This window comes from Trichosurus vulpecula, chromosome 8 (genome assembly GCF_011100635.1).
Source record: "Trichosurus vulpecula isolate mTriVul1 chromosome 8, mTriVul1.pri, whole genome shotgun sequence".
Classification (NCBI taxonomy): Eukaryota; Metazoa; Chordata; class Mammalia; order Diprotodontia; family Phalangeridae; genus Trichosurus; species Trichosurus vulpecula.
Window position 1 is genome coordinate 49,852,011 of NC_050580.1, and position 144,179 is coordinate 49,996,189.

At 42.5% G+C, this 144,179-nt stretch overlaps 3 protein-coding genes and 1 pseudogene across 3 annotated transcripts in view; 3 read left to right on the forward strand and 1 right to left on the reverse strand.

The window, feature by feature from the left end:
- Positions 1–1,688: 1,688 nt before the first annotated feature.
- On the reverse strand, positions 1,689–28,643 carry STOML1 (stomatin like 1). Its single transcript, XM_036737042.1, has 8 exons — positions 28,557–28,643; positions 28,096–28,434; positions 16,110–16,216; positions 14,199–14,348; positions 12,084–12,287; positions 11,452–11,641; positions 7,857–8,084; positions 1,689–2,655 (listed from the first exon to the last, which is right to left on the reverse strand). Exons 2-8 carry the CDS (start codon positions 28,238–28,240, stop codon positions 2,462–2,464), a joined length of 1,218 nt encoding a protein of 405 aa, XP_036592937.1. The 5' UTR covers positions 28,241–28,434; positions 28,557–28,643; the 3' UTR covers positions 1,689–2,461.
- A 3,437-nt stretch (positions 28,644–32,080) lies between these two features.
- PML (PML nuclear body scaffold) lies at positions 32,081–86,073 on the forward strand. Its single transcript, XM_036734870.1, has 11 exons — positions 32,081–32,180; positions 32,406–32,531; positions 33,782–34,013; positions 38,427–38,902; positions 56,066–56,646; positions 57,237–57,319; positions 59,905–59,958; positions 60,966–61,215; positions 75,940–75,989; positions 77,781–77,937; positions 82,040–86,073. Exons 2-11 carry the CDS (start codon positions 32,419–32,421, stop codon positions 82,816–82,818), a joined length of 2,775 nt encoding a protein of 924 aa, XP_036590765.1. The 5' UTR covers positions 32,081–32,180; positions 32,406–32,418; the 3' UTR covers positions 82,819–86,073.
- Positions 45,640–46,352, forward strand: LOC118828314 (annotated as a pseudogene).
- A 57,188-nt stretch (positions 86,074–143,261) lies between the features above and the next one.
- Positions 143,262–144,179, forward strand: part of ISLR2 (immunoglobulin superfamily containing leucine rich repeat 2) — a 6,052-nt gene continuing 5,134 nt past the window's right edge. The window contains exon 1 of the mRNA XM_036734142.1: positions 143,262–143,581. The gene's annotated coding sequence lies outside the window, so the exon portion shown is untranslated. The remainder of the gene's footprint in view (positions 143,582–144,179) is intronic.

Sequence of the window (144,179 nt, forward strand, 5' to 3'; positions counted from 1 at the left end):
AAAGAACTATGGAGTCTGAATGCAGAGTGAAGCAGACTACTTTCTTTTTGTTTGTTTGTTTTCTTTCTCATGGTTTCTCCCATTCATTATAATTCTTCTATACAACATGACTAATGTGAAAATATGTTTAATATGAATGTATATGTAGAGCCTATATCAGATTGCAGGCCATCTTGGGGAGGTGGGAAAATTTAAAACTTATAGAAGTGAATGTTGAAAACTAAAAATAAATTAACTAATTTTTAAAAATAGGACTCTGCAGAGATGGCATGAATTGAGCAGCTGAATGGGATTTAAGTTCCTGTGGTTGATGTAGACAATGACAGAGTACAGTGCATTAGTAAGATGGTGCCCCATGACTCATATGTGGCTTTGAATGTAAGTAGCTCCTTTGCTTCTTCAGGCTTAACATTACTAGTTATGTTAACTGATATTCATAAGGCATAAGCTCAAGACCTTTATCATCCCAGCTGTCTTCCTCTGGATACCTTATAAGTTATCAATATCCTTCCTGAAATGTAGCACTAAGAACTGAACATAATACTTCATTTTGCAGGTAAGAAAACTGAGGCTCAGAGCAGTTAAGTGATTTGTCTAGGGTCACATAACCAGCATATGTCTGAGGCAGGATTCAAATATTCACTCTGATTCTCAAGCCCAGATCACAGTGCTACCCAACTGCCTCATTTTTATTCAAGTTCTCGCTCTCTCTTTCTTTATATATGTGTGTGTATTTGTGTATTATACATATATATACAAAGATATATATACAGATTTTAAAGACTCATCTGTCCAATCTAGGTTTAGCATTTTATTTTCAGGGTAGGAGAGGAAAGAGGGTTCAGATCTATTTCATGTAGGGAGCTCCCCATGTGTAAACTCCCTCTACTGTTGCAAACTGTGAACCCATCTATAACACGCAGAGTGTTCTAGGGCACCACAAAGTTAACAACCTGCTCCAGGTCACCAAGTAAGTAGTGTTAGAGGCAAGACTTGGAAGCGTCTCCCTAGCTTTCTATCCACTGTGCCCTGCTGCCCAAATGAAAACTTAAAAGTATGAGTGTGCCAAGAGTTCTCAGGCACACTGTAATATCGCAGAACTCAAAATAAAATAACAAAAAAGTGATATTTTGCATTTCATTTTGTTTTTATTTTTTTTAATATTTTAAATGTTTTCAAATTTCTCTTGTTTGATGAATAAAAATAATGTGCTATATGATTGAGCATCCAGTGATTGTTCACCTTAAAAGATGAAAACTAAGGTATCTTGGGGATACATCTTAATGAGCTGCACTGTATCACTTCTGGTGGGAAATGAAAGAACAGGCAGTTTCATTTTAACTTGTAAGGACAGGTAGGCCAGTCTTCCAAACGACTCTGGATTTCCCCCACAACTGACAAAAGTGGCTTTCGTTTTCTCTCATCTCTGCTTCTCCACCCACCCTTTCCTATTACTCAGAGGCTGAGACTCACCAGCCATCTCATTGTTTTCCTTTCTTCTAAACCAAGATCCTCCCAGTCCCACACCCTGCCCCCTGCTTCCAGAATGAAAACAATGGCAGTAGAACCCAAAGCTTAGACCATGGACTCATACCTTATTTATAAACATAGTTGATTTTTAACTGGGTAGGCAGACTTGGATTCCTCCCCAGGACCTGTCCCCCCTCTCTCTATCTTAAAAACACAAATCAGGTTTTTCAGTCTTTTAATTTAAAACACAAAGACAATTGAGTCAAGAGCCAGGATGTGCAAACATGTCCCACCTCCCATCATCCTCTACATCACATGCAGGACAGGGAAGACAGATACCATCCAGAGGCCCAAGAGACATGCTAGGGGAAGGGGCCAGCCCCTTCTCTTCCTCATTCTAAGGAGATGTCCAGGGCCACAGAGTCCCTGGCTTCCATCCCTAGTCCTCTGGTCTCTATTCTAGATTCCATTGGCTTGTAGGAGCCGTGTCTTCCTGGGCTGGGATGGTAGTGTTCTCCTCCTCCTCCTCTTCCTCCTTCTCTAAGGCCCAGCTGAAGCTTTCTCTGACTAACCCAGTCCTTGATCATTACTGCGTTTCTCCTGACCTCCTGCCACAGCAAGAGCAAGCCAGGCATACTCTAACATTGGGTTTTAGATTGCTTGGTGATGCTCTCCAGTGGTTGCATAGGTGTGGGTCTTGTCTCGATAGACATGGCAGGAGTCCCCTGAGAGCACATATTAGGCCTTCTCCTGTCTCTTCCACAGTGTCCCCTGGCACAGGGAGGGCCCTCAGGAAAGACTTGTCAAAAGAACAAAACTGAGTGAGGAAGACAGGAGAACCAGACCAGGTAGGGGACGACAGGCGGCATCAGCTTTTCCAGCTCCATTTTACATGCCAAAGAAATCACTTTGTCGTTGTCGGTCGCTGTAAGCACCTTGAGGGGCTGGGGACTCAAGGCAGGGGACAGGGACAGGCATCGATGTTGTCCCACTATTCCATGGCTCTCAAGAGCAACTCCATCTTCATGGCCAGATTCAAATCTCCCTTCACCTTCAGCCGCCCACTCATATAAGCTCCAAGGGGCTTCAATTCCCCAGAGAACAGGGCTAGCAGATCAGCCTCAGTCATTTCCAAAACCACATCAGGGCTGCACTCTGGCACACCACGCCCAATCTTCCCACTCCCTGGAGGACAGGAGAGAAATGACTGCTGTGGTTAGGAAGATTTCTAAAGGCTGGAGTACCAACGTGTCTCCTGTACAGGAGGGCTTTAAATGGTTAGTTTAGTACAGCCATGCTGCAGGACAATTTGGAAATATGCCCAAAGGGCAATCCAACTGTCTATACCCTTTGACCTAACAATACCACCACTAGAACTATATCTCAAAGAGATTAAAAAAAAAAAGGAAAAGGACTTACACATACAAAAATGTTTATAGCAGCTCTTTTGTGGTGGCAAAGAACTGGAAATTGAGGGGATGCCCATCAATTGTGGAATGGCTGAACAAATTGTGGTGTGTGATTACGATGGAATATTGTTGTACTTAAGTAACAACAAGCAGGATGGTTTCAGAAAAACCTGGGAAGACCTATATGAACTGATGCAAAGTGAAGTGAACAGAACCAGATCATTGTATACAGTAACAGCAATATTTTATGCTAATCAGCTGTGTCTTGGCTAGTCTGATCAAGACAATGATCCAAGACAATTCTAAAAGAACCATGATAAAAAATATTATTCATCTCCAGAGAGAGAATTGATGAATTCTGAGTGCAGATTGAAGCATATTGTTTTTTACTTTCTTTAGGTTTCTTGCTCACACACACACACACACACACACATATACATATATGTGTGTGTGCATGTATATATATACATATATACACATACACATACACATATGTATGTATATATACATATATATTTTAATAACATGGTTAATATAAAAATTATGTTTTGCATGATATCACATGTATAATTAATATATTGCTTGCCTTGTCAATGGGTGGCGGAGGTGCAGGAGGGAGGGAGAGAATTGAAACTTAAAAAAAATTTTAAATCTGTGTGTATGTGTGTGTGTATATATATATATATATATATGTATATGTATATGTGTATATATACATATATATTTTAATGGCCAGACTACCGATGTATCCCTTGGCTCTGCAGCTAATCTACTCGCTGTATGGCCCAGATTTTATCATGAAATCTCTTTCCACTAAGAATTCATGACCCAACAAGAGATAGAAAGCATTACAAAATTCAAAATGGATAATTTTGAGTATGTTAAATTGAAAAGTTTTGTATAAATAAAGCCAATGCAACCAAGATTAGGAGGGAAGCAGAAAACTGAGAAAAAAAATCTTTACAATCAGTGTCTCTGATAAAGGCCTCATATCTAAAATATACAGGGAACTGAACCAAATTTATAGGAATACAAGTCATTCCCCAATTGAGAAATGGTCAAAGGATATGAACAAGCAGTTTTCAGAGGAAGAAACTAAAGAAATAATCATATGAAAAAAATGCTCTAAATCACTATTGATTAGAGAAATACAAGTCAAAACAACTCTTAGGTACCATATCTCTCCTGTCAGATTGGTTAATATGACAAGACAGGAAAATGATAAATGCTGGAGAGGATATGAGAAAATTGGAACATTGCTACATTGCTGGTGGAGTTGTGAACTGATCCAGCCATTCTGAAGAGTAATTTGGAACTATGCCCAAAGGGCTATAAAAATGTGCATACCTTTTGACCCAGCTATACCACTTCTAGGGCTATATCCCAAAGACATCACACAAGTGGGAAAAGGACCCATATGTACAAAAATATTTATAGAAGCACTCTTTGTGGTGGCAAAGAATTGGAAATTGAGGGAATGCCCATCAATTGCGGAAAGGCTAAACAAACTGTGGTATATGAATACTTTTGTGCTATAAGAAATGAGGAACAGATGGATTTCATTACAACCAGGAAAGACTTATATGCACTGATGCTGAGTGAGGGGAGCAGAACCAGGAGATCATTATACACTATTACAGACACATGGTATCTGTAAGGCCTAAATTTGATAGACTTGACTCCTCTCAAGGTTCAAAGACAGCTCCAAATGACTCATGATGGGAAAAGCTATGCACATCCAGAGAAAGAATTATGGAGTCTGAATGCAGGCTGAGGCAAACTTTTTGCTCTCTTTTTTTTCCTTCTTTTGTGGTTTCGTTTCTCCTCTCTCATGAGTCATTCCATTGGTTATAATTCTACTTAACAACTGGACTATTATGTAAATAAGTTCAATGTGAAGGTAAATGTAGAACCTCCATTGGATTACATGCTGTCTTGGGGGGGAGGGGGAGGAGAGGGAGGGAGAGAAAATTTGGAACCCAAAAACCTGTGGAAATGAATGTTGTAAACTAAAAATAAATAAAAATAATATATAAAATTAAAACCAAAAAACCAAAAAAAAGAAAGCCTATATAATAAATAATACATGTTGTTTTGAGAAAAAAAAAATCTCTTTCCACTTTCCTACCTCATATGATTGTAGTAAGGAAATGGAGGAGGGGGTGGGGATGGACAAGAATAAGCATTTATTAATTGCCCGCCATGTGCTAAACACTTACAAATAGCATCTCATCTGAAAGGGCTTGGCAAATGGCAAAGTACTTTATGATTATCATTATTATTATTTTGCACTTCTTGAAGTAGGTAGTGTGGTTCAGTGGAAACCCAACAAGCATATATTAGGCACTTACTATGTGCTAAGCGCTGGAAAGCACTGCTTTGGAGTGAGAAGACCTGAGCTCAAATCCAAGCTGTACCCCTTACTGAGTGACTTTTGGCAAGGCCCTTAAAGTCTATCAGAAATGAGAGTGACTGTCTCTAAGAACTCCTAGGGATCGTAGTAATCAATAGATTTGGAGCTGGGAAGGAAGCGGGACTGCCGAGGTCACTCAGCCCAACCTCCTCGTTTTACAAAGAAGTAAACTTTGTAGAGGTGACGCATCCAGCCCGAGGTCACACACGGGGAGTTAAACATCAGAGGTAAGATTCGAACCCAAATCTTCTAACTCCAAAACCAGTGCTTTCCCCAAAGTACCATTTCAGCCCACAGAGGCAGCAGGGCCATGTGGCGGACAGAAAACCAGGGTGAGAGGACCTGGATTCCAATTCTAACTCTCAGATGTTTGGGCCTCATATCCTCCACCACTAACGAGGGGGTTGGAGTAGGCATCTCTGAGTTCTCTTCCATCGATAAATCTATGAACCCAGAACTATTCAATTGCCAATACCAGGACCCTAGTTTCCCCATTTGCTCTGTGTTTCTCTCCATCTCATCATTCCCCCAAAGATCAATGAGGCTCTGTACCTCAACAGTCTGCTGGGCGATCAAGTGAGACAATGTCTGTAGAGCATTCTGTGAACCTCCATGGAGAAAGAAGGAAGGGGACAAGCATTTAGTAAGGGCCTACTGTATTCCAAGCACCGTGCTAACTGCTTTACAAATATTACCTCATTTGATCATCGCTGTAACCCGGAGAGGGGGATGCTACTAAGATCTCCACTTCGCAGTGGAGTGACTTGCCAGGGTCACACAGCTAGTAAGTATCTGAAATTCTATTGCCACTCCAGTCTTGCTGATTTTAGGCCATGGGCACTGCCGGCTGTGTGCTACAGAACTTGGACGTGATTCAGATCACCATCTCCTTCTCGTCTTCCCAAAGAGAGCATAGCTAGAAACAGCCCCGGGACAAGCTGACGTTCTGCTATTTTTCTTTTATATTTAAAGTTCTATGGACTATTAACATTATTTTGTCGTTGGCCTTGCTTTGCCAAAGTCGCTGTGGCCTTAGGTGGAATCCGAAAGCCTTCCGACCAACGATCATACAACTCTGGAGACTTCCTTTGGGGACGTACTGATTCACTGAGTTTTATAACTATTTTGGTAGCAAATGAAATACATAATAATAGTTACTAGTTAATCTGCGGCAGCTAGATGGTACAGTGGATAGAGCATCCGGCCTGGAGTCAGAAAGACTTGAGTTCAAATCTAGCCTCAGACATTTACCAGCTGTGTGACCTTGGGCAAGTCACTTAACTCTGTTTGCCTCAGTTTCCTCAGCAATAAAAAAGTGGAGAAGGAAATGGTAAACCACTCCAGTATCTTTGCCAAGAAAACCCCAAAGGGGGTCATGAAGTGTCAGATACAACTGAAACAACTGACCAACAATATTTAATATATAGTGCTTTAAGATTTGTCAAGCACTTCACGTATATTCTCTCATTTGATTCTAAATGCAGCCAACTCTCCGTCATCCAGAGAGACATAAATAATCCAAAATAGTGGATAATCCCCAATTCCTTCCAATTTGGCCTTGCAACAACAGAGTCAGAGACACCCACACTCACCCACACATGTATCTCTCCACCACCCAGGATAGTGTCTGCTACATAGGAGGCTCTTGATATATGTTTATTCAATTGAACTGAATGTCCCAACTTCAACTCCATCCGACCTACACTGTCCTGGCAGGGCCCAGCATCTCCTAGGGTGGTAGAGAGAAGAAGTGGCTGTATTGGCAACCAAAAATGGGCTCCTTAGCACTTAGTCAACAAGTGCCCTTGACTAGTTTGGCTTTTTCCCCTGAACTGAATGCTGTTTGTATGTTGGACTGGAGTAAGCTTGTCGGCCCCTTCACCTTGCTTCCCTTGCTTAAGCTGATGGAAAGAACCTGTGCTTTCCCAGTCAACCCCTTCACCTTGCTTAAGCAGATTGAAAGAACCTGTGCTTTCCCCGGCGTACCTTACACCCCCGCAGAAGCTGGATGGTTAAAAGCAGCTCCCGTTGGAGCCAGAGGCTGCTACAGCCACAACCACAGCTGAAGCAGGAGCTGCCAGTAGCAGAGCTGACCTACGGGAGGAAGCTGAACAAAGACTTCAGGCCAGTGGGTAATCTTTTTACCATAGAGGGGGAAGCATGATTTTGCTTTATGCAATCATGCTTCTCTGTAGCCTCCTGGTTACTCTTTCAAGGCGTACTTATTGGGCCTGGAAGCTTTTGATCAATATATCGAAATGGGGTTGCTGGTTCATGGGTTGGTTACTGTGGAGCCTAAATATATGTTTTGATTCTTCTGCCTTCTACTTTGAGAGTTTCTTATATCCGGCGGTTCCGAACCTTTCAGACATGTTTATGATCCTCTTTGAGATAATAAACTCTGCCCTCCTAATACAGTGGCAAAGAATCTATCTCCATAACCATCTCTGGAATGGATGAGCCGTAGAGCAGATAATCCCCAAAACTAGAAAGTTGAGATTCATGCAAACAAAGGAAGCCCCAGCCCTGTGGGCCAAGAGAGGAATTCAGAAGGGCATCTCTACCTGTAGTGAGATCAATGAAGTAGGTGCCATGTGCGCTGTTGGGCAGGAGGATGTTAAACTGATAGCATGCCTGGACTTGATTGACCAAAGTCTCGGACAGAAACAGTTCCACGGCAGCCAGCAGCTCCTCCACCGTCAGCCTTTTCTTGGTGCCGCCATTGCTGGTGCTACTTGGGTTGTTGGCAGGTGGGAGGGACCCTTCTACTTCATTCACCATCTCCATGGTGTCTGATGAGTAGAGAAGACAGATAACAGGAGAGAAGAATGAACAGATGGATGTGTTGACTGTTTGACAACCCAACCCAGAACTGCAGAACCTCAGTGCTGGAAGGGACCTTAGAAACTACCTAAGCCATCACTTACCTAAGGTCAGCATTGTCGCGAGGGTCAAATGAGGTAATACAAGGAAAGTACTTTGTAAAGCTTAAGGAGCTATATAAATGCTAGCTACAATTATATTATCTTAGGCTTGTATTCCTCTTCAAACAACTTGGGGTTGTGAATAGAGGAGGGAACCTCCAAGTCAGGACGACTAACATTAACTGACTGTGTGACCCTGGCCAAGTCTCCTTATTTCTTGGTGCCATAGGCAACTCTAAGACTAGACATTGCAGAGAAGGGACCAGCCTTCATCAATAGAGAGTTCTATATCTGAGAGTTGAGTCCCTAGATCGTGGAATCCCTAGTTGAGTTTTTATTCTTTATTAGACCAGGGTTTCAATCTCTCCAATCTGATATGAGGTTCCCAAGATGGATCCCACCACATCTCCCCCCATCAGAAGGATGACTCTCTAAAATAAAAGCCATATATCCTCTCACCTATGATCTATCTTCTGAGCTGATTTTTCCATTCTAGGAGGTCTACGACCTAACTGTCTTCCCCAGCTCCCTTTATTTCCTGGCAGATCAGCCCAGCATTTCACCTTCAGCATTATCTAGCAATATTTTCTGCCAGCCCATCTTTGGGGAGACGTCTTTTGGAGATCAAGAATTACTAGGAACTGCCCTAGATATGAGATGGGTGGCAGAAAGTTATTGACAAGTGAGGCAGTTTATGAAGTCAAACTCTCTTCAAGGGCCCCAAGAACTAAAGCTGAAAGTTTGGGAGAAGGGAGGAAGAGAAGGAGGAGGAGGAGGAGGAGGAGGAAGGAAGAAGAGCATTCCCTCAGTGACACCATCCTCAAAAGTTTAAAGATTCATAGAAGAAAATCAGAATCTTACAGTTGCAAGAGTCTTTAGACATCACAGACTCCAACCTTTCTCCCAAAGCAGTAGTCCCTTCCAGACCCTCCCTGACTGGTTTACAACCAGACCCTTGTATAGACAGGGAGCCAAGTACCTCCCAAGGCATGACCCATTGTCTAGTTGCAAAACTCTCTTCCATTGAGCTGAGATCTCCCTCCCTTCCCCACTGGTCCTACCATCTTTCCTCTATCTGAGCTCATCAGCTGAGCTCCAGCCACAAAAATGTGACTGGTCAGAATGTAACTGCTCCCAGAGGTGGCTGCTTTGCTAGGGGTCATCCAGTTCTTCCCCTTCTACCCTCCCTTTCTTCACATTACTTTGTCCCTTTCACTCTCCATCTTCTCCTCTCCTACATGCAGAGTTCTGGGGTGGGATGAAGAGCTTCTCCATCCATCCCCACATTTATACATGTGGCTGCCAAAGCCTTCTGATTCTACTCTAACATTATTGGCAGGACAACTTTGGTGTAGCAGATTGAGAGCACACCTGGCATTAGGAGATGTGAGTTCAAATCCTGTCTCTGATACTAACTGGGTGACCATGGGAAAGTCACTTCACCTCTGTGCCTCAGTTTCCTCACCTGTAAAATGAGGGGGTTGGACTCAATGGTCTTTAAGATTCCTTCCAGCTCAAGAGCTACATTCTCTTGTATCTGTACTCTCAATGAACTCCAGGCCCATCTCTCCTCACTTGGGCTATTAGAACAGGCTCCTAACTGAAATCACAGGCTCTACCCTCCCCAGCTCAGCCTCCACACAGGTACTACTATAATCCTCCTACTGCACATGCCTGACCATCATCACCCCCTCCTCTCTTCTCTCCCCACCTTTCTACCATCATCCAAAAACTTTCCATGGGGTCCCTATTGTCTGTGGAATAAAATACAACTGCCTTCACTTGGCATTTAAGGCCTTCCACAATTTGGTTCCAACCCACCTTTCCCATCTCATTCCATAGGGCTACTCTTTCATACTGTCCATTCCAAACTAAACTGGACCATCAGCTGTTTCTCAGTCTCTTCCCTTCCTCTCCCACCTGTGCCTAGGATGCATTCCCTCTTCCTGCTGAAACCCTTCTGTCTCTTGAAGGCCTTCCTCAAGGCTTGTCTTGGTTTTAACCCAAGTGTGGCCCCAAAGCTTCATCCCTACATCACCAATTACCTGACAGACATTTCAAACTGGATGTCCCTGGGACACCTGAAACCCAATATGTCTTAAACAGAAATTGTCATCTTTTTCCCTCTGCCCCAAACCCTCCTCATCTTCCAAACTTCCTTATTTCTACTGAAGAAAATTGACCTCCTTCCCAGCTCCCAGGTTCACCAATCTGGCATTATGCTAAGCTCCGCCCTCTCCTTCTCCCTCTCCCCCCATATCTAATCGGTGGCTGAATCTTGTCCTTTCTAACCTCATAATCTCTCTCCCATCTACCCCCTCTCTCCACCTCACTTCAGACCCTCATCACCTCTCACCTACATTATTGCAACCACCTCCTCATTCCTCTCTTTGCCTAAAGATTTTCACCTCTCCAGTCCATCCCCCGCACGGCTGCTAAGGTAATTTTCCTTAAATGCAGATCTGACCACGTGACTCTGCACTTAATGGACTCCAGTGGCTTCCAATTGGATATCAAATAAAATATAAACTTCCTCTCTTTAGCTTTGGAAGCCTTGCACAAGCTGGCCCTAGCTTTCCTGCCTCATTGGCTAACCCTCCCCCACCCACATTCAGTGATCCAGCCTACCAAGGCCCCTTCTCTGCCCCTCACTCACAACGGTCTATCTCCCATCTCTCTGTCTTTGCATCAGCCAAAGACTGTGTCTAAGATGCCGCCCGAGTGTCTCTCTTTTCCTTTAAGGTGCAGACTTCTGCGGGAAGCCTTTTCTGATCCCTCCACCTTCCTCCTACCAAACCACCTTGTATTTAATTAACGACTTGGTATATATTTGCATTTATTCACTTTCCTTTCATGCCTCTCTTATTTATATGCATACCTGAGGTCTTCCCCACTTGGAAGGGAAGCTCCCTGGAAGTAGGCACTGCTTTCTTCTTGCTTCTTGTATTCCCAAATAAACACTTACCGATCAAGGACTGATCCATTGATCTCTCCCAGACCACTAACTGCAAATGACCGCTCCCTCTGATTGCTGAACCAAGAACACTCTGCCCAAAGCCTTCTTTTCCCCCATCACATTTTACCTTGCCTTTTTCTTATTTGTGGATAATCTCCATCCGCCACAAACTACAAGCTCATGTTTCATATTCACGTCCCCAGCACTCTGTACATCATAGGCACCCCAATGTTTGTGGATTCAATACATCGGAAAGCCTCTTCACCCCGGCCCAGCTACCTGTCTCAGGTGCCACAGGAGCATGTCCACCGCCACCGGCGCCAAAGAAATGGAGTGCCAGCTGTTGGATGGCACTGTCCAGGCCAGGCAGGGCGGGGGCATCCTGGGGAGCCTGCAGAACAGCCTCCACCGTCAGCTCCACTCGGTCCACTTCCAGACCCCACGACTTGGTCATGTCATTAATCTCCAGCTGGGGGGCAGTGGTGGTGGCAAGTCACAGGGGGTAGAGAGGACAGGAGGGAAGAAAAGAGGACAGGAGTTGGCATCGCCTGGGCTAGGGGAAGTTGGCAGATAATCCTGCATGTGCATCATCCCCAGGTGCTAAGTCTGCCCTACCCACTGCCCAGGGGACAGATGTAGGCTTGCTTAGTCTTTTGGCATGAATCGAGGAGGGAATGATCTGCACAGGGATCTCCAGTCTTGGAAGGACTTGGACACCCATCCTTTGAAAAGTGTTCCTCAAACCCACTCAGATCCCTCCAAAAGTGCTATTGGGCACAGATTCATTTTTTCTTGTTTTCTTTCCATTTGCCTTGTGAGAAGATTTTTCCCTCTGCCACCCCTCCCTCCCCCTCAATAATCCCAGACCCCTGTCTACCAACAGCAGTTAGACAGACAAAAAGGATGCTTACTAGGAGCTGATCCCCAATCTTCAGCTTTTCCATCTGGATCTCACGCAACTGCTTCTTTAACAAGGTCTTTGTCATGGCATTCTGGGCTGTCATGCGGGTGGCTGAGTTAAGGTCCTTCACCATCATCACTGATAACACTGGGTCCCAGATGCGGAACTGGACATCAGCCCCAACAGAGACCAGCGCACCATCCTTGGAGGTCAGCTGGAAGGGAGGAAGAAGTGGGTCAGAGATGGCCTAGAGGTCCAGGGCCTGGACCAGTCTTCAGCAGGGATGGGCAGTGATGCTTCATCGGTTCTAGCTCTAGCTGTATTCATTCTGGTCACTTCCTCCCCCTGACATTCTCAGACACTCCCTAGGATGACAGAGCAAGGCCCCACCAGGCCCACTTTGTGTGGGTCGTTAGTACATAAGACACAGAGATATTCACGTGCTCAATCATAGACACACATGGTTAATTTATCATTAAATGCACATTTATCATTTGGTATAAGGGGAAAGTGTTGGCCCTGGAGACAGAGAACCTAAGGTTCAAATCCTAGCTCTGAGCAATGTGACCTTGGGCACTTAAATTCCACGGGTGTCAGTTTCCTCATCTATAAAATAAGGAATTTGGACTAGCCAGACTCTGGACTCTCTTCCATGAAATTTATGATCCTACTGAGAGCCAAGCAATGTGCAAAATATTGAGGACGTGCAAAGACTCACTGATGAAGACACTCACTCAATGTTCACACATTTACACACACACACACACACACACACACACACACACACACACACACACACACGCACGCACATACATCTCCTCTGCCCTTCACTGATTAGGAGGAAAGACAGTGGTGGGACCCATTCACCTTTCCCAATGGGTTCTGAAGCCCGCCCATCACAGAGGTTATGCTGGGGACCCCCACAATTGGCTATGCCAGGAAAAGAGTTCAAGGAAAAGACAGAAGCAAGTGGAACAGCTGTTGTCTATGAGATCTAAAAGTGAAACCCCCTTTTCCAGTCATTTCTCACTTCCTTCTTCTCTCCTCACCCCTCAGAGCCAATTCCAGTTATATCTCCTGCCATTTTGTTGTCTTGCAGCCTCATCACCCTCTGTCCTTGCTGGCTGAGGACCTGGCTTTATTTGTGGTGAGTATCTTTTTTGGGGGGGAGGTGTTATGATGCCACCTTGTGCAGGGGTTTTCTCCAAAATCAAATTCAATACTGAGGTCAACAGCAGGTAGACAGACATAAGGGGCGGATGGGGGAAGGATTCACTAACCCCAAAGCTGGGCCAGCTTCTAGGGCTACAACTGCTGGAGTATAGAACTCACCAATTCTGTTCCCTGAATATTGCTTTGACAAAGTCCTCAGGGTGGGGGGGAGGGGAGGAGTAAGGAACAAAAACATTCTCCATCTCCAGGTGAGCTAAGGAACAGACAGGAACTGCTCGGGCCTGATGGTGGCAGAAGAGAGATCTAGAGGGAGCTATTCCCTAATATCTATGGGAAGCCAGGGCAAAAGCAAAACACTGGAAAAAAGACAGAATGGTAGCACAACAGGCCACTCAGAAATTGCATTTTCTCACCACTTCCCCAAGTTCCCCCAATCCACACTTTCTCCTCTTATCTACTTAACAGAAGCATTCTAAATCTCCAATTGGATTCTTCCCCCTGCCCCTATCCTTCCCTTGTGGGTCTGCTTTGTCTCTGGGTCCCAGCCTAACCCATCCTAACAGGCCCCAGACAGAACTGACAGTTCCTGTTATATTATTGACCTAAACCACACCCGCCTTCACCTGGATTTTGTCATTATTCCATCATTTTTCTAAGTGTGTAAGCTTTATCTCTCATCGCCCACTCCCCCCCTCCACCAGACTATGACTTCCCTGGTGGCAGAGACCACTTCTTTTCCTTCTGGGTCTTCCATAATGTGAAGCTGGTCCTGCAGGATGTATTTACTGAAGCAGGAATGGATGTCTGGGAACCAGGACAAATGTCCAGCAAGAGAAAAACCATGAGTAAGTGAACCCTTCTGCCCATGCCTATAGTCTGTCCCTGCCCACTCCACAAGCCCAGAAGTATGGGGAAAAGCTGCCACAAATGGGACACAGGTGACAATCCTCACCTTACAGGGAGGGACATTGAAAGCTCTTGTCCTCAGATCCACCCTCTGCCAAGAGTCGATGAAAGGAAGCAGCAGGACCATGCCTGGGCCCTGGGGGGCCCGAATCCGCCCCAGACGAAACACGACCATCCGCTCATAGGTAGGGACGATCTGCAAACAATGCACATACAAGCAGATTGGAGCAAAAAGGCGGACTAGAGCTGAGGTTAGAGGGCCCAAGATGGCCCCTCTGCCATGCAGACCTACCACCAACTTCTGCCAATTTCCCTGGGTCCCTACACATCCTGACCCCCTCACTCCCATCTCACCGCTGCTGGAAATAAGGAGAAATGATTAGCCAATTTAAAATCTCCCTTCTTCTTTCTGTAATGTCTACCTATGAGGAGGGCAAAGCACTCTACTCCCTTCCTACTCCAGAAGCCAGGAAAGAAATATATATCCAGGAGAAGAACGTGAGGCCTATAGTGGTCATGACTTGTCCCCTACCACAGAGCAACTGATGGACTACAGGGCCCAGACTAGAACCCAGGCTCTCCAAAGCACAGTCCACTACACAGAATTCCCTTCCTTAGTCCATCCGGTCCAGGATTCTCTAGAGTTGTTTTGTGGAAAAGGCTGGTCATTCTCTAAGCATCTCTTGGTCTTCATGAATGGCTCTGCCATTCATCATTCTATCCAAATCCTTCTAAGACCCACTTCTATGTCCCACCATCTCCTCTTAGGGAGATGGATTCCAAATATACCTTACCTGCTGCTGGATGAAGCAGGTTATCTAATTATCTTTCCTAAATTGGCCTGACAGGAATTTCAAAGGATTCTCTGTAGTCCAAGTATTTTGGGATTTGGTGATAAAGTTCAAATTCATCTTATCTCTATCTAGCAGGATTTTTTAGCTCTTGAATATTTAAGTATAATAATAACACTCCTATATACGGAACTTGAAGGGGTACAAAGTGGTTTCCTCATATTTTTGAGGTACTGTCCTCATTTTAGAGACAAATCACAGGCTCAATGAGGTTGTTATTTAGAAAGGTGGGATCAAGGGATCACACATTAAGAGTTGAGCAGGACCCTCAAAGGCTTTCTAATTCAATCCCTCTATTTTAGAGATGAAGAAACTGATTCATTCAAGGTCATACAGATGGCAAGCAGCAGAGCTGGAATGTTGGTCTTCTGATGCCAATCACAGTTATTGCTCTTATGCCACACGGATCTGGAAATCAAACCCAGCTCTATGGCTCAGAGTCCAACCCAATTTCTAATAGACCATGTAGCTTTTCTAGTGTTTTGTAAGCCAAAGTGCACCATGCTCTTTGGTCTCTCCTCAGCAGGAAGGCCCATGATCCCTTGCATGACTCCAGATTACTTTTCTGGACCTCCTACGATTCCATGATATCCTTCACAAAGTATGGTAATCAGAATTATATACATATATAAGATTCCAGATGCGGATGAACACATCCATCATAGTTGGAGGGTCTTCTGTTTTGTCTCTGATCATCTTTCCTGATAATTAAGGATAAGGTCTTTGGTTAGGGTTAAAACAACCTGCAGCATCCTAAGACAGATGATGGACTGGTGCCTCTCCTTGCTAATATGCATTCTCCAAGGAAGAACCATTGGTTTGCAAGACTAAGAATGTGTGGGGCTGACCGTGATGGGATGTACAGGACATGGTCAATGAACAGGGTTTCTAGACCTGGCTCACCCCTCAAAGTGTCTAAGTCACTGCCCTGCTCCAAGCCTCAGTTTCTTCATCTGGCCAACAGTGATCAATATTCACCTGCCATTGTAGGGGCATTGCAAGGAAGAAGGGAAAAGATAAGTCAGGAAATGCCAAAGCCCTTTGCAAAGGTTAGAGGTGTTGGGCAGACAAGGCAGGGGACGTTCCCCAGGCCTTGCCAGCTTTACCTTCAAGGCAAACCATCCAGAAATGGGGAATGTGATAATGAGTAGCAGGAACACCAGGAAACTGATGATGCTGTGGCAGATGTAGGATGGCCAGCTCTGGGGAGAGTCTGAGGAGGAGACAGAGACAGAGGCTGAATAGGCAGCAGCTAACAGAGGGGACTGACAAGGGGGTAAGGTGAGGGTGGTTGCTGTGGAAGCCTCATCAGAAAAGGACACAGGAAACCTCAATTCTATCTGGGCCCTCACACTCACTTCCTTCTGTCTTTAAGTTCCTCGAGGGCGGGGACTGCTCCATTTTAATCTACCAAACCGGAGGCACTTAATAAATCCTCACTGAATCGCTGAGGACACCACCATCCCTCTAGCCATACAAGCTGGAGACACGACTTTGACTGCCTTGCCCCTAGAATAGAAGCTCCGTGAAGGAAGGAGCTATTTCTCCTTTTGCTGTTGGATCTCTGCCCCCTTACATAGTGCCCCGAAAACATGAGGCATTTAATCAATGCTAACTGCATTAAATTATATTGGACTTCCTTCTGTGCCTCAGTTTCCTCATCTGTAAAATGAGGAGGCTGAACTAGATGATCTCTGAGGTTTTTTTTTTTTTCCCCAGCTCTGGCATTTAAGCTTCCTACAGAACTTTGGACCAGCCCTTGGGAACTTTCTGAGTTTGGTGGAGTCTGTCTTTCCCAGGCTCAGTATTTCTTTCTGGAGCTTCCCTTCCCCACTCATGGCTAGCTCTCACTTCACTTTTCACACAGGCCTGCCTTACTGTGTGAGTAAGAGAGGCAGAAAGGTGGCATCAGAGTCGTAGACTTGGAGCCAGGAAGACCTGCAAATTACTGAAGCTTTGTTTCTTCCTCCTTAAAATAAGGATAATAACGGCTACTACTTCACATAATTGTTGTGAGAATCTAACGGAAAGACACAAGCAAGGTGCTTTGTAGAGCTTAAAGTACTACACAAATATTATTTTTTAATATTGTTACAGACTTTCTCTCATTCCCAACTACATAATAAGTGACTCATGTTCCAGCTTATCACCTCACAGCCTAACTTTTTGGCTTTTTTTTTAATAACTTTTTTTTAATCTTTTTTTTGGAGGAGGAAGGGCAGGGGAATTGAGTTTAAGTGACTTGCCCAAGGTCACACAGCTAGTAAGTGTGTCAGGTGTCTGAGGCTGGATTTGAACTCAGGTCCTCCTGACTCCCGGGCTGGCGCCCTACTCACTGTGCCACCTAGCTGCCCCCAGACTTACTTTTTGTAACAGAGAACTCACATGACAGAAAGGTTTAATCTGTTTTTTTTTTAAAAATCTATTTATTACTGTAAGGAATGCTATTCTTTTGTTTTTTGTTCCATGTATCATCAGACATCATTGAGACAGCTGAAGGAGTGATCAAATTCTCAGGGCCAAAGAGTGAATAAGCATCCACACCACTCATCCCATTGACCATATCATTAGAATGTGAAACAGGACCAGCTTACAACTTGGTTCTATAATCTATGAACTGCAATAAGATCCCTGACTAGACTCAGGAAAATAAGGTCTCATTCCAATCTTTTATCACTCCACCCCTCCCTGTACTTTGCTACCCCAAACCCTGTTCTTTGTCCTCACCCTGACCTCCAATCCCTTCACACCTCAGTTCTTTCCTGGGCTATTACCCCATGCACTGGCCACACTCTCCTCCCTTTCCCCATCCTGACCCTCTGGTGAACCAATTCAACTCTACACTCTCCTCTTCTCTCAAGGCCCTTGCTCCCTTATCTTACTGAAGACATTGCCCTGCCAAGCCTGTCTCAGACTCTTCCCATCATCTGCTGCCTTTCCTCTAGCTCATGTGAATGAAACTGGAGAAAAATCCCAAAAACCTACCAGCGCCAATAAAATTTTATGTCTCATCATCTCAAATGGGACCTCACTTTGATACAGCAATCCTTTCACATCTTTCCAATCAATTCACTATCCTGCTCACCAAGGTGCCTGTTCCAAATCTTTCCAATTCTCCTCAAACCTCCCATGGCTCACCCTCCCACCACCCTCTCAGCTGAGAACCTTGACTCAAATTTCACTGGGAAAAAATTGAGGACATTTGTCAAGAAATTTTTCCTTTTCCTTCCTCTTCATCTCACATTACTTAGACACTTCTGCCTCTATATCTTCCTTCATCATGGCTCATGGAAAAAGGCGACCTTTCTCCTTGCCAAGGCAACCTCCTCTACAAACACACAAATGACCCCACTCCATCCCATCTTCCCCAGAAGATTGCCTCCTCAATCATCCCCAGTCTCTTTAATTTTCAATCTCTACCTTCTGACTGCTTCTCTGATGCCTACAAATACCTCCATGCCCTTCCTATTCATTAAAACCCCACACTTGATTCTACCATCTTAGCTAGCTATCATCCTATATACCTCTCTTTGCGGCCAAATTTCCTTGAGAAAGCTGCCTAGAAACAAGTGCCTCCCCCTTCTTTCTTCTTTCTTCTTCTCTGCAGACTTCCAAATGAATCATTTAGCTGAAAATCTTCTCTCCATAGTTATAAGTGATCCCTCATTTGCCAAGTCTAATAGCCTTTCCTCGATCCTCATCCTTCTCAACCCCTCTGCAGCCCTTGACATTACTGATCCTTCTTCTCCTTAATGGTATCTTCTCAGTTTTATCTTCTGGTTCTCCTTCTACCTGTTTGAATACCCCTTCTCATTCTCTTGTGCTGTATCTTCATCCTGTTACTAAGCTCACAGTAGGTGTTTAATAAATGCACGTTGACTTGATTTGAGAGGGCATCATGGGATAAATTAAAAATAACAACTAAAGGATTTCATTTGTATCCCAGAATCCTCACTTTTAAAAGCCCATTTCTTGTGACAGCAAGGGTCCATATAGAAAAAGAAAGTAATAGAAATAGGTCATCTTTTTTCATGGCAAAATCTAGACCAGGGGTGGGGAGCCTTCCTCAAGTGGCTTTGAGGCCACATGTGGACTTCTACAACCAAGTTTTATAGAACAAATCCTTGTATTAAGGGTATTTGTTGTGTGAAGTTTAGATTCAGTTGAAGGACCATACTTGAGGACCTAGAGGGCCACATGTGGCCTCGAAGCCACAGGTTCCCCACCCCTGATCTAGACATAACCCAAAAATTCCAATATGACAATATTTCTGATCAATAGTGTAAAACCTAATCTACTCCTTCAATAATTATCTGAAGGGACTTCAGATATTTCCTGCAAATCACAGTTCAATCTACCTGACTTTCCTAGGCTTCCTGGCAGTCTACATTACTGCCATCAAAACAGAAACTCTTCATCTCTTATTACTGAAAAAAATGGTTCTTGGACCAGTTAAGAGATTCTAGAGTTTCCTAAAAAACTATTCTTAAAAAAAAATCAATGGGGCAGCTAGGTGGCGCAGTGAGTAGAGCACCGGCCCTGGAGTCAGGAGGACCTGAGTTCAAATCCGGCCTCAGACACTTGACACATGTACTAGCTGTGTGACCTTGGGCAAGTCACTTAACCCCGATTGCCCTGCCAAAAAAGCAAAAAAAAAAAAATCAAGAGACTACTAAATCTGTAATCATTGGATCTGGCAATTCTGAAACCTGATTCTAGCTAAGCTTCGAATTACTGAGTTTCATTTTCAGATTTAATTCAGATTTATGAGGAAACAAAACTTCAACAGGAAGATAGCTGGCCATGCATAGGAGAATTAAGGTGGAGAAAGAAACAGCTCAATGACTTCAGTTAGACCCTAAAGCTAATTGCCTCCCAGTATCCTAACCTAATTTAAAAGCCTGCTTCACCTTATGAGAGGGATCCACAGGAGAAGAAATGTAAAAGCTGAAAATGTATTTAAGAAACCAAGAAAGGGGGGAGAAGAAAATATGCTTAAGGAGCCAAGAGAGAAATAAAGGCATCCACTCATGACCAAATCTTCACATCCACAGTCAGTGCAAAGGCACAAAGATGGAAGATGAAAAGTTATGTGTGAGTAACAGCACAGATTTGTGACAGTTTGGCTGGACTGAAGATGGTGTGGTTTAGGAGTAATAATGGGGAATAAGGCCTAGAAGGCAGGATGAGGTCCGGTTGTGAAAGGTTTTTATTCTATAGGATTTTATTCTATATTGAGTAGAGGGGCAACACAGTACAATGTGAGCTTTAGGAAAATCTCTAGAATGAATGAATTTCAGCAGACATGATGATGGCATGATGATGGGGAAATGCCTGGTGACCGCTCTATCCCAAATACGCTAGGTTTATGCCTCTGGGTAGGGTTTGGAAAGCCCACCAAATTAGTCCATCAAGCAGGCTCAGGCAGGGGTGGAGGTAGGGTGTGAGACACTCAACCCAAGCTAGAGAAAGAGAAGGCATAGAATATGGCAATACTTCTTGACTCTTAGTCCAGGCCCCATAGTCTCACACCTGGCCTAACTGTGTGTCCTCTGCCAATGACCAGAGAGGAGATCTTTCCTTAGAGTCCAGTTAAGTGATTCTTCTAGGTCCCGGGAAAACTCTGAATGGCTTTCTGGCCAGCATAGCCTAGGTCAGGGCAGCCTCGAGGCCATATGTGGCCTTCAAGGACCTTCTAGGTTCTTGGGTACGACGTTTTGACTGAGTCTAAGTTTTACAGAATAAATTCTTTTATTAAGGGGATTTATTCTCCGAAGTTTGGATTAAGTCAAAGGGCCACACTTAAGGACCTAGACTGCCACATTTGGCCTTGAGGCCACAGACTCCCCACCACTAGGCTAGGTCCTAAATTAAGCATTAAACAAATCTGGTCTCTAAGCAAAAAGCAGAAGTGGTCCAGCTTCCCAGACATGAAGCACTAGGTGCAAATAATGCAATAAATTTTTCTCACAAGTATACATCTCAAGCAACCCATATGTCTTATCTGATAATTGATCCACTTTAACCACATTTAAAAAAGAAAAGAAAAGAAAAATGCACATCTTTGGAACAAAAGAATTAAAGGCAGAAATTTAAAGAAAAATACATAGTCAAAAAACATAGTGAGGTATAAAAAAGTATTTTTCTTTTTTGGGTGTGTTTTTGGTTTTTTTCCTCTTCATCTTGCTATAATTCCTCTAAGAGTAAATACTGCAATGGCCCCTTGTTTCTTTGATTGAATACAAACACTTGAGGGGGGGGAAGATTTCTGGGAATTGTTTACTCTCCCCCTCCCAACTTGAAAAGTCCATAATTTTTCCTCCAATTAGAAATCAGATTACCTAATCTTGTAGCCTGGCTCCAGGAATGTGAAAGCTCAGAATGAGCTGACACTGTCAAGGGAAGCTAAGGACCACAAAAAAAGAAGTGTTTTAGCTATACTGGGAGAACAGGAAGAATCAAAGAAGGGATAGGGACTTTGGTTGGGCTGAAGCTTGTTGTTTCCTCTTAACGCAAAAAAGAAATCTGTCTCGCTGCTGTATTCAGGATCCAGTGCCTAGCTGCGGGGTTCTGGTCCCAATTTGTTATACAAATTGGTTACTTGTCAATAAATCAATATGCTCAGAAACTCAAACCTTTGTATCTTCAGTCATTTCTATCAATCCACCTGCCACAGTTCCACTCACTGGATGGACCACTGTATTCATTATCACATCCCATGACTCCTCTCCTCTTCTCTCCTTCCCCTTCTTCCCCCCCCCCACCCACAACATCACAACTCTCATCCCATGAATCTTCAACATTTTTCATCTGCCTACAAGATAAATTCAAATCCTTCTGCTTCCCCAAAACAACACTTCAATGAAAGTCTTAGGGTAAAATCACAGGCCAGTTGAAGAGATGATTTAGGCAGAAGGACCTTCCTGATGTCCTTTAAATCATGCCATGTAGGTGGCTTGCCAGCTCAGTTCATGTCTAGAGCTAAATCTACATCCAGTGGAAGGGGGAAGGCAAGAAGCTACTCTGGGCCAGAAGCCTAGGAAGAAATGTTAATGCCTGCCAGATAGACAGCTCCCCTTCCACTTCCCCCTGCCCACCTTAGCTAGTTCCGTCTTTATTCTTTCTTTCTCTTACTGGACTGTGTGTTTATTAAATTTTGTTTACTTAGTGGAGGTTAAATACACATTCACTCTGATTCCTCTTTGCAGTTCTGGGAATTTCTAATTCAATTCCACCTGGAGGTGAGGGAGGAGATGGGCATCCTATCCATGCAAAGGTAAATAATCCAAAGCAAGATATGTTAAGAGGCACATGAAGGTGTATGGGTATAAGGGCTACAGGAACTCGTAAAAGGGAGAAATCACTTCTGGCTGGGGAGACCAATGGAAACTTCCTGGGGGAGTTGGGGGCCATAGAGTACAGGGAGCATTTAGATTGGCAGAGAGGAGAGGAAAAGGTATTCAAGGAAGGAATCTGGAGATAGGAATGATCCTGAAATGCTTAGGAAACAGTAATAAAAGGGATATGGTTTGGAACACAGGGTGCACAGGAAGGCCACGGAAGGCAGCCTATACCTCTCCAATTGTAAGGGAAAATAATACCTTCCTTAAGGAAATAGAAATAAAGCTTTCAATGAGGGGGGAGGAAGGGCAAAGGAATCTGGAGCTAGAAAAGACAAGAATGGGCCCTTGTCAAGATGATTGAAGACAGAAGAAAAGAAGAAAGGAAAGGGAAGCTGTACACTTAAAGCTTAAAAATCAAATTTGAGGATCTTCTGGAAGAGGAGAGAGTCCAATGTGCCAAGGAGGAAAAAGCTGTTGGCCCTCCAGAGATGGAGGAGAGCCACAGAAGCTGGCAACTAGGAAAGCTAAGAGAAAGCAAAGGAGGAGGGGGGGCAGGAGGAGCAGAAGGAGGAACATGAAGGGGAGCAGGGAGAGCAGGAGGAGCAGGAGAAGCAGGAGGAGGAGGAGCAGGAGCAGGAGGGGAAGTAGGAGGGGAGAGGAGGAGCAGGAGGAGGAGGAAGAGGAGGAAGAGGAGGAGAAGGTGATTCCTTGCTTAGGGGGACTGAGGTGGCTATTTGGTCAAAGTGATAACAACAATGGAGAGATCTGTTGTCTTCCTGGGGCATGGACCTCCCAAAACTTAGAAAAAGAGAAGACAACTGCCCATTTCTGGTGATTTCTGTAGACACAAAAGACACATTCAGAAGGAACCTCAAAATCATTAGAGAATCCTATAAGCCACCTGAAGAGAAACAAATAGCTAGATGAACTTTGGAAACAGATCACCAGCCTGACATAGAGGCACAATATGGTACAATTGTTACAGGAAACTGATTTTTCAGACATGACTGGAGTTCTCTCTGACAAAAGCAGAGAGGCTTATAATGACTTCTTGACTTGACTCTACTGACAATTTCATCTTTCAATAGGTGAAGGAACCAAGTGAAGGAATTCTATTCTGAATACGATTCTCACTAAGAGGGGAAAGCTGGTTGCTGGTTGATGGGAAGCCTGGGGGAAAATGATTATTTTGTCCTGGAGTGATAAAAGAGAAGAAATCAGCACATTGGCCAATATATTCCCTAGATTTGGGGAAAGCAGATTTCAAATCATAAAAAAGAAAGATTCTATAAGCCCTGCCCAGGAGGGGTGGATTTGGAAAATTAAATTCTGAAGACAGAAAAGGAAACAATTTCATCAAAGAGGAAAAATAGGATTTGTCTAAAGAGACCAATCTGGGTGCCCAGGAAACTTTCCAACCAACTTAGTTTTTTCAAAGAAATGCACAGGACATGGGAGCAAAGTAACAGGTAGTTCATTCTCAGATAACAGAGAATGAATATAATCATGGCACAGTTCCATAAAAATGGCTCCAGTAATGCGAAAGCTCAGAATGAGCTGACACTGTCAAGGGAAGCTAAGGACCACAAAAAAGAAGTGTTTTAGCTACACTGGGAGAACAGGAAGGATCAAAGAAGGGATAGGGATTTTGGTTGGGCTACATTATAGGATGAGAACCTACAACAGGAAGAAGGTAGAGCTGTTCAAATCTTATTTTATTTCTGTTTTCTCAGTGAAGGAAAATATACTTTTACACAGGAAATGGAAGAACCAAAATTAATATTGGGGAGTTGATACTCAAGATGATTAAGGAGATGGTCAGAAAGCACCTAATAACCCTTGATGCATTCAGGTTACCTGGCCCAGGTGAACTACATCCTCAGGTGCTGGAAGAATGGGCAGAAGTGAGCACTGAGGGATAGTGAGCATCTATCAGGGATAGATGAAAGAGAAAGAGATCATGGAAAACTGGAGAAGTACCATGGGTCTGGGGAAGGGCAAATGTTCCAATTTTCAAAGAAGGAATGAGAAGAGAAGCTGAAATCATAGGCCAAGGACCTTCACTTTGATTCCTGGGAAAATATCTAGAAAAGATAATTAACATGAATCTGAAGAATAACTGATAAGGCAAGCAGTGATTACAAAAAGCCAGCATGGCTTCATCAAGAACAGTCTCCCTTGAATGATTAAACTAGTAGATGAGCGGATGCTATTATTAAATTCATTCATTTAAATGATTAAGCCAGTAGATGACATAGTTTGCCTAAATCTTAGCAATGCTTTCTGATAAAGCATCTCATTATTCCTGTGGAAAAGACAGAGAGTTAGAGAATAGATAGAATCAGATGTAGTCAGAACAGAGAAAACTAAATTGACATCGTCTCCATTTCTGTAATTGATTCTATTCGGTATCACGGCCGACATTTTGTATAACCGTCTAAGTCACATTGCTTTGTCTCAGAGTTAAGCTTAAAAGTTCAGTTTCTCAATAAATCACTTTATTAAAAGAAACCAGTTATCTCTATACCACTACCTGTCCTTGACCAATTAGAGGAAATATGTTATCTCTATACCATTAATTATTACTGCAGGTAGATGTCAATCAGAATTTCTTAGATGGAAGGAGGGATTGTTGCTAGCCCCACATGGCTGATCTCCAGCCAATCATATTGTCCCCCGTGCCTGTGATGCTTCAGACTTTGTAACCAATCATATCCTCTTCCCCATCTATGATGCTACAGGCTTTGTAACCAATCATATTGTTTTCCCCATCTATGATGTTGCCTTCCAGTTTTTTGATGCTCCTCCTTTTGTTGGTAAAAAATGATCTGTCTGCCATCATTTGGGGTCTTTTTGGCTTGCTGAGGAATTAAAAGCCTCTTTTATTGGTAATTGCTAGCCTTACCAATAAGCTCAGAACTTTGTGCCTCAGTTTACCTTAATTTCAATTGCTATAGAACTCACTGGATGGTTTTATTCAAAAAGTGGTTATGAATGGTTCACGGTCAACATGGCAGGAAATCTCCAGTTGAGTGTCTGCGCTTGGCCCTGGGCTGTTTAACATTTCTTATTAATGCCTTTAATGAAGGCATACTCATCATATTTGCAGATGGCACAAAGATGAGAGCCAGATCACACAATGGATGTCAGAATCGAAAAACATCTTGACAGGCTAGAACTTTGGGATAAATGTAACAAGATAAATTTCAATAAAGAAAAATGCAGGCCAGCACTCAACTTCAGAAGCGTAAGATGGCAGTGGGCATGGCTAGGCAGCAGCTGTTCTGAAGGAATCCATATCATCCTCAAAGGATAATGCAGTCTGGGACTATATCAAGAGGGTCATACTTTGAGCCCAATGTAGGCTTGCTGGACCTCACCTGGAGTGCTGTATCTAGTTCTGGGTGATTTGGTTTAAGAAAGCCACCAATGCCCCAAGGAGAGCATCTAGCAAGCTGAAAGGCCCACGTCATATGAGGAGCCAGGTGTGTGTACCTTGGAAAATGAAGACCCATCCAGTGAAAGAAGGATTAGATTTGCTCTGCTTGGCCCCAGAGGGGCAGATGTTCCATGAATACCTGTCAACTATATTACAGTGGAGATCCTTTTTGTGGATTTCTTGGCCATGGTGCCCCCCAACCCTCTAATTCTGTGATTTTGTAAGGCTAGATACAGAAGATCTATATCAAATGCCAAATTAAGGAATTTGGATTTTATTCTGAAGGCAATAGGGAGCCATTGAAAGTTGGGGAGTGGTTTGGGGACAAACCATGTTTTTAGGAAGTGAGTTCGGTAACACTGGGCTTACTAAGTTTTCTCTGGCAAAGGGCAGAGCAGCCCAGCAAATACAGCACTGCTGGATGTGTCCAAATTTTTATTCCTGACTCACAAGCTCTGGTCCTCAGTGTCTTCATCTGAGAAATGGGAATAATGCCCTTAAACCATTTCTAGATTTAACTCTTCTCCTTTTACAAATTCCCTGAGCTTGTCTATAACTCTGTCAAGCTTTCTTTAAGAGACTCAGTCTCCCGATTTATAAAACAGCGATGATAATTCCTGCCCTGCAGACAACAGCAGGGATGTGGTAAGCATCAAATGAGATAATATACAGAAGAATCCTTGAGAGCGTACAAAATTGGCTGTACATATATGGGGAGTGATTGATATTGCTAGAGGTAGGGGAACGGTTCCCACGAGTTATAAGAGGAGCTAAAAATAAATACAGTCTTCCCAAGGCCATCTAGGATCTGGCACTATTACTCTGCAGAGCCCCAACCTGCATAGAAAAATGGACTGGCCCAGACATTACTGATTTGGACCTTCAAAGTTATCTAATGCAACCTCCTCTTACTTTTTGGTTGAGGAAACTGAGGTAGGGTGAAGTTAAGCAATTTAAGGTCATACAGAGGGGGAAGTTTCCATATCCATATAGGCAACAACAGTGATACTCGTGATAATATTAGTTAGCATTAAAACAGCATCTGCTAGGCACTCTCTTACTCGATCCTCACAACAATCATGGCAGGTAGGGGCCATTATTATCCCCATTTTACTGTTGAGGAAACTGAGGCAAACACAGGTTAAGTGACTTGCCCAGGGTCATACAGCTAATAAATGCCTGAGGCCAGATGTGAACTCAGGTCTTCCTGGCTGGAGGTCCTCTGACTTCAATATCCAGCTTACAACAACCCCCACCTAAATCTGACTTTAATTCAAATTAATTCATCGTTTTTCATCATCATAAATCAGCATTTATAGGTCTTAGTGCCAAGTACTATGCTAAATGCTGGGGATACAACACTCCCCGCCCCCCCCCCCCAAAAAAAGCCTAAAAGCAAAAAACAGTCCCTGCCCTCAAGGAGCTTACTGGAGGAAAACAACATAAATACAGGTAAGTCAATGCAAAATAAATTTAGGATGTGAGGAGAACCATTTCCTGGAGGAGTTGGTGCTTTTGCTAAGCTGTGAGGGGAAGTCAGGGGAGGTGAGGACAGAGAGGAGAGGGTTCATGCGGAAGAGCCTGTACATGGAGGAAGGAGATGGACTACAGAACGCTGAGAATCACAAGCTTCACTAGAATGCAGTCTAGCTCTGGAGAGAAAAGAACAGGGTTCAAATCCCTCTACCTGCACAACTCTGGCAGGCCTCAGTCTCCTGAGCCATAAAGTGGGAGCGCTGGACTGCATGACCTAGTTATTTCTAGATCTTTCTGGATAATCCCTGTTCCAGAGCCTTGATCATTCCAAGGACGACCCAGTTATTTCTAGTTCTTTCTGGATAATCCCTGTTCCAGAGACCCCATCATTTCAAGCCTTCCCTGGGGAATGGAGACCCAGGGGCTAGGATTTTCTAAACAAGAAGGATCCTGCCCACATACCCTGGGAGAGTAATGATAAGGTTACATTATCTCTTTTGAGCCTTACTGCGACACCATGATTTAAGTGTTGCGGTTATTACTAGATTCATTTTACAGATGAGGAAACTGAGGCCGGGAGAGATTACGTGAATTTCCTATGGGCATACGGCTAGTAAACGTCCAAAGCTGGATTGGAACCGGGGTTTTTCTGACTCCAAGTTCACCCAACTCTGCTCGGTGGCCAGGTTAGCCCGTGTCCCAGGCCGAAAGCTCAGACTGACTTCCCACGGGTTGAAGGGCAGCTAGTAACTAAACCTGCCCCCGCATTCCTTTGGGGAGAGCTGACATGGGTACAAATGAGGTCACGTCCCCTTCCCCTCTCCCATCACTCACCCACATCCTGCCCCAGGCTCAGCCGGTCTCGCCCCAGAATGGTGGGGAAGAAGCCCTGCTTGGAGCCGTAGATGCCCAGGCTGGATTGCTGGAAACGGTCGAAGTCGCCCAGGGGCAGGGCCCGGTAGCCAGACCTGCTGAACATGATGCCTGGCGCGGAGGCTGCTCCCAGCCCTCCCTGATGGGCACCACCCACCTGCCTCAAGCAGCCTCCGCTCCGCTACCTGTTGCTAGGCAATGGGCAGGGAGCAAGCAGGAGACGCTGTCACGAGCCCGACATCGGCCCGGCGATGGTCCAGCAGGCTCTCAGCCCCACTGGACAGGGACGGGTGCTCCTTCCTGGAGAAAAGGAAAAAAAAAAAAGAAAGCAGGAAGCTGGGGTCCCTCCCGTGCACGCCACCCAGGGGGCCACCCACGCCCTGAGTCCCTCCCCCTCTTCTCTTGTCTTCCAGCCTTTGCACCTGGGTGAAGCCCTGTCCAGTGGTACCGGCCTCCCTCCCCACCAGCGCTCCGCGGCTTCCTGGTCGGTGACGTCATCCAGGAGCCCCAGCTCCAGGACAAGGGAAGAGGAGGAGCCACAAGAAGCTGCTTCCACCACCCAGCCTTCTTCTGGCTGCCTGCGTGCTCCCTCTAGCCCGGGAGGACCTGGCTAGGGGAGCCCTCTGCAAGGTGGGGGCGTGCCTGCTCCCTCTCCAACGGCGGAGGTGCTTAAGGTGATGCACCCAGATCCCCAGAGATCCCAGGCATCCAGACTTGAGGGGCAGGAGCGGGGACAGAGGGAAGGGAGAGATTGCTCTCAGGGCTGGTTCTTAGATGGAAAATCTGATATAATGAAAATCTTTGAAAATGTACAGCTATTTAGTACATGTTGGGGGGGTAATACAAATATATATAATAGTGTATGTTATGTTATTGCAAAATCAAAGTGCATGATTTGTTAACTGGATAAAATGCCATTTTAAAATTTCATATATAATTAATTTTATGCATCTAATAGTGTATACATGTATGTATCATATATATGATTTATACATATATACATTTATACATGTTTATACATGTATAAAATCAAATAACACGTGGGAGTTATTAATCGGACCAAAAAATAAAAGTTTAAAAATTCTTATAATAGTATGTTTGCTACGTACACACAAAATCAAAGTGTAGAAGTTACTAATTGGACCAAAATACAATTTTAAAAAGTCATATGTATAATGAAGTTTACACATAAACGGTACATTATATATGTATATATATATATATATATATATATATATAATCAAAGAAAGAGTAGAAGTTAGTCATTAGACCCCAAAATGCAATTTTTAACATCCATATATGTAATGAATTTTAACCATAAATAGTATATATATATATATATATATATATATATATATATGTGTGTGTGTGTGTGTGTGTGTGTGTATAATATCAAATAAAGTGCAAGTGTTATTAATTGGACCAAAATGCAATTTTTAAAAATCATACATATGAAGAATTATATATTATAGTATATGTATTGCATATTATATATAATAGATAATAAAATTAAGTGTAGGAGTTATTAATTGGACAAAAATGCAATTTTAAAAATTCACCAAGTGTAAGGAATAAGGCAGGAAACTATGTGTGAAATATATATAATATTGTATATATATTACTATATATGTAATATTATAATATACATTAGAAGAACAAGTCAGTATGGCATAATGGAAAACTAGCTTCCAAGCCAGAAAAATTTAGGTTAAAGCCCCACCTGTTACACGTAACTGGCTATGTGACCCTGGGTGAATCACTTGATCTCTCTGTGCCTACAGGCAACCCTCTAAGACCAGGAATCTAAATTTTTTTTTCTTTTTTGTCATAGACCTCTTCAGCTGTCTGGTGAAGCTCATGGCTCCTTTTTCAGAACTATGTTTTTTAAATGCATCATATAAGAGGATGACAAAGGAAACTAGTTATATAGTTGATAAGTATAATTATCAAAAAAAAAACTTTAAATAAATTCACCAACTCCAGGTTAAAAGGTGCTGACCCGCGCCTAAGAAGGAGCATCTGGGAGTTCCCAAAGTAAATAATCCCTAGGAGTTCCTACATCCAGCCCCTATCCCAATATTACAATTCAAAAGACTCTGGGGAGACTTACCTGAACTAAGCAGAGCAAACAACACAGAATTGGAGCATTCTACACTAATAATAATAAAATGTAAAGGAAAACAATACTCAAAAGTTGCCCAATTTAGTTTAAATGAAATAACCATTAAGTTCATGGGGATCATGAAACCTACTCACCTCCTCTCCCTGGAGGGGTCAGGGTGGACAAGGACAGAACATTGCATATGTTGTCGAAAGGGCATTACTTTATTGGTTAATTTTCCTCAACTGTTTTTCTTTACAAGGAGGGATCAGTGAGGGGTGTGGAGGGGGAGTGAGGGAAGGGAGATCATATCTGAAAATGACAATGTCCCTAAGAAAGCTTAAAAAAGAAAAGGAATCATTATTTTTTTTTGGTTCAGACCTATGATTTCATCATTAGAGGTTTACCTTCTCTACTAATTTAGATGCCAACTCCCTTACATTCTTAGAAAGGTCTGGGCACTGATAGGTTCTGCCCAGGGACACACAGCTAGTGTTTGTCAGGACTTTCATCTCCAAAGTCAGCTCATTATCACTTGCTTGCTTTCCTTTCTGTCTTATTGTTCTTTAGGGAGTTCCTTCCATTTCTGAGATTTGAATACTCTGTGCGAGTTGATCAGAATTCATTCTCCTGGGTTGTGGCCCTGGTTGTGAGTGGGGGCCACATTGGGTACTCTTCTCTCTCCCATTCCCTCTTTATCTGCACACCTTCTTCCTTAGTCCCCACATGACAGATTTCATTTTCATTCCTGGAGCATCTATAAAGGATTCTGGTAAGAAAGTAAAATGTCTTATTGTCCCCCAAAGTCTGCTCATCCAAAGCTACCTAGCGATCCTCGTGTCTTGCCTACCATTTTTTGTTCCTTCCTGCCTGTGTGACCTCTCTGAACCTCAACATCCTCCAACTCCAAGGCTCTTACGAAGCTTCAGGAAGGTGTTCTAGACCACCAACATGACACACAAATAATCTTTCCTCTTTGCTGCTTATTGGAAGTCCAATATGAACCCTTGGCATTTATAAACAGCCCACAGACAAATATCTATTGAAAAAATAAGAAATGTGAAGCCTTTTGTAAGTGATAAAGAACTTAATCTTCCTCTGACAAACTCCTTGAAGGCTGAAATTATGTTTTTTCTTATTTTTAGATCCCATAAATTCCTTAGCATAGCATCTGGCACATAGAAGGAGTTCAGTAAATGCTTTCATTAGACCAGTCTAGTGGTGGGAAACCTTGGGAATCCATTGGATTCAGTCAAAGGGCCACACTTAAGGACCTGGAGGGTGTGGCCTCACTCGGCAAGTTCCCCACCCCTGGACCAGTCCTTGCCCCTGGGATCTCACACTCTGGTTGAGAAATCAAGAAATAACATGATTCCAAACCTACAGCTGGACTATGGCATAGAGTCCATTCATGTGCAACAGGAGATAGCAAACCAGACATTCTGAGCCAGAAGGGACCTTAGTCAGGGGCCACCTAGTCCAACCTCTCCTTCTGGGAACTGAAGAAACTCAGAGAAATCAAATGACTTGTCCAAGGTCACACAGAAAGTAAGCAACAGAGATGGGGTGTGAACCCCCTGCCTCCAAATTCAGCGACCTTTGGCTTGTACCACATGGCTTCCTGCTTGGATACTGGAATGGGCAGAGTAGTCAGTGGCTGAATCCAAGGTCTACCATTAACTTGCTGTGTGACCCTCAAGTCACTGAACCGTTTTTAAACATCCAGTTCCTCATCTGTAAATCGAGGGGGCTGGACTATCCTTCCTGCTCTTGTGATTCTCTCTGTGAGGGAGGTGGGGGTGGAGTGGGGGCGGGGCGGGAGTCCCTTCCGTCTCCCATACACTATGATTCAGAGATCAGCGTTGACTGTGGTGGTCAGAGAAGGCTCCATCTTGAAGGTTGAGGAGGGGGAGAAGGCCTCGTTCGATGAGCACAAGTTACAGAGGTAGTAAAATTGAGTATGTGCAGAAGGGGAGGGGGGAAGAGGGAAAGGGAGGAAGAGAGGAGGGAGAGAGGAGGGAGGTGAATAGACGAAAAGACCGCAATTTTAGCAGGACCATACATCCTGCTCTCGCCCCTCTCCCTGTCTGTCTCAGTTCCCCAGCTAGACTGGGAGCTCCCGGCGGGCAGGGATCTGTCACCACCAGAGGCTATTTTCTTCCCTCCCCAGAGCAGGACTCTGGATGCAGAGGAGTGGCTCAGAAGATCGCTGTCATCCCGAATTGCATCCTGCACTGCCACCCTCCCAGGTCGGTCCAGCCCAAGGAGGCCAGATGTCCCAGAACGAGGAGTCAGGGTGAGGCTGCCCTTTGCTTCCCATCCCCCCATTCCGTCCCCTGTCTCCCCGAGTTGCCAAGCCCCGCCGGCTTAGCCTCCAGCTCAGACAGAGAAGGCAGGCGCATCTCGCAGACGCGGCGTCTCTCTGCCTGCTCTGCGGGTCTGACGCCCTGGGTGGGGGTGGGGGGGGGGCTCGGCTGCTTGACAACCGCATCTGTCGCCGGCTCTCGGTACCCATCTTGGCTACGTATCCCCGCGCCTTCCTTCTCTATCTCCTTCGGGCAGTCTAGACTCCCGGGGCGCCTCCATCAGCATCTGCATCAGCATCAGCACCAGCATCAGCATCAGCACCTGTCTCTTCCCTTGGTCATTTTTGGCTGGATGGAATGTGAGCTGCATCCATCCCTAGGACCCGAGAAGGGTCAGGTCCCCTCCCTAGAGCCTACCTAGTGCAGGGGCCCCTGCAGTATTCACTGGGCCAAACCCACCCCTCCCCTCTTCTCCTTCTCCACCTTTTCGCCTTCCTCCTCATCTTCCTCTTCTTCCCCTTCTTCACCTTCCTCATCTTCCTCCTCTTCCCCATATCTCCTTCCTCCTGTTTCCCTTTCTCTTCTCCCCATCTTCTTATTCCCATCCTCTTCTTCTTCCTCTTCCTCCCTTCTTCCCCCTCCTCTTTTCCTTCTCTTTTCTTTCCTCCTCCTCTTCTTCCTCTTCCCCTTCTCCTCTTTTATCTCCCTCTTCTCCTCCCCTTATCTTTTATCTTCTCTTCCTCCTTTTTATTTCGTTTTCCTCTCCCTTTCTCCTCTTTATTTCCCTCCTCCTTTTCCTTTCCTTTTCCTCTTCTCCCACCTCCCCTTCCTCCTCTTTATGTCTCTGTCACGCTCCTTTTCCCTTTCCTTTTCCTCTTCCCCATCTCCCCTTCTTCCTCTCCATCTTCTTCCTCTTCCTTTCCTTTCCCTCTTCCCCCATCTCCCCTTCATTTCCCTCCCTCCTTCCTACTCCCTCCTCCCTTTTCCCTTTCCTCTTTTTCACTCCCTCCCCCTCCCGTCTCTCTTTCCTCCTCTTTTCTCCCTCCCTCCCCCCTCCTTGCCTGTTCCCCTCCTCTGTCCCTCCTCCCTCCCTGCCCCCCCCCCCTTCTTCCCTGCGATGTTCTAAAGTGTCAGCCTCCGGGGTAGGCGGGCTCTCGGGGCGCTCCTCCCAGATACCCAGCTCCCCCAATGCACATCCCGCGCTGCCTCCCTCTGACCCTCTCCGCCCCGCTCCTTCCAGGTCACCCGCTGAGAATCGAAACCTAGAGGAGCTTTCCATGACTGCTGAACCCGCCACCTCCACCGAGCACAACCAGATGGCAGACCCGCCTCCACCTTCGTCCCCTCCTCCTCCCATCCTGGTGTCGGTGGCCACGGCTTCCCCCTGGTCCTTCCCGGCCGACCCGGAGCCTCCCGACCAGCCCGAAGCCAGCACCAGCGGCGACACCAAAGCCCGCTCCAACTCCAAGGAGGTGAGGGCGGGGGCAGGCACCTGGGGCCAGGTAACTCACCTGGAGGGTGGGGCCCCGGGAGGCAAAACGGGAAGGGATTGGCATTGATGAAGCCCCTACTATGTGTCGAGCGCTTTACAGCTAGCATTGAAGTAATGACAATAATAATGATAGCTAGCACTTATAAAGCACCTACTACGGCCCAGCCTTGAGCTAAGGACTTCACAAATATTATCTCATCTGATAAGAAGAATAAAAATATCCAGCGTGCACATAGCATCTACGGTGTGCCAGACACTGTGCTAATGCCTTACAAATATCTCAGCTGAGCCTCACAACCACCTAGGAGGTAGAAGCTATTATTAGCATCCGTTTTTTACTGGTAAGGCAACTGAGGCCGACAGAATTAAGTGGCTTGACGTAGGTCACTCAGCTAGTGATTGAGGATTTGAGCTGACAACAAGAATAATATGTATGTAGTGCTTACTGTGTGCCAGGCACTGTGCTAATGCTTTACAGTTATTATTTCATTTAATAATAATATTAATAGTAATTGCTAGCATCTAAATAGTGTCTATTATGTGCCAGGAGTTAGTCTAAGCGCTTCACAGTTATCATCTCATTTGTTTCACCCTGGGAACAGCCCTGGGAGGTAGGTGCCATTATCATCCCCACTTTACAGATGAGGAACCTCAGGCAAACAGGTGAAGTGACTTGCCCAGGATCATACAGCTAGTAGGCATCCAAGGTAGAATTTGAACTCAGTCTTCCTGACTCCATAGGCAACTAGGTGGTGCAGCGGATAGAGTGCTATGCTGGTATCAGAAAGATTCATCTTCCTGAGTTCAAATTTGACTTCAGATACTTACTAGATGTGTTACCCTGGGCAAGTCACTTTACCCTTTTTGCCTCAATTTTCTCATCTGTCAAATGAGCTGGAGAAGGAAGTGGCCAACCACTCCAGTATCTCTGCCAAGAAAACCCCAAATGGGGTCATAGAGAATCAGACATGACTGAAAAACAACTGCATAGCAACTTCCTGACTCCAAGTTCCCTGCTCTATCTGTAACTCTCTGCCTTTCAGCAGCTTCCATAGGGAAGCAACTGAGACTAGGAAGGAAAGAACCCTGGTCTAAGACTTAGGGAATCATAAGATCATATATGGAGAACTGGAAGGAACCTCCGAGGCTAGCCGGTTAAAACTACTTTATTATACACCCAAAGAAAATGAGTCCCAAGGAGGTTAAGAGACTTGCCCAACAGGGCTCACAGAAGAGGTGAGAAGCAGAGGTGAGATTTGAACCCAGGCCTTCTGACTTTGGAGTCAGGAGATCTGAGTTTTCATCTTGAATCTCTTCTGTCCTAGCTTTGTGACCTTGGGACTCCGTTTCCCTCTTTGTCAAATGAGGGGGCTAGGATTGGACTAGCTCTCTAAAAGAGCCTGGAAATCCACCTGTAAATTTAGTAGGGCATCAAGGTATGGGTTACTTTATGGCAGGGACTGGAGGTTAGGTACCAGCACCAGCCAATCATCAAACCATGTTTAGGCCCTTGAGGTAGAACTGGAACATAGCCCCAGATCTACGACTTACATTATGGGGGGAGGGGGAGAAACAAACTGGAGACAACACACATCTATATAGGCATATACAAAACATTTACAAGGTACCCTCAGTGGGGAAGGTACCAGGATTTTTGGGGACCCCAGGATGTGAGCTGGATCTTGGAGGAAACCAGGAATTCTAAGAGGTGGAAGTGAGGAAGGAAAGCATCATGATATTGGGGAGAGACTATGCAAAGATACTGAGGTGGGAGATGAGTGTTCGGTGTGAGGAGCAGCCAGGCCAGTTCAGCTATTACTACAGAGTGTGTGGGTTGGGAGTAATATATAATGAGCCAGGAAAGGCAAGGGCCAGCTAGCCAAGAGCTTTAGATGCTATACTTTATCCTGGAGGTGATAGGAACACTCTGGAAGGTTTTTTTTTTTACTTCGGGGTAGGGAGGAGAATGGACTTGAGAAGGGAGACACTTGAGGCATGCAGATCAATTAGGATGCTGTAGCAGTGTTTCAGATTAGAGGTGGTGAGACCTACCCTGGGATGGTGGTGACTGTGTGAGTAGAGACAAAAGGAAAGAAATTCAGGAGGTAGAAAGGGCAAGATCTGCTTAACTATTTCTTTATGGTGGCTGAGTGAGCTTCTCTGATCCTCATTTACCCCTTCTGAGGAAGACACCGAAGTTGTGAGCCTGGAAGGATGGTGACGTACTCCACAAAAAAACAGGGGAAGGCCAGAAGAAGGGTGGATGGGGTGGGGAGGGGAGACATAATGTGTTCTGTTTTAGATGCATTGAGTTTGAGATGCATATAAGACATCCACTTGGAATTGTCTGTATGTGACTACCTCAAGAGAGGTCTCTGGAGCTGGCTAGATAAGTGAAAACATCTGAATCAATGTGGTAATTGAACACATAAGAACAAGAGAGAGTAAAGAGAGAAGAGAGCCCAGGACAGAGCCTGTGAAGGCAGGGGATCCACAGTTAGGTCCAGGATTCGTGAGTCTCATGATCTAGCAAAGGAGGCTGAGAAGAAATGATAAGAGAAGTAGGGGGAGAGAAAAGAGAGGTAGATAGAGCCATTGAGGAGGGAGGGGTGGGAGGGAGAGAGGAAGGAGATAGAGAGAGATAGAGAGAAAGAGAGAGAGAGAGAGAAAGAGAGGGAGGGCGGGAGGGAGGGAGAGAGAGGGAGGGAGAGAGAAAGGGAGGAGAGAGAGAGGAAGGGAGGGAGAGAGAGAGAGGGAGGGAGGGGGAGAGGAGAGGAGAGGAGATGAGAAGAGAGGAGAGACAGACAGAAACACGGAGAGGAAAGAGGAGGAGGAGGAGACAGAGAGAGGGGGCAAAGATGAGGAGAGGGAAAGGGAAAGAGCAGTATTGGGAACATCCAGAGAGGAGAGAGAATTAAGGAAGAAAATATGATCGATTGTATCAAATGTCCTGCTTAAGTCAAGGGGAATGAAGGTAAAGAAAAGCCCATTAGATCTGGCAGTTAACCTAAATTCTGTACTTCCCTCCCACCCCTACACTCACACTAGCCTTAACAATATGGGCACATTTCTACTACTGTTATTCCTCAGTATGTTAGAACTGGAAAGAACCTTAGGCAAATCATCTAATTGAACATCCTCATTTTCCAACTTGGGAAACTTGAGTTTGAGGGAAGTCAGATGACTTCTCCAAGGTCACACAACTAGTAAATGTCAGAGGGACAGCAATGTACTTGTAAATGTTTTACAACCCCCCCCCCCCCCGCCAAAGTACACACAAATCACTTTTAAGTTAATCTGCATTTTTAACATTTTTCTCCATCACTTTCTTAAGTCTAGAACAAAGGTGGGGAACCTGCTGCAGGTTCCACACCCCTGGTCTAAACAATCAACCAAGCATTTGCTGATTTTTTAAGCCTAGAAAACCAATTAAACAATAAATTAAGCCCCAACTTGTAGCATTTCCTGATTTTTTGATTCTAAAAGAACCCAAATAACAAATCAGCATCTCTTGATTTCCACAGCATAAATATTCACACTGAAAAGTTAACTGTTGGCTCACTAGAGCTGGTTTGAGCTGCCTCCGGCATATCCCTGCAAGGAGTTCAAGAACCCAGACTGGAATCCTCATCCAGCATTCTTTACAGTTTTCCTTGCTGGGAAAGGAAAGGATTACCCACGAATTCCCTTCAAGACTATATAGAGTTAATTCCTAGAACATTCTGCCTAGTTACTCTCCATCTCTCAAATAAGAGAGAAACATAAATTGTAGAGGAGGAAGAAATTTTGGTTAGCCATAATCAATGATCCCAGCATCCTAGGTCTAGGGGTAAAAGTGGGAAAGGGAACGGAATAAGTATCTACGAATTGCTTCCTGTGGACCTGGCACTGTGCTAAGAGCTTTGCACTATTATCTCATTTGATGATAGCTCTGGAAGGGACCTTAAAGGTTATCTCATGCAATCCCTTGCTTTCATAGAGAAAATAGGCCATGGCAGGGGAGGTGGCTCGATTCAGAACACACAAGGACTAAGAGAGTTACAATTTGAACTTGAGTCCTCTGGCTCCAAATTCAGCCATCTTTCCTGCGCAGTCCCCTGGGCTGCCTCTCTCAGGAGTACTGAAAATAGAAACCGTGAAGTGATAAAAAGTGATAGGTCTAAGTGAGAGGGCCTGGGTTCCAGTCCCATCTCTGACATTAGACAAATCACTTTTCCTCTTGGTCTCCTATTTCCTTCTCTATAATGAGGGGATTGGACTATGTAGCCTATGTAGTCCTGTGATCTTGTCAGCTCCCCATCTAGTTCTGACTGGTTGAGGGTGTGACCCTGGGGCTTGGGGAACAAGTGGCCTGTGGTGTCTCTTGTAACTCCTTGATGCTCTCCCTATCCAGGCCATAGGTGAGGAGTTTTGCTTCCTGCTCTGTCACAGCTGTAAATCAGAATCCAAATGTCCCAAGCTCCTATCCTGCTTACATACCATCTGCTCTAAGTGCTTGGAGAGCCATAAGCCGGCTGGGCAGTGTCCTATCTGTCAGGAATCCCATGCCCAAGAGAACGACCTACACTCCATAGACAATCTCTTCTTTGAGAGCCTGCAGCGGCGGATTTCTGTCTACCAAAACATCGTCCAGGGTGGGGCCAAAGCCTCTTGTAACCGATGTAGGGAACCTGCTGATTTCTGGTGTTTCGAGTGTGAGCAGCTCATCTGTACCAGGTGTTTTGAAGCACACCAGTGGTTTGTGAAACATGAGGCAAGGGCGGTGGAAGAGCTGAGAAAAGAATCTGCCAAGGATTTCCTAGATGGCACCCGGAAATCCAACAACCTCTTCTGCCCCAACCCCACCCATCGGACTCCATCCATTACCAGGTAAGCTCTCAAGGATTCTGTGGCATGGGAGAGTTCAGGAACCAAGCCCCAACTCATGGGCTCACAGATAGTTAGAGCTGAATTTTAGAGATGGAGAGGACCTCAGAAGTTACCTACTCCAAGCCTCTCATTTTATACATGAGGAAACTGAGGCCCAGAGAGATTAAGAGACTTATTTGAATGAAACATGCTAACCACCTCCAGAAAAAATGGACTCAGAGGCCCTATTGAAGCATATTTTCTTTTATTTCTTTCTTTTTCTTAGAATGTGGCTAATGAGGAGAGTTATTTTGCATGTCTATGTATATATTTGTAATGGTTTTTATTTTTCTTGCCTTTTCAATGGGGGAAGGAGAAGAAGAAAGAGAGTTTGGAACTGAAAATGAAATATTGAATTAAAGTTGAGGAGGGGGAAGGGAGGGAGGGAGGGAGGGAGGGAGAGACTGTCCTATTTGAGCTCTGGATGACCTTGGAAGGCCATCTGAGAACCCAACTGAGGGGTACTCTTAAAATGGGGGAAACACAGCATCCCCCTGCCTACCCAGCCACAGTCATTATTATTTGAATTTGTGAGACAAGATAACAAATTAACTTATTGTTTGGGGGAAAGAATCCCAGATCATTTAGAGCTGAAAAAGAGCTTATAGTCGATGTAGCCCATCTCTCTCATTTTACAGACAAGGAGAGGAGGCCCAGAGAAGGGAAGAAACGGGTTGAGTCAAGGTCACACAAGGTCATGAGTAGCAGAACCAGGATTCAAACCCAGAGTTTCCAGTTCTGCCTCTGACACTTATTACTGATGTGACCTTGGGCAAATCCTTTCCCTGGGTCTTGGTTTTCTTAAATGAGGGGATTAGACTAGGTGTACTAAAGTCCTTACTTTCAATCATTGCTCTTATGATGCCTCCCCTGAGCCCATATGTTTAAAGTCTCCAACCTCCAATGGGGGACAACTAATTTTGTAGAAAGCCTGGACATGGGGTCAGAAGGATCTGGGTCTGAAACCCAGCTCTGCCATTTGGGCAGATCCTGTAGCTTCTCTGATCCTCATTTTCCCCTTCTGTAAAAAGAGAGGATTGCAAAGGGTGATCTCTAAGGTCTCTGCTCTGCTATTTGGAACTCTTGTGTGACCTCTAATAAGTCACTTGACCTCTCTGAGCCTCAAGTCTCCTCAGGCATACATAAAATGAGGGAGTTACACTGGCTGAACCCTGAGGTCCCTACTCTACTCCTTGCCCCTAGGTCCTTTCCAGCTTCAGAGCTAAGGTCAAACCTTCTGCTATTCCCACAATTCCAAGTAGCCTCCATAGTGTGTGAGATCCCGGAAGGAACTGGGGAGACTTCTCTCATACAACCCAATTGTTTAACAAGAAACAGTGAAGGGTCAAGAGAGAAGACAGTAGCCCAAGATCACTCAGTGAATTCCTAAAAATCCCCTTCATTCGAATAGTGTCTATGCTTTTATGATGCTTGGGGCAGGAGGTGGGAAAGGTGGGAAGGTGTAGTCATTGTTTTCAGTATTTGACCAATACATTCTATGAACTGTGTCCCACACAGATACTGTAAGAGCAAAAATCTGTTACTTCTCTTATGTGGACACACCCCAAAGCCACACATGCCGCACCTCAGTTATAAATAAATAGCAGAGCATATACCTGATCTGTGCTGCTCCCCTTGTCATTGAGAGCGATAGAGGAACTAGTCTGGGCTTTGGAGGAGGGTGTGTGTGTGCTGCTAATTTGCATATTTTCCTTTCACAGTAATTTCACGCACAGCCAGACAGAATAAGGAGGCAATATATTTGATTTGGTTAAGGACCATCACTATAGGATTTAGCCAAATGTCTCAGGAAAGGTTTTTTTCCCTGAAACTTTTAGACATGTACAATCAGCTCCTTCATCTGCCTCTCCAGAGAGAAGCTGAGAACGATGCTTCTGTTGTTTCATCCATTCAAATGTCAGCTCCTTAAGGGCAGAGATATGTTAGGACTTGAAGGTATAGAGTTAGCTTCCCCAGTTAGTTATCTTTGTTCCATAAATTCTCCCACTACAGCTATTACTCTCTAAATCTTCAGAAGTACTCCTACTTAAATACTAATGCCCCAGGGTAGGGGTGGGAAGAGGAAAATCATAATAGTCACTTCTGATTTTTGTAGCATAATAAAGTTTACCTTACACTAAAGTCCTCTTTCTGATGTCTCTATGTGGTCCGGGGTGGACTGTGGGATTCTGTGAGATCACTCCCAGAAGGAGGTCATTCTAGCACTGGCAGATCCTACCCCACTGAGAGGATTCTGTTGAGGGTACCATTGACCCACTGCTAATGTTTTCCAGGAGCCAGGCCAGCTAGAGGTTCATCACAATTTGGTGACCAATTCTTTGGCTATGGCAACTCCTGAAATAGAGAAAATGACACTTCCTTAGTCATAATGGCCAAGGAGTGGAGCAGAGGACGGAAGGTGTCAAGAATTATACACTTTTTTAGGCCATCTTGAAACATTAACTGTTCATCCCATCAATGTGAGGTCCTTGTCCAACGGACCTACTCATGGAGGATCTGATTCATATCGATCGTGACATTCTCACCAAAAATGAAACCAAGAATATAAGGAAGTTCCAACTATATAGGAGCCAGTTAATTAGCACTTATTAAGCACCTACTGTGTACCAGGCCCTGTGCTAAAAACCAGGGATGCAAAGCAAGGCAAAAGATGGTCTCTACCCTAAAAGAGCTTACAATAGGAGGCAATGGGAGCATGATTCTCAGGTTCTCCCTGGAGAGGCAAATGGGGTTGAATTTATAATATCTCTAAAGGTTTCAGGAAAAACCCTGAGACATTTGACCATGTCCTACCATGATGAGTGGGAACAAAAAAGATGGCCAAAAAGATAGTTGGAGCTCATGTGCTAACATTTCTTGCCCAGGATGGAGATGTAGAGATATCCAGAGAGACCTTGATAAGAACCTTCAAGCTATATCATCTTGTCCTTTAATGGCTGGTGACTTCAGTGCAAAAGTAGGGATGAAAGATGATGGTGAAAATGATGTTGGCATATATAGCCTGGAGAAATAAAAAAAGCCAGAAACGTATAGATGATATAGAAGTTTATATATCTCTGTGTGTATATGCATGCATGTGTATATATGTATACATACAAACATAAAATCTTTGTGTCATCTGTATGTATATATGTTCATGCACACACATGTGAATATATACATGCACGTATATATACACACACACATATATTATACAGATACCTGTGTAGTATAACTACTTTAATCTTTTTAATTGTTCTATTAATGTTTCTTGGTTTTTATAGCAGTCACCTCCCCTTCCATGAATGAATGAATGAATGAATGAATGAATGAAAATGAAGTTATTAAATACTTGCTGTATACCATCCATTTTGGAAAGCTCTAGGGAAACAGATAGTAGAGTATGACAGTCCCTGTCCTCAAGGATATCACACAGAACTCTCTCATGTAACAAAAAACAGTTAAGTGATAAAACAGCCTGTAATTCAGCCATCACCTCTCTACCTCTTCCTCATCTGTCCTTTTCCACAAGATTGGTCATTGCATTTGATCCGAAATGGGATAATACCTTCAATTGTTTTTTCATCAACAGTATCATTGATGAAAATAATCACTTGATATTTCATCTTCTTGTCTCTTTTTTCTTTGTACTTCCTGGAAAATATCTCCTCATGTTTCTGAGTTGTGCATGTTTGTTGTTTCGTACAGCACAATAATATTCTATTACATTGATACATCACAATTTCTGTAGCCATCTTCCAGTTGATGGGTACCCACTTTGTTCCCAGTTCTTTACAAAAAGAAAAAAAAAAGTACTGCTGTGAATATTTTGGCATTTTCTTTCTGTCATTCTCTTTGTGTTGAGTATACAGTAATAGCCTCACAAGGTCAAAGGGTATAAATAGTTTAGTAATTTTTCTCACATAATTCAATATCATTTTCTAGAACAGTTGGAACTAACTTACAGCTTATTCATCAGTGTATTAAGGTGCCTGATTTCCCACAGCTGTAATAGCATTGACTTTTTCCATATAATTTTTGCCAGTTTAATGAGGTGAAACTTCAGAGTAGCTTTAAATTTCCCGAACAAAAGTGTATTAGAGCATTTTTTTCACATGGTTGCCTTTGTCTGAAAACTGTTCATATAACTTTGACAATTTATCTTTTGGGAAATACCTCTTATTCATATGGGTATGCATTTGTATCAATTCTTTGGGTGGTTTTAATAGTATACTTTATGAAAATAACTCAATGCAGAGATTTTTCCCCTACTAGATGGGGAAATTTTGTATGATCAAAATTGTTTATTCAGTCTGTTGTAATCTTCATTATTCATTGGTTATGAATTCTCCTCATAACTAGAGATTTGAAAGGCACCTCCTTCTGCTCTCTAATTTTTTAATGATAGGACTTTTTACACTTAGGTCACTTTCCTTTTGGAGTGGATGATGATGACACATATTGTAAGATTATATCTAAATCTACTTTATTCCAAACTGCTTTCTGGGTTTTCCCAGTGGTTCTTTTCAATAGAGAGGTTTTCTCCAACTAGTTTATGTTTGCATTTCACAGAATTGTAGGATTTGAGAGTTGCAAGGGGACCTCAAGGACCACTCCTATACCAAAGGACTCCCCATTGTAACATCACTGACAAGTGGTCAAGAGCACCATGGAGAGCTCAGTGGAATGGGGACCTTTACCTCTCAAGGAGGCCCATCCTACTTCAGGACAGTTCTAATTTTTAGAAAATCTGTTTTCTCCCTAGAATCAAACCTAAATTCGCCTCTGGGAGCTTGTATTCGTTGTTCCTGGTTCTGTGCTCAGGGGCCATATGAAACAAGCTTACTTCATTAAGCTAGTATACTCATTTTCTTCTGGGCCATACTTTTCTAATCTACTTTACACAATGTGCTTTTCTTGTCTGTTCATTTAAATATACTTTTCTATTTTGTAACCAGCACCAAAACTTTTTGATGATGATTTTCTTTTTGGTAATATAGTCTGAGATCTGGTAATGCTGGGCCTCCTTCAGCAGAAGGTTTTAACCTGGGGTTGGTAACTTGGTTTTTTGAAAATATTTTCATAGCTGTATTTTATTATAATTGGTTTCCTTTGTAATCCAGTGTATTTTGTTTTATGTATATAAAAGCATTATTCTGAGAAGAGGTCCATAGGCTACACCAGACTGCCAAAGGGGTCCAGGACACAAAAAAGGTGAGAAAACCCTACTTCAGTGAATATTAAGTCTCTGACTTGGAGTCAGGAAAACCTGGGTAGACTGTGAGCTTCTTGAGGGCAGGCACTATCTTTTGCCTTTCTTTGTATCCCTAGCATTTAGCATGGTAAGTGCTTAATAAATGCTTGTTGCCTGACTTACTAATGATATGAATAGGGGCGAGGCACTTTTCTGTGTCAGTTTCCTCATCTCTATTACCCACTCTTAAAAACAACAGAATTAAAAGCTCAACAAAAGAGAGTAATGAAACCCATTTCCTGTTTTCATAAAATCCAGCCTTCACCTGATAGTGAACTAACTAAAAGTGGGGAAATCAGCTTAGTCTGGTTTTATCTGATGTCAGCCATTCAGTCATCTTAGAGACCTTAGAAGCGTCAAGGGTGACCATTGTTATCATAAGTGAGACATATCAAAAAAATTGCTTGTCCCAAGTAATTTGCATGACACTAGTCCTTTGAGCAGGAACCCCTTCCCTCTACGGTATCCCAGCCCAGTGGTGACCTAAGCTCTCCACTAGAAGGAAACTCTCTGCCTCTTTTCTGTTGTTGGGTAGCTCCATTGTTAGAAAATTCTCAACCCTTATCCTTCTTGATCTCTGTCCATCAGTTGGAGCTATTGGTCACCTTCTCCTCCAGGACACTCTCTCCAGAATTCTGTGACATAATTCTCTCCAAGTCGTTTTCCCACCTGTCTGACCCCTTCTTCTTAGAGTCCTTTGCTGGTCCCACATCACTGGAATGCCCACTAAAGGTGGGTGCACCCCAAGGCTCCATGCTAGTCCTTCTCCTCTTTTTGATCAATACCATCTCACTTGATGATCTCTTGAACTCCCATTGGTTACATTTTCATCACTATTTCCAGCACTAATCTCTCTGCTGAGCTGCAGTCATGAATTTCCAATTGCTTCTTGGACATCTTGGATTGGATCCCAGAGGCACCTCAAACTCAACATGTCTAAAACAAAACTCAATATCTTTCCCCCTAAACCCTCCCCACTTCTGAACTTCCTTGTTGTTGTCAAGCCCAGCACCATCCTTTCAGTCACTCAGGCTTTGTCATCCTCAGGGTCATCCTTCATTACTCTCAGTCATCCCACATATCCAGTCTGTTGCCAAATCATGTCATTTCTATCTTCATAATATCTCTTTCATATGTCCCCTTCTCTCCACACACATAGCCACAACTCTAGTCCAGACCCTCATCACCTCTTACCTGGATGACTACAACAGTCTTCCAACTGGTCTCCTGGCCTCAAGTCTCCCCCCCGCCATTCTAATTCATCCTCCACTCAACTGCCAACATTTTTTTCCCTTAATTATAAGGTTTGGTTTTTCTGGTAAAAGAGAGTGGAGTTATTCCCAAACTCTATGCTCTTTGGGGGTCCCAGAGCGGAGAGTTGTGGGAAGGTGGAGGAGTAATGGTGCTGGTGTGATATTGGAGTGCTGTGGGACTCTAACTCGCCTGAATATTGAAGATGACAACAGCAGCAAGGCCTACGTTTGAACCTGCAAGAGGTGGAAGAGGAAAGGGTGAAGGTGATTAGAGTCAGCTTCCCAAGCAGTATTCAAGCAGAGATTTACCTTCTCACACAAAAATTAAATACAGACAAACTACTCAGGATGCTCCTGAAGAGGTTCACAGCCATGATTTCAGGTGAGAACTAGAAGAGAGAGAGAGAGAGAGAGTTGCTGCAAGAGAAAAAACAGAGATGGTCCTACTAGAGAGCACACAACCTCATCTTCTGTGTCTAAGAAACCTTGATTGGATCAGATTCCTGCAGCCAACCCTGATGCAGATGATCCCCTCACAGATGAAGATGATGAAGATGAAGATTTTGAGGAAGAAAGTGATGATGATGATACCGCAGCTTTACAGGCAGACCTAGAAAAAACAAAAAAGGAAAGAGCTGAAGAACAAGCCCGGAAGGAACAAGAACAAAAGGCTGAAGAAGAGAGAATTTGGATGGAAAATATCCTCAGTGGAAACCCTCTCCTTAATCTCACTGGTCCCTCTCAGCCTCAGGCCAACTTCAAAGTTAAGAGAAGGTGGGATGATGATGTTGTCTTCAAGAACTGCGCCAAAGGAGTAGATGAGCTGAAAAAAGACAAAAGATTTGTAAATGATACCCTTAGATCAGAATTTCACAAAAAATTCATGGAAAAATATATCAAGTAGTATAGTTTTGTGTGCTTAATTATTTTAAAGGGGCTCATTCAACTTGAAGTGTCGTTCTGGCTTTACTTTGGTCAGGATTTTCTTCCCATGCTCTTAATGGCTTATAGATTTTCTGCATTTAAAATTTCAAAATACTTTTTTTCGGTCAATAATACCTTATTTGATAATGGCATCCTAGATCTAGGAATTGGTTTAACCCCTCTTCCTACATTGTTGATTTATCATTTAATAAATCAGTTTGTGTTCTGTGAACGTTTCTAGTTGTTCCATTTTTTCTTTTAAAAATGTTGTATGGGAAAATCTGGTTTTCAATAAAGATTTTAATTGTCTAAAAATTATAACGTTTGACCATGTCACTCCCTTGCTTAATGACCTTCAGTGACTCCCTATTGCCTCCAGGATCAGATATAAAATCCTTGTTTGGCATTTACAGCTATAACCTGATCTCTTCCTACCTTTCCAATCTTCTACTTTGCTCCCATCCCACAGACTGATCCAGCTACCTCCCCAAATTATGTCTCCCCTTTCTGTGCCTTCACACTGGGTGTTCCCCATTCAGACATCAATACTTTGCCCTCTGATCTTTGCCTCTTAGTATTGCCAGTGCCTTCAATACAGCTCAAATCCCATCTTGTACTTTTATGGAAGGCCTTTGTGGCCTTCTCTCACTCTCCCGTTCCCTTCCATTGGAGCTGCTAATGCCTTCCCTTTCATCTCCTCTGCACATATGTCTTATATGTGCTTATATGTGCTTCCTTATTTGCCCATTGGCTTACCCATTAGAGTGTATGTTCCTTGAAAGCAGGGACCTTTTAACCTTTCTTTGTATCTCTAGTGCTTAGCATAATGCCTGGCATACAGTAAGCTTTTAATAGGTGCTTCTTCACTGCCTGACTTTTTATTGAGCCAAATTCTCACTCCCACTTACTGTTCTTTCCATCTTCTGGAGCAAAACAAGTCCAACCTTTTTTTCCAAATGCCAGCTCTTCAGATATTTCCATACAGTTCTGGGCTTAAAAGATATAGGGCTGGAATGAACCCTGGAGATCCATTCATATGACAGACAAGCCTATTATTTTATAAATAAAGAAACCTTGGCCCCAAGAGGTACAGTGATTTGCCCAAGGTCACAACCCAAGGAAGAAAGTAGAAGGGTCTGTATTCAAATCCACATCTTTTAACTCCAAGTCTAAGGCTTACAGCTTCCATATCCTCTCCTCCTCCAAACTGGTTCTTGGATGATATAGTCTGTAGTCCCTTGTCTTACTCAGCCTTCTCTCAGTGTGGTCTCCCTTGTTAGTGTTGTTCTGAAGAGATGGTTTTCAGAGTATCCCAGTCATGGTTTGAATAGGTCAGAGTTTAGTGAGACTTGTTGGATGTACAGGTACAGGTTGGACTAATTGGCTTCTGAAGGCCCTTCTTGGTAAGATTCTGGGATTATCTTTTTTGGGGTGCTGTGCTTTTATAAATGTAGCCTGTGGAATTAGTTTCACTGGCTGCCGTATTTATAACAGATACTGCGCTAAGCATTTTGCAAATATCATCTCATTTTATCCTTATTCTTGTTGATGAATATATTTTAATCTTTTTTTAAAATTTTAGACTTAAATACTAAAACTTAAATATGTAATAAGAAAAGAAAAAAATATTGCAAACTTAAATATACAATGAGAAAAGAAAAAACATGTCACATGCACAGCACATGTGAGAGGATTCAGAATATGTGTTAAGCATAGATATATTTATATATAGATGTATACACACATGTATGCACATATACAGATACATAAATACATACATATATAAACATATACTTTCCCTAACAGATTCTACTCCTAATCTTCGTTTTTATGTTTGTGCATATCTCTTATTTCCTATCCCTCCTGACTCCTCTACTTTACTTCTACCCTCTACCTTGCTCTGCTATTACTTAACTTATACACCCCTCCAACAATCCTTCCCTCATCATCCTATCCCATAAATCTTAACACCCTTTTATACGTCCCTTTGACCCATTCCCTCACCCTCCTCTCTAAAGTTCCCTCCCTTATCCTCCCATTCCCATTAACCTAAACACCCTTCTTTTTTATTAGTTAATTAATCTAATTTTAGTTTTCCACATTCACTTCCATAAGTTTTCTCCCCCTCCCTCCCCCTTCCCTCCCCAAGATGGCCTGTAATCTGTTATAGGCTCTACATATACATTCCTATTAAACATATTTTCACATTAGTCATGTTGTAGAGAAGAATTATAACAAATGGGAGAAACCATGTGAAAGAAAGAAAACAAACAAACAAAATAAAACAAATAAAAAAAGAAAATCATCTGCTCCTCTCTGCATTCAGATTCCATAGTTCTTTCTCTGGATGTGGATGGCATTTTCCATCATGGGTCTTTTGGAATTGTTTAAGGTCCTTGCATCGCTGAGAAGGGCTAAGTCTATCAGAATCAGTCATTACCCACTGTGTCTGTTACTGTGTACAATGTTCTCCCGGTTCTGCTCACTTCACTGAGCATCAGTTCACATAAGTCTTTCCAGGTTTTTCTGAAGTCTGCCTGTCCATCATTTCTTATAGCACTATAGTATTCCATTACATTCATATACCACAATTTGTTCAGCCATTCCCCAATTGATGTGCATCCTCTCAGTTTCCAGTTCTTGGCCAACACAAAGAGAGCTGCTATAAATATTTTTGTACGTGTGGGTCCTTTTCTTATTTTTATGATTTCTTTGGAATACAGCCCTAGAAGCAATATTGCTGGGTAAAAGAGTCTGCACATTTTATAGCCCTTTGGGCATAGTTCCAAATTGCTCTCCAGAATGGTTGGATCAGCTCACAGCTACACCAACAATGAAATAGTGTTCCCACATTTTCTCCAACATTTATCATTTTCCTGTTTTGTCATGTTAGCCTATCTAATGTGGTACCTCAGAGTTGTTTTGATTTGCATCTCTTTAATCAATAGGATTTAAAGCATTTTTTCGTATAGCTATAGATAGTTTTAATTTCTTCTTCTGAAAACTGCATATTCATATCTTTTAACTATTCATCAATTAGGGAATGACTTGTATTCTTGTAAATTTGACTTGGTTCTCTATATATATTAGAAATGAGGTCTTTATCAGAGATACTAGTTGTAAAAATTCTTTCCCAGTTTTCTGCTTTCCTCCTAATCTTGGTTGCATTGGTTTTGTTTGTGAAAAAAAAACTTTTCAATTTAATGTAATCAGAATTATCCATTTTGCATTTCATAATGTTCTCTATCTCTTGTTTGGTCATAAATTCCTCCATTCTCCATAAATCTGACAGATTAACTATTCCTTGCTCCCCTAATTTAAAAACCCTTCTATACCCCCCTTAACCTATTCCTTCATTCTCCCCTGTAGAGATCTCTCCCTTGTCTTCTCCCCCGCTCTATCCCCTGAGAGTTTATTTCTTTCTGAATTTAGAAGACCTTTAAACTCTCCTAGATATATATGTATTGTTCTCTTTTAAACCCATTCCCAAGGAAAGTAGGTTTCCAGAACTAGGAGCCTTCCTCCCCCATCTAATTCCTTTGTACCTCATTTGTATAAGATAATTAGTCTTTTTAGCTGTTCCTGAACAGTTTTACTTTTTGAAGTCATATCCTGCTCAGGTCTACCCCAATCTTTCTGATGAACTACCCAGTTATTAATAACAACCTTAGACATATGTTTTACATTTTACATACATAAAAGGTAAACATCTGCCCTTATTGTGTCCCTTGTAATTAGTCTTTGGTATGTACCTTATGTTTCTCTTGGTTCTTGTATGTCAAATCTTCTATCAAGTTTAGGTTTGTTTGTTGTTTGTTTTTTTTAACAAAGCCCTGAAAGTCTGACAGTTCTTTAAATGTCCATTTTTTGCATTCAGAACTATGCTTAGCTTTGCTAGGTATAATCTTTTTGACCAGAAGGCCAGTTCTTTTGCTCTTTGATATATAGTGTTCCAAGACCTTTTAGTCTTTTAGTGTTGCCACTGCTAGGTCTTGTGTGATTCTAATTGGGACATTGCCATATAGAAATTGTTTTATTTTCTTATTGCTTGTATTATTTTCTCCTTTAGCTGGGGGTTTCAGAATTTGACTGTAATATTCCTGTGGGTTTTCCTTGCAGGTTATCTTTCTGGTGGTGATCAGTAGATTTTTTTCTATTTCTACTTTCCCTTCTTGTTCTAATGCTCCAGGACAATTTTCTGTAATTATCTTTTGTATCATTGTATCAAGATTTTTTTTTATCATAGCTTTCAGGTAGTCCGATCATTCTTATGTTTCCTCTTCTTGATCTGTTCTCCAGATCAGTTGTTTTTCTTATGAGATGTTTCACATTCTCTTCTATTTTCTCAGTCTTTATATTTTATTATTTCTTGATCTTTTACCACTTTGCTGGCTTCCCCTTGCCCAATTCTGATTTTCAAGGAGTCATTTTCTTCCTTAAGTTGATAGCGCTTTCTTTTGGGTAACATCAGGGTTCCGGATATTGTTCAAGCCTTTGATATACTCCCCTCTTCTAAATATTTTGTAGATTAACTCTTCTGTGCCACCAAATTGTGTTACCTGCAACATGGATGTTTACTTTTTTCCTGTTTTATTCCAACTTTCCATCTTTGTTTTCTTTAGTGTCATTTGTAATTTTTCAAAGGAAACCAGTTATATTGAAATACAGTTATAAAAATATTTACTAGCAAGTTCAAGGACCCCATGTTAAGAACCTCCGTTCTGTGGTGATATTGGCTCTTTTATCCATTTCCCAATTTATGAGACTTACTTAACAAGATTGCTTAACAAGTGAGGTCCAGTTGGAAGCACCTTATTGTATGCCACATCTGCTCATTTTTATTCTTTTGTTTAATATGATTAATATGATCGATTGATTTTGATCTTTGTGTTAACAAGTCACTGATCTAGCTGTACATAGGCAGCTGACACAGAAACAACTCATCAGTAATTAATCATTTCTGGCAGCTAAGATAAAATTATTTTCTTTTTTATGATGTTATTTGATGCTTGACACATCTAACACCACTCGGTTTCCCAACTCTCTTCTTGAAGAAAATATGCCAGCTATATCAATTCTCGAAACCAATTTGAAATTATGTGAAGTTAGTAACCAAAGTATCCCTCCTCTTTGACTTAGAAATTCCACTATTAGGCATATGGCCCAGGGAAGTCAGTGATTATACACACCACAAATATTTATGGCAGTGCTTTTTGTCGTGGTAAAGAGCTGGAAACAAAGTAGATGCCCACAGGTTAGGGAATGGCTAAACAAATTGTGGTAAGTGAATGCAATATAGTATCACTATGCTTGTAAGAGGTGATAAATATGATACATACAGAGAAACATGGAAAAACTCAAGCGAACTGATACAAAGTAAAGTAAGTCAAACTAGGATAACAGTCTATACAGTGATTCCAATAATGTAATGAAATGAACAACAAAAATAAAACAATAGGATGTGAATGTTGTGACACCATATTGACCCAGCTTGGTCCCAAAGAAGTGGTATGAGAAGGGACTTTTCCTCACTTTGCAGGTGTGGAACATGGCATATAATGTCAAACTTTTTCTAGATGTTCATTGGTTTTAATTAATTGAGTTTTTCCCTCATTAAAAAAAATCTTTGTTATAAGGGATAGATCTCTCGAAGAGATTGGGGTGAAGAATGTATTGGGAAATGTAAGTGATATAAATGCAGAAGATATCAATGAGAATTATTTTTACTTAAAATAATTTTTATTGATTGTTTTGTTTTCCCAGAGCTTACATTTCCACCTGTATTTTACTCCCTTCCCCTCCAGGGAGCCATCTCTTATAACAAATAATTTTAAAAATCAAATAGGAAGAGGAGAAAAAATACATATGAGTACTCAGTATGTTGAAAAAAATCTGGCATATACAATGTTCCACCTCCATAGATTTCCCTCCACCTCTGCAAAAGAGTGGGTTTAAGGTGGCTTCTCATATCTTTTCTTTGGGACCAAGTTTGTCTATAAAATAATATTTACAAAAAAGTATTGTCAGGCTTCTGTACCGTGTCTAATTTTTTGACTACTCTTGTTTCTTTCTCCTAAAGCTTGTTCTCCTGTGTATTTTTTCCACCATCCTCTCTTTTGCCTTTCTTTGCATTAAAGTGGCTGAGTTGTCTACTATAGATTCACTTAATCTGTAGGGTCTTAACAAGTTCTTTATAGAACTTCTCCATGGTCTGCAGTCCTGTGAAATGCTATCTCTTATTGTCCTTGGATGCATGATAGAACCAATTACACCAACTCCTTTATTTGTCTGTCCAAGATGAACCTTCATGAGCCTGCTGACATTTAATGGTGCCTTCTTTTGGTCTCCTTTGTTCATTTATAACAAGTTGCTGAGATGAATATGACCGAACTCCTCCAGGGGTGGTGTGTTCCCTCCTTGGCCACTAAGCAAAGAGCTCATATTTAGATTACCTGCTAGTAAGTCAATATTTCTAGATAGTCTGAAAACTATGTGACCCTTAGCATCCTCTACTCCTTTTTCCACCACTGCCATTGACCAGGGCAGCCAGCCACACAAGGCTAGAAGACCCTTTGTGCTTTTCTTGGTTCATGGGTCACAATGGCTAGAGAATTCATTACTAAACACCCAGCCTGGACTGGTCCCTACAAAACAGACTGGTTTGTCTCTGGGACCATACTCAAAGACTTTCCCACATAGTAGAACCTGCCAGAGCTTGCCCTCCACTGCCAAGAAATCAGGGTCCTCCACACATCTAATGAAGCATCTGAGTAGGACTTGGTGAGTAAAAAATAGACATATAGACAGACAGACAAATTGATAGATACTTAGATACAGATGAAGAAGGATGTAGTAGAGTAATAGATGAGTTAATTGATCAGTAGGTAGGTTGGATAGGTAGACGAGGGATAAGTAGGTAAATATGTAGATAGATGGATGACAGAATAGGTAGAGAGATTATAGATAGATGATAGGTAGATAAAAAAGGTAGGTAAATAAGGGGTGATAGTGGATAGGTTAATGATAGATAAATAGGTAGATGGATGATAGATGGATAGATACAGATAAGTCAGGAGAGAGAGAGAGAGAGAGAGAGAGAGAGAGAGAGAGAGAGAGACATGGGTAGATCATCAATAGGTACATAGGTAGGTAGATGATGGATGGATAAATAGATCAGTAGACATGCATAGGTCAATAAATAGGTTATAGATAGATAAACAGATCCATGATAGATAATATGTGATAATGGATATGTAGATAATAGAAAAGTAGGTAGATAGATGGATGATTGATAGGTAGGTAGATAGATAAGTAGATGATAGGTTGATAGCTGATAGGTGGATGATAGATAAGTAGGTAAGTAGATAGATTATAGATGGATAAGCAGATAATAGAGGGGGGAGCTAGGTGGCACCGTGGATAGAGCTCCTGGAGCTAGGAAGACTCATCTTACTGAGTTCAAATCTGGCCTCAGATACTTACCAGCTGTGTGACCCTGGGCACTTAACCCTATTTGCCTCAGTTTCCTCATCTGTAATATGAGCTGGAGAAGGAAATGGCAAATCTCTCCGGTATCTTTGCCAAGAAAACCCCAAATAGGTGTCACAGAGAATTGAGCATGAGTTAAAACAACTAAGCAACAAGAAAACAAAGATAATAGATGCTAGCTAATAGATAGGAAGATAGATGATAAATCAGTAGATAGGCAGGTAGATAGATGGATGACAGGGAAATAGGTAGGTAGATGTAAGGAGCTCAGATCAGTAGATAGGTAGGTGGATAGATGACAGATATTTGATGAATAAATAGGTTGAAAAAATAAAAATAGATAAGTAGATTGATGGAAAATAAATGGATAAGGATAGGAAGAGGGATAGGGAGACTGATCAAAAGAAAGGCAAAATATGTTGGTAGTTGAGTAAATCAGTGGATAGATAGACTAAAACAAATTAGATTTATTCATCAAGAAAAAATAGATACAACAAATAACAGCATGGAGGACCCCAAAACCTTCTGACTATGAAAATGCCCATGCCCATCTGTTCTTAACTATACTAACCTCACTTTGGCTGTCTCCACTTTAACCTATTCTCTCATCAGTTTTATTCTTTCATACATTCAAGTCTGTCTCCTTGTTTAGGGAGTTCTCTCCTGGCATGCAGATGTGCCCTTTGTGCCTGGTCCATCCTGTGCCTACCCTTAAAACTTTTAATCAGTCAAAATCTGAATATTTCAATATCATTCCTTTTTTTTAGAGGGGGGAAGATAGGGCAAACGGGGATAAGTGACTTGCCCAAGGTCACATAGCTAGTCAGGTGTCAAGTGTCTGAGACCGAATTTGAATAGCTTCCCCTTCAGTACCATTCCTAACATTACCTTGATTTTAACTAAATTATTGAGAATTACATTTTGAATGCGCCCAGTTTGATTCTCTGTTCTCCAGCCAGCCTGCCTTCTGAGCTCTCTGTTGCCTCACTTGAGCAGGCTCCCTCTCGGAGCTAGAGGAGATCTCAGATGATGTGTGGGTTGGCTTCTGTCCGAGCTGGAAATCCCTTCAGTAACCCCCGCATGCCTCTGGTTATCCAGGGAACAGGAATCCACTTTCTCCCATAGAGCCCCATTCCACTTGTGTACTATTCTGATTATGAGAACATTTGTTCCCACATAGAGCCACCCTCCTTCCTTCCCCCCCCCCACCCCAAATTAGAGCAGGCTCCATTCTAGGGCATACTGAAGCATCTCTCCGTTCTTTGTGTCTCTCCTTTGCCTTTTCAAAACGGAGATATCTGATGTGAACCAGGTCAATATCCCCCTTCCCCAGAGCAGATGACTAAGCATATCTCAGCAACTTTTTTGAGGGAGCCATATTTTGGAGGGGAGGTGTTACTCTCTTAAAGAACAGTTGGTTTGTATGATATGCTGTTGTTATGTAGTGTAGTTAACCCTTCACATTTCTTCACATAGGTTAACCATTTTCAGAGTACTTGTATACAATTTCATGACTACTAGACAACAAGTCAGACCTGGGTTCTCTTCCCATTTCTGAGTAGTTCACTATATGACAGTGGGTCCATCATTTACCCCTTTTGAGGGAAGGACATGATCTGTGCCCCTACAACCTAATTCTCAGACCAGGGATCTCTCGCTTTCTTTCCCATTTTTGGGACCATATGTGGCATAGATATCCCTCTATCCAAGTCATTGATTAAATAGTAAAATATCAAACTGCACAGGACCAAGCACAGATCCTTGGGGCACCATGTTAGCCACTCCTAAATTCATGTTGAACCATTGGACCTCAGAAGCAATCAGTTTACATTTATAGAGGGCTTGGGCATTGTAAAGCACTTTAGTTACATTATCTTAATGGGATTCCACCAGAAGCAAACAAAAACCAGCTTCTGAGACCAGATAAGGCATAGATAATTTTGTGCTTCCATTTAGACATGAAGTAATCCCCAAGAATGGAATGAGCTGCTTCAGTAAGTAAGAAGTTCTCTAGAACAGTAAGTCTCCCACTTTTTTGAGATGCTTCTGGTTAGAGGTTGGACTAGGTGACCTGTGGTGTGATAACTTATTAAAGATCATACAGTTAGTGGTACAAAGGGGACCCAAAGCCTTGTCTTTCCAGTTTCAAGTCTAAGGCTCTCAGATTCGAATATGCCACCCTGACTTTTTTTTTCATTTCCATAGCATCTACTGCCGAGGGTGTGCCAAACCCATCTGCTGCACCTGTGCCCTCTTGGACAGCAGCCACAAGGACCAGTATTGCTCCATCAGCTCTGAGATCCAACAGCGGCAAGAGGAACTGGTCAAGATCACCAGGGACCTGAAGACCCAAGAGCAGAGCTTTGGTGAAGCCCATGATAAGATCCAGGCAGCCATCGGCCACCTGGAACAGGTGAAGAAGGAGACCAAAGAGCTGATCCATTCTCGGGTCCAAGTCATGGTGGAGCAGATCCAGGCCGAGGAGAAGGAGCTCCTGGAGACCGTGGAGGGTCAATACCAGAAGAGCCACGAGCAGATGGCGGGGAAGCTTCGGCACCTGAACAGCCTGCTTCAGCGCATCCAGAATGGCGAGCTTTTGGTAGAAAAACTGCAGCATTATGCCTCAGACCAGGAGGTCCTGGAGATGCACACTTTCATCCGGGAAGCTCTGGAAAACCTCAACAAGGAGAAGCCTCTGAACATCCAGGCTGCCATCAAGATGGAAGAATTTGAAGATTGCAAGGCCAAACTCGAGGGTCTGTTTGTACGAGTCACGAAGGAGAAAGGTAAAGATGAGCCAGAACACCCCACATAAATAGGAACAAGGCAGCCTGTAAGCAAAGAACTGGAGGGTGTTTAGCCTGGAAAAAAAGAACACTTGGGAGGGAGAGTGAGGTGTGATAATTGTCCAGGTGTTTGAAGGGCTAGCTTGTGGTAGCAGGATTAGCTCTATCCTACTTGGCCCTAGAACACAGAACAAGGAGCAGTGTATGGAACTTGCAGGGAGGCAGATTTTGGATTCTTATAAGAAAAGAAAAACAAAGAAACAAGCTACAATTAGAGTTGTCCAACTCATAAATGTCAGAATCTGAACTCAAACCCAAACTCACAACACTTTCTGCTAGATAACACTGTCCTAGAGGGAGAAGCAAGCACAGCTGTTAGAGCCCTGCCATTAAGGCCACCCCCCCACCCCCCACCCCCGCCCCAGCCTCCTCAGTGAGAACGCCTCGTTCTGGGAGCCCTGGCCATTTGGTAGCTGGACAAGGTTCCAGGCAGACCCGACCTGTAGGACACCTTACAGTCAGTGACAAAGGTCATGCTCAGGAGCTCTTGGCCTCTTTAGAAGCTTGATCAGATGTCCCTCCTTCCACAGTTTCTGAAGCTGCTAACCTTGAGAAGGAAGACAAGAAGGAGGAACCCATGGAGCCCACCACCATCACCACAGACAGCGATTCGGTGAGATGGTCCTTCAGACCGAGGGTGGGGGTGCGTAAGGGATGGAGACCACCTGTCTTCAAAACGAGAATTTTCCCTTGCAACCCAAATACATTTCTTCCCAAATATTTGCCTCCTGAGGAGGGGAGAGGGAACCAAACACAAGGCTGGCCATACTCTGTAGCATAAAGGAGATGGAAATGAAAACGAAACTTACATATATATCTCAGTTTCTTTTGGTTTCCTCTTTAAGTCAGTTATTTTGAATAGATCATTTTTTATTGGAGAGGCACTATGGCAGAGTAGATGCAGAGTTGGCCTTGGAGGCAGGAAGACCCAGGTTCACATCCTGCCTCATTCACTTACTAGCTATGTGACCCTGGGCAAATAAATCATTTTAGCCAGTTTCTCTACTTTGGTTTCCCTACCTCACCAAGGGGCTAATAATAGCAGCCCTTACCTTACAGTGCTGCTGAGAATCAAATGACATAACATGTAAAGTGTTTTGCAAACCTGTATAAGTACTAGCTGTTATTGAGGTTTGCAAAAGCTGCAGGTGACTTTCTAAGACAGAAGTGATCAGTATGTCAGAAATAAGTGAGTTGGGGCGTGGGGAGGAGAAGAGGCCATAGATTTAGAGCTGTATGAAACCACAGGGGCTTCAGTCTTAGCACAGCTCCTGGAACACAGTAGGTGCTTAATAAATGCTTATTCAGTCAATTGAAGTCACACAGATAGGAAGTAGCAGGGCTCAGATTCAAACCCAGATCTTCTGACTCCAAACAGAGCATTCTTTTATCATTCCATCATTAGCTAAAGCTAGGACTGTCCATGGGAGCACCTATAATTGCACAAAAAATTGGGGTCTCTTAGCTAGGTTTTCCCTGTTTCCAGGGATCAGGAGGAGGGCAAGTAATGTGTCTGTATCTCCAGCATTAAGCTCAGGGTATTACATGTAGTATGTGCTTATTACATATTTATGGATCTGGGATGAAGTGAATTGAAATGATTTGAATTGCATGGAGAGATGCTGACTCAACATTCAGCCTTCAACCTATGAGTCTCTTTCAGGGACCCCTGTGTGCTCAGTCCTTGCTAAATTATGCTGAAGGGGAGACATGAGGAGGAAAGGATGACCCCTGACCTATTGGAGCTTGGCGGTTGGGGATGCAGGGAAAGGGCGGTAGGGGAGTGGGAAGGAGGAGATTGACAAAAGCAAAACAGTGATATTCTGGACAGACTAGACGGAATCAGGTTCTAACCCAAACAGTGCAAACAATTAGAGAACAAAATTCTGTATAATTCATTGTTAGAGATTTTCTATTGCAGCCCTGTTAGAAAACATGGCAGCCCACCTCTTGCTTGCAATGGCCCTTCCCATCCTGTTCCAGCCTTAGCTTGTTTGATTACTATGTGATCTTCTGATTCAGACACTGTCATTCAGTAATTACACCTTCTGGACCATCAGTGTCATACACGCGCGCGCACACACACACCCCCCATACAAGAGGTTTGCAGATGACAGTTTTTTGGGGGGAGTCCTTGTGGGGGGTACCAGAGTAAAGCAGAAAAAACACTAGACCAAAAATCCGAAGGCAAAACCATAACATTAAAATCTCAGAAGCTAAGCCTGGGAGGGATCTTGGATAAATCTGACCTAGAGGGACAAAGATCTCACCCCCTTCCCTCTTCAGGGAGTAGAGCTCAGCTGTCTGATACCCACAGCATGAATTATAGATTCAGAAAATGTTAGTCAGTAAGCATTTATTAAGCTCCTACTATATGCAATACACTGTATTAGGCACTGGGGATATATAGAAAGGTAAATATCAGTCCCTGCCCTCAAGAAGCTCCCAATCTAATGGGGGAGACAACATGCAAAAAACTAAGTACAAACAAACTATAAACAAGAAAAAATGGGAAATTGTCAATGAAGAGAAGGTGCTAGAATTCGGGGGATTAGGAAAGGCTTCCTACAGAAGGGGAGATTTTAGCAGGGACTTGAAGGCAGCTGGGAGGCCAGGAGGCAGGGAGGCAGGGAAGCAGAGCAAGAAGGGGACATGAAGCCCCTAGAGTATAACTCCCTCATTTTATACGTGGGATATGTATATAGCCTTTTTGCCTAGGTCTCCCAGATTGTCAGTGGCAGAACCCAGATTTGAACCTGCCAAATCCAAAACTGCACCATGGGCCAGAGATATGATGACAAAGGAGAGAGATGCTCTGTAATGTGGCCAAAAGGGAATGTGACCCAGTAAATAGAAGCAAGGTGGTGTCTCATAGGGGAGAGAGGAGTGAAATTGGATGAGAAAAGACCCGAGTTCGAATTCTATTGCAGCCCCTTAACCTGCTGTGTGATTAGAGGCAAGTCGTTGGTTTCGCTTCCCAGAGACTCTGTTTTCTCCTCTGTAAGATGGGGATAATAATTGGTACTCTGCTTTCACCACAGGGTTTGAGGAAAGCACTACAGAAATGTTATTTTCTGATTCCCAAGACTATCCATTCTCCATTAGTTCAGCTGCCTCCCTACAAGAATCCAGAGCCCAGGTTAGGGTCTGTGAACACTCTAGACTCCTTTAATACCTATTGTTCTCTTGATTTTGCAGCAAGATGAGAAGTCGCAGAAACAAGGACACATCACAGACAATAACACTGAAGCAGTAAGCCTTCCATAAGAACCTCTTCCGCTCCCAAAACCTGTTTCCCATATTCATCCTTTGCCCCTCAGGTCCTTGAACTGTGTGGTCCACAGCAGGGAACAGTAGCCAGGTTGTGGGACCAGAGAAGAAGGAAGATATTAAGGTTCAGTTAGGACCATGGCTCAGTGGGAAGAGAAAGAGTAAGGCCTGAATATTTCTGGGCAGGGAGATCAGAATGTGATTTTCACCCAGCCAATCATCTGTACCTCTTTTGAAAGCCCCCAGCTCTACCCTGAACCTAATCAGCCCACTGGGAGCTTGGCCAAATTGACAATGTCTTCAGCACGTCCACTAGGGAGAGGAGCACTTAGGTTTTCTGTCCGGGGACCTAGAGCTGCTTGGTGTACTGTAAGCTTAGCCATGGAAGGTCAGCACCTTGTGGGGATAAACCCGTGGCTTCAAATGGGGTTTGGACTGGGCTGTAGGAATTGTCACAGTCACTCGGGCTCCTGTGACCTTCCCTGGAGCTGGGGCAGGGAGGCAGAGAACGTTGATTAAGCACCAAGAACGTGCCCAGCACAGAAGCAGACAGGCGGAGAGAACAATACAACCCTCTCCCTCCCCTTCTCCCTCTCCCTCTCCCTTTCCCTCTCCAGTGGAGAGTAGCTTGTAGCCTCGAGGGACAAGGCTCAACTAGATATAAAACAGAGAAAGGGGGACAGAGGGTGGGATTCAGTGCCTTCTAGTGGTATAGGACTATAGAGGAAGAAGAGGTCCCTGAAGGCTGGGATGGCCAGGGAAGACTTTCTGGAGGCAGCCAGGCATATAAAAATGAGCAGGATTTGAATAGGAGAAAGGAGAGAAAATTGTAGAAAGCCATTCCCAGAACATGGAAAACAAAGTGGGGAAGGCCTCCCCAGGCCAGGCTTCCCATCTCCTCCTCCCTTCCCCATCCCCCCCTCACATCATCCCACTCTTCTCTGGACCCACCCAAGTGACTAGAACATGTCTCTCTCTTCCCCCTCCAGCAGGAGCAACACCCTAGTGCCCAGTCAAGGAAGAGAAAATCAGCCCATGCCAACAAACTAACCCCACGGAAGGTGATCAAGAAGGAGTATGGGGAAAGAGGAAGGCACAAGATTCATAAGGTCTTCAAGCAAGCCCAGGCCAGCACCTCGGGAGCAAATCAGCATGCCAAGATGGCTCTCCCCCACAACCCGGGTTCTGAAACGCGCTCCTCAGCAGAATCCAACAGCAGCACCCGCTACGAGGAACTAGGTAGGTAAGGTGGGATGGGAGGGAGGAGAAAGGAGGAGGGGATCAGATCATGTGGCTAATACTCTCTCTTACAATGTCTGAGGGCCCTTTCTGAGTCCAGGGACCTCAGTCATCAAGCAATAACAATAATAATACATTAATGGAGCACTTTGAGGTTTACCAAATACTTCTCTCACAACTACACTATGAAGTGGGCATGGGGCAGACTTGGGAGTCAGGAAGACCTGAGTTCAAGTCTTGCCTGCCTCAGGTTCATAATAGCTATGTGACCTTGGGCAAGTTACTTAATTTCTTCCAGCCTCGGTGTCCTCATCTATAAAATGGGGTGATAATAGCATGTATACCTCACAGAGTTGTTGTGGGGATGGAATGACAGGGTATTAAAAGTGGTTCATGAACCTCAACATAAATCTTAGCTATCATAATCAGCATTAGTATCATTATTAATTTTTATATGTTTACATTTACATTATATTGTATTGTTACAGCTGAGGAAACTGAGTCAAAGAAGGGTTATGTAATTAGCTCAAGGTCTCAAAGCTGATCAGTGTCAGAATCCAAACTGAAACCCAGGTTTCCTGACTCTTAAGTTCAATGCTTTCTCCTTTCCAGCCTGTTTTTTCAGGTGCTAGGCCACCTTGCTCTCTTCCATTGGGAGCTCCCAGGCTATTTGGATGATAAGGGTCATAGATGTAAAGTGAAGACCACCACCAGCCGATCCATGGGCAGAGGCTGACGTGTGGTTCCAAGAGGAAGATGAGAGGGAGAGTGTACAAAAGCTCAGGAAGCCCAAACCAGGCCTGGTGGTCCACCCTGGTAGGCCCTACTGCTTGGGAGGTTAGTGGATCACTTGTCTGGAGGTTCTGAGCTTTAGGAGGTCCTCATGTTTGGTACCTCACTGAGTTTCACAGTCCCCGGGAGCTGCCTGAGAAGGGTGAACTGACCTAGGTCGCAAAGACAAGCAGTCAAAAGTTCCGTTCTCACCAGTACGGATTTGGCCTGGTAGTGGCTGCTGTACTTCCAGGTTGGGAGAGATAGGGAGACCCAGTCTCCGAAAAGGAAAGCCCCACCCTGCTCCCACTCCTCAAGGCAATAGACAGTATCTCAGGCATGCCTTCTAAGGGGGTCCTCCTCAATGGAATGGAATGGAAGTCTTTGATAAGCACCAGATGTTCAGCCTTTGCTTCTGTCCCCCAAGGGTTCAAGGCCATTTCAAGCCTCGAGGACATCCTCCCCATCCTCTCATCCAACTCCTCAGATTCAAGCATGGACAGCTTCATCCCCTCAAGCCAAGAATCTGGAGGACAAACGACACCATCACAGTATGGATATTAGAAGGTCTCCTACCCAAGCTCCCTACCAGGTGGTCTCGTAGGGCCAGAGAGGGATATGGAGTCTATCTTAGCCCACATCTGGAGATATTGATCTTCCTCAGAGAGCCCTCCTATGTGTGGAGACTTCTGTTCTCCCCTTTCTGGGTCTGGGTCCTTCTCTACCCTCCTCTCCAGCCTCTGAGAAAATATCATTTGTTTACACTCCTTTTCCTATACCCTGGTCCTTTCACTCATCTCAGGCAGCCTTGTCCTTCAGACCAAAGCATGGAAAGGTTGAGATGGCGAGACAAATTATAAGGTTATTGCAATAAACCAAATGAGGTCTAATAAGAACCTTAAATAAAAGCAAGAATGAAATGGGGAAAAAATGGATCGAAGAGACCAGTGGAAGTCAAAAGGCTAGGATTCCATGGTCTATCATCCCCGAGGCATGAGGAATAGGGAGGAGTCGGATAACCTGAAGGCTTCAAGCTTGGTTGCCTGGTTCATGGCAGTCCCACTGACAGAAATCCCAGACTCCTAGCATCAGATCGCTCAAAACTCTTCAGCACACTCATCCTGTGTTTCTGGTGATCTTTGCTCTCTAGCCTACCCTGGGGATGCTGGGATCCCCTGGCTCCCTATACTGTTCAGCTTGAGTGGGAGCAGAACAATATAGCCATTGTAATATTGGTATGTAATATTTGCAAATACAAGCCTTCTTTGAACACGGTGACATTCTGACCTGCTAAGAAGACATCTCAGATGTCACATAAGACCAAGGCAGGGGAGCAGGGATGGAAGAGAGAGAGAGAGCAAGAAGTGGCTTTTCTTTACAAGGCTCCAGTAATAATTGGGCCTCCCTGCTATTGCTGCACGCCAGGCCCCTTGGCTGGATCTGACCATGGCTTTTATCATTATTTACTCTTCTGATTTGGGGACATCCCACTCAGGAGCTTTGGAGCAGCACAAGCCACAGCCTCCGACTGACACTGCTCCTCCCATCCTCAATCTGGCTCTAGTGAGGGGCATCTCACTCCTTCCTGAGGCAACCCAACCCATGGTTGGACTGCTGTAATTGTTAGGAGGTCTTTCTTGATGTCTGGCTTGATCCATGATATCCCAGGCTTCTTAGGTAGTGCACCAGACAGTACGCTAAACATGGAGTCAGGAAGACCTTAGCTGAAATCTTGCAGCAGAGGCTTACAGTCTATGTGATCCTGAACAATGCATTTAACCTCTTTCCTCCTCAGCTTCCTCATCTGCAAAATGGAGCTGATAATAGCCCCTACCTCACAGGGTTGTTGTGAGGATCCAGTGAGATAGCGTATGCCAAATACTTTGCTAGCCTTAAGGCTCTCTAGAAATTCGAGCCCTTATTACTTAGTTTTTCTGCAGACCTCCTTGTGCATTAGGAACCAGTCAGGCCATTTGAGGCAGTCTGGAGCATCCCAAGGAAATGCTCCTTCCAAGGTGCTGGGCACTCCCTGTGTCCTCTTTCTTTTTCTTCCCAATGATGGTGCATCATAATTCCTGCCACAGTGACAACTAGGGTAACACCAATGAATCACCAAACATTAACCGAGGGCCTCCTCTTGGTTAGATGTTGGGAGGGAGTTTTGAAGTCTAAGACCCGGGCACCACCTTCAATGTCCAATGCCCAATCAAGATTCAAAATCAGAAAACAGCCACTGGGCACCCAACCTGTTAGGTCTCAGGAACTGTGTGGGATGCCAAGATTAAGACCAAGTGATTCTTTCCCTCAGGAAGTTTCCTGTCTAGTAAGAGAGAGAACAGATACATCCAAAAAAAATGGCCTTAATCTAAAGTAGGATGTGATAAGTGAAAGGAAAAAGATTAATAATAAATGCCTTGTGTGCTTTGTTCTGTATTGCCTTGCTAATCTTTTGTCTGCTATCATTATTAGGATAAGAAATGAATGTGTGATTTATAGTAAGAACATAGTCCCAGGTGAAAAACCTGTGTGTAACCAAACTATGATGTAGTCCCAGGGAAACTCCTGTGTTAATGAACCTTAGAAGTGTAATGAAATCATTACAAAGTATGTACCTTAAGTATTTGACCATAATAATCATACCTATATATTAATTTTTATATTAAAATGTAGGTGTTTGCCCTGTGCTTCTGATGAAAAAGCACCCTGGTTTTCTCAAGAGCCTGCTTGAGTAGAAGAAAATTTATTTGCATAATAGCAAGCTTTTTTTTCACCATACATGAATCAAGAAAACTATAAATAACTGCGGATTTTGTATCTCGGGATCTCAGACCATACTGACCGTAGACTGTAGACCCCACCTTTGTTTTTCTTAATAAAAGTTGGTTTCTTTGCCCAGAAAGGCTTCCCAGTCTCTTTTTTAATTCTTAATTTAAGATTGGCACCTGCAGACAGGATGGATGAAACGAAGGATTGGACTCCAGTTCCTAGGAACCTCAGGTGAATGTTCCAGGGACTACAAACCTGGTTCCTTCCCTGGGGGACTCTGGACCTGGACTCCTCTCCCCACCTGATCCTCTTTCTCTCTGGGCTCAGGTAAGCCTCTGACCTTAGGAGGTTCCTGTTTTTCTTTTCCATTTCTCTTGCTAAATTTTTCATCTTAATCTCTCTCTGGTTTCCACTTAAAGAGAAAGTTAAAAGTATGTGGAGAAAGATTTTGCAGCGTCCAAAACCAGGCAACTGTAACTAATCTTTTTTCAGAAACTAACGATAGGGGTCAGCTAGGTGGCGCAGTGAGCAGAGCGCTGACCCTGGAGTCAGGAGGATCTGAGTTCAAATCCAGCCTCAGACTCTTGACACATTTACTATCTGTCTGACCTTAGGCAAGCTACTTAACTCCAATTGCCCTGCCTTCCGCCCTCAAAAAAATTTAAAAAAAGTAATTAAGGATAAGACATGCTTATTGCTCCTTAAAGGCCCCCTTGTGTAAGTGTCTGTTTTGTGTTTTATGTGTTTTGTGCTAACCCATAACTAACTGGTATTTCACTTATGCCCTTTCTTTTGGTTTGATCAACCAAAAAGAAACAGCTTGTAAAAAAATGAGTTTTCAGAAAAAACTCTTCATAGAAGACAAGTCTCTCTTTTCTCTCTTTGTTTCCAATGCTGGCCACATTGAAAGTTGTAGAGACGAAAGACAGATAATAGATAATTTGAGACGAAATTTGTGATTGGAAATTCTACAACTGTGATTTGACTGTAATGTACTTATGCCTTTTCTTTTGGCTTTCAAAAAGGAAAAGAAAATCTTAAAGATAGGAAGCTAAGATATAAAATTGATTAGAAACTAAATTTGCAAAAAAGGGAAATACTTGAATGTTTCACTCTTTGCTCTGTTTGTCTATCTCCTTTATTTGACTGGTACCAGATTTTTAGATTTTAGATGAGAATTGAGATTAGTATTGTCTGAGTAAGTCTTGTTGAGGACATCTGACTGCTCATGTAAAGAGACAGACATAGGGAAGTTAGCTTGAGTCTGTGTGGGGTATACCACCCAGACATAGGCTGTTCAGGTTAATCTCCAAGCAGCCCAAGAAACAAGCCACTAGGGCCCATACTTACAAGATACTTACTATAAGCTGTCTCGTCATATCTATGCTTACAATCAATGGGTTAGGCCAGTTAGTGCCTTGTCACTGAAGTAAATAGAACTTAGAGTAGGGATTTAGTTAGGACTCTCTTTGCTATAGGTGAGAGATATAGCAAGGATATTAGGTTTATCGGTCTATGGTAGTAGCCAGTGATGTCATGGCTTTAAATGCAGTTGTAATTCTAGAGAAGGACAAATAAAGGAGATGTATGTAGAATTGCTTAGCAATGCTGCAGATACTGTAGATAGAGGCTCATGGGTTTAGGTAGACAGCAGCTTTAACAGGGTATTATTTAGATTGAGTTTTTAAACTAAACTTTACCTTTGTTATTTGTTCTGCGTGTCAAGTTCAGTCAGTCACCAGCTCAAATCAGTTTTGCTTTCTGCAGAGACTCAGTAAACAGTGAGGAAGATTTCAAAATAGGATTTAACAAGATGTAGATCCTTGTTTATTGTCCATAGCTTGTCTGTATGTTCTGTCCTGATTGAAATTCTTTCTACACTGTTTTAGTCTTTAACAAGCTGTTCAAATCATAAATTGGTTAACAAGAATTGCTGGTGAACTTTTCTCTTTCTTCTCAATTCTTTGTGATCACGCTCTGTACATTAAGAAACTTTTTAGATTAGTTGTTCAAGCCATAAATGTGTTAGAAATAGTGTTTTTTCTACTTAGAAACATTTAGAACAGTTGCCTAAGCTATAAACCTTTTAAAAATAGTTGTTAACTCTATTCTCTTTTCTTACCTCCTTGGGTGCTTCATGATCATAACAATCAACTCTTTGTTTGGTCCCAGGATGTCTGAGGAAACTGAACCTATCATCTCTTTCTCTCCTTTGCATGTTGAAGGAACCGCTTGGATTAGCTATCCATGCCATAGATGTATTAGATGTATCAGAATCACATAGTAATTTTTCTTCTCAAATGGTAGGTGAACTTTCTCTTCAAGGCACTGAAAATAAGGAGGCTACATTTATCTCTTCTCCACACCTAGAAATCAAGACAGTCTGACTCAGATCCCTAAACTTGAGAGGAATCTGGATCCTAACCTCCCAGCAGATGAGGACAGACCGGTTCAAGCAAAAGAGGCTCTGACAGAGAATTCTAACAAGTTTGAGGAAATTAGGCAAGAAAAGAAAGAAACCCCAAACCTGTTCTATGACCTTCTCTGCAAAGGAGCTAAAAGTTCTGTAGGACTTGACCCTCTAAGGAGGCCAAAATCATTAATACAGCTTTTGTAAATCAGGAGTCCTCAGAAACCGGAGGGTTTTTCATGAATAATTGCTTTCAGTGCATGAGAGGAATATTAGTAAACTCAAAGCCATACCTCTATGTATTTTTTAAAAGGATAAGAACAGAAACTGAGTAACTGGGATCCTAAGACTTTTGCAATAACACCTGCTCTTGAGTCCAAAGCAGACAAAATCAAACCCTTAGATTTTTTTTACTGTGGGAAAAAGGGCTACTGTGCTAGAAATTGTAGAAAGAAACATATGAGAAGCAGAGAAACCTCAGGACCAGCCCAAGACAGGTTGGGTTTTCTTCACTTAATTCTGTGCCAAGGAAGAGAAAGTTTAGCAGCCCTCAGTATGTATTAGAGATACTATTGACTGTTCACTTTATTCTCTCTCTCTCCCTGTATTTATAGCAACTAATATTACTTATGCCACTACTGGACAGATTCCATCTGAATTGACCTGAGCTGAGCACAATAATCTAATATTCTAAGACTTTTAAGATCAGCCATGCCCTCTTCTATCTAAACTGCTGCATCTTTAAAATTATTATTTGGATATTTAAAAAAGCATTGTTGTTTAATTGGCAGAATTAACGATCTTTGGGTAAAATCATTACCATCTATCACTTCTGAAACTGTAATTTGGATATTCTCGAAAGTGATGTTGTTTCACCTATTAATGTTTCTAGTAGAAAATTGTGACCCTTATTTATTATTAATGTTTTCCATATAAAAGCTCCCCAAAGTTTAATTAATAAAGGATGGTTAATTTGGACTATCTATGATTGATAAAGGGACTCCGAAATATCTAAGTCAGCTTCTGATGATAACCTCTCTGTTGGTTCTCCATGTAAGATCTGTGTACTATTAGTTCCTATGCTATTCCTAGGTGCCTAAACCAGCTACCATTGTCTTCCCCATTCCTGATATGGCTAAATTGCTTTGCTGCTATTAAACTGTGCTCAGCCTTTTTCAGTTTTCAGTCAGTAAATCTGTGCAGTGCCTATTCACATTCACCTGGAAGGGGATTCAACACTACCTGAATGAAGACAAAGAAACAGCTCCACACTCTACTTAGAGCTGCAAGTTACTATGGACAGTATATCCCAACCTTTGGTGAAATTGTTAAACCACTAACAGCTCTGACTAAAGACTCAGTTGCAGAACCTCTGCCTCTGCTGTCTGAACATCTGGTGACAGCTGAAAAGATCTCTCCTCTCGGCACCAGCTCTGAGCCTTCCAGATTATAATAGGCCTTTTTCCTCTTTGCCTATGAGCAGAAGGGTATATCTGAAGTGCCCCTCCAGGACCTCAGATCATCCTTTTGGCCCACAGTCTAGGACACCTGACACCTGTCAACTGGCTGCTGTCCGCTGGGGAATACCTCCATGTCCTCAAGCCATAGTAGCTGTTGTTCTCTCTTAAGAGGATGAGCTTTGTGGTCTGGTTCTTATCTACCAACACACCATGCTGTGGCCTCATAAGATAACAAGCCTCGAATTGTTAGACATTAGAAAATATTGCCATCAAGAAACAAAGACAACTGTGAGGAAGAAATTGAGTCCCCCGAGAAGTGCAGTGCGAAACAGGTATCTGGGATATGGATGGAACAGATGTGAATCCATGGAACTGGTAAGCCCTTAAGAGATTTTACCATTAAACTTGCCTTTCAACTCACAAAAGGGGACATTTGGGGAATAGTGGACACAGTCAACCAAATGTGGGTAGATAGGTATCTCCTCTGTAGCCAATCATATATGTGCTTCCTATCACACAGGTCATTCTTATAACCAGTATTATTTTAGTAAGGTTGCCTTTGGAAATTATCTCTTGGCCTACACCCCATTTGGACATCTCCAAACTGACTATGTTAAGATGCCCAAATCAGGTATTTACAAATACTGTCTTGTCATTGTAGATCAACTCACTAGATGGGTTGAGGCCTTTCTGTCATCTAGGGCTACATCAACTTTTGTTGCCAAGATTATCCTCAACAATGATTGTCTCCAGATTTGCTCCACAACTCCCGCCGTCATTGATTTAAACCAAGGGACTATTTCACAGACTCAGTTTAACTCAGGTTCATTCCTATCTTCGTGTTAAACCCTGTTACCACACCCCATATTGCCCTCAAAGAACATGGCCAGGTTGAAAGGATGAAGAGGGAGCTTAAGACTATGACTAGGACACTTTGTAAAGAGACTTACCTGGGTCTGGGGGGAATTAGGAGAAATTGCATCTATATAAATTGATCTAAATTTTTAACTACTAAATTTGATTGGAATGATAATCACAGAATTTATAAACTTGAAATTTAAATGAAATATGAATTTGAAATGACATATACCACCTTTTAAAAATTCACCTTTTGAAATAATTTGACAATTCGAATGAAATTTGAATTCAGAATGACTTGAGATGCAGAGGTACTACCGTTTGATAAATTCAAATGAAATGAGATTTGAAACTATATGTCCTGTATAAATTTGAAAATTTGAAATTTCCTTTCGAAAATGAAATTAGGTGAATCACATGTAAAATTTAAAATCATTACCTTTTGAAATTTGAAAATAATTGACAGCACAATTCAAAATACCTTTTGAAATGCTTTTCCCTTTAGGAAGCTAGCTAGAGAAGAATATGACCCAATGAATATTTGTTCGTTTTTCTTTAACAATCTCACTGTCATCTGGTAGTCCAATTCATAAGCTACTAGACTGACTTTAGCCAAATGATATCAATTTAGTCACTTTAATAACTCAATAGGAAAGTGACCTCTCTAACAGCATTTCACAATATCTCAGAGAGATTGCACATAGCAGTATATTTTAAAAAGCGTATTTTAAATCATCCACATTATTATCTTTGATATGTTGTTTAACCCCACACCCAAAACAGTTAAAACATAACTTCAAAATTCTCAACCCAATCAATTTTTGATTCACTGGTGGCAATAACTAAACCTCATTTTTCTTATACCAGGAAAGGTTAAGTAACTTGCCATTCACACAACCAAGATAAAGCAGAATAATTCTTTATTTTATCAATAAGTGCATTTTTGCTTTGTTTTCATTTTTTTCTTTTCATGACTTTAAATTTCCTACTTCTGAGCTTATTTTGAGATCATTACATTTATTTCTAGCTGTATGCTCACACATATGTCTTCTTTCCCTCTACATTTTGTATATGTTCATGAGAATAAATTTTCTTTTGCTGCTTTAGTTTCATACTACAAATGTTCATGTATTGTCTTGTTCTTATAATTTTATTTACCACTTAGATCATTCATTGCTATATTTCTTGTTGGCATTTCTTCTAGATTTGTCTGAAAGAAACAAATTCCAATTATTATTAAAGCATCTAGGTGCTTTGTTTTTCAGTTAGCCTTTCCTTTAGTGACTATGATAATGTGTCATTTGGAACATCTACATTTAATCCTGATTTTATTCCATTATTTATTATACCTTTGAGCATAACAATGTTTCCCTATTTTTCTCTTGACCAATTTAATTTTACTATTGTCTCACCTGAGATTATCGTTAATCTTTTCATTGAGTCACCCAAGGAGCCAAATCAATTCCTTCTATGTTTCTAATGACCCTGACCACGTGTATCCCAGTGATGTCCCTTTTCCTGACTACCCAGGTCCTCCCCCATTGTCCTACTAATCCTCATGTTCCAGCATCTCCTGCCTTTTCTTCCCTCAAGTCATCCAGAGCCATCTGAGCCTCAAGCTACCCATCCATTGTTCCAAAAGAAAACTTTCTATAGTTTTGCACCCTCTGGTTTTGCATCCCCTATAGAGGTCTGCCCTCTATAGAACTATATGCTATGCTTAGCCTGTAATCGATCCAATTCTCAATAAACTGAGAAAATGATCAAAGGGGGAAATTGCAAGGAAAAAGATCAATAATCAATGCCTTGAGTGCCTTGCTCTATATTGCCTTGCTAATCTTTTATCAGCTGTAATCATTAGGATAAGAAATAACTGTGTGATTTGTAGTAAGAATATAGTCCCAGGTTAAAGACCTGTGTGTAACCAAACTATAATGTCCTAGGGAAATTCCAGTATAACTAAATCATTATAAAATGTGTTTGCTGTTTGCCCTGAACTTCTGATGGAAAAATACCCTAATTTGCACAATAGCAAGCTTTTTTTTCACCATACATGAATCAAGAAAATTACAAATAACTGTGAATTTTGCATCTTAGGGTCTCAAACCATACCAGGCAGACTGTAGACACCACCTTTGTTTCTCAGTAAAGGTTGATTTCCCTGCCCAGAAGGGCTTCCCAGCTTCTTTCTAATATAAATGGTATGTAATTTCAAAGGAGAAAAGGTTCAAAGCCTGTTGGCTTCCTGGAGGAAATGAGATTTTAGCTGAGCCTTGAAAACAGGGAAGGCTTTTGACAGGTAGAGGAGGTAGAGATAGGAGTGTAGGTTGAGGGCAGTGGAAGGTGTGCTGGGTTTGGAATGAAGGAACCTTGGATAGATGGAGGGAAGTGAGAGGACTTTGTCAGGCAAGAGGCACAGCATGAGTAAAGGAAAGAGAGTCTAGCAGTCATTGGGAGCAATTCCTGGATCATCAGGATGCTCCCTGGGTAGGAAGTGTTATTGTCATTATCATTTCGTTTTTCAGTCATGTCCAACTGTTCATGACCCCATTTGGGGTTTTCTTGGCAAGGACAGTGGAGTGGTTTGCCATTTCCTTCTCCAGCTAGTGTCTGAGATGAGATTTGAACTCAGGAAAATGAGTCTTTCTGACTCCAGGCCCAGGGCTCAGTGCCCTATGGCACCACCTAGCTGCCTTTGGCTAGGAATAAGCTGACTACAAATCTGATTGGCCAAAGAAGGCAGTACAGTAGAAAGGGCCCTGGATTTGGAGTCTGAATATCTGAGTTCAAATTATGACTCTGCTACTTATTGACTGTGTGATCTGAGATAAAGTATTTAACCTCTCTGGTCCCCAGTCTCCTCACTGGTAAAGTGAAAAGATGAGGCTCAGCCTTTTACTTGGGTCTCTCCTACTTCTAAATCTATAATCCTTTGAGTGTCTAGCCATGTGTTTGAAATTGTGTAGATCAGTTAACTTTTGTCATCTGTAAAATGGGAGAGTTGGGCTTGTTTTACCTCCAAGGTTGGTTCTAACCCTGAATTATGATGTGAGGAATCCTTTGGCACCCTGTGAAGGTGTTGTACCTTGAGTATGGCTGGACCCAATGAAAATGTGGGTGAAATCCCGACTCCTGGTCTTGTCCTAACTAAAGAGAGATGGATTTGACCCCGCTGTCTTCACAGCTACAGTGATAGATTCCAGAAGGAAAAGCAGTCCCTGGCCTCAAGGAACTTACATTCTAATGGAGGGAGGAATATGTAAAAGGAAGCCAAAAAGTGAGGGTGGGGAAAGAAGATTGGGGGCATGTTAGAGAAAAGCCAGAGAGTCAAGAGTGCAGCTTTGAGAGGACTAAAGTCTGACCTGGGCACCCCGCCCACCTTAAAAGAGATTGGCTGGGAGGAACCAGCCAGTCAGAGGGAAAGGCCACAGGGCAGGGAGGCTACTTCCAGTGTGAGAAGTCTTCCATTATCAGAAATTCTCATCTTCCATCTCCTTCCTTATCTTTCAGTCTTCTTACAATTTATGCCCCTCTACACCCTTATAATCCAGGCAGTCTGTCTACTGAGAAAAGGAAGGGAGATACATCATGATAGATTGGTAGGGTCAAGTGATTTTTTTTCAAGTAGGGGAAAACTTGGTATGTTTGTGGACAGAAGTAATGGAAGGGGAAGGCCTTGATTATAAGGGCAGTCTACCAGAGAAGGGAAAGGATTAGATCCATGGTACATGTGGAAGTTGTCCTTGGCAATGAGATTGAAGTATAGACAAGAGGACACTTTCAAGGACTTTTGAGATGTAGAAAAGGGGTCATGAGGGACCCACCAAATGGCCTTTATTTTCTCTGTAAAGTATGAGGTTATGAGGGGAGGGAAAGAGGTAGTATAGGAGAATAGAGGAAAGAAGAGAAAGTTTGGAATAACAACTATGATGAGCACAATAGAGAATCAAGCAAAGAGGAGTAAAAGGATTGCCTTGCTGTGGTGAGAGCCCAGTTGAGATCAGGTTATATAAATTTGTGGTGGACCTGGTCTGTACAGTGCTGTGACTTCCTCCACTCTGTTTTGGTACCATATGAATAAGAGCAAATGAGGCAAATGGTAGGAGTAATTTAGGGCTGGAATTTGACAAGGCATGAATACTGGTAGGAAGAAGGAGTAAGGGATCCAAGAGGAGAGAATGGTATGATGACAAACTGGTCACTTATATTGCCAGAATTCTAAAGAAAGAAAGTGAAGCCAGAGTAGAGGTGATAGTGTGGGAGGGTATTAAGGGATAGAAAAACTGGAGGTGATGGTGAGAACAAAGAATACATTTTAGAGGAGAGATGAAATAATGAGAAATTATGGTCAAATGAATTTAAGAATTCTTGGTCATGGAAATGGAACACTTGTGGATAACAAAGTAAGATCAAAGTAGTGACCATCCCAATGTATGGCCTCAGATGGAGTGGAAGAGTAGGTCATGGGAGTAGAGGACGTTAGGGAACCAAGGGGCTTCAGTTTTTGGAGAAACATCAACACATCTTGAAATTCTCTTGTATAGGGCCGGGGTTGGGGTGGAGAATCGCTTGATAACAGAGACAGAATCTAGACTGGGGGATATATTTGGGCAAAGAGAACTTGAAAGGAAGAGAGATAACTGAGTGATAGCAGCAGAAGAAGAGTCTGCAAATGGCAGTGAGTAGAAAGATGCATTTCAACTCTTCCTTCAGGACTAGTGTCTTGGAGCATATGAAAGAAGATGCAACCAGAACTGAAAAGAAGGGCAGGAGGGAGGCGCCATCTTCTGAGACAATCTGAGGCAATCAAAGGGAATGATGTAACAGGAATTCCATAGGGAGGAGGGATAATCAGAGCTGCTGTGGGACATGGGAGGGATAGGATGGAAATGGATTAAGATGAGAGAGAGGGAATTTAGGGCTGGGGGATAAGGAAGTGGTTCTCATATAAGCAACTGGAGATTCCATTTCGCTGGGCTTGGGTGAGTAAAAGGTGGTGGGAGTTTTCCTTCCATAAGGGATGAGACCAGGCAGAGAGGTAATGAACCACAGCTCTGCGGATGACAGCAGAGGATTGCAATACTCGGTGTCCTGGCTCTGCCTCAGCCTGTCTTGATGGCCAGTACCTCATTGGGTCACAACTATGGCCATAATGAAGGTAGCTACCAATCTGTTACTTCATCTGTACATCCCAGAGAGTTTCCCAAGGCCTACAGATTACACAGTGCTCCCAGAGACACACAGGAAAAAATGTGCAGCCTAGAAAGACCTCCATGAAATAATGACGAGCAGGAAAAAAAAAGAATGGAAATACTTATCAAATCATATATGACAAAAATGGAGATGGACAGTCAACCGAGGATGCTGCTGAAAATTAGAGAGACTGAAAAAATAATTGTGACTTATTACTTACTGAAATGTGTTTAAATGAAAATAGTTGCGAATAAAGTTTAATTGGGAGAATTGATGCTTAATGTTATTTATAATTAATAAAGTTTTAAATTTTAAAATAAAATTATTGGATGTGTTACTAAAAAAGACCTGGGTTTAATCTCAGTTCCAGTCACTTACCAGTTGTATGATCTTGTACATGTCATCCTCTCTGAGACTCAGTTTCTCATCTGTGCAATGGGGATAAGTCAAAAAGGGAAACAAAAGTGAATAATCAAACAAATAATGAAGGTTACCTCCTAGTGGAGATTAGAGAGAATGATTTTAAAAAAGAGTCATGACATATTACATGCTGAAATGTATTTAGATGGAAATAAGTTTATTGGATTGGAAATAAGTTATGGAAATAAGTTGCAAGATAAGTTTAATTGGTAGGATCGATGTTTAATATTGTTTATAATAAAACATTAAAACTTCAAAAAAAGAGCAGCAGACTTGGCATCAGGAGAGATCTGCGTTTAGTCCCAGCTTCAGCACTTAATATTGGAATGACCTTGGACATGTCAACTTCTCTGAACCTGTTTCTTCATCTGTAAAATAGGTGTAATAATATATTTGCCATGTATACCATAGGGCTACTGTGAGTACTTTGTAAACTTCATAAACTTTGTAAACTTGCTGTAGAAGTCTGATCTCTTATCTATGGTTTTACTAATTTTTTTAAATGTCTCTGTAACTTATACGTGGTTCACACCCCGCCGTAAAACCCTCCCTCATAGCAAATAAATCACGGTCCTGGAAAGTCTTTCAGCATTGTTTTCCTTTTGTTTTTCCTTTGCATTGTTGTGCTCACTGTGTAAATTGTTCTGGTCCTGCTTCCTCTGCCCCTATCTCAGTTCCCATAATTCTTTGCGTTCCTCAGAGTTGTCATTACGGCGCAGTAGTAGCCTCCTGTGTTGGTCTGTGCCCTTTGTTCAGCCATTCTCCACTCATTGGGTACCTCGATGCCCACACTGTGTTCTCCCAGCACACCCCCAGGGCTTACTAACTCCCCTTTCCATTTTGCAGATAATCCAGTTGTGGTAATCAGCAGCTCTGAAGAGACCGAAGAGACCGAGGTGAGAATGCTGGCCAAGCAGGCCCTTTCTGTCTTCCTTTCTCTACTTGTTCTGGAAGCCCCCATATTCTAATTGGAAGAGAGCCAGGAATCACTTCCCTCAGCCCTCCATTAGCTGTGAGCCCACATCTCCCCTAACACGTCTGGACGCTCTATTGAGTCAAGAAGATTTCTTGAACATCCATCTTACGCCTAGTACTGGAGCCCTAGGGGTCAGGTTGTTTCCATAAGTACATCCTTTCCTCCACTTTTAATTTTCTCAAAGGAAAGCTTTTTTTTCATGAGGATTTCCATGGCCATGGTGACTGGGAACTCTCTGGGACATGGGAGGCATGGGGAGGGAGTGGCTGTTTTGGGGGATGTTTTTTTTTTTTGAGGTGGAAGCTGCCTAGAGTAACTACGTGTGACACAGCAGAGGATTTGTGAATAGGGTCCTGTGTCTTGTGGCTCTTGGTCCTGTGGTTGCAAAGAATGGGAAACCAAGGGATTGCCAGTCTTTTGGGGAATGGCAGAAGGAATTGTGATATATGCATGTGATAGGGAGGTATTGTGCTGTGAGAAATGATGAAAGGGACTGTTTCAGAGAAATTTGGGAAGACCTCTGAACTGATGCAGAATGAAATTAGCAGAACCAGGAGAACAACTTACACTAAACAACAACATTGTAAAGACAAACAACTTTGAGAGATTTAAGAATTCTGATCAGTGCAGAGACCATGCATGATTCCAGAGGGTCCATGATGAAACATGTTACCCATCTCCTGACAGAGAGGTGACGGACTTACAGTCCAGATTGAGACATTTTTTGGACATGGTCAAAGTGGGATTTTTTTTTGCCTGACTGCATATGTTATGAAGGTTTTGTTTTTATTTTTCTTTTTTTTCCAATGGTGGTTGTGGAGAGAGGAGAGGTGGGAAGGAGAGAAAATAGATTTTTACAATGGAAAAAAATAATAAATCTTAAAAAATAGTAAAGGAGCTAGAACTGACTCTTGTGAGCTAATCCTTGTGGCTCACGCTGAACAATATCACGGCTTGGCAAGTCAAAGGGCAGCACTCGGTAGCTTCATGAGAGCTAGATGCATCCTTGATAACCAGGGCGAACAGACATGGAGTCGACTCTGGGTGGGAAGCTCTAACAAGCCATATTTCTACTTGAGCATTCACCAGGAGGGGTGAGAAACAAGAGGACTTGGAGCTTATAAAATACATGGTTTGTGAGTACTTGGAAGGACAAGCAGTGAGCCAATGTGGCAAAGAGGATTTTTTTTGTGAGTGGACTCACCTCTTGGTAATCAATCTTCAGGTGATCAAGTTCTCTATAAATTAACCAGACTGGCCCTCAGATCATGGACAATCAATCTTTTCCAGCGTGGTAAAACCTGCCATAACTTGAAGTCTTCTGACTTTCAGCCTAACAAAATCCAGAATTGCCTTGGTACCCCAGTGAGGTATCAGAGGAGACCCTTAGTAATACCAAGCCTCTTCTTCATAAAGCAGCCAAGTAACCTTCTTGCCCTTTGCGCTCCCCCATCCACGTACCTTGTTCTGGCTCTATTCAGGATGCAGATGGATGGATTTGTTTTGTTGATACTTTTGGTTTTTATATGACTGTCAGCATTTCCAGATATACCCATCCCCTCCCCCCAACACACAGTTAGCAAACCTAAGGCATACCAGGTATGCAACATTCCACACTCACAGTCCCACACCTTACCATATTGCTCCGCTGTGAAAAGAGAGAGCACACGCCCCTTTCTGAGCTGGGGTCACAGTGGTTTCTGTGTTTCAGTCCTCCAGCGATTTCGGAGACAGCAGTGACTCAGATGATCTTGTGGAGTGCACAGGCAGCACAAGGGCACCCTCCGGCCACCCCGTCGATAACTGCAGAGACTCCAGTCAAGAAAACAGAGCTTTGGTGTTCTTTGATCTCAAGGTTGACAGCAAAAGTGAGTCTCCCATCAATACCCCTTTCTTCTTCTGGCCTCATCTCCAGAGTCCCAGGAGGTATGGATAGGCCAAATGGGTATCTGTATGTCACCACTAAATGTGGAAGGGCAGCCAAAAACTGGCCCTGTGGGGTGGTCATTCAGCCAGCTGATGCTTGTGCTTCCCTTCAGCCCAAGGGTCCCAGAACTAATTTGGGCGTTGAAGTCAGGACTTCTGCCCTGAGGGAAGGAAGTATGTCTGGATTCCAAATTTCACAAATCAACATTTTCGTAGGACCAAGGGTTTTAAATCTGGGAGGGACCTTGGGGAATCATCTGATCCAATCAGTCCTCTTCTGGAAACTGGGAAACTGAGGCCTGGAGATTTAAGCAATTTGCCCAAAGTCACATAGGTGGGAAGTAGCCCAGGTGGCAGCATCTCTGACCCAGAGTCACTTAAAGATCTCAGGACCCAGTCCTGCTATCAATCTGAGGAGAGCAGATCAGGGAGAAAAGCAGGGCCTGCTGGTTAATCCACTCCCCATCACGAGACTTCCTCTTCCTTATGTGAAAAAATGTGGACATTTGCACTAGGTGGTCATTAATACCAAGAGGCAAGGCAAGTTCCCCAAATAGACACTGAAGAGGAGGAGGATTAGTTCTTCAGCTCAATCTACCCTTTCCAGAAAATAGAATCTAGCCAAGGGTCAGTCAGTCCCTCCTCATCCCAGATCCTCATTTTTGTGGCCTTAGTCCAGGATCCTGGCTGGCCCATCTGAACAACAAAATGTCTTAGCTTGGAAGGGCAAGGTGGAAATCAGACGGAACTCACTCTCCTTTCCATTAAGGCCAGCTGTGGTGGCCAGCACCTGGAATTCCAAGCCAGTCTGGTCACTCTATCCAAAGGGATATTGAATTGCTGGCCTGGCCCAGAACTGGGCATTTATTCAACCAGCATATCTTAGGGCTAGTTGCAATCAAGGCACTTACAGCGCTATCCATATCTATATCTATATCTATATGTATGTATATATGTGTATATATGTATATACACACATACATGTGCATGTATGTGCACACATACATGCATATATACCCATACATATATACATACATATATACGTATACATATATACACATATATACTTACACACATATATATACATAAATATGCATATATATAAATTGGGGTTACAGAAACAAAAATAAAACAATCCTTTGCCCTCCAGGAGTTTACATTTTATTGTGGAAAACAACATGAATATAAATAAGTCAATACAAAACAAACACAAAATAGTTTAGAAAGACCCCAACAAGTTGGGGAATGGGTTAAGGAGAGCCCAGAAAGGCCTCATGTGGAAAGTGCCCCTTGAATCACACTTTAAAGGAAACAGGATTCTAAGAAATGAGGTCTATAGGACAGCCTATGCAAAGGTGTAGAGGTGGGAGATTGAATATCTAATATGACATACACACACACACACACACACACACACACACACACGCACGCACATACGGAATACCGAGCAGGCCCTTGATAAATGCTCAGTGATATAAGCAATGTAGAACAATGAGGAGAGTGTGTTCGTTCAAGAATCAGAAGGCTTGGGTTCAAATCCTGCCTCCGATTATTTTATATGAATTTCTAGATGGCCTCTGGGGTCCTTTCCAGCACTAGTCCTAGGATCTTAGTTAAGACTATCATGATCCTAAAGTGTCCATGGTCTATGATGAGGGGGATGGGGAAGGATGGGCATGTGAAGGCAGATTTCAGCCACTGTCTGTTAACTGCTAAAGAGAAGAAAATTGAACATTCTTTTCAAGCCCTAAACTCTAAAGTAGGCCTCCTGATCCCCTGCCCTGAGTCTGGAAGGGAAGAAAGAGTACCTACTAGGTGCCAGGCACTGTGCGAAGCACTTTTTACGAATATCCTCTCATTTGATCAGCATGTAATGAGATAATATTCATAAAGTGCTTTGCAAACATTGAAGCGCCATGAAAAAAATGTTAAATAATATCATTATTATTTTCACTGTCGTTGTTAATATCATTTCGTCAAGCAGGGAAACCAGACTAGGAGCAAAATCAGGTTTGTAATCAGGTTCCAGGATGGTTAGAAGAAACCCCTGGGGCACACGTCTGCAATGTACCACTGACAGAAAGTGGAGATTGCAAAGGAGGTGGAGCTCCCCAAGCCTTACCTGGAGGGTGTCGGGGAGGTTGATCAGTCGCTTAGAGGCAGCTGGTGGCACAGTGGGTAGAACGTTTGCCCTGGAGTCAGGGAGACCTGAGTTCAAGTCTTGACTGCCTCAGTCACTTACTTGCTATGTGACTGTAGGCAAGTCACTTAACCTGTGTTATCTTCCATTTCCTCAACTATAAAATGGAGTTAATAACCACAGGCTTATCGTGAGGAACAAATGACATAGTATTTGTTTAAAAAAAGTGTTTGGCGCTTGGAAGACCCTTAATAATTGCTCATTTCCTTCCATTAACAAACATTTATTAAACACCTGCTCTGTGCTGGGCATGGTGCTGGTGCAGCCTTACCTGAAACATTCCTCAAATAACCTTCATCGGAGAAAGGGTCGGGGGGTTGGTGTCTCGTTACACAGGATAAGAATTGGGAGAGAAACAGGACCTAGAATGGCACTGGCCGAGGGCACTCCCAGATGGGGAAAGTTCTTCCATCGGTGTAAATCAGCACCTTTTCTATAACCAACAGTCACAGATGGCTGCCGAGAGCACTGAGAGGTTAAGGGACAGATCACCCAGGATCACTCAGCCAGGATGACTGAGTCAGGATTCGAACCCAGGTCTTCCTCACACCAAGACTGCCTCTTTCCACCACACCGTGCTGCCTCACATAAGTTGAAAAAGGGGTGCTTAATAAATACTAATGGATCATTTTCCCCATCCCACCCCCATCCGTGCCTTCTCCCTCCCTCCTTCCCTTCTTTCCTTCCTTCCTTCCTTCCTTCCTTCCTTCCTTCCTTCCTTCCTTCCTTCCTTCCTTCCTTCCTTTCTTCCTCCCTTCCTTTCTTCCTCCCTTCCTTCCTTTCTTCCTTCCTTTCTTCCATTTTCCTTCCTTTTCAGTTGGGTAAGGGGAGTTGGGAGAGAGAAAAAAACTGAATAAATACTTGATGATTAAAAAAATAAAATAACTTTTAAAAATTTTGGAAATGAGCAAAATATTTGTTAGTTGATTGACTAATTGAGGGAGGTGATGACCCAAGGGTCTCACTTTTGGCTTCAGGTTCATAGTTTCCGAGAGAGATGTTTTAAGACCAGAAATAGGAATAGGACTCAAGCAACTATTTCAACATCTCTGAAGCTGTTCACACTGACCTTTCTTACCCCTTCTTCCCTTATCTCTCCATGTCCTATGCCTTCTGATCTTCTCTCTCTCTCTCTCCCCCTCCCTCCCTCCCTCCCCCTTCTCTCTCTCTCTCTCTCCTCTCTCTCTTCCTCTCTCTTCCTGTCTCTCTTCCTCTCTCTCTCTAGCACTCTCTCTTTCTTTCTCTCTCTAACTCTTTCCCTCTGTCTCCTCTTTCTTTCTCTTTCTCTCTCCCTGTCTCCTTCCCTCTCTTTCCTGTCTCTCTTTTTCTGTCTTTTCCTTTCTCCCCTTTTCTCTCTTCTTTTCCCTGTCTCTTCTTTCTCTTCCCTTCTCTATCCTCTCTCTCTGTCTTTGTCTCTTTCTGTCTGTCTCTCTATCTCTCCTCTTTCTTTTTTCTCTCCTTTTTTCTCCTTTCTGTTTCTCTGTTTCTGTCTCTTTCTCTCTCCTCTCTCTCCCTCTTCTTTTCCTGTCTCTCTCCCCTCTCCTTTCTCCCTCTCTCCCTGTCTCTCTCTATCTCTGTCTCTGTCTATCGTTGTCTCTATCTATGTCTCTGTGTCCCTCTGTCTCTCTTTGTCTCTGCGTGTCTCTCTCTCCTCTCCCTGTTTCTATCATTCTGTTGCTGTCTCTGTCCTCTCTTCCTCTTCTCTCTCTCCCTCTCCTCTTTCTGTCTCTCCGTGTCTCTCTCTCTATATATCTGTCTCTATCTCTCTCTTTTCTGTCTCTCTCTCTGTCCCCCCACCCTGTCTCTCTCCCCCTCTCTCATTCTTTCTCTCTCTCATCCCCCAGCCAAGAAGATCAGCCAGCTGGCCGCTGTAAATGGTGAGAGCAATTTCCGTATCATCATCCACCAGGAGGAGGCCCTTTTCAGCCTCTTTTCCAGGGGGGTTGCCATTGAGGATGGCCTGCAGAATTTCCTCTGCTACCTCCGTTCTTCATCCCACCCCATTCTGGCTGGCTACAAGCTCTGGTCCCCCAATCTTACTGTCTTCTTTAAGGCCCTAGAGACTTTCTCCAAAAAGGGGGAGTTCCACGAGACCATCTCGGGGTTCCTGGATATCCTGCCCTTGATCCGTGATCGAGTGCCTGGGGCCAGCAGCTACAAGCTGAAGAGTCTGGTCAAGACCTACCTGTCAAGAAATATGAATGACAACAGCGCCCTGGCCTCGGTCCGGGCCATGCGAGACCTTTGCAAGATCCTGCACATCTACCTGGGCCAGAACATCAGCCGCAAAGTACTCCCCTTCTCTAACCTGGACTGCTTTGCTTCCCTGCAGCCCCTGGTCCACGTCAGTGTCCTGACCCGCAACCAGGCCAAGCTGCTCGCCCTCCGGAATGTCAGCCTCACAGAGCTGCAGGCGGCCTTCCACGATGATCCTGAGTGGGGACTCAGGAAATACAGCCGCTACTTGGCCTCTCGGAGCTCTCGCTCACTCCCTTCCCTGCTGGGGCTTAGGAACTACCTCGAGAGCCTGCTGTCAAATCCCAAGCCAGAGGGAAAGCAGGCTGGGGGTCCCAACCAGGCTCCTCCGGGAAAAGCCTCTTCCCAAACCAAGAATGGTGAATGAGCTCCACTGCAGGCCTGGGGGATGGGAGGGAGATGCCATGTTCCTCCAGGCTCCACTGGCCATGTTTCTGTCTCACTCTGCAATCCAGTGTTCCCCAAATCTCTATTTAAATGGGCTTTCCGTATCCCTCCATCTGCTTGGTCTAAAGGCCTCTGTGCAATTTCATTTGGATGTCATCCCCTTTCCCAACCCCCAATCTAGGAGGGTTCTTTGGTAGACAGGGCAGAGACGCCCGAAAGGGATCTCTTTATATGACCAGGCTGGAAAGGACCTCTGGGAATATGTGGGGAGCAGAGAGGTGGAAGAAAGGTAATTGCACCTTCTAATCCCCAGCTCACCCCCTCCTCAGGTTCCAACATAAAATAAACCAGGAGAGCCTCTTGCCGTATAGGCCCAGGTCCACACTCCAGATTATCTATCAGAAAGGCTAAAAGCTTCAGGACAGGTCAGCAGTCTCTCTTTGAAAGTCCTCCCTCAGCACTAGCCCAGATTTTATCCAACAGGCCTCCTCAGTTCCTTAGGGTTCAGAGACAGTTGCTTAGCCTCCCTGGTGGCTCTTTCTCACCCTCTCAGCCGCAGGTGCTGTTCACTCTGGACAGCTGTCTGAGACATTCCATTCCCAAATGCCACCTGCCTGGGTGTAACTCCAAGTGCCTTTCATACTGGAATTGCTGCCTGTGCATGGTAGTGGCTCCCCTTCCCTCTCTGCCCACCCTCAGCCTATCCTTCCCCCAGGCTCAGCTGCTTCTGCTCTTCATTTACATAGGTACTTGCCACTTTTTTCTCTTCCTAGTCCATATTTACATGGGAATTGACTTAAGTCACAGACAAGGTACTGAGTATTGGTGCCTCTTCACCTATGACTTTCTTACTCTGTCCTTGAAATATTCTCCCTGCTTCCTCCTCAGAATTCCCAGCTGCCTCTCTCCCAGCTCCTTCCACAACTCATCTAGCTGGAAATTCCCTGGGCCAAGAATCAAGTTCCCTGGGGTACTTAGGCCTACTCTAGCGCTATTCCTGAGTGACTTTACGCAAATCACCTCCATGGTCTGGGTCCAAGTTCCTTCAACTCTCAAATGAGAGAATTGGAGCAGAGTCCTCCCTCCGTAGCGGTGTGTGGTTCTATGGTTCTGTTTAGCTGGGAAGATGCATGTTTTCTGAAGATACCTGTGGCTGTCTTCATGACTGCTCCTGTTGAAGGGGATGCCCCCAAATGGATCCTTTGTCTTAGGGCATCTCAGTTGCAGAGATATAGAAGGTCCTAACCATTGTCCATCTATTTGGCAATAGAGTGAAGGTCAGAGGCCATCCAACTACTGGCTCACACTTACTGTAGAGGTGGCCTTTGGCCTTCTTGTCCCAGGTGATCTTTTAGTATGCAAAACAAAAACACACACACACATACACACACACACACACACACACACACACACATACAAGACAAGCCTATTCGTGTAGCATACATTTCCCACCCCCCCCCACCCCCAGTCTTCAGTAAGTGGCTTCACATGGGTTGGAGAAGCTCTCATTGTAAGAAATTCAGCAGCTGTGGCTGATCATGGACTTCTACAAATGGGAAGTGACTTCTCTCTTAATTCTCAACCGTCACCACACCAATGGACCCCAGTTTTAGGAAATCAGGTGGACATCTGGATTGACATCCAAGAAAAATAGATGTGGTGGTAACTCACCTGACAAGAAAGATACTTCTGTTTGCAGGATCTGTATGGCATTCTTATATGGGTAATGGACATTGCTGGGCCTGGATCTAGGATTAACTTATTGTGTCCTACTGGGCAAGTCAGCTCACCTCTCTGGGCCTCATGGGTAAATGGACATAAGAATAATGTCCTACTCATCTCTGACTTAACGTAGCAGCTGTGGGCATTGGATGAGAGATGAGCTAAGAAACTGCCATGTTGATGCCAGGAAGAGTTTTAATAGTGAGCTCCTTGGCACATTTAAAACAGGTTCCAAATTACTCAGAGAGGATTCAGCTTCAATCATTGACAAGCATATTTTAAGGAACATAGCTATTTAAAGGCGGAGGGCACCTGCCTCACAAACGGAAGCTATTTATCAGGAATTGGGGGCTTGGGTCATGATTCCATGACATGACTTCCATTGATACTGAAATGATTCCTGGCATTCTCAGAAGGAAAGACAAAGAACCCTCTTTCCCTCTCAGTGACCTAATTCACAGTGTGGACTTCAGCATTTAGCAATTCCATTGTCACCTTGGGACTTTGTGTTTTCAGATTTGCAAATACTATGTGATAATATTTACACCAGAAGAGTGGTTTACTGTTCTTCCTCTACCTTCACATCTTAAAATAAATCCATGGGTCCTAAAGGCTGAGCTCATAGGTAGTTGACTTTGCCCAGTTCATGAAGAGTGAGAGACCTCCCCTCTCTTTAATACCCTTTATCTTTGCCTAACCACAACCGCCTCTGTAATGTGGGAGGGCAAAATCTGGTTTTTAGAACAGAACTTTTCTCCTTTGGGCCAAAATCCTCACTCTGATGTTTGTAAATTGTTGAAAATCTAGAGTTCTTCATCTCTTCCCACACCACAAACTAGCTCCTCTTCCTGACTTCCCAATTCTGTTAGTGGGACCACCACTGTGCTGGTCTCTAGAGAATGGCTACAACCACAAAGGCTGTCCTGAAAGACCCAAGTCATCTACCCAGGCCAAGAACAGACTTTAATGGTATCTGTTCCTGGTTAAGAAGTAGTCGGTAAATTCTTGTTTGGAATGATGGATGGTATATGTTTTTTCCTGCACTAATGCTTAGCAGAGGCTGGTGCCTGTATTGTTCTTGTATCCTATTGTTCATTATAGTAAGATTTGTTCATTTGTGCATGTACTCATCTGGCTGTCCAGATCCAAGAGGAGAAGGAGTCTGTCCCTCCTCATTGGCCTACAGATCATTTCATGTTAATATGGGGTAGGCCTGGGGGAATAGGCAGCCTAAGGTGAGGGTGGGGGGCAGGGGGTCCTTGTGAACTGACCAATTGCCACTGTCAGTGATCTGTACTGGTTGATGCTTCTATTAAGGATGCTTCTTCCTCTATTAAAATTCTAATTAGTAGTGGAATTAGATCATTCGACTGCAGCTTTTATCCTGTTCAGTGTAGAGTCCTCCTGGTCAGATAAGCCTGTTATATATCACAAAGTTGGGCACCTTAGGACCCCAGGGCTCCAATATCTGTGTATCTTTGTTCTATTATCGCCATTAAATGATTTAACCCTTGTGGTGAGTGTGAGTAGTTCCTTTCCCAGAGAGAACCTGATCGATGAACTGGTAACAACCATCATCCAATTAGAAATTGCAAATTGTCTTTGACCCCTCCCTTTCCTGTATCTCCCACCTTCAAACAGATGCCTTGCCTGTAGATTCTATGTCCACAACTTATCTGGTTCTGTGGAGCCCCCTTCATTTCACTCCCATCACCCGTTTCTAGCCTTTGTTTCCTCACATCTGGGCTATCGCCCCCAACACAGAGATAGTCTCTTCCTCTCCAAGCAAGGGTCATTTTCCTAAAGCAGTATTCTGATAATGATACTCCCTGACTCAAAAACTTTCATTGGCTGCTACTATTTACCAAATAAAGCCTACACTCATCTTGGTGTTCACAGATTTCCCCAATATGGTCCCATCCTACCTTTGCATCATCTTCTCACACTTGCATGTCCCGTTAGGAATAAGATGCTGCTTATAAGGAACAAGATTTCATAGTCTGTTTAAGGTGTGTCTGAATTTAAGCAGCCATGCAGATGCTGCTAACTGACTGATTTGGATGGGAGATCATAGCAATGGAGTTGCTAAAAATGGAAGAGGACCTTTGAAATGTTGAAATTTCAAAGAATCTGTGGTGTCTCCATCCCAACCTGGATGAATGGGTCTCTTTAAGAGAGAAACACTAAGATTTCCTGTGGCCCCAAGAGCCTCCCCTTTGCTCGGAAGCAGAGACTACCTTGCAAACTCAAATCCCAGACTTACCCCAAACAATAACAATCCTTTCTCCCCAAACCCTCCCTTCCCAGCTTTCCTCTTGCACTCAAGGGTACTGCCATCTTCCCAGCCAACAGATTCTCTCCACCTTGCTGTCATCTTCAGCTCTTCATTCCTTCTCATCCCACATATTCAATATGTTGTCAAATCATGTTGTTCTACCTTCAAAGCCTTCCCTTTCTCTGCACTCACATAGCCACGACCCAAGTACATGCCCTCATCAACTCAAGCCTAGACTATTGCAATAGCTGGTTGGTCTCCCTCCCTCAAGTCTCTTCCCAGTTTTGATCCATCCTCCACTCAGCTGCCAAAGGGATTTTTTATTTATTTAGCATTTGATTTTTCCCTAGTTACATGTAAAAAAAGAAATTTTAATATTTGTTTTTAAAACTTTGAGTTCCAAATTCTCTTACTTCCTCCCTTCCCTTCTCCCCGATTGAGAAGGCAAGCAGTTTGATATAGGTAATACATGAATAATCATGCAAAATATTTCCATGTTAGTCATGTTGTAAAAGAAAACATAGACAAAAAAAGAAAAAGAAAGTAAAAAAGTATACTTCAATCTGTATTCAGACACCACCAGTTCTTTCTCTGGGGATGGATAGTGTAACAATGATAGCGTTTTTTTCAAAGGGATTTTCTTAAAGTGTGTCTGACCATTGCACCCCCTTGGTAAGGAACTCCAGTGGTTCTCTATCACCTCCAGAACTGAATATGAAGTCTGATGTTTGGCATGGAATTAGCTTATTACCCAGCCTCTTCCTACCTTTTTAATCTTCTTATACTTTATTCCCCTTTACTAATTCTGTGGGCTACATGCTGATACACTCCCCCCCAACACACACACACATCACATCATCCCCTGACTCCATGTTTTTTCACAAGCTGACTTCTACACCTGGCACCTGGCTTCTTTCAAAACTCTGGTTTAAGTGGAGTTACTAAAGCTTTCAAGGTGTCCTGCCTTCCTTCAATGCCTTCCCTCTGAAATGACCTTCCATTTACCCTGGATATTTCTACCATGTACATAGTGGTTTGCATCCTGTCTCCCTTGTTAGACTGTGAGCTCCTCAACATCAGGGAATCTGTTTTTGCCTTTCTTTGTGTCCTCAGTGCTTAGCATAGTGCCTAGTAGGTGCTTAATAAATGCGTGTCTTGATTTGCATTTCCTAAGCCTTCTCTGTCCAGGGTTCAAGGATCCCCCACATCACTAGCTCCTCTCAGCTATTTTGATACCTAGACTGAGCACCTCACCTATTTCTGCCTTTATTAACCACTAGAGAAACTAGGATGGCAGAATTTCTGAGCTGAAAGGGACCTCAGAAGCCAACTTCATCAGCATGTGTGTATGTATGTGTGTATATATAGGTGTGCGTACATGCATATATACATATACAGTGTACATATATGTATGTACGTGTGTGTGCATATATACTGACTCAGAATCCCCTCTGCAAAATCTTCAAGTGGTTTATCATTCTTTGCTTAAAGACCACTAGAAAGGAAGACCCCACTTTCCCCTGGAGCGTTCCATCCCATTTAGGCACAGGTCCAAATTGTTAGGGAGGTTTGCTTTACTTTGAGCCTAAATCTGCTATCCCTTCTCCCCAAACTCTGCTCTATGGGGCCAAGCACAAGTCTAGATAGTAGACTTTCAAATATTTGAAGAAAGCCATCATGCACCCCTAGGTCTCCTCTTCTCCAGGCTAAATAAGCAGAGTTCCTTCAACTGATTTTCCGATAGCACCATCTCCAGTCTTCTCCTCATCCTCATCACTGGCAGTTCACTGGATAAATGGATCTCTTTAGGAGAGCGACACTCAGATTTCATCCATTTCTCTGGCAGTTCACCAGCTCGTCAATGTTTTTCTTAGACTGATTATCAATAATTACAATAAGTCAAGTGTGGTCTGACCAGGGAAGAATATAAAAGGCCTATCACCCTCCCACAGTGTCCCAGACACTCTATTGGAATGTAGCCTAAGATGATATTAGCTCTTTCTGTCTGCCCTATCAAATTACTCACAGTGAGCCCATGTCCACATCCTCATAAACAGCGACATGTCTGGACCACCCCATCCTATTCTGTAGTAATTGATTTCTTGAACCCCCACCTTTAAGAGTTTGCATTTAAGCCTATTTTTGTTGTGATTCGTTTCGGTTGTGTCCAACTCTCCAGGACCTCATTTAGGGTTTTCTTGGCAAAGACACTGGACTGGTTTGTAATTTCCTTCTCCAGCTCATTTTAAAGATGAGAAAACTGAGACAAACATGGTTAAGTGACTTGCCCAGAGTCACACAACTAGTAAGTATCTAAAGCCAAATTTGAACTCAGGTCTTCCTGACTCCAGGGTTGATGATCTGTCCACTGCACCACCTAGCTACCCCTACATTTAATTAGTTAATTGCATTTAATTGATCAATTAATAAATACATTTCAGCCTGCCAAGCCCCTTTTCTATTCTCACTTTGCTATTCAACAGGCTCTCTCATGTATCCCAAGTATCCTCTACTCCAGCCAGAGGTGATCTCTGCTTTTAATCAACTGTTAGATGACCTTGTACCTCATATACATTGAGTACCTACATCCTACTGTCTTGTATTACAGATATATATGTATGTGTCTATAAACTCCTTGAGGACAAAGACCAAGTTTTTTCCTTATAGTTCCACAATAATCTTGCTTCTCATGGGAGAGGTGCTCAATATATGCTTATTGGATTAATGTTTACTTTGTTCTGTGGTGAGAATGGTTAAACTCTACAGTGTAGTCTCAGAGCTTCTTCCTAAATTAATAGCCCTCTACCCTGAGGTGTTCTGGTAAAGATTTAACAACCAGATCTCTTGGGGGGCAGGGGAATATACTCCTGACATTTTTAAGTTTAATCTTCATTATTGATTATTTGTCCACCCTTTCCTTAATTCTAGATAATCAACAAAATAATCAAGCCCTGATTTGTAGGGTTTGCCTATTTCTAAGATAGAAATGATCACACTGAAAAATTAGCAATTAGATATTTCCAAGCATAATCCTGTCTCTACCTCAATCCAAAAGCTATTCTATCTCCAGATAAAAAGCTCACCCTTAACGATAATCTCACCCTTAACTCTACACTAAACCCCAGTCTTAACAACCCTAACCCTGATAACATCTCTCAATTTAATTCCACCTTAGCATACCAAACATAGCCCATTTTGATCTAATGTCCAACATAACCTTACTATAACTAATCCTGGACCATAGTTCCTACCCCCAAATAGACTTACTCCTACAGGTAACTCAACTCTTTGGAGGAGCAGCATGGCACCCTGTAGTAAAGAAGCCTTACTATGTTGCCCTGGACAAGAACTCTAGACTTCTCAGTACCCAACTAAGATACTCTTAAAAAACTGAAAAATAGTTCCTCATCTGCTTTAGTAAAAGGAGTTTCTTCACTTCACCCATAAGATGGCAGGTTTGTGTGTATATGTATATAAATGTATAAATACAGACACACACAAATAGCCATATATGCAGGTATATGCATTTATAAATCAAACACGTGTATGTCTCTGCTTTGTGATAGCACTTGCACGATTATTGTCTGCTGATTGAAAAAAATACAGGAAGACAAAAGGTTACCATGAATTCAGGAAGGGGGCAAAGCCAAAGCCAGCAAGCCATGGGACCAGACAATGGTGACCTTATCTCAGAGTCCATAAAGCTATAAGGAAAGGAGATCTGGCAAGAGCCTGACCAGGGTGGTTTCCCAAACTGTACCACAAGAGGTCTCTGGTGCACCATCAGTTTATGTCACGGAGCATCCAGTCTCAGGAACTCTGGCTGGATTAGCCAAGATGGGAAGAATGGGCAGGCCACACAAGTGTCTCCGTGTCTAGCCAATAGGCTGAAGAGGATGCACAGAGGGATTGTCTGAACCCAGATTGTGGTTGATGAGGATTGGAGGAGACAATGCGGTGGTACCCCTTCACTGGAGGTGAAGGTCAGGTGACTGCTTATTGGGAAATATTATAAAGGGACACTATGTTCATAGAATAGACTCTGAGGTCCCACTGAGTTTAGATAGAAGAAGATGGGGATCCTGGCTCTGTTCTAACTAGCCGTGAGACCTGGAACAAAACACATCCCCTTTCTAAACTCCAGGTTCTTGGTCTATAGAAGAGGGTTGGAATCTACGACTTTTGTTTTGGCTCTGAGAATTTGTATCTGAGTGTCTCTGAGATCAGAGAAGATGCTCCTTTTTTCCAGCCCTCCACACCTCTTCAGTCAGAGCCTCCATTGCTAGGTACATCCCTCATGAAACCACTCTGGACTTGTAGCTATAAGAAAAGAGTTGATTTTCTTGTACCCAAATTAAAGACTACATTTACCCCTATAGAAGTTCATCTTATTAGATTCAACTCAATGTTCTAGCCTGTCAAGACCTTCTTGGATCCTGTCAACTATAGTGCTACAACTATTCCTTTCAGTTTGGCATCATTTGCAAATTTGATGAGCGTACCATCTATGTTTTCATTCAAACCATTGATAAGAGGCAAGGCACTTCTTTCAGACTCCTCTTCATATTACTTAATTCACCTGCTCTTCTCATCTAGGTAGGTGTTATGATTAGTTAGAAAGAAAATGCTGTTCTGAGCAGAAGGAACTATAGGGCAAAGGACTTGGGTTTTGGTTCTAGTTCAGCTACCCGCTAGCTATATAAGCTTGGGTCTCAGTTTCCACATCTGTCCATTGAGAGAATTGAAGTAGGGAATAAGAATTTATATAGCACTTACTCTGTGCCAGGAACTGTGCCAAGCGCTTTACAAATATTATCTCAGCTGATCTTCACTAATGACCCTGGCAGCTAGATGGCTCTGTGGATAGAATGTTGAGCCTGGAGTCAGGAAGACCTGAGTTTAGATCCAACCTCCAACACTCCAAAATCTCTCTTATGTTATTCTTGTGGAAGGGAAGATAAGATATGGAGCAGATGTGTCAAATCTAGGGTGCAGCCACTGGAACCAGATTAAAATGTAATTGGGAAACGTTTAACAAAAGAAATAAAAATACAATATTAGACAGATAATATTAATTTGTAGCTTTCTAAGTCAATGTGTGTAGCTTCTCTTTGAGTTTGACACCACTCATCTAGATGGGTTACATGGGTTCAGAAGTGGTTGAGTGATTGGCCCAAACAGAGAATCAATATCAACTCAGTCTCTATCGGGTGTGCCACAAGGATCTGTCCTTAGTCTTGGGCTGTTTAACATGAGGATCAATTACCATCAAGTACCATCACTATTATCAATCAACTTTACTTAGAGAAAGACTTTGACGAAATGCTTATCCAATCTGAAAAAGACACAGAGATGGGAGTAATAACTAACATGTGAAGTTACAAGGACAGTTTGTAAACCAAACTTGTTAGTTTAAGATAATAAACTTATCCAATAAGAAGAAATTTAATTGGGATGGATGCACTGGTATACTGGTAAAAATTTAACAACCAGCTCTCTTGGAGAAGAAAATGTACACCTGGCATGCTTTTAAGTGAAATCTGTATTTTTAACATGTTCTCCATCACTTTCTTAATTCTAGACCAGGGGTGGGGAACCTGCAGACTTGAGGCCATATGTGACCTTCTAGGTCCTTGGGTGCAACCTTTTGACTGAGTCCAAGTTTTACAGAACAAATCCTTTTATTAAGGGATTTGTTCTGTAAAGTTTAGATTTAGTCAAAGGGCTGTGCTTGAGGACCTAGAGGGCCACATGTGGCCTTGAGACTGCAGGCTCCCACCCCTGTTCTAGACAATCAACAAAACAATAAATCAAGAGCTGATTTGCAGTCATTTGCCAATTTTCGTGGTGTAAATGCAAAGCTGGAAAATTTAACAATGGGATCTTGCAAGCTGTTCAACATGGCTCCAGCATACTCCCAGAGGGATATAAAGATTGGAGGTTGCTAAGTGGCAAGGTGGATAGAGTGCCAGAACTGGAGTCAGGAAGACCTTGACTTCAAATCTAGCCTCAGACACTTACCAGCTGTGTAACCCTGGGCAAGTCACTTAACTCCTGTCTGCCTCAGCTTCCTCATCTGTAAAATGGATAGTACCTACTTCCAATCTCCTCATTTTACAGAAAAGGAAATTGAGGTCCAGAGGGGATGATCAATTTGCCCAAGGCCATACAACAAATTAGTGGCAAAGGCCCCCTAATTACTAAGCCTAGGGTCTTTCTACTTTCTATTTTCCACTTTCCCTCCCTTACCGTCCCCTTCCTTTCCTTTCCCTTCTTTCCTTTTCCTCTTCCTTCATTCTTTCCTCCCTTCTTTCCCCCATCCTCCCTTCTTTCCTTCTTTTTCCCCTTCCTTCATTCTTTCCTTTCTCCCTCCCTTCTTCCTTCCTTTCATGCTTCTCCTCTCCTCCTCTCTCCAATCCTTGCATATCTCTCTCTGTCTCCTTCACTCTATCTCTTTGCTTCTCTATTTTTGTCTCTCTGTACTTCCCTCTCCTTCTCTTCCTCCTTCTTTGGGTATCTTTCTCTGTCTCCCTCCCTCTGTCTCTTTGATTCTCTGACCTTGTCTCTCATCCAATTTGTTAGAAATTTTACCAGTGGGGCTTCCCTTCCCTTTATCTCTCATCTTGTATGGGTGTCACAGCCCCCAAATCATGAAGGACAGAATGATTACCAGCATCCCCTGCCCCCAGCACTATATCTTACCAAGCTGGCATGGAAAGGAAGGTCATTTTTTGGAGCTAGAAGCACAAACAGGCAGGACAGACTTGTCCCTGGGAGAAACAAATAAATCCGTCAAGTCCCCAGCTGGCTCTGCAGATAAAGGTCTATTGTAATGAGGTTGCCTTACATATCAGCCACACTCAAGTTCACCCTTCCCATCTGCTCTTCCTCTTCTTTTCCCAATAGGGGGAGGTTCCTGGGGAACTGTGAGGAGGGCATTAAGGAATCCTATCTAGGCAATACCTTTGGAAAAGGGCACCAGCCTCAGAGGAGAAATCATATTAGCATGGAAACAAGAATACGAATAAGAAAGAGTTTAAGTTAGGTGGCACACTGGGTAGAGTTCCGAATTTCAAATCAGGAAGATTTGATTTCAAATCCTGCCCCTGACACTTACTATCTGTGTGACCCTGGGCAAGTCACTTAACTCCTTATTCCTCAGTTTCCTCATCCATGAAACAAAGGGGTTGAATGTGATGCTTTGAAATATCTCTTCTAGCCCTATAACTGCAATCCTGTGAATAATAATGATAAGTATAACATGCTAGCATTCATTCATATGTCACATTATACTTCCCAAGTTCTTTTCACACCCATAGGCACAGGATCCTCACTAACCTTTAGTGAGGGTAATCATGCCCCAAAGAAGTCAGGGCAGTTACTTCATATTACACATGAGTTAATGACGGAGTCAGAAGTAGAAACCACATCTCTTGATTCTCATCAATGCATAGGAAAGTAGATGCCTCTGACACTAGCTAGCTGTGTAACCATGGGCAGATTGCTTAGCCTTTCTGAGACTGTTTCCCTAGCTGTAAACAGGGATAATAGGTAGGGCCCACTTACAAGGTGGCTGCCAAGTCAAATGAGGCAATTCATGTGGATGGATGGATGGAGTTGAAACCAACCCTTCTGGCCCTGGTACTTGGCATTAGGTGGAAACATTTTTCTGTTAAATCCATCAATCAGAAGTGGTTATGAACAGAGCCTGTACATCTTCTTGGATCAATCAAAGCTATTGTGTTAGAGACTAGGTCATGCCCTAAGAAATTGTATAAAAGGGACAATCTATGTTAGAATGGGGGAAGAAGAGAGTCTGAGGCCTGGATTTGAGAGGTTGGAGCTTCCATGAACATCAAGGCTGAGCTTACCAGGAGCTGGGAGTGAAAGCCCTCTAAGTGACAGGAGAGAAGAGGCATAGACAAGGCTGCCTCACCCTCTCACATCCATCATGGAACTCCTAAGAGCTCACTCCCATCCTTCTATCTTAATGGGAATGATTAAGCACTAATCTTGCACAGGAAGGACCAGGTAACATCTGGTAGACTCTGGGACCTTGGAGCTGGGGCACCTGAAAGGTGGTAAAAGAAGAGAAGAAAGGTCCATGGCAGCCCCAGAAACAAGCTGCAGACCTCAGAAACAGTTTGGGAGATGGGGCCCCTAGTTTGTGGATGCTGGAACAACTCAGACCAAGCGAAGGGCTTCAGACCAGGTGAGATTCCTGGGAGATGGCACAGACATACTGTCATAGTATGTAGAAGCGGTGGGTGGTATGGGGAGAAGGAAGGGAGGGATGTTTTATAGCCACCTTTCCCACTCCATCTCCGAAGTCTGAGCACAGCTTGATTTATAAGAGCTCTAATACAAGCTTTTTCTGAACTTCCCACATCTAGTCTAGCTGACTCATCTGATTTCCCCCAACCAATGAGATCACTAGAGAAGGGGGAAGGGAGGGCACATCGCTCTTGGAGCAGGCTGTCAGAGATAGTGGGCAATGGAAGAAAGAAAATGCTGACCTTCCAGAAGCCAGAAGAGGGAAAAGGGTCGTTTCCTTCAGTAGTTGCACCATCTTGGACAAACTCTGACCCCTTCCATTCCTCTGTTTCTAAAATGAGTGAGCTGTACCAAATGAAATATAAGGTCCCTCCTAGCAAGAACATTCCATTGTTGCTTTTGTCAGGTCCAACATTTAATCAGTGTGGGAGAATTCCCTGATGCAGAAACTTCCTTCACCAATGCATGCTAATACTTAGGGTCAGGATTGCTTTGGACACTGTGAGATCAAGTTAAGTACGTGGTCAAACCACTAAGAAGCATAACAGACAGGACCTGAATCCAGATTCTTTTGACCCCAAGGCCAGTCTTCTATCTACTTTATTATCATAATTAGATAATTGTTGAATATGTAACATAACAGCAACAACATGGATGACATTCAGCCGTAGAGCTCCATGAGAAAACACATTAAGCAGTTTCTTGAGCTCATAGGATAATTCTCCAATTATATCAAAATACCATTTATACTCAAGAAGCACAAAATTCTTCACATAAACCAAGGAAAGATAGAAAATTGCATCTTTGAGCTTGACTCTGGAGGCCAAATTGAACCAAGGGATGAAGGTGACATGCCTTGGTCTTCTAAAGGCAAGGCACAATGGGCATAAAAGTATCAAGGAGAAAGCTGTGGCTGGGTATGCTTTGAGAGTTTACTGGATCCAGGGCAGCTAGGTGGCGCAGTGAGTAGAGCACTGGCCCTGGAGTCAGGAGGACCTGAGTTCAAATCCAGCCTCAGACATTTGATGCATCTACTAACTGTGTGACTTTGGGCAAATCACTTAACCCCCATTGCCCTCCCTTCCTGCATTAGTAACTAAGGTAGGACTTTCTTACTGTTTTGGAATGATAAATTAATTAACTCTCTTTGATCTCTTACTAGGTGCTAAACCCCAGGCCCACACCCTTTTACTACTAGGTGCAAAGCCCCAGGCCCAAACCCCTAATTACTAGGTGCTAAGGCTATGTGGGTGTGAAGCCCTCAGGCTCCTAAGGGGAGTTGCTAAGACCAGAGCCAATAGTAGGTGCCTAAGTTCTGGTTGCTCAGATGACATTTTATGATATCTGAAAACTGTATAAAAAGAGAGAACAGAGCTATTTGCTAGAGGCTCTCACTCCTGGAGGAGTGTTGGTCAACCCAGTCCTGTCAACCCAGATGTTGATGGTTTCTTGGTAACTATAATTATATTTGGTCTGTTTATAATGTGTGTTTTTAATTTGTTTATATTTGCTCTGAAGTTCTGGGTGCTGGCTTTTCCCCTTGAACTAAGTGAATGAAATTTGTATGTTGGATTGAAATAAGATTGTTAACCTCTTAATGTTGCTTTCCTTAGTAAAGCAGATCAAAAGAACCTGTGCTGACAGCATTGTTGTTGGGCTTGTGCTGGTCTTTCACCCCCTCACAGCAGCTGCTAGCTGGATTGTTGCAACACTTCCCCCCGAAAAAAAAAGAAAAAGAAAGAGAAACTTACTGGGCCCCCTGAAATTAAAGTTCAATAATGTACACTTTCAGGATTTTAAATTGGACCAGTCAAAATTTGGAAAACCCTAAAGAAAACCTACACAATATTAACAAAACACAAACTCCCCCCTCCCCACTATCCTAAGAAGCTATAGAAAGATTAGCACTTTCTCATCAAAAAAGGAGAAAGACAATTGGAAAACATCTCGAGAGCCCAAAATAGACAGGCCAAAAAGCTATGGAAATACTTTTGGAACAAGCAAACACCTCCTCATTAAGTAATAGAAAAGGATAACAAGAATGAGCTGTGAGATTTGCTTTATCTTCATATGAAATCTAGAAAATGACTAAGATCTAAGTGGGGAATCAAAAGACCCACCACAGACAACAACCTCATAAACTCAGCTAACAACATATTGACAAAGAAACTTCAAACATGGTCGAGTCATCCAGATTTGTTTATGGAAACAGAGGGGTTTATAATAGCAAATCACGACCAGCACCACCAAAAATTTCAAAGCGTTTATCCTTAAGGAGTCTGGACTTAGGCAACCTCAATACAAACTGTTCAAGGAAATGATAGAAATGGCACCTCTTTGGTGAATATGGATATCTGGTAAATGGGGCATTACCATCATTTTTCTGGGAGGTGAAAGTTTAAAAACAAATTATTATTAATAATAATTGTTATTATTAGATTAATAATAACTTAAAAGTTAAGAAATAACTTATCATACTCCTCTCCCACCCCACAAAAATAAATGTGACAGTAATGTCCCGTGTGGGCAACTTAGTGGCACAGTGGATAGCGCTCTGGGCCTGGAGTCAGGAAAATTAATCTTTCTGAGTTCAAATCTGGCCTCAGACACTTAGTAACCATGTGACCCTGGGCAAGTCACTTAACCCTGTTTACCTCAGTTTCCTCATCTGTAAAATGAGCTGGAGAAAAAAAATGGCAAACCTCTCCAGTATCTTTGCCAAGAAAACACCAGAATGGGGACATGGAGAGTCAGACACAACTGAAATAAAATTCTAACCATCTCATATTAATGAAAGGCAAACCAAGGCTGGGAGAAAGAAAATGGTTTGCTCAAAGTCATAAGTGGCAGACTGGAGAAATGAACTCCATGCTCAGTGATCTTTCCACACTCCATGTAAACCCACTTTGAAATGGTAATGAACTCCTTGTACAAATGTAAGGAATTATTATTATTATTATCACATAACCCCATAACCCTATCACAGATTTAGAGCAGGAAACGCCTGTCCGATTTCTTCATATGAGAGATGAAGAAACAAGAGAAAGGACTGGAGCTTCTCAAGGTGACACAGAGTAGAAGTGAGCAAGGCCAGGGTTTCTCTCAGATGGAAGATAAACAGATGTTGAAATTGTTCAAGCAAACAACAAACTTCTGATCTGTGTTTCCTCCCCCAAACATTTATCATGTTGCCTGTACCCAAGACTGGAAGGTTTCCTTGAACAGTTCTCATGCCTCTGCCCCGCCCCTCTGCCAAGGCCCCTGGAACAGCTGTCCTCAATGTCGTCCTGATTTCCTCCATCAAAGGCCTCCCCCTTCCTTGGTTCACGTGCTCCATGCTTCCATGGAAGGTCAGTTCAGCGCTGAGCCCAACTTGGTCCTCCCCAGATTCTGATCGCTAAGGCACAGTGTCTCCTTTGAGGATGGTGGGTTGTTTGTTTGTTTGTTTAGAGGGGGTAGAGGACAGGGAACATGCCTGGAAAGGAGAGATTCTCTGCAGAGCCCATAATAATAACTCACATTTCTAATAGCACTTTAAAGTGTTCAAATTCCAAGTCTTCCATTTACTTCCTGTGTGATCCTGGGCTCAGTTTTCCCTAAGGCTCAGTTTTCCCACTGGTACAATGAAAGATCTGGATTATCTAGATAATCTCTAAGGTCCATTTCAGCTCTAAATCAATAATCCTGTGACTCCTCTTACAAATGCTTTTTCCTGAAAATTGCCTTGAAGAGGGGACATGATATAATGGAGAGAAAAGTTTTCCTCAGCCTGTCTCAGACATTTACTACCCAAGTGGCTCTGGGCAAATCACTTAATCTCTCAAGCTCAGTTTACTTATCTGTAAAATAAGGAACATAAAAATTATAGCACTTACCTCACAGGATGGTCATGGGGCTCCAGTGAAATGATTCGGGGCCTGCCTAAGTAATAGAAATGTCAGCTGTTATTATTGTTTTGTGAGGTAAGGTAGTTCAACTGTTATAATCCCCATTTTACAGAAGATATCTATAGCACTTCAGCGTAAAAGCAGAGATTTGGCCAAACCCATATCTCCTAGCTTTCTCCAAGTTCCATGTTCTATGTTCCATACTCCAAGTTCCAAGTTCCATGTTCCATGACACCAAGCCATATCTATTAAGTACCTCTGCCCACCAGGCTCAGATGAGAAGTCCTAGCTCAAGCTAGGATGCAAGGATCACCAGGAAAACCACCCACCTCCAAAACAGCTCCTCTTAGAGCTTATTAGAAAATGTGTATGGGAAGCAAGGAGATCTTGATGTACTTTTTGGGTATTGCTGCATTACATCTTACCCATCTGCATGTTTTTTTTAATAATCACACTGCTTTGTTTGAAGAAGGTAGGAAACAGGAAAGAGGAGGTCCAGATTACTTGGTAGATTAGGGGTTAATAGCCCATAAGAACTGAAGAACTCAGAGGAGGCTGTTTACAAAAAGGGAAGGAGTAGCTCAGCTGAGGCTAGGTTCTAGAAAGAAGGATCAGGAACATCACCCAGGGCCAGGGAGTATTTGGGTGACCTCGGTCCACAGGAAGTGGAACTCTAGTGTTGGTGTACTTTGGTTAGGTCAACCCAACCTTTCTGAGAAGTTTCTTGTAACTTATGAGAGAGGGGGAAGGAGAATCATGTGTAAAGACTTTAGAGGCTTACATTGGCTTCACTATGGTGGTCTTAGATCACTGCTGTTGTCTTCCATGTGTGTGTGTGTGTGTGTGTGTGTGTGTGTGTGTGTGTCCCCTTACTGCTTCACTTCCCCAAGGACAAGTGGTCACAGGAGTCACTTGTGTTCCCCAGTATGGGGTTGTGAGGCCCACAGCTAGGTCTTGTACTGCTTAGGATGCAGGAAACAGAGGATTTTAAATGACCATATGTCCTCCAGATTCAGCCAGTGAACTATGTATTTGATCTCCTCCTCCCTCCAGTCCAGGTCCCCATCCTTAGGGAACATAATCCCGTGGTGTGGTGGGTCTACCTCTTTGATTAGACAAAAGAACAAACTTGGCCATTCTCACTTCAGGTTTGGATCTTCTGACTTTGAACAAATAAATGACAAGAAAATGAAAAGAACAATAATTAGTGTCTGACTGTTCTTTTGCGCTTCTGAGAAAGAACAGAAGGGACTTTCCTTTGGTGGGGAGAAATAGCAGAGTCCAGGAGCTGGCCTGTCTGGCTTGTTCTAAGTATTTCAGCTGGGTCTAAGAGAGGCAAGCTCCTGTTAAACACCAAGGGAATGGACATGGCTAAACTGAGGTAGTTCTTGACCTCTGGAAAATCATGAGGGCCAGGAACTCAGCCTAGGGGCTCTAGGCAAGGAAGCCTGGGTGATATCCAATCTGTACTTGAGAGGGGTTTTTTTGATTCGGATTATTGATGTCCTATAATTATCCTTGATATTTCCGGATGTTATTCTTTGTCCTTGTGAATGAACACTTCTTGTCTGAAGTATGAGAGAAGTAAACATCAAAGTCAGGGCACCAAGTGCTGTTAGTAGTAGACAGAGAAAAATAAAGGATAAGAAGACATAAAGACAAAAACAAAGCTGTTCTGCCTTTAAGAAATATGTACAGGGAGTGGGGAGCGTGATGTAGCGTATCTACAGAAAAGTTGCTATAAAATATATCCAAACTCATTTGAGGGGAAGACCTCTAGCAGCTGGGGGTGGGGGGTGGGTTAAGATGAGCTTGGAACTCTAGTTAACCTTTGAAGGAATCAAGTCATTTTTTAAAAATGGTATTGAGATGTCTGTTTTCAGTGCCTCCTTTGGGGCCACTCCTTCAACTGGCACTGGTTCTTGTGGGTTGCATCTCTAGAAGGTGGTATTAATGCTACTTCCCCCAGGGTTCCAGGTATAGGTTTGAGAGGCTGAGTTTCTAGTCACATTGCATTTGAGCCCCCACTGGTGTAACTCCACATTTGGTCCTACTCACCTAGCATTTCTGCCTGAGTCTCCAGAGGGCACAGAGCACTCTGAACTCTCATGTAAGTTTGTTTAAGCTTCATGATATGAATCTGTGCGCATATAGTTGGATTTGCATGTGGAACTCTGAGGCTCTTCCCCTCCCAGACTGATTCTTTTTTGAAGGCAAACTAGGCCATCTTTTGCCTCAATTCTTAATTAACCTTTAACTACTGAATGGGCATTGCCTCAGACAAACTGAGATCTGGGAAAGGCCTTAGCTTAAAAAGGCCAAGGTCTCCCACTGCATCTGGGACATGACCAGTCATCCTGACCTATGTCTTGTCACTGGACTCCTATGACTATGGAGGAGAGAGTGAGCCTGATGACTTTACACAACTCTTAAATCCAATTCACTTGCAAGTCAAGACATCACTCTGCTTATGCCATTGGCCCTCTTTGAGAGCAAAGGATGAACAACAGCAATCTACCTGTACCAAGGACAAAGGACAAGGTTCCTACATGTAACAAATAAATTTCACATGTCCCTCGGCTGAGCCCACAAGGCTCAGTTTGGGGCAAATAAAGGTCATAGAGGTCAAAGCAACCCAGTCCAAGGGATCTACTCAGATTAAAGTGTCTTTCAGAGAAAACTTTAATTCCTAAGCTTTCGTGGTTCGCAGCTTGTCTCTGAGGCTTCCATTCACCTTTTCTCTGCCCTTTTAACACCTTTCCAGGGTCCCAGCTCCACAGTCCCAGAGTCCACCAAATGTGGACCTGATCCTTCCTATCCAAGTTTAGTTTATACTTATAATATATGTTTACACTTTCAGGTAAGAGCTGGTTGGGACCAGGTGAACTCTGGTAACAAACACCTGCAAATACTAACAAAGAATTTAAAGGTAGATCCACATGAAAGGGCATACACGTGGGGCAAATGGATAAATTCACAACTTCAACACTGAAAATTCTTTTTTCCCTTTGTAAAGATCCTGTGAAGTTTTCTGAAGATGTCAGGTGATGGAAAAATTGCTCAGGAAAAGCAATTGCTGAGCAAATTGCCAGACAGGTTGAATCCCTGCTGGGAATGGGCCTGTCCTTTGTTGGGTTAGGCTACTTTTTCTTCCCACCCCTTTTGCCAGGGAAGGAGAAGGTACCAATTATCACTCTGTAGTGTCTCCAGACATTGTAACACTCACAATGTCACTGCCTAGGTAAATATTGCTCCAGAGAGTAATAAACACAAGGGAAGAAAAAATACATAAAAGACAGAGGCAGCCATGTGTTTATATCAGCCATGGCCAGGTGGGAGACAGAGCTACCACTCCTCTCCTACCTGACTGCCTCCTGACCAGCCCAAAGTCGTCCTTACTAGAAACCACCAAAGAGGTGACATAAGAGTGGGCAACTTTCTTGTATTCCTACTCATTTCCAGCAACACCTGAGTCATTTCTTGGCTTCAGCAGCCAATTAAAATACTTTTAATCATCATATCACAGATGCCCCTGAGTCACACATGGCCAGAAACTTGCTTCCACCCCCCCTCCTGCTCCTCCAAGTTTCCATATTATTCCTTGGACTGAAACCAAGCAAAGAATATTTGTGACTTCTTGATACAACCCACCGGAAAAAAATCTAACCTGATCTAATCTCTCCATTACCTGTTTTTATGTCACTTTCATTTCCAAAGTTACTCCTCTCTTGAATTCAGGAAGCCATCTCTTAAAGCTGAAATGAAAAAAGAAAGAAAAAAGCCATTCAGCAAAACTAACTGAAAAGTCAACAGAGTCTGCCAGCATCTGCAGAATTCCACACCCATCGTTCCCCAGCTCTGCAGAAAAGGGAGGGAGGTGTGACTTCTCATCTCCTTTCTGGATCTAAGCCTGGTTTGTATAAGGATACAACGCTGCTGCTGCTTCTTGTTGTCCTTGTTGTTTTCCATCGACATTCTTGGACTCATTATGCTCATTGTTTTCCTGACTCCCCTTAACTTTGCTTTGTAGCAATTTGTATAAGTCTCTTCATGCTCCTCTGAATTTATCCTATTCATCATGTCTTAGGGTAGGATAATATTCTATTACATTCATGTGCCACAATTTGCTTGGACATTCCTCAATGAGGAGCAGCTACTTTCTTCCCAGTTATTTGGGAAATTAGTGATTCTGTGAGGTAGAGGTGAGAAGGAAGTGCATTCAACATATGAAATATAACCTGTGCAAAGGCATAGGAAAGAAAGAGGGAGGTAGAAAAGAAGGAAGGAAGGAAGGAAGGAAGGAAGGAAGGAAGGAAGGAAGGAAGGAAGGAAGGAAAGAAGGAAAGAAGGAAGGAAGGAAGGAAGGAAGGAAGGAAGGAAAGAAGGAAGGAAGGAATAAGGAAGGGAAGGGAGGGAGGGAAAGAAAGAAGGAAGGGAGAACAATGATTAAGTCCTTGGTGTGTGTCATGCACTGTACTAAATAATGGGATACAAATACAGAAGGAAAGAGTCCTTCTCTTCAAGGAACTTATATTCCATTGGGAGTGACGATACCTATAGAGCAGTGGTGGCCAGGGAGGGATATTTTTCTTTTGCCAGGATAGTGAGGGGGACCATGAGTTGGAGGAGACTGCCATATTTTTTCCAGAAGTAATGAAAGAGTTGTTTTTATCTGGTTCTAAAAACAGGACAGAAAGCAATAGAGGGCATAGAGACTGGGGCATAGTGTCTGGTGAGAAGTTAGGAGAGTGAAGACTGGAACCTACTCCAAAAAGTGGGAGATGACAGAGATGGGCACCGATTAAGAATATGGTTGTGGAAGGGAACCTGATGGAAGTAGAAGAAGTCCTGGGCATCAAGAGTTAAGTCCTCCAGGAGCTTGTTTTCTTTACTGACAAAACAGAAACTTGTCTGGAGCTCAGGCCAAGAAATAGTGGGAAACTAAGGAACTCACTGATTAAGAGAGAGATGGGAGATGGAGAGTTGTATATACAAGATGACAAGGGTCTCTGGACCCAGGGAACTAAGGAGATGCATGGAGCTCAGCATCTCAAGTCAGGGGCTTGAGATCATTGAGGTTTAGAATAATGAAAAAAGGAAATAATGCCCATTTCTGTGAATCCACGTCTTAGGAGAGAGAGCAGGATAGCTGTTTTCAAGTATTTGAAGAATGGCAGGCTGGGAGAAGGATATGACTTGTTCAATTTAGCCCCAGAGAGAAGAATAAGGAGCCAGAGTGGAACAAGAAGTGAAGATGGAAGTTACAAAGAGGTTAATAGATGGAAGGAAACACTTCCTAACAATGAGAACTGTCCAAAAGTGAAATGGGATGCCTTATGAGGCTTTATGAGGTTGTGGGTTCTTCTCTCATTGGAGGTCTTCAAGCAAAGACTGAATGAAACCACATGTTGAGTATATTACATTAAGGATTTCTTTAGAGGATGGGGTGTCCTCGAGGGCCTCTAACAAAATGGTGAGATTCTACAAAATCCCACAGCCTAGAATTATTCGTTTGTAAAAGTTCAAGCTGTTGCTGTAATACACACCCTTATAAAAATGGTAATGTTTCTTGAATGGGAAACCCATTCAATTATTGTTGGTCATGAACAGAACACTTTAGTGAGAATCAGTCCCAACATCTGAATTTCCTCTCTGAGATACTAGGTAGAAGCAGAGCCCTAGGAGAATGGGTGTTTTCTTTGTGGGAGGGATCATTGTGATATACAAGACTTATCTGAAAAGACTTAGATGGAAACCCTGAACTACCAGTGGCAGCATGAGGACTGAGGAATGTCTGAGGGAGGTGGAAAGGAAAAAGGCATTTAAAAAGAGGTAAACTACTAGGTCTGTATCCCAAAGAGATTATCATCAAAAAGAGGAAAGGACCCATGTGTACAAAAATACTTACAGCAGCTCTTTTTGTGGTGGCAAAGAATTGGAAATTGAGGGGATGCCCATCAATTGGGGAACAGCTGAACAAGTTGTGGTATTTGAATGTAATGGAATACTATTGTGCTATAAGAAATGATGAGCAGGCAGATTTCAGAAAAACCTGGGAAGACTTGCATGAACTGATGCTGAGTGAAGTGAGCAGAACCAGGAGAACATTGTACACAATAACAGCCACATTGTGTGATGATCAACTATGATAAACTTAGCTGTTCTCAGCATTACAATGATCTAAGACAATTCCAAAAGACTCATTATGTATCTACATCCAGAGAAAGAACTGTGGAATGACTACACATCTATAAGCTGTATGGAATTGCTGGCCTTCTCAGTGATGGAGGATGGAGAGTGAGGAAAGGAGAGAATTTGGAACTAAAGTTTTAAAAAAGAATGTTAAAAATTGTTTTTATCATGTAACTGGGGAAAAAGAAAATATTAAAGAAAAGAAAATAGAGTAAGAACTATGGAGTCTGAATGCAGATTGAAGCATATTATTTTCACTTTTTTGTTGTTTTTTGTCTTTTCTTTCTCATGGTTTTTCTATTTTGTTCTGAGTCTTCTTCCATAACATGGAATATGGAAATAGGTTTAACATGGTTGTACATGCATAACCTATACCAGATTGCTTGCTGTCTTGGGGAGGGGGCAGGGAAGGGAAGGAGGGAGAAAAATTTGGAACTCAAAATCTTACAAAAATCAACGTTGAAAACTATACATATAATTGGAAAAAATAAAATATTATTAAATGTTTAGAAAAAGAGGTAAGAGGCACTGAAGACAAACTTTGCTTATTTCATGATTTTGCTATGGGTTGAGCTGGGCTACAATTCTCAATACAGGTCAAAGAAAGTACATCTACGATGTGTATGAGTGGGGAATGAACATGTGTGTGTGGGGGGAGGGTTGTCATTCCTTGTACATAAACTCTGAGTTCCTTAAAAAAAATTGTGAATAAATTAGTCTTCTGTAAATTGAGTTCATTTTGAAGAGCCCCTGGTGGAGCCTGTTAGTTTAAGGAACATTGCAGTTAGTTCTTTCTTTGCGGGGAGGGAACAAAATAAATTGGAAAACAAAATCATTTTGTTATGGGACTAATCATTCTCCTTGATTATAATTTTATGTGCTCTGTGTATAAGGAGTTTTATACCCTATGTCTGTCTTTGTTTAAACTGGGGCTAGTCTGCATTTGCTTTGCTCATCTTACATCAATAGGTGTTTTTTCAAAGAGTAAGTCAGAGAAGACCTCTAAAACAATATCAGACTTTTCATTTTGGCATTGAAAATGCTTCACAATTATTCTGTAATGAATTTTCCAGATTGATTTCCCATTACTTTCTTATTTACTCTATGTTTTGGCCAAAATAGCCTACTTTCGGTCATGGGGGGGAGGGGGTGGAGCCAAGATGGCAGCTGGAAAGCAGAGACTTGCTTAAGCTCTCCCCCAAACACCTGTAAAAATGGCTCTGAACAAATTCTAGAGCTGTGAAACCCATGAAATAGCAGAAGGAAGTAGGTCTCCAGCCCAGGATGGCCTGAATGGTCACTGGGAAGGGTCTATCGCAAGGTGCTGGGAGTGGAGCATAGCCTGGAATGGGCCATGCCAGGACAGATCAGACCAAGAATCCGCCAGAGCAGGCCTTAGGGCCATGAATCACTGAGCTATAGCAATTACCAGACTTGGCGACTCACAAACACCAAAGACCACAGAGCAGGTTAGTAGGAAACCTGCTGGACTGGGCTGAAAGTGGTCCAGCCCCAGCCCTGGGGGCAGCAGAAGCAGCTTGGCAGTAGTGGAGGCCTCAGCAGGAAGCTCCTGTGGCTGCTTCTAGAGCTCCAGCATCAGCTGCTTCCAGAGTCCCTGGCCCACGTGGTGGGAGGAATAGAGCAGTGGATCAGAGCAGGATTGCAAGAAGCACTTTACCCTGCTTGGATCTGGGTTGAAGTCCTGGTTAGTGGTTCTTGGGGGAGGAGGAGCGCTGGTGTGGCAGAGCTTGCAGTGACAGTGAAGTAGAAGCAGCTCTGAAAACAGCAGCACAGCCCCTAAAGCTTGGGACAAAATATTCTGTACTCTACAAGCAGTCATATCCAGACAAAAAGCTCAAGGGTCAAGTAGCTGTCTGGGAACATGAACAGGCAGTGAAAAAGTTTGCAGACTCAGACTCAGACTTTAGAATCTCTTTTTGGTGACAAAGAAGATCAAAACATACAGCCAGAAGAAGTCAACAAAGTTATAGAGCCTACATCAAAAACCTCCAAGAAAAATATGAATTGGTCTCAGGTCATGGAAGAGCTCAAAAAGGATTTGGAAAAACAAGTAAGAGAAGTAGAGGAAAAATTGAAAAGAGAAATTAACATGATGCGAGAAAACCATGAAAAATAAGTCAATGACTTGCTAAAGGAGATCCAAAAAAAATACTGAAGAAAATAACACCTTAAAAATAGACTAACCCAAATGGCAAAAGAGCTCCAAAAAGCCAATGAGGAGAAGAATGCCTTGAAAGGCAGAATTAGCCAAATAGAAAAGGAAGTCCAAAAGACCACTGAAGAAAATACCACCCTGAAAATTAGATTGGAGAAAGTGGAGGCTAATGACTTTATGAGAAACCAAGAAATTATAAAACAGAACCAAAGGAATGAAAAAATGGAAGACAATGTGAATTATCTCATTGGAAAAACCACTGACCTAGAGAATAGATCCAGGAAAGATAATTTAAAAATTATTGGACTACTTGAAAGCCATGATCAAAAATCATCTTTCAAAAAATTATCAAGGAAAATTGCCCTTATATTCTAGAACCAGAGGGTAAAATGGAAATTGAAAGAATCCATCTATTGCCTCTTGAAAAAGATCCCAAAAAGAAAACTCCTAGGAATATTGTCACCAAATTCCAGAGTTTCCAAGTCAAGGAGAAAATACTGCAAGCAGCCAGAAAGAAACAATTTGAATATTGTGGAAACACAATCAGGATAACACAAGATCTAGCAGCTTCTACATTAAAGAATGGAAGGGCTTGGAATATGATATTCTAGAGGTCAAAGGAGCTAGGATTAAAACCAAGAATCACCTACCCAGCAAAACTAAGTATCATGCTCCAAGGCAAAATATGGATTTTCAATAAAATAGAGGACTTTCAAGCTTTCTCAGGGAAAAGACCAGAGCTGAATAGAAAATTTGATTTTCAAATACAAGAATCAAGAGAAGCATGAAAAGGTAAACAAGTAAGAGAAATCATAAGGGACTTACTAAAGTTGAACTGTTTTGTTTATATTCCTACAAGAAAAGATGATGTTTATAATTCATGAGACCTTTCTCAGTATTAGGGTAGTTGAAGGGATGATATATAAAAATAAAATTAAGAGGTGAGAGAGGAATATACTAAGAGAGGGAGAAAGGGAGAGGTAGAATGGAGTAAACTGCCTCACATAAAAGTTGCAAGAAAAAGCAGTTCTGTTGGGAGGGAAGAGGGGGCAGGTGAGGGGGAATGAGTGAATATTGCTCTCATTGGATTTCACTTCAGGAGGGAATAACATACACACTCAGTTGGGTACCTTACCCCACAGGAAAGTAGGGGGAAGGGGATAAGAAAGGAGAGATGATAGAAGGGAGGGCCGATTGGGGGAGGAGGTAATCAAAAGCAAACACTTCTGAAAAGGGACAGGATCAAAGGAGAAAACTGAATAAAGGGGGACAGGATAGGAAGGAGGGAAATATAGTTAGTCTTTCACAACAGGATTATTGTGGAAGCATTTTGCATATTGATACATGTGTGGCCTATGTTGAATTGCTTGCCTTCTTAGGAAGGGTGGATGGGGAGGGAAGAGGGGAGAGAATTTGGAACTCAAAGTTCTAAAAGCTGATGCTCAAAAAATAGTTGTTTTTGCATGCAACTGGGAAATAAGATATACAGACAATGGGGTATGGAAATCTATCTTGCCCTACAAGAAAGTAAGGGGAAGGGGGATTGGAGGGGGTGGGGGTGACAGAAGGGAGGGCTGACTGGGAAACAGGGCAATCAGAATATATTCCATCTTGGAGTGGAGGGAAGGTAGAAATGGGAAGAAAATTTGTAACTCAAAATCGTGTGGAAATCAATATTGAAAATTAAAAATATTAAATAAATAAATTATTTTTTTAAAAAAATAGCCTACTTTCTTCTCACTTTCCAAGGCATCCAGTCTCCTATCTCCATGCTTTTGCAAAGGCTGTCCACCTGGTGTGTAGTGCATCCCTTCATCACTTCCACATCTTGGAATCCTTAACTCTCTACAAGGAACAGCTCAAGTACCATCTCCTAAGGAGTAAGGTATGGCCCAGTCCTCCCAGGTGTTAATGCTATCTACCCAGGTCCAAATTACTTTGAGTTTACTTTATTTGTATGTAACTTTTGCCCATGCCTTGTGTGTTTTGAATGCTGTATATGGGGAAGAAGACTGACTCTGGGTTGGAGGAGAAAATGTTGAACACAACATGAGTTGAATACCTAAATTTAGGGTGGAATTAGTTCCAGAGTTTTCCTGGGGAGAGACATACATACATAGTTCAAAACACTCTTTGGGAGATAAAGAAAGACTTTGGAAGTTTCAGAGAGGTAGAAGGAGCTAGCTCCTCAACTCCTTTAACATGTCCTTGGTTTTCAGTTTGTCTCCCTGGAGATTTTAGGAACATTGTTCTTTGCTGAGATTAAGGCCTTTCTCTTAGTTTGAACTGAGTCCTTGTCTCACTCCCCATATAGAGGGCTCATTCACTCATATTTTCTGCTATATTCTAATCTGTGGAATTTCTCTGATAACTATTTGCTGTCTGCTTAGATAAATGGACTTAGTCACCATTTCCTATTTGTAGTGGTCTTTTCTGTAATCAGCATTACATCCAAACTGTAGGATGTAAGCTTGGGTCAATGCTTCCCTTAAGTGTTACCAGACTTGAGGGGGAGAAGAATAAACAGAAGAAAATAGGATGAAGGGAAATAAACAGTTGGTAGTCATAACTGTGAATGTGAATGGGATGAACTCACCCATAAAAAGGAAGCAGATAGCAGAATGGGCTAGAAATCAGAATTCGACAATATGTTGTTTATAAGAAACAAACTTGAAACAGAAGGACACACACATAGTTAAAATAAGGGACTGGAACAGAATCTATTGTGCTCCAGCTTCCAGCTGAGGTAGAAAAAAGGAGCTGGAGTAGCAATCATGATCTCAGACAAAGCAAAAGGAAAAAAATAGTTCTACTTAAAAGAGATAATAAGGTAAACTACATTTTTCTAAAAGGTTTCATAGACAATGAAAGGTATCTTAGGCAATATTAAACATATATGCACCAAATGGCAGAGTATCCAAATTCTTAAAAGTATAAACAAAACCAAATGTAGCCAAAATTAGAAGGAAACAGAAAACTGGAGGAAAATGTTTACAGCCAGTTTCTCTGATGAAGGCCTCATTTATCAAATATATAGGGAATTGAGTCAAATTTATGCGAATAAGAGTCATTCCCCAATTGACAAATGGTCAAAGAATATGAACAAGCAGTTTTCAGAAGAAGAAAATCAAAGCTATCAATAGTCATGAAAAAATGCTCCAAATCACTATTTATTAGAGAAATGCAAATTAAAACAACTTTGAGGTACTTCCTCACACATATCAGATGGACTAACATGACAGAAAACAAAAAATGACAAATGCTGGAGAAGATGTGGAAAAATAGATACACTAATGCATTGTTGGCAGAATTGTGAACTGGTCCAACCATTTTGGAGAACAATTCAGAATTATGCCCAAAGGCTATAAAACTGTGCATAAACATGACTAATATGGAAGTATGTTTTGCATGACTTCATATGTACAATCTATATTAAAATCTTTACCTTCTCAAGGATATAGGGAATTTGGAACTCAAAAATTATAAAAAATGAGCATAAAAAATTGAGAAAAAATCAAATTAAAACATTCTTTTTTAAAAAAAAACTGCAGATACTCTTCACCCCAGCAATACTACTACTAAGTCTGTGTTTCAAAGAGATCAAAGGAAAAGGAAAAGGACCAGCATGTACAAAAACATTTGTAACTGCTGTTTTTGTGATGGCAAAGAATCGGAAATTAAGGGTATGCCCATCAACTGGGAAATGACTGAATAGGTTGTGGTATATTTTTTACTGCTATAAGAAATGATGAGCATGATGGTTTCAGAAAAACCTGGAAAGACTTATATGCACTGATGCAGAACAAAGTGAGAAGAACCAGATCATTGTACACAATAACAGTAATATTGTAACAGTGATCAACTATTCTGATCACTACAATGAACCAAGACAATTTCAAAGGATTCATGATGAAATATTCTATCCACCCCCAGAGAGAGAACTGATTAACTCTGAAAGCATATTGAAGTATAATTTTTTCACTTTCTCTGTTTTTCTTGCTTTTTTTGCAACCTGGCTAATATGGAACGTTTTGTATTATATTACATGTATTATTGATATCATAATCTTTACCTTCTCAATGGGTAGGGGAGGGGCTGAAGGGAGAAAGAGAATTTGGAATGCAAAAAAATTTAATGAATAGGAAAAAATAAATACATAACTATTTTTTTAAGTTCTCAGGCTTTTATTTTGAAGCAGACTTGTATCCCTAGACCAGAAATATTTGGGGAGACAGATAGATATAATTCTTGTCTGGTAACTTCTTGAGGAACTGCTAAATTTGGCCTGTCCCTTCCTTCCATTCTCTTCCCCACCCCCACCCTTATTGCATTCAGTAAGTTGTGCAGGAATTGTCCTGGTCTCTCCTCCTCTCTGCAGAGGAGAGTTAGTCTTTAGGTAACTGTGCTTCTCTTGAGCCATATTTACACAATATAGACACCCCATGTAAGCACGAATATCTTTCATGGGCACGCACATCAATCTTACATATATTTTGTTCATAATCCTTCCAAGACACATTACCAGGGAGATTTGGTGCAATCAGGTGCTGGGACCAGGCATTACCTCATGTCCCCCAAGTTACCATAGCTTTGGGCCTTGAAAGGAACCTTGTCCTACAAAGAAATCAAATGACCAAGGATGCAGAGAAGCCACCTGAAAAGAGAGAAGGAAAGTAAGACTGTGAACTGTGTTGGTTATTCCTCTACCATGTTTCTTTTGCCAAGCCAGTGAGAAAGTAGGGGACTTGGATCCTGCCTCAGCAAAAGAAAGAGTTGAAAGCAAGTGAAGCTGAGACTTTATGGCATGAAGGAACACACCCACCAACTGGTGGTGCTGGGATTTGAACCCATGTCCTCTACCTCCAGATTCAGTGCTTTTCCCATACTGCCTCCTTAAAGCTTGGTTCTCCTGGTTTTCATTTCGGTATACTCCCTTTTTTTAGGTTAATTAATTTTTCTTAAAAAGTGATTAATGACAAGCAATATTAAATATCTGTACGACTAATTAAACTTGCTTTATTACTATTTGCACTTAAAACAATTTCAACATATGAACTGAAATAGCAATCTTTCAGTCACTCCCTTTAAGTCTCCATCACGATTATATGTCCACTCATTCTCTAATTTTCCATTTTGGTCATTAGAGTTCCCATAGGCTTTGTTCTTCTGGATCTGTTTTTTTTTTCCTGCTTTGCATCATCTCCTACAAATTTGTTCGCATTTCTTTCAATTCCTCGTATATTGTCATTCCTAATTCTATTAAAGTATTGCATTCGATTTATGCACCGCAATTTCCTTAACCATTCCCCTATTGTTGGAAGTTCAATGTAATTTGCATGGCTTTGTAGGATAGAACCATAGATCATCAGTGGAAAGGACCCTAGAGGCCATCTAGTCCAATCCCCTCACTTCACAGATGAGGAAACAGAGGAAACAAGTTTGAGTAATGAATATCAGATGTGGGATTTGAACTAAGGTCTTCTGGCTCCAGGGTTAGTATACTTTCCAATAGACTAATGCAGCCTCATCTATCTGTAGCAGTTCAAAGCAAGGATTTTTAAGCCAGATTTTTTTTTGGCCATGACAATCCCAGACAGTTACTTAAATAGAAAGTCACAGCATAACACAGAACTTTGGAGCTAGAAGGAAATGTAGAAATCTTGCAGTTCAACCTCATCACTTTATGGATGGGAAAATGAAGGTCCAGAGAACTGATATGATCCCAAACCAAGTGTCACAGTTACCATATGGTAGGCTTGGGCTTCAAAGCCAGATTTTTTCACTCTTAAGTCCAGTGCTCTTTCTACTGAAATGATTCTACTGAACCATTTTGGCTCAACACACGTCTATGAAAATTTTTTATATCATCTGTTCCATGTACATAATTTCCTCTGTGTTCTAGAATTTAGAAAATTCTATGGATTTCTAAAGTGCTTTTCCTCAAAAGAATAATATAATTTATAGACAAAACTTATATTACTAACTTCTTCCACATAGTTATGAGTACCCAATAAAAACCCAAAGGTATTTTGTAAATGATGACTGGTCCCCCCAAAAGCCAGGGATTTAGGGTTTTTTTTAAATCCTGAACAATATAAAAAGGATTGACCATTTGTGAAATCTATTTTTCCATAGAAAGCTGTTATTCCAGTTCTTTCAATACCTGAGAACTTATTTTGTTTATCATTATTTGGTCTTACTCTTCATTAGGAAATTAAAAGGGGGTGCCTTCTTTTGATTTTATCCTTCTAGAAGCCTCAGAAAAAAAAGATACTGATCATAGATTTAGAGCCATAAGCAATCTTGGAGGCCATTTAATTCTGCCCTCTCACTTTTAGATGGAAAAACTGAGGCCCAGAAAGATTAAGAGGCAAAGCTGGGACCTATTTCTCCACTATCAATCCAACACACTTTTCACTATGCCATGTGGAGTCAGGCATGCAAATAGTTAGGGAGACACTTCCCCCATCAAGGCAGGTCTTGTTCAAGGGCTGAGTTATTTATACAAGCTGCCTCGCCTGCCTGCCAGAGACTAAGTGGGAAATTCGGAGCCTTTGCTTCGATGCTTGCAGACACTTTCAGGAGCCAAAACAGCTAACTAATGAGCTTCCATCATTCCCAAAATAACCCTGGAAGCTGGGGTAGACATTCCCTTGAAACTGTTTTCCTGGAAATTTTTCTCCTGTTTTTTTCTTGAAAGTCACTGATTCCCTGATGCTGGTCATTCATGGGGATAAACAATCCAGGAGAGCTATAGGAGGGGAAAACCAGTTCAACTTGAACTAAAAAAAAATCCTGGACTAAAAATCAGGAAAGTTGAAGACTAGTCAGGGATGTGCTGGTAAATGTTTAACAGCCAGCTTTCCAAGGGGAAGAAGGTGCCCAGGATATACTTTTAAGATTAATATGCATTATCAACATTTTCTCCATGACTTTCTTAAGTCTATACAATCAACAAAACAATAAATCAAGACCTGATTTTTTATCATTTGTTGACTTCCAAGATGTAAAAGTGAAAATTTTAACCACCGGCTCCCTTGAGCCATTTAGGCTAGTTCCAGCTGACTCCTGGCTTTAGGCCTGTCCCTGTCACTGTCTCACTGTGAGTTCCTGGAAGATCTAGAGACTCTGAGTGGAAAAGGGACCTTGAAGCCATCTGATCTAACATTCTACCTTTACAGCATTTTCAACACTTGAAGCCATAGGGAACGAACTATTCTGAAAGAGAGTTCATTCCATTGATGAGCAAATCTGATCATTGGAATGTTTCTTCTCGGGTTGAGCCTCAAAGGTGTCTTCCTCTAAACCCCCCCCCCATTCCTCCTTCTGCCCTGTGAAGCCAAACAGGACACGCCTAATTTGTTTTTCACAGGACAGCCCTTCCTATGGTTGGACAAGGTCATTGGACCGCCCTTACATCTTCTCTTCTCCAAGAATTGTATCTTGGTTCCTTAACTATTCCTCCTGGCTCATGTTTTCAAGTCCCCTTATTATCCTGTTGGTCTTTTTCTCAATCTGGTCCAGTTTATCAAGTTCTCTTTCCTTTAGGTGTTACATAGGCAGAATGCTGATACCTCCACCCCATTTCTCCCTTGGCTCTCCTCCTTTCCTTCTGGTAGTTGGGATGAACCAGAATTTACTGGGTTTTTTATAAGATAAAAGTGTTCTGAGCAGAGTCTCTGTAGCTTGAGAGGACCCTAATCTAGGGCTGCACCCTCCTCCCCAGAACTGGGCAGAGCCAGTATCTGCCACTCACTGAAGGATGGGAGGAAGGCAAGGGGTATTTTGGAAGAGTCTCTGGAGCAGCAGAGGATCCCAAGATGGTCCCTGCATAAATCTGTGAGTTAGCCTTTGCTCCCACAGCGAGATGCTGAGGGAGCACTTTAAGGAGGTGAGTTCTCTGGTATTAATGAGTAATGATTTTACCTTGATGGGATCCTGCCCCTCTTCTGTGGACTTAGCTACCCACCATCTGGCATATGATTCCTTTTTATTGGTGGATTGGAGAGTTAAAATGGTTTGGAGAAATAAATTAATCTTCCATCTTGTTATTCACATCTCAGGCTTTCTTAGACATGACTATAGAATAGATTCTGACCTTTCTTTAATGATTCAGGCTCACATTATGAGCAGAAGTCATTGTTCTGTGCCCCAATGCCTCCTGCCCCAAACAATCCATCCTTCATAAATGATTGAACATATGGAAAGAGCTTTTTAAACTTTAAATTCTCATATAGATGCTAGCTATTATTACTATTCATAGCCCTCATGTAGAGATCTGGTCAGATAATATAATATTGTAATATTTTGTAGATATATTGTTCAGTCATATCCGACTCTTTGTCATCCCATCTGGGGTTTTCTTGGCAGAGATACTGGAGTGGTTTGCCATTTTCCTCTCCAGCTCATTTTACAGTTGAGGAAACTGAGGCAAACAGGGTTAAGCGATTTGTCCAGGGTCACAAAGGTAGTAAGTGTCTGAGGCCAGATTTGAAATCAGGAAGATGAGTCTTCCTGACTTCAGGTCTAGAACTCTATCCACTGTGCCACCTATCCGCATGTATGTATGCATGTATGTATGTATATACATATATGTGCATGTATATAGGTGTGTATGTATATATGTATGTCTGGAACTATCTACTGGGCCACCTACCTGCATATATATATGTGTGTGTGTGTGTGTGTGTGTGTGTATCTATGTACATATGTGTATATGTATATACACATGCACATATCTACACACATATACACATATATATATACATATATATTCAGTAACTCCATATTTCTTAGCAAGTAAAATTCAGACTCCTTTATCTGACATTGAAAGTCTTCCACAATCTGGCATCACTTTGTTTATTCCTGTCTTATCCTCTATTAGACTGTGAGTTCAAGGGCAGAGACTATCTTTTGCCTTTCTTTATATTCTCAGTGCACAGTGCCTGGCACATAGTAGGCATTTAAATATCTGTTGACTGACTGGCTGACTGACTGATTGACTCTCCTTTATACATACTCTTTGCTGTGATTTAAACTTCTCAACTCTCTGTCTCCCAGTCCCTACACTATGATGCCTCTGCTTGGCCCGTCCCCTATGCTTGTGATAACTGCTGTCTTCTTTGTGTATTAAATTGTTTAAATTCCCACTCCTTCATGAAGCCTCCCTTGATTCCCTCTGGACTGGCACCAAGCTGCACCTCAGACCTCATGCAGGACATTGCTTTACACCTTGGGAAGCACTTAGTATTTGACGTGAATTAGCTTAGAGCTCTGTGTTCTGCACCTTCCCCACCCACCCCCCCAGACTCTCTACAGGGGCTATGTCTTGTCTAAGCTTCAGGTCTCCACCCTCTCCCCCAGCACAGGTGGGTGCCTAAAGAAGACCGTTATTGATGTGATCGAGATGTTTCCCTTTCAGAAAATGATCCCACGCCTTTGAGATCCCAAGTTCTCTGTCCAGGACCATACCTACCTAGGAGAGCCAGGACCACCCTAGCTAGGGTCACACTATATTCCTCACACCCTATGAACTTGCTTATCTAGGTGAAATCAGGTTAAAATGAAAGGCAAAGTCAGCATTGAAGGGACAAAAAAAATCACAAAGTGGGAGGGGGAGTGGGAGGGAGTAGTAAGGATGTGGAGGCAGGAAAGGGCAGTGGGTAGTGACTTGTGAAGGCAACAGAAAGTAGCAGTTCTTCTAAATGATGCTGGAGGGTGAGGGGAAGTGCTGAGACTCTTTTATACACAATTAGCCCACAATCTCCCCCTCCTCCATACTTAAATGTGGCACCTGTTGTGGAGTAGGGGGAGAGATTAAAAAAAAAAGGAGTGAGATTATGGGCTAAAGAGGAGCCTAGAGTTTGTTTGTTTTTAATTCTGTTTTTGTTTTTTAAGGTGCCAGCTAGGCAATGAGTAGGAAGAGGGTTAGCCTTGGAGCCAGGAAGCCCTGAGTTTGAATCCTGCTTTAGGCACTGAATCACCCAAGACAAATCACCTGCCCTCCTAATCTGTAAAATAGAAATAAGGATAGCTTCTACCTCACAAGGCTGTTGGGAGGATCAAACTAAATCGTGTGTGTAAAGTGTTTGCAAATCGGAAAGCGCCGTGTAAATGTTAGCTATCATTATTCTTATCTTTTTGTTTTTCAGTCACGTCTGACTCTTTGTGATCCCATGAACCCTTTTGTCCATGGGGTTTTCTTGGCAAAGATACTGGATCAGTTGCCATTTCTTTCTCTGGTGGATTAAGGCAAACAGAGGTTAAGTGACTTGCCCAAGGGCATACAGCTCGTATCTGAGGCTGGATTTGAACTCACATCTTTGTGACTCCAAGTCTAGTGCTCTATCCACTGAGCCATCTAGCTGCCTCTACTGTTCTCCAAATTGCCTTAATAAGTGATTGCCTAGTGCCCGTGACATAGGATCATCCAAGCTCAGGATCTTTGAAACTCATCCTGATTGATCTTACCCTAAGGATGCTTCTGTTTACTGGCTCGGTTTGACTCACTGCCATCAGAATGTCCCACCTTTTCTAATCGACTGCCATATTTTAGGCACAATTATCTGCATGAGGATCTGAGTATGACTTCCCCTCCTTCTATGGAGAAAAGTGTATTGACTCTGCACCAGTTGTTTGCTTCTCGGAGGCAGGTAATTTGGGAGTTTTACTGTGATCAGAGTGGCTGAGATTGCTGGAAACAAGGCCTCCTCCTAAGTGGGAGAGTTGGTGTATACAAAAACTCTCAGTTAACCAGAATATTAAATCAACCAGAACAACCACATTGCTGAACATTTAGGATAAACTGAAATTTACTGTGTCCTGCCTATTCTCTCCAAAGTATAGAATAATGGGATATTAGAATGAGATAGGGCCTTGGAAATCACTGAATCCAACAAACACTTTTTGTAGACGAGAAAAAGAAATCTGGGAAAGTGAAGCAATTTGCCCGTGGTTAGAGTCAGTTTGTAACAATATAGCCAGTTCAAGAGACCAGACCTCCTTCCTCTGGTCCTGGCTCTCTCTTCATTACTACAGATAAACTATTGAAAGAAATCCATTTTTATGGTGAGCAACAGTCCACACAAGAGCTTCTTGCTGGAGAATGACAATAATTCATATTTCTATAATTTGTTAAAGTTTGTATAGCACTTTCCTTGAGGCAACCCTATGTGGTAGCTGATGCAGCTATCATCACCCCCATTTTCCGGATGAGAAAACCGAGGTCATGAAGATTCAATGACCAGCCTTTCATCACACAGCTAGGGAGTGTCTGAGGAAAGATTCTAGCTCAGCTCTCTTGACTCCAAGCATAGCACTCTGTTCTCACTTTGGGAAGCCAGGTAAGATCTCTGCACATAGTATTGTCTAGAACAGAGTATGGTCATCCTGTCCTGGCTAATAGAATGAGTGATATTTCCTCAATGAAAACTCTGCAAGTTGTTATAATTACATGAACAGCAACAGAAGGTGCCATTGTTAATTTTTATGAAAATAAATGGCTTTGCTAGTGTGTTAAACTAATCTCCTCACAGTCCCTGGGGCTCTGCATGCCGTGGGCCTGATTGGGTGTTATTAATAATGTCTAGCCTTATTTGAACCACTCAGGAACTATCTCCTGAGTTGTGCTCCACTGACTGCTACCAGTTGCTTCCTTTGGGCTATATCACCCTCCTTTTTATGAAAATGGACTGGTAGGTTTTCTTTCTCCTTTCCTGGAAAATAATTAAAGTCCTAGAACCCAATAAATACTTAACTAGATTATAGTTTTAATTAAAGTCCTCCCATAGAGGCAGCTCAGCTGCCATTCACCTCAGGCAGGAGAAGCGATGAAATGTTTGTACCAGCAGGAACCTGTGGACCAAAGAATCAAAAATCTGCTTTGCCCCTACACCCTAAAGATCGTGGGACCTTTCCATCTGACTTGTAGCTGAAACCTTCTTCTACTTACGTCGAGTCTTCTGTTAGAATGTGAGCACCCAGAGGTCAGGGATTGTCTTACTTTTTTGTTTGTATTCTTGGGCAACAGTACAATTCTTCGCACATAGTAGGTGCTTAATAAATGCTTTATGAAATTCATTCACCTGTTCTTGATGTTCAAAACCCTTTCTCCTGGTCCCTAGCTTCTTTGTTCCTCTGGAAATCATTGACTAACATCTGAATCAATCAGAGATATCCACAGGGCAGGTTTTGATTGAATTTTCCTGTGTGTAGAGTTCTGCTCTAGTGATAATAAGATTAATAATAAAATATGCATATGTATATATTGCACTTTCACATTTGCAAAGTTTGTATGTGTTATCCCCCATTAGAGCAAGTGCTATTTTATCCCCATTCCATAAATGAGGAAACTGAGGGAAACAAAGTTAAGTGACTCGCTCAGTAAATATCTGAGGCAGGATTGGAACTCAGATCTTCCCAACTGACTCCCCTCTCTAGCACTCTATCCACTAGACCATCTAGCTGGCACAGTGAGAGAGACAAAGGGATTCAGAGGTATAGACGAAGGAAGGGTAAGGTGTAGTGGAAAAAGGAACAGCTTAGAGTCAGGAGGCCTGGGTTCTAATTCAGACTCTGCCACTTCTTCCACTACAGCAGACAAACCACTTCACTCCTCTAAAACCCCAACTTTTCTCATTCGTAAAATGGGTTGGTATTATCTTTCCTACCTACCTCTACATAGTTTCTATACAGAAAGTGTTTAGTCAACTGTGTGGACTTGAGTGAGTGGGACCCTGGGCTCTCAAAAGCTGCATCAGTGGAACATCAGCCCTGGTGGTTTGTTTTGTTTGTGTGTGTGTGAATTTTGTTTTCTTTTTTACCAAATTCTAAAAGTTTCCAGTATGATGCCAGTGAAGGGACAATTGAGCGCCCAGGCTAACAAAGATCGGAGAGGCCCAGCACCAAAAGGCTGGCTACAGGTGATTTTCCTCACCTCCACCAACTTTTAGTAAACCATCTATCAGGGAAAGGGTAGGTTTCGATCTGTATTAGTGGAGGCAGACTCCATGGGGTTGGAATGACAGGCCTTTGAAGTACTGCTGTATATGTCCCTTCCCTCCAAAGTTCGTGTTCTTGTGGGGAAATAGGACACACACAACAGATTTAAAAGAACATAGACCACTCCCACAAGGGTTATGTTAATACATGACTTCCTGGGGTCCAGAGGCAACTGAGGGGCCTGAAAGCATCAGTAAAGACAGGGGTGAGGTTGGAAGGAGAAAATCAATCTAGGAAATCTTCCTGGAGGAAGATATAAAGAAGGAAAGGACAGTGGTTTGCTGGGGAGACCATGAAAGGACCTTCTAGAAGGAGGAGGAGGAGATTTGTAAAGATTCCAAGTCTGAAGTGAATTCAATTGAATTTAACTTGATGAGTACTTACTGTGTGCCTATGATTGGCAAGACATTGAATTAGACTATGGGGATACAAATATATTCCCTCCTCTCTAGGAGCTTACATTCTACTAGAGAGACTTGGCATGTGCCCAGAAAAGTAATGATGACTCACGTTAATACTGCTTTTTAAGGTTTGCAAAGCACTTTTATCAAAACAACCCACATGGGGTAGGCATCGCAAGCAATATTACCCCTTCATTTCACAGATGAGGATACAGAGTGGGTGAATTAACCTGGGTGGAGGGAGAATCATTGCACTGGTAAGTGTCAAAGCAGGAGACGGAGCTCGAGATCCTAATTCCAGAAGGATTTCTGCTGTATCGAGGTGGGGCAAAAGAGTTAAAGACAAGAAACCTTGATGGAAGAGAATTAGCTGGGAAGAGCCCAAAAGCCCCCATGGAGAATGGAGCCCTTACAAGGATGAGAAGAAGGATGCTGAAAGGTAGAATGAAAGATGACGGGCATTACAGGCACCACTGGCCGTTTACTGGGTTTGCAGTCCATTCGATTTGGCTGTAATAGCAAATCCATAAAAAGCAGTAAAACAACAACCCACGTGAGGAAAATGATGCAAGTACTATTACCCCCCATTTCACAGATGAGTAATCTCTGCAAGAAGTCTGGAAAAATAGATTGGAGACCATGAAGCATGCTATCTTTATAGACTTAGGGGGCAGAATGAGACACATATATATGTGTATGTATGTATAAATACATGGGTGTACATAAGTGTATATGTATATGAGTGTATTTACATACATGTGTATTTATGTGTGTGTATGAAGATAGTTACAGAGGGAATCTACAACTGGATGTATATATATATACACACATGGATGTATATAAGTATGTATATATACATGTATATTTATACATATGTGTATATGTGTATATATATATGTATATTAGAAAAACAGAGGGAGGAAGGGAGAGGGAGGAAGGGAGAGGGAGGAAGGGAGAGCCACTGAAGGAATCTATGTGTGTATGTATATATGAGTATGTATGTGTGTGCATAAGTGTATGTGTGTATATAGAGTATGGGGATAACAATTATTCATCCTACAGTAAGAGAAACTGAGGCAGAGCTCTGAGCCAATGGAACTTTATTCAAGGGTCCATGGTCCCCTTTAATGATCTGATGCCCCCTCCTTCCAGGGCACTATTTGTATAGGGTTCAATATGTAAACAACCAAAGACAGAATAATTTTGTTGGTTGACATATGACACATAGGCTAAAATAAGCAAAACAATATATCAACAGAGCCACGGGTTGGGCAAAGCAAGGAACATCTCCACTGACTAAGTGGTCATAAGATGGTCACAAGATGGGCACCTGCTCATGGTGGACAAGAGAGAATGGTCTGGAGGTACAAAAATAATCTGGGGGGACTTTTCATGTAGTTGAGTCACTTCTGTCACACTGGGCTTGGTCACCACGACCAGGAAAAGCAAGGAGGTGGACCTCTATCCAGCTTCCCATGATGACACAAATGATCTTACCATCTGCAGCTCACAGCTCTGGGGCCAGAACTCATAATCATATCAAATTGATTGATATTGATTGGAACAGAGTAGGGGGTCTTCAATGAATGAACTTCCTCATTCCCCACTTCGATCCATAGAAAGACCCAGCATTTCCTTAGATTGCCACATTCTAAATGCATGGAGGACAGTCCTCCATGGGTGGTATAAAACCAATAGAGGGCAGTCCCCTTACTGAGGCACAAAGGTGATATTAGTAAAGAGGGAAATGGCTACAACTTATAACATACTGATTATGTTCCATTTGATTAAAAAATAATTCATAATACACTAAATGTAACAATAAATGTCTGAGGTGACGCTCTCACTGACCAAGAACCATGACAGACAGGAACCTTCTAGCAAAACATGTCCTATAAGATAGAAATAAAAACTCGGGGACCATAGGGCATTCATTCAAGTGCAGCAACACAAGAATTGTTTGTCCCATACTTAGGTTCTGAAAATCTTTCTGAAAACCATTCAAGCAATTTTGACAAACAGCCATCTCATTTTGCAATGAGAGGCAACACCCCTGCAGACAGCACAAACAGATCTAGATGTTTGTAGCATAAAAAGCGGAGGAAAATAAAGGACAGGTTGAGTTCCATGAACAAAGGAATTATCAATATTATCAGTTATTTCTGTCAGTGGTGGAGCAAAAGCCAAAGTAGGATACTGACTGAAAAAGGAAGATTCAAAGCTCCAATCACTACAGGCTCAGGAATTGGGTGGGTTAGGAATTATCTGTGGAGAGGATGATGATGATGAATCCCATCACATCCAGTTGCCCAGTCTTTGAAACATGCTCTGATGCAGTCCTGTGGTCCTCTGAAAATTTTGCCTCCTACAAATACTGGAATGAGTGGGGCTTTCAGAGCAGCATCTAGTAGATTTGCTTCTCCAGTTCAGGTCTCTTGCAGAGATCCTCTTCTCTGTTAACAATCTCTGACAAATAGATCTGAATACAATCCTAATTTGCTATGACAATAACCAGGTCAGGTAATAAAAGCCAGCTCAAATCTTAATAGCATTAATATGAACATTACTAGACCAGAGAATTTACATTTTTAGGTTGGTAAATTCAAATTACAATTGAAAAATTGAAAAATTCTGAACCTAAATTTTATATTGGCATATATAATTGACTAATCTTATTACAACTATTTATTAAAACCAACTGAAAATTTTTTACTCTATCTTCCTTTCTAGACATTTTCTTTTAGCTGCTCACCCCTCCCCTAGGAGGATGAGATTCTGGTCAGAATCTATTAATAGAACATTTTCTTTTTATAAGTTACACAACTGAATTCATTTAAAATTTGCCAAATAATTGTGATTGTAAGAAAAAATTCCGGGATGGGATATATAAATGCATTGAGTAATCAATTTCAAGACAGTGCAGATCAAATAAGTTATTTATTATAAAACATGTTTGTCTTTCAAGACATGCTCAATATCCAGGTGGTAATACAAACCCAAATAAAATTGGCCTTTTCCATTTAAATAACCCAAGATATTTTTAACATACTTTTCTTCAAACCAAAACTGAAGATGTTTCTGTTTTAGGCTTAATAATTAATAGAACAACAATTTGGCGCCATAAACTGTTCCATAAATACCCAGTCATCCTCATATTAATTTTAGGAAGGACTAAAATTTTAGACTAAATGACTCAAATCTTATCTCTGGTATTAATCTATGAAACTTCAGAGAATTTTAATTGTTGCATCATGAGGGCCAGGATTGGAAAATGAATCTTGGTCTCTTAATATTATTAGGTAGATGTTTCACAGAATTTTTAAATGTAAGAACTCTTAATCCAATTTTGAAAATTGTGTCACATTTCCTACTAATCATATGATCATGATGAAAGAATGTTATGGGGTGATTTCTTATAAACTAAATAACCTATCAGTGGTAAGGCTTTATGGTCTCTATTATTTGTGATTCAAATGGCTACGCTTGCCCTTATCAATGGAATTTGCTATGTGAAGAGAAAGGCAGGGATGTAACAGCATTAATTCTGTTTGATTTCAGGTATGAGTCATAGGCAGCCAGTTGTATGACAGGATCTCATATCCAGCCTCAGAATTAACAAGGTAAGAAAATTTCTTATTTACCAAGGTGGGGACAAGTCAAGAGAATCCTACCTTCACCTTTGCAAGGTCACTCTCCTGACTTTCCCACTGACAGACATCCATCTATGGCAGTCCTCAGGATGCAGGGGCACATAGCATTTCCCTTGAATGATGAACCAGCAGCCTTATGCAGGGTCAAGACACATACCTGGATTCAAGATTTAGAATAGCAGCAAATTGAAGTCCCAAGAGACTCTTCCTCAAATAGCAAAATTTCATTAATTACAGTTCAGGGTTAGATAATTGTTATTTTTCTCATATATTAGCCTCAAATTTTCATCTAGAATTTTTTAACTATTCACAAATTCCATCTATTTTCCCTTATCATCCCCCTCCCCCTTGGTCTGAAGATAAAGCCAAAGGGAGGTCAGACCATTTCTAGAATACAATGAGATGATACTCCCATCAAAGTCTATGTAGACAAGTGGGTCATATTTAGGCATAATTTCCCTGGTGAAAGCTATATCAGAAAGAACTGTGGCTTTAGAACTAAAGAATAGTTCAACCTTGGTCAAGGACTGACTTCTACACAATAACAATCTTTTTCTGTAAATGCTCAAAGAGGGGTGCAAGCTAGTAGATGGCCACCAGTGGATGTGACTTGAAAGACAAGCTGATTAAAAGCCACACAAGTTGAACAAGTGGCTGTCATGCAAATTGCCAATGGGGTGGTGTCTGGAGTGACCTACTCTTACATAATTAAATCTATTATCCCTTGTGTGCAACAATGACTCCCCTTAGGAACTAAAAAAGTATACCTGGGGAGGAGTAGCTGGCTTACCTATGCCAGTCAGACCCAAGAGACCTGTTCAGTCTTATACTGCTGTTTCCATTTTTTTAACCATGAGTTTATACACAGTAAATGATTGGTTTAAAATAGTAGTATTAAAAGATACAATTGCACGAGTTTCCAAATGGTCCCAGATGACACCCACTAATTACTCAAAAAGTTTCCTTTTTCTACTTTGGGTAGGAGAGGCGTTAGTTCCTCAAACAGCAGTGCTGCTGAGTTTCACAGCACCCTGTCAGTACAGCTCACCCCAAGGCACCTCACAGACAAAGCTCTTCTAAGAGGAATTTGCAATGCTTTTCTCAACAGTAAGTCATTTTATTATTATTATTTTCCAGGTTTTAAAATATATATATTCCAATAATCATACAGAAGATGTATTTATAATGTAACAGTATTCAGATTTAAAAGAGGAAGAAATTTGTTTTAATAGATTCTCTTAGCCTTTTGTGCTTAAAACATCACCAGTCATGTGATAATGATAGAGTTTAATACCTTTCAAACTTATCAATGCATAGAAAGTCATTTATCTTATTACCCCTGACATTTTCATGCTAATCATAGTAGTTTAAATAGTGCCTGCTGCATGCCAGGCTTCTTCTATGTCTTGAAAGTTGCTCAGGCCTGTTTTTTAATAATATTAAAAATATTTAGTCCATAATTTCCCAATTTTGTTAACATTCCATGCCAATTAGGAAAAGTATTTATAGATGGAGTAGCATTTTATTCAATTGTATTCCTACAAGGTCTGAACACTACAGTGCTTATCCTTTACACAAGCTAGTCAATGTGTTGAGTATTTCACAACAACCCTGAGAGAGAGGTGTAAATATTTATCATTCCCTTTGTACCTATAGGAACTGATTAGATTCTCTAATTTACTACCATTACAATATTTTCAACCCAATCCATTTCAATTTGTAATGACTAACGGCAATAACTAAGCTTCATTTTGGACAAGGTTCCATTATTTTTAGTTGGCTTATCCATGGTGACACTCCCAACTTCCCATTACTGCTTCTTTGTTTCTTTGAGTTACCCCAAGAGCCAAACCAACTCCTTTAAATTTTCTAAATGAGTAATCCTTTAGCATGACTGTTTAAACCAGAGCAAAGAGATAATCCTTTCTCTATCAATCAATTAATTAACATATATTATGAAACATTTTATAGACTCATATTGATCGAGGAAGGAAGACATGCAGCAACTATCAAAGAGGTGTGACTTTAAAAAAAAATCCTCTGTCTTTTCTATTTCAGTGGGATTAAGACTCTCTCTGAAATGTCACTTTCAAAACACCAAAACTCCTACCTTCAAACCCTGAATGTATGCTGTCAGGGCAAACAAACTCCAACTTTCTTTACTCATCTACTCATCCTTAATTTTTCTCATCTCCTTATGCAACAATACTGTTTCTTTCTTCTACTTGCTTAATTTCTCTAATAAACCCCTTTTTGGTTCTTTAGTGATTACATTTAATACCAATTTCTTCAAGAGCTTTCAGACAATTGGGATTAGTTACATCATATAGTTTTTTTTTATAAGTGACAGGCAAATAGACTCAAAAACAATTCACTCAACACAAGTTCCTTGCTTTAGAGTGTCAATAGACTTTAGAGAAAAAAAAATTGTCTGTCTCTTTCTCAGTTAACCTTTTTTATGCTGAAAAGGCATTCATCCAGCTATTTTGGCAATGCCTAAGCAGGATCTGCCAAAGCCCAATTGTGACACAGAAACGTCACAGATACTGGTGCTCTAAAATGTTCTCTGCTATTCACACAAAAGTAAGTTACAATCACTACTTTTTTCATTATTATTCACTCTTAATGAAACACCGAACAGTTTTCTCAAAGGCAGCTTCCATTTTGATGTTTGTTGATGGGGAATGATCCAGATTCCTAATTGCCTTTTTTTTTTGTACAAAGTTGATATTTTCCAAAACTGCAGTTTCCCTGTTAGGAACTTTGCCTCTAATCAAAAGAGGAGATAATTTCCCAATAGTTATAAATGAACAGAAATCCTTATTACACTAATTTAACTTTGAATTCACCTAAATGGAATATAGTTAAATATTTTTTTAAAAAATTTCAACTTCCACAAAGGCCATTAACTGCCAAGATTTCAAATTTCAGTGCCCAATGTCATCAATATGTTCCTGCTTTTATATATATTTGACAATGATTTGAATTAGAAAGATCCTTTTGTTTGAAGTATAACAACTTCTTGATTTAAAATGTCTTTTTTTATTAAAATAGTTTTTGACTTCATATAGAGTTAACAGGAATTGAACTACTTAAAACTATCTGGTAGAGATTGCACTTTTCTGAAGGGCTCAGGGTATAACTTTTTCTCTATTTCCTTTCAAATTACTCAAAATTAAGTCCATTTTTTTAACCCAATCTATTGTAAGGTATCATTTAGTAGATATTCCAAGTCACTGTTTTATGACTTTGCAAGGATCCAAGTGATAAGAGCTTCCTTATATTGTAAGTTTCCCCATTTGTTTTAATAATCCAGCTAGCAGCTTCTGTGGGAGTATAAGATTCGCCAGCACCCAGAAAGCTGCCAACAGCACAGGTTCTTCTGATCTGCTTAATTAAGGAAAGCAAGGTGAAGGGGTTGAAAAGCTTACTTTTAATTCAGCATTCAAATATCATTCAGTTAGTTCAGGGGAAAAAGCCAGCACCCTGAACTTCAAAACAAAATGCAAAACAAAATTACAAACATCAACAGACTTTGTCTGATTCAAATCCCAACACATAGTTACCAGAGTTCAACAAAGTCTCAACATCCAGCTTTACAAGCTGGAGGGCTCCTTAGCTACAGCTGCCCAGAGTCTCCTCATCAACACCATCTCCAGAGCCCCACACAAATGGCTCTGTCCTCCCTTCTTATAGGGCTTCAGACATCATCAAACATCATCTGAATCACCAGAGCTCAGGCTCTGATGATTGGTTCTTGAGTTGGCCCCTCCCCTTAGGACCCTGGGAGGTTCACATCCACATGGATTACGTTAACACCTAGTGGGATTTGGGCCTGGGGCTTAGCACCTAGTAAAGCTCACTGAGATAAATTGAGTCACTCAAAGAAAACAAAGGCCATTCTGGTTACACTATTTCATCCTATAAAATTTTTATTTGTCCTGAAATAATCTACAAGTTCTGCTTTTCCCTTTCAAAATTTCAGTATTTTATGCTTTTACAAGCCATAAGCTGATTTCAATTTGATCTTTTCTAATCTGAATACGCTTGATCATGTATGATCATAATAATTTATGTCTTTTCATGGCTTTCAGACTGGTCACTGTTACTTTCAAAGCTGCTATCACTATGAGCTACTCAAAAAAGCTTTGGTGCGGCTATAATCAGCCCTAATACCATGAAAGCTACCAAGGACCTTTCTCTCCTATTAAAGGGTTACAGGGCTCCACCGCTGGCCCCCACTCTCTGAAACTGGAATCACAGTGCCCTGCTCCTCCAGTCACAGGCATTGCTTCCAGCAGGGTTGCCCTGTCCCCTTTTTATGTAAACTAAATTATTCCTTATGTTTTTAGGATTCGGGAAATCGGGGGCCTGTCTTGAAGCATCACACAGTTCAATCCCCTTCAGCCTTTGTGGGAGGCTTCTGGAGATCTAGTCACAGACTTGGTATCCAGACTCATCAAACTAAGGGATCCCCAAGGAGGCCTTACCTCATGGCACCTCTATTAGGTGTGCATGCACTTATTTTATTCCTATACTGAATTTTAATGTATATTTTTAAATTCTTTTTAATTCTGTCTTTAATGATTCTTTCCTTAATTTACTATATCCTTATTTACATAATTTGAATTTATTTTCACTAACCAATTAATTTCAGCACAAGTTTTACTGTGCTTTGTTTTACCTAAATAATTGGCTTAAACTGCAGAAGAATCATATCATTAAGTTTCACTTACCTTCAGTTGCTTTCTGATTTCAAAACAAGTTTTCTTTTTCTGGGAGCTCTTTGGGAATTGCCTTCAATCTGGGATCCCTAATTGAGACTTGCTTGGTGCCCTCAGATTATTGTTTAAATGCAGTAAACAACAGAAGGATAAATGAACCCCAATTCTGCCCATTCTTAATTTTTTCTGAAGATGGTCCAAGATTCCCTTATTCTGCCTTCCAATAATAAAAATTCCTTCCTATGATAAACTTATCCCAACTTTGAGTACAGTTTTAAAGTATACCTTTAATCTATATTAAATTTAAAACCCATTCCACAGATTGACACACCAAAACTTCAGACTTAGAGCTTAGGTAGCTGAAACTTCTTCAGGCTTAGCAAATGTGTTTCTAAATTGCAAAAGTATTTAAACTCACAGGACTTTTAATCCAGTTTCTCCTATACTATTTCCTAATTTTTTAACACTTTCCTGAATGCCTATTTCACTGAACATCTCCTGAACATATCTCATGACTATCAAAACATTTCTTAAAATGCAAACTTCAGCTTTAAATCAATCCCTAATTATTTTAAGGTCCCTTTTAAGGAGTAACTGATCTGTAAATTTTGTTTGTTAATTTTTGTTTTCACTAAACTCTACAGAGTTTGATAGCACCTTATAAGCTCATCGAAATAAAGACATCCAAATTATAATTTAGAAATGAAAGAAATTTAATTATTCTTTTTTCACAAATTTAGTTGCTACTCATTTTTCTTTCTTTTTTATATCTTTGTTTTCAATTAATTTTTGTATCTGTCTTTCATCTCATCAATCTCCAACATGGCAGTGTTAGAAATAGAAGGAAAAGAGAGATTTGTGTTCTTTTAAGGCTTTTTTTTAAGTTAATAGATTTATTTGTTTCATACAGCCTTTTCCTTTTGGTTGATCATGCCAAAAGAAAAGGAATAGGTAAAACACCTGTTAGCTATGAGTTAGCACAAAGCACAAATAGCACAGACAAAAAGCAGACACTTATTTCCCATTCTCTTAAAGATTTTACTGATTGAGCTCCCAGATCAAGGAGAAAATGTTGCAAGCAGCCAGAAAGAAACAATTTGAGTATTGTGGAAATACAATCAGGATAACACAAGATCTAGCACCTTCTACATTAAGGGATCGAAGGGCTTGGAATATGATATTCCAGGGGTCAGTGGAACTAGGATTAAAACCAAGAATCGCCTACCCAGCAAAACTGAGTATCATGCTCCAAGGCAAAATATGGATTTTCAATAAAATAGAAGACTTTCAAGCTTTCTCAGGGAAAAGACCAGAGCTGAATAGAAAATTTGATTTTCAGATATAAGAATCAAGAGAAGCATGAAAAGGTAATGAAGAAAGAGAAATGATAAGGGGCTTACTAAAGTTGAACTGTTTTGTTTACATTCCTACATGGAAAGATGATGTGTATAATTCATGAGACCTTTCTCAGTATTAGGGTAATTGAAGGGAATATACATACATACATACATACATATATACATATATATAGAGAGAGACAGAGGGCACAGGGTGAGTTGAAAATGAAGGTATGATATCTAAAAAAATAAAATCAAATTAAGGGATGAGAGAGGAATATATTGAGAGAGGGAGAAAGGGAGAGATAGAATGGGGTAAATTATCTCACATAAAAGTGGCAAGAAAAAGCAGTTCTGTTGGGAGGGAAGAGGGGGCAGGTGAGGGGGAATGAGTGAATCTTGCTCTCAGTGGATTTGCCCTGAGGAGGGAATAACATACACACTCAATTGGGTATCTTACCCCACAGGAAAGAAGGAGGAAGGAGATAAAAAGGGGGGGGGGATGATAGAAGGGAGGGCAGATGGGGGAAGAGGTAATCAAAAACAAACACTTTCGAAAAGAGACAGGGTCAAGGGAGAAAATTCAATAAAGGGGGATAGGATAGGAAGGAGCAAAATATAGTTAGTCTTTCACAACATGAGTATTGTGGAAGGGTTTGGCATAATTATACACATGTGGCTTGTGTTGAATTGCTTGCCTTCTTATAGAGGGTGGGTGGGGAGGGAAGAGGGGAGAGAAAAGTTTTAAAAGCAGATGTTCAAAAAAAAAGTTTTTGCATGCAACTAGGAAATAAGATATACAGGCAATGGGGCATAAAATTCTATCTTGCCCTGCAAGAAAGAAGGAGAAAAGGGGATGGGGGGAGTGGGTGACAGAAGGGAAGGTTGACTGGGGAACAGAGAAATCAGAATATATGCCATCTTGAAGTGGGGGGAGGGTAGAAATGGGGAGAAAATTTGTAATTCAAACTCTTGTGAAAATTAATACTGAAAACTAAAAATATTAAATAAATAATAATGATTTATTGTCTACCAAAAAAAAAATTGTAGGGCCCTGTCTGGTTCATGATGAGACATGCTTCTAGCCTCTCAGCAGAGAGGTGGGGGACTATGGGAATGGAGTCCTGCAAACACTCCCAAGTGTGACCATTTTATCAGTGAGTTTTGCTTAATTGTTTTTCTCTCTTCTGGTTCAAAGGAAGGTTCAATATATGTGAAGATTGGGATAAGATTGCAAAATAAAAAATAAAAGGCATCATTAAAACTAAAAAAAAATTTTAACTGAAATAAACATGTCTTTTTATATTCTACCTGCCTAGGAGAAAGAAGCCAGGACAGTAATTGGAGAGGTGATTAAATTACAAGCTTCTTGACAGAAGCTGTTATATTCATGATGCTATTCCCTCCTCCTCACCCCCAGCCCCTCATCTGTACACGAAATTAAATAAATCTTTGTCAAATAAAAATAAAAAAAAGATTTTACTGATTGTATAAGGTCCCTTTCTATCTGAAATAAAGAACCCACTATTTCTAAACTCAATTTCAAACAGACCCACACAGAACATATAACAAGGTACAACATAAAACCGGGCCTGAACTTCTCTTAAGTTTTTCTCTAGGAGATTTTAAAGTCAAGCTTTTACCTGTCTCCTTTATTAAGTATAGAACTCATGACCATCTTGTGACTGGGGTCCTGCTGTCAGCAAGTATGATTCTTCTCTTTCTTAATTATATTAATGCTTTTAGAATTTTATCAATAAAACTTGTAATTTAGTAACAATACAAATTGTTCTGGTCTAATTTGCCTTTGCCAGTTGGTTTCCCCCATTTAAAGTGCATTTTGTATTTAGAACAAGTTCCTAATTGTGACAACAATGCTGCTTGCCACTACGGTGGCTGTGTAAGGCCAATAACACCAGCACACAGGAGTGTTCTTTGATCTGCTTTTCTAAGGAAAGCAACTTTAAGGGGTTTACAATCTCACTTTAATTAAACATACATATATCATTCACTTCAAAGAGTATACAAACAGAAATTACAAGCTTATATTATATAAATAGAGCAAATAAACACAAACCAGTAGACAGGCTTCTAACCAGCTAGTTACCAGAGAGAGAAGTATCAACATCTGGATTTTCAAAGCTGGGGGACTCCTTAATGGCCACCTAGAGTCTCCACACCAACACTCTTCCAGTGAGTGAGCCCCAAAACAAAATGCTAACCTCAGAGTATTTATACACTTATTTGGGGTCAGAGAGTTTCACACCTCTCAAGGGTTTCACACCTTTTGTCACCTAACTAGCAAAAGGGTGAGGGCCTTCCTATAAACAAAGGCAAGGCTCAATCAAAGGCACTGGGTTGTCTTAGTGCTGAGAAGCCCTCCAAAACAAAAAAACAACAAAAAGTCCCACTTTGCTTGCCATTACACTAATTGATAGAAGAGCTGGTTCCAGTTCTATTCCTTTAGACTTTTCGCCAAATTATAATCACAGGAAGAAAAACTAAGAGTGATGAAGGATTTAGCAATATCAATAGTTCATTTATTCTAAGATGATTTGGGAGGTTATCCAATAAAATTCCTCAACTTTCTAAGTAATAAAAGTTCTATGCTTTGGCCAAAACAATCCCCTAAACCCTTTGTATTCGCAAACCAACCTTTATGCAGCTTAATAGTTCTTTCTTTAGTCATCCCCACCCCCTGGACAGGAAGTTCACCCTTTTCCCAGGCCTCAAAATAAAGTGAGGGAGATAATTTCTAACCCACCTGAGTTCCTCCTATATGGGTGTCCTTCCTAGAGCTAACACAGGGATTTCTTTTGGCGATTTCTCCAATACTTCCAACTCTTGATTTCTGGCCTTAACCTCTGGGGTCCCAAAACTGGTCAACTAGGGCCTAAAGGTGCTTAATAAGGGAACATCCAGTAAAATTTATGCCTACTTTCCTTTAAAACTTCCTGAAAATTTAGCTCTGATTTAATCCTAAGCAAGTATAAGTGAAAATAACCTGCATATCTGTAAAACTAAAATAAGCCTTCTTTTCAGGTCAAAAGAAGGTGGGATTGCTCCCAGGATGGTCACAGCCTTGACAGTTTACTGCTGGGTTGGGGAATCTCTCCCCTAAGGCCTCAAAAGTTACCCCTCAACCAATTTGAGAGGTTTCTCTACTGATGACAAGAATTATTTAATTACTCCTAATTAAAAGAATTTAGAGACAAAAAAAAATCTGTTTTAACCCTGCCAACAGAAAGTTTTTTTTTAATTAACTAGGTGCTAGCTGACTGAAAATAAGGAATTAGAAATTCCACTGCTAAATCTCCCAGGTCTGAAAAAGTGAAAGCAAGCAAAACAGAAGGTAAAAAACAGTAGCCTGTGTTTAAAAAGTTAAAATTATGGCCATATGACTTTATAAAAAATAGAATTTGAGTGCTCTGGAGCTTAGACATTTAGACACATTAGTAATGAATTCAAATGGTCCCTCTTAACCCAATCAAGGATCTTTCTTAAAGAAAATTAATTTAGGGTAAATCAAGGCAGACTTGACAATCTTGAGGAGACTTGCCTCGGGTTCAGAGAGTTTGGGTGCAGACAGCTAGGGGAGTTGAACCCAGGGCCAATGTCTGTGGGAGAGTGTATAACAGCAAGCACCCTAGCATACCTAGGATGGCCTTCTAGCACAGGTTCTTTAATCTGCTTTCCTCAGAAAGACTTCTCAAAAAAAGGTTAACAATCCTACTTTTAATTATATTTACTAGTTCAGGGAAAGGGTCAGCACCCTGAACATTAGAAAATACAAGCAGATAAATTACCATAAAGACCAAGAGACAGGGCTTTTAACTGCCTGCATCAAAGCAATATTGCTATGCACTTTGCATACACCACTGGATCAAAAGAGCCTTTGCACCTGAACAGTTGGAGGGGGGAGTGTCTGAATGTAACTCGGAGTCTTGACCAGGAAATCACAAGGTCCTTCTCGTAAGTGAGCCCTGCAAAGCAAAAGCTCACCTCTCAGAATATATACTCTTTCAGCTAATAGGCTCAGAGCCAGAAGGCATCACAATCCTCCTGACTCAGTGCCTAATTAGCTTAGTACCAAAAGGTGTGAAAGCCTTCCTACAAGCAAGCCTCCCCTAAGCAAGCTTCCCTTAATGGGCTCCACTTGAGGCCTATTAAGGGGCAGGGAAAATCTTCCTATCCCATCAACATTACAGAAAACCATCTTCGAAAATTTGACCCTGTGTGCACTTCTTCTTTGGGTCCCTTGCAGAGGCTGACAGTTTGGCCACAAAAAGGTTGAGGTCCATGTATCGCTGTCCTGGAAAAGTTGCCATTTATGTGAGGATACAAATTATCCAACCTACAATAAGAGAAACTGAGGCAGAGCTCTGAGCCAATGGCACTTTATTAAAGGGTTCATGGTCCCCTCTGATGAAGTAGACTTCAGATCTTCCTTGTGATCTGAGATGCCCCCTCCTTTCAAGGCCCTATTTTATAGGGTTTAATATATAAACAGTCAAGACTAGAATAATTTCATTGGTTGACATATACACATAGGCTAAAATAAGCAAAAAAAAAAAAAAACATCAACAGAGTCACGAGTTGGGCAAAGCAAGGAACATCTCCACTAACTAGGTGGTCATAAGATGGTCACAAGATGGGCAACTGCTTGTGTTGGACAAGAGAGAACAGTCTGAAGGTACAAAAACAATTTGGGGGGACTTTTCATGTAGTTGGTCCCCTCTGCCACATTGGGCTGGATCACCACAACCAGGAAAAACAAGAGGGTGGGCCTCCTTCCAGCTTTCTGTGATGATGCAAATGATCTTACCATCTGCAGCTCATAGCTCTGGGGCCAGAACTTATAAACATATCGAATTGATTGTGTGTGTGTGTACATATATATATACATATACATATACATATATATATGTATGTATGTATAAAGTCATTGAGAGAATTTGTTTTGATTGACTTTGAGTATTTGTTACAAGAAATTTGTTTTTCTTTCCTTTATGCTGGGGTAGGAGGGAGCAAAAATAGATTTCTGTTCATTTAAAAAAAATAGAGAGGCAAGGGTGTGCTACAAATGTGAAATGCTGCATGACCTTTCAGATGAGATCACTGGATTCTTAGTTTTACTTAACTGCTTTACTATGTTACAGAATGAGAGTGATAATCTGGATTTGTAATGTTAAAACAAAACACATCAATAAGATTTAAAAAAGAATAGATAGAAATCAGATTGTGGAAGGCTTTAAATGCCAGGCTAAAGAGGTTGTATTTTAACCTAGAGGCAATAGGAAGTCACTGAAGGTTGCCAAGCAGGGAAGGAGACCTGGACAAACTAGCCTGGCTGGAAAAAAGGGTAAATAATTGATGAGGTATCTAATAGCCTATAGGAATGGTCCTTTGTAAATGAATTACAGTTACTCAAAACTTGTTGCCCAATTGATGCAACAGTTTTTGAAGTTTTGTTGTCAAGAGCTAACAAAGACTGGTATGCAATTGATGTATTTAAAGACTTTCTGGGATATGGCTCAACCAGGGGTGGGGAACCTATGGCCTCAAGGCCACATGTGGCCCTCTAGGTCCTCAAGTGCAGTCCTTTGACTGAATCCAAGCTTTAATAAAAGGATTTGTTCTGTGAAACTTGGACTCAGTCAAAAGGCAGCACCCAAGGACCTAGAAGGCCACAAGGGGCCTTGAAGCCATAGGTTCCCCACCTCTGGGCTAAATCATATCAATTAATTTATTCTTTAGAAGTCACACCCTTCCCCACATTTCCATGCCCCAAATCTACAAGTTCAATTTGTAAAAGCACTGAAAGTGACCACGAGTCATACCTAAAGTTCCAATTTATTGGAAAAAAAAATTTTTGCATGTATTTCCAATGCCATAGTTAAAGAAATAGGACATGTATTGGCATGTTTGTGCATTTTTTTTCATTAGATACTAAATTGAAGAACTCATAAAAGTTTCCAATTTCTTGGCTTGCAAAAGTCCAGATTCCAGGGCTAGAATTAACAGGTTTTGGTAATAAGGAATGAACGTGTGCTCTACCCCTTCCTTCCATATTCGGCATGAAACGAAGAGAATACTGAGTTGAAAGTCTGAAGATCTGGGTTCAGGTCCAGCTTCCTAGTTAGTGTGACCTTGAGAAAATTGCTTCACCTTTCTGAATGTCAGCATCTTCCTGTGTAAGATTAAAGGAATGGATGAAATGACCACATAGGTCCTTTCCAGCTCTAAATCTATGATTATCTGACCTCTAAGTTCCATTCTGGTTCTGACTCTTTTGGGCCTATGATTCAGTTGTCTGCATGACTCATGTTTTGGGTCCATGGAGCTGAAGTCACCAGCAACTTCTCCCAGGCACCTTCTACTAAGATTTGACCCCAGCGTTGGCCCTGCCACAAAGGGAGTACAGGAGCATGACTGGAGTTGAAAAGGAGCTAGGCAGCAATCCCTCCTTGAAAAGAGGATTTGGCTTCCCCGTGTCTGTGCATTTAAAATCCCTCTTTAAAGCCACAGGCTGAGTGGGGAGGCTTGAGGGCTGTGCATTGCCAGTAGCCAGATGAGACTGCTTCAGGACCCCTCTGCCAACCCCCTCCCTCAGGGCCAGAACCACTCAGCTCTGGATGCCCAAGAGGAATGCCACTTGCATCATTTTCTCTGCCAGGGCCTCCTCCAGGCTCTGGGAACAAAAGTCTTTCCTCTTCACTCCCCTCACTACAGCAGAGGATACTAACCACCAGCCCACATCAGCCCCCAAGGTGTCATCTAAGCATCTCCTAGAACGATTCTTTGGCCAGAGATTTGCTGGCGGGATGCCTCCGCCAGAGGGCGCACCGGCTACGGGCCAGGGAAGCGGAGGGTTCCAGCGAACAGGACAACCAGCTTATCGCCGACAAATAGGCAGGCTCTAGCCTCCTCCCAGACCCTTATCCAGGGGACATTAGACGGATTCCGTTTTACATTTAACACTCATCTTCCTCCCTCCCCGCCCTCCTTTCCTTCTCTGCTCTTCCAGGTTATTGAGGAGGCGGCCGGTGGTGGCAAAGCTCTGGCCAAATTAAGAGGCATCTCTCCACCACGATTCAGTGATTCTCCCTCTGGCTGTTTCTCTTTGTCTGAATTTTCTGGTTATCCCTTTATTCCTAACTCCTTGAGCCAGGGGAGTTAGAGCTTTCATGAATTTCGTCCCTGGTTAAAAAGAAAAAAAAAACCAATAATAACAAAAACGAACAAACATAAAGCGGAAAACTTAGGTTCCCAAATTTATAACTGAAGGGGATTTCAGGGAGGGAAAGGAAACTCAGGGAAACTGAAGCCAAGAGACTTACCCACCTCATAGACGTTTTAAGTTGCAAAACCGGGTTTTGAACCCAGATTCTCAGGCTTCAGAAGATCCTCTTGCATGAGGAAAGCCAAAGGCTGGGATGAGGGCGGAGAAAGGATATGTTATTCGTTATTTCAGAGGACCACAGATTTAGCGTCTGAAGAGACCTCAGAAGTCACCTAGTACAATACCCTTCCCCGCCCCCCCCCCTTTATTTTACTGGTGAAGAAACTGATGGCCAGTGAGGTTAAGTGACAAGGACTGTGACTTCACATCCATTGTATTTTCCACTGTTGCATCTTTATAAGGAAAGCCAAAGGCTAGGGTGGGGGTGGGAGAAGGATGCGCTATTCTGTTATTTCTTTTCTCTGCTTTAATAATAAGGAAGGATATTAGCATAATAATAGCTCTTGCTCGTTCTGCAGACAGGACACGGGCATTTTCCAGGAGCCGCTTCTAGGTCCCAAGCCAGCTAGCAAAGCAGAAGATAACCCAGGAATCCTTTTCCCGAGTCTTCAGGCTATTTAAGCAACAGTTTTGACAAACACATAGTTCCCAGTGATCTCAGAATTGAAGGTGGGGGATGGCAAAGAACGGCTTTCTGGCTGCAGACACGGGAAAAAGAGAGGATAGGATAGAAGTAAGAAGAGAGATCCTGAGCTGGATTAGGTAAGGAGGCAGGAGGAAGGCCTGAATGACCTCTGGAATGCTCCCTCCGACCCTTTTACTTTTTTCACACAGCTATAACCCCCAGCTCCCTCTTTTCACATTCATCTTCAACCTTGGCCAGAAGGAGCTTTTGCCGGATTGCCAACCCACCTTTACTGCAGTTTTAGCTTGACCTAGAATGCCTTAAAACCTCTTTCGCAACCGCGAAAACAACTTATTCTTTTAAGAGAACTGAGAGTCAATAGGAACCCTTCCCCCTCCCCAGGGGCCTGGGAAACAGCCTTGTTTCTCCTTAGGGACAATTTATCTAGAAGAGGAGTTCTCTGGGCCACAGTGTAACTGACCAAGGAACTGACCAGGGCTGAGGGAGTGAAACCGACCAGGGTAGAGAGGACCAGGAAAAGTGTTTTAAAGGAAGCCCCTGGAACCTGAATTTCCCCTCCCCACTTTCATTTCTATCCCTCTCGCCGCAATCTCGCTTTTTTCTTTCAATCTGGCCCTTTCACTCCTCTCCGCGGCTCCTGCGGGGCGCCGCGGCTCGGGGCCAGCACGCAGAAGAAAGGCTAGCAGCGCTAAGGGCGGTTCTCATGTGTTCGCCTATCCGGTTTGAAAGCCATCTCCAGAACAGGGACAGCTCCTCTCCCGCGCACCAGGGAAGCCGAACCCGGGACTGGGAACCAGCATCCCGTGTTGCTGGATATCTGGCGCCTTTGCCATCACTGTCTCTTCGAAAAAAGGCGGCTACAGCTTAGAGGTGAATGCTTTACAAAACCCATAACGCGTCAGAGAGTCCGTGGGTAGCCAAGAAGGGCTAGGCAGCCTTCACTCTCCAGGGTGCCTCTATAGAAGCATAGTCCTGACTAGCCTGGCTCCATCCACCCTGAGTGTGTACCCCGACTCCAGTTCCCTTCTAATGTCTGGAGCCACGGTGGACACCCAGCGATCCAGACTGGTTCCCCAGTTATTCCCCGGTGCTCCCCCCGCCCCCTTCCCGCTAATACACAACTAGCAGACTTTTAGTCCTTTCTCTCCCTGGCTGAGAAAGGGGCGAGTGGGTGAAGCTCAGTCCAGAGCTGAGCAAACAGACAAAAATACCCAGCTCCGGTCCAAGTGACTACTCCAAACTGGGTAAAGGCTAGCTCTCTATCCCCATTCCCCTTTCAGCCCTATCCCTACCCCCGGAATCTTCTAGCTTTCCTGGTTGGAACAAGGGTGGAGGACAGGGACAGCGCCTAGGGCCCCAGTAAAGAAAAGGAAACCTTTGGCACACCTGCGGCCCTTCTCTCCCGGGTTGGCTGACTGGCTAAGGAAGAGAAGGGAAGTGGAAAGGTCGACGGTTCCCTGGTGAGGAGTGAAGAGGGACAGGGAACACGGAGACCTGACTGACCCAGGACTCCCAGGGGCCACGGCTCTGGGCTGTTTTTTTTTTTTCTCTTTATCCTTGTGCAAGGCTATATCCCTCTTTCCAGAACCTTGGAAACTGGAGGGGGCCACGGAAGGCTAGAGATCTGAGGAAGCGGCTCAGGGAAAAAACTGATTTGCTATGACCTGCTTCACTCGGAGACTTCGGGATGTGTGGGCACGTGGGTGTGCGCGAGTGTGTTTGTACGCGAGTGTGTTCTTATTTATTGTACAATCTCCAGAAACCCAGTTTTCCAGTGGTCTCCCTAGATTTAAAAAGAAAAAAAAAACCTCTTAGTTCTTTTCCTACTTCCTTCCCCTTTCCCTGTCGTGCTCATTAAAATGCTAAGCATTCAAATACACTGCTGCATAGCCTGAAATATTGATCTTATTAGACACCTAACAAAATTGGCGGAGACTCTATTGATTAAGATCGGTCGGGCCGGAGGGCGTGTGTGATCACAATGACTTCATCTTGAGGGAGGAGGGGTATTCACTGCGCCTGCAGTGCATGTGTATGGGGGTGCTGTGTACCCCCTAAGTAGACAGGGACACTGACACACACACAGAAGTAAAAGAAGAGCGAGAGGTCTATGAAAGCCTGTCCACATTGGCTCACGTCTCTCCCTATGGAAGCAGTGAGTGAGCTAGCTGGAGTATGGGGGTGGGGAGAAGCGAGAAGGTTTAGAAGGTAGCATCTCCGAGACTGAAGGATGGAAAACGATGTATTAACACTCATTAGCTGATCGCCTCCCAATTCCTCTGCAGAAATGTTTCGGCAAAGACTGCGCGTGTAGGACAGCATATAGACTTGTCCAGAAGACACAGACCTAATTTGCCCTGGGCTCCTACACCTTTCTCCTTCTAACCCACCTCCCCCACCCCCTCTGCAGACATACAATTACTTCCCTCATTTTTAAGTTTTTGTTTCTCAGTAATCAACTTCCGCACCCGGACCAACCCAGCTGCGTCGGTACCTTTTCACTTAGCTCCTGAGGGTATAATACCCGTATGCCCCAGAGCTCATTCATCGCCTGAGCAGCAGTGCTGACTTCTTCCCTATCCCTACCCATTTGGGGTTCATAGAAAGCGCCGGCTGCACACTCCAGTAATCTGGAAGCTGGATCCCTCAGAAAGCTAGCTGACTTCTGAGCCCACCGGTTCAGCATCGAAGTAATCGTCCTGCTGAGTGGGCTGACAAATTGGGGTTCGTAGTGACCACACTGCAGCGGGGCTACTGACTGACACCTGTTTCCATCCCGTCCGTCTGTAAAAACCTCCCTGGAGTCATTTCTTTCGCCCTGTAATTGTAACCTAGAACTGTGGGTTGTCTCTTCTTGTCAGGCTTACTTACCTAGCAGAGGAGAGAAGTTTTTATAGTCACATGTTTAGAGGTAGTTTGATAAGGTGAAAAGAGCTCTGGACCTGAGTCAAAAGTCTTCTCTAAGATTTGTTGTCTGACTTTTGGCTAGACATTTAATTTACCTCAACAATAAAATGGGGCTAATTTGTGCTGCCTACCTCATAGGATCATAGTTCTAGAAATGGAAGGGGCTTTAAAGTCGATCTAGTCGAACCCCCTTCCCCACTTTGCAGATAAGGAGACTGAAGCCCAGAGAAGTGGATCACTTGCTCAAGGTCATAGCATAGTAAATTAAAAAACTAGGATTCTAAGGCAGATCCTACTTCAAAGCCAATTCAGATGCTGTGCTCTTCTGACTTCACTTCGATACCTACAACAATCTCACAGCACTTTGCCAGGTGCCCTATGAACGTGAGTTATTGTTATTATATGAGTGGGTATGCATGTATGATTGTGTGTATGTATAATCAAGGGAGAAAATGGATGTACCTGCAAGATAAGTGTGTGTGTGTGTGTGTGTGTGTGTGTGTGTGTGTGTGTGTGTGATGGTTTGTGTGGTTCGGAGGTAGTGTAGTTACGATGAACAACTGAGACTTCGGGAGTGAATGTGGGTGTGTTTATGTGGGATTGTGTGGACCTGAAGGAGTGTACTCTTGTGATTGTACTGTGTAGGCGTGTGTAAGTGACTGTGTCAATATGTATCCTTGCCTGTGTCTGGGGAAGCAAGAGCCAGCCTTCAGTGTCTATTCAGAGAAAATGCAAAGGCGAGACAAGAGGAGGAGACCCGCTAGTCGAGGCCATTCAATTAAGAGGCAGCTGCGTTATAACTAGGCATTCCCCTATATCCACATTTACATACCTTGGATACACAGCCAGAGGGAGTGGAGGGAGCATGTAAGAGAAGCAGGCTCACCGAACTAGAATCTACACCCACAAAGAGCAAGCTACTAGTACGCTACCTGATGGCAACGGGCCTTGGGCCTGGGGTGGACACTGGGTGTGTGTCCAAGGTTCTTTTTCTCAGTGAGTGTTGGATTAGCCTTCCTCTCAGCCTCTATCTTGGTCTAGATCTCTGAGTTCTATGCCCACCACCCTCCTTGTCCCCACCATACAGCATTCCCTCTACAGCTCCCAGAGGGTGCTTACAAGACATCGCCTCCTGGTTTAAATTGGGCTTTGAAAACAAAAGATGTGTTCACAGGAGTCTGGCTTGGGAGAGAACGAGTAGAAAGAAGGGAGAATGAGGGCCTCAGAGAGAAAACTCACTTCTTCATGGTCTTCCTCCATCAGGCTGTCCCCATCTTGAGAGGCTTTCGGGTGTGCCTCTGTGTTTATGGGGGGAGGAGAGGAGAGGAGGAGGTTGGAAGGGCAAAATTGCCAGGTTCTAGACAAAAATAGAAGGGATGGAAGATGAACTCTCTCCTAACCCAATCAATTATGCATCATGTTGAATGTGGCTTCGAAGAGAATGGAGTGGGGGCTGAAGGGAGGGGGAGAGGGAGAAAGGGCGAATGGAAGGGAGGAGGAGGGAGCAGAGAAGGGGGAAATAAAAGACTTCACTTGAACTGGGGGTGGGGAACTGAAATGTAGATGTCGATCCATTATTTTTTCTGATCCAGAGTCCATTCAAAGATTTTTGGTGTGTTCGTTTTTTTTGGTTTTGTTTTAATAAAGAGTTTAAAGATACAAACACCCTACCCCTTCCTGAGCCCCTCCTTACCCCAAATTCCTCAAAGATGGTTCACCTCACGTGCTAAAGCGATTAAAAGCCGATTGCATTCAATCAGTGAGCAGATCCAATGTATTCACAGAATGTGACTGTGTTGGGGGTGGGGGGAGCTGGCGGCTGGGCTCTGTAAGATGGCAGTGAGCACGAAAACATACTGATGTGATAAATATTGCATTGGCTTTGGTGAGGGTCCCTACAGCTTTAACACACGCAGAATATGCAGGAGGTGGGAGAGGCTAGGCGCGCCCCCGCTGGCCTCGGGAGCGCGCTCTGACTGCAGCCTGCAGCCAGCCAAAAGGTGGGATTTGGGGGGAGGGGGGCAAAAGTGACTGATTGGAGTTGGGGGGCAGGCTGCTGTAGGAACCCAGAGACTCTCTCAACTCATACCTTTCTTTTTTCCTTTCCATCCCAAAACCTTGGACCTGGTGTTCTCACAGACCGAGAGACGAGGTGGCCACCGTCACAGCAGCAACAGATGCAGGGAGATCCTCTCCGTCGGCGTCCGTACTTCGCAACTCAGAATCTAGTTGGGGTTCCGAGTCCCCGGGGAAGCTGCGCCTCATCGCTCCCCAACAGCAGTGAGAGCTTGGGGACCTGAAGCGGCACAGGTGAGCAGGTCCACTGTACAACTCTGAGCCAGGTGCAGTTCTGGGACGTGGGAAGGACCCTGGACAGCGCACACGGCGGGAGTTTGAGGGGGCATCTTTGTGTGGACTTGACCCGGGCGTCTCCCTAGAAGCGGGGACCCGGATCCGGGGCATAGGGGACTGAAGGGCCCCTGGGGTGTACGGAGAGGGACAGAGAGACACCACCGGGGCAGGACAAGGGAGGTATGCTCTGGTGTAGGCAGGAAGGAAATAGGAGACATTTGAATAGGGGGAAAGGGGTAACGGATTTTCCAACGCGGACCAGCAAATGTCCTGGAACCGCTTCAAATAAGCTAGCCCTGGAACCGTATAGAGCTGGACACAGACGCTGTTAAGTGGGGTGAGGCTTCGCACATCCTTCTCCAGCTCTGGTGGGTGAGTAAAGACATCACGCCATTGAAAAAAAAATTGGGAGGGGGGGAGACGCAGGTTTTCGGGTCTGAGAAATAAGTACCTTGTTCCTCTTTTCCCCAAGCCCTACAGTCCCGGAGACCCTTAAGGGAAAGAACCAGCCGACTTGACAGATGGACACTGGTTCTCCCAAGCCGGGCGCCTGCGA

Coding starts and splice junctions, on each gene's coding strand:
- STOML1 (XM_036737042.1), bottom strand. CDS start 28,240: ATGTTCAGCAGGTCTGGCTACCGGGCCCTGCCCCTGGGCGACTTCGAC. Junction 14,349..16,109: donor CTGGATGGTTTGCCTTGAAG/GTAAAGCTGGCA, acceptor CATTGTTTGCAG/ATCGTCCCTACCTATGAGCG. Junction 2,656..7,856: donor CTTCATTGATCTCACTACAG/GTAGAGATGCCC, acceptor CCTGTCCTCCAG/GGAGTGGGAAGATTGGGCGT.
- PML (XM_036734870.1), top strand. CDS start 32,419: ATGCAGAGGAGTGGCTCAGAAGATCGCTGTCATCCCGAATTGCATCCT. Junction 61,216..75,939: donor CACCCGCTACGAGGAACTAG/GTAGGTAAGGTG, acceptor TCCATTTTGCAG/ATAATCCAGTTGTGGTAATC. Junction 75,990..77,780: donor AAGAGACCGAAGAGACCGAG/GTGAGAATGCTG, acceptor TCTGTGTTTCAG/TCCTCCAGCGATTTCGGAGA.